We start from the raw sequence: 144,179 nt of genomic DNA on the forward strand, positions 1-144,179 counted from the left end.
CAAAAAAGGGGGGTTGTGGGTGCAAACCTAAGGCTAAATTTTAATAAATTTATAAAATATTTATGATTTTTTTCATAAACAAACATACGAGTTTTTTTAAACTGAGTTTAATCGAAGTACTAAAAAAAACAAAAAAAAACAAACCCTTTTCATGTTTACTTGTATCGACACACAAGTGGAAGCTTCCTTCCTTGAGGCCTCACATCTTTGCTGTTGCATAAACAAGACTCATCTGAGGTAAGCAGTAGGCACATACTGAAAATATTTATGATTAGGTTGATGATATGTAATGTGCTATGCCCTCTGAGTTCAATCAGATGTAAAGAAATGGTCGAGAAAGATACAATGCTCACGTCCCATTTAAAGGGGTTGTTCACCTTTAGACTAACTAAGTATGATGTAGAGAAAGATATTCTGAGACAATTTGCAGTTGGTTGGTTATTTTGCCTTTTTGCTCAAAAGCTATAAAATAGAAAAAAAACAAGGCCAATTGAAAATGTGCTAAGAATGATCCATTCTATAACATAGTAAAAGTTAACTTAAAGGTGAACCAACCCTTTGAGGTCTTCATGACTGGTCAAGTCTAGGATTTTGTAAAATGTAACGAAGACCTCAAGAACACTTTAATTAAATGTACAATGCCTGCTTGATATGACACAGCTCAGACTCAGACCACAGAAATAAAAATGCTATTTTATTTTGCTGCAGCAACTGCATTTAATAAGAAACTGTGATCAAGTGAGAGCCTCATGGAAGGCTTAAATAAAATAAAGGTTATTGCTTAGAAAAAAGAGGCATATTTTATGCACTTGAGTATGGAGGACTAAAATGATACAGAAGGATAGTACTACAAAAAAAAGTCCAATTGTTTCCTGAGTATGCTAAAGCTATTTCAGAAATGGGCACAAGAAAAGAGCAGGAGCCTGCTGAAGGGACTATGGACATTTTCTCTCCACACATTGCTTTCCTCCTTCTTCATATTCCTGTTTTGAGATCCACATCTGCTGAAATGTCCCCTGTATAAAAAGAAACAAACATGAACACATAAAAACAAGATACCTGCAGCTGACTGAACTAATAAATGACCCCCCAAAACCACAGGTAAATCAAACATTAGGAATAATAAAAAAAACTGCCTGAAAAAGCTGCAACCATAAAGCAGGGAATACCTTGTACTGTTTCAAACTAATCATTAGTGTCACGGTGAAAGTAATGCCAGTGAGGATTCAAACAAACCGAGGTGTCAAAGTATTGTGGGACACATTTATTGATAGAGGAGGAAGGTGAAGACTAGCTTTGAGAAGTAAGGCTATTGCCAGATGATGTGGATATTGGCCTGTGCCTGAGCTGGGGCAATGTATCTGGGTGCAGGCACACAAAGCAGTAGAGGAGCATTGGATAATTGCCCGGTGTTTCTCTGCGGGCCGGGATCCAAATCGTCTGGCACTTGCCCAACGCTTATCAATAAACAGATGCGGTCTGCAATCCGACGGGATTTTTAGCCCTGCCCGATCGACATCTGATCGACCGCCCGCCCTGCTGCATTATGATCGGATTGTTGTGCCCTAGAGCTCACGATCGGATCAGTCTGATATCACCCACCTCAATGTGGTCATATCGGGGAGAGATCTGCTCGTTTGGCAACATCGCCAAACTAGCAGATCTCTCTGTGTATGACCACCTGTAGTTGTATAAATATGATCCCTTCCCCCACCCCAATCTCTAAAATTACTTGAGGCAGCCCCAGAATAACATACCTTTCTCCCTGCATTCTCCCTCATGTCGATTTTGTATCACAAGCAGCTAAACTGCAGCTCTCTAAGCTAAGAGGTGTCTACTCTCCATACCTGATTGATTTCTATTGGAGTAAAGGCAGCAAGCATGCGCAGAAACACCTCTGAGGGTGTCATAGATGGAGAGAAAAAGGCAGCCCAGAAAGGAAAAGGGGCAGAGATTCACTCTAGACAAGAAAGTAGCGGCGAGCACTGCATTTGAGCTGCTTGTGATAAAAAGTCTACATGAGAGAAAGGGCTGTTTAGAGTAATTTATGGGATTTTAAAATAAAGCCTAACTTTAACGACTAACACAGGAAAATATTACAGAACAAACTTTCTGGTGGGCCTATTTATCATTTATCACTATTAAAAAGAGAGAAACATTACTGGTGATATTGCCCATAGCTACCAACCAGCAATTAGTCTGCAACAGTTGGACAACAAAAGCCAATGTCTAATTGGTTGCTATGAGCAACAACAAACATTACTGGTGGGTAATGTGTCACTCTACTTTTTACACCATACCATAAACAAACCCAACTGTGTTCCGATACAACTTTTGTTTTTGTAAAATGTGTCTGTGGTGCCGTGAAAGTGCTTTTCTGAAAAAGAAACTGGTACATGAGGATGGAAGATTATGGGGGGCATCACTTAAATACAGCCTTAAAACTTGGTCAACATTTTTGTCTTCCAAAATGGCAATAATTGAAAGCATACCTCCAAAGTTTTAACAAAATAGCTTAAAAGGAGAACTAAACCCTAAAAATGGATATGGCTAAAAATACCATATTTTATATACTAAACTTCTTGCACCAGCCTAAAGTTTCAGCTTGTCAATAGCAGCAGTAATCCAAGACTTAAACTTGTCACAGGGGGTCACCATCTTGGAAAGTGTCTGCGACACTCACATGCTCAGTGGGCTCTAAGCAGCTGTTGAGAAGCTAAGCTTAGGGGTCGTCTCAAATTATCCATCAGAAAATGAGGTTTGTCTGTAATATAAGCTGATGCTACAGGGCTGATTATTAAATTCTGATGCTAATTGCACTGGTTTCTGTGCTGCCATGTACCGTAGTAATTATCTGTATTAATCTGTATTATAAATCAGCCTTATGTGACATTTATATTCTATGTGTACTGTATATTGTGAGTGGGTCCCTAAGCTCAGTAAGTGACAGCAGCACAGAGCATGTGCAGTGAATCAGCAGAAAAGAAGATGGGGAGCTACTAGGACACAGATCTTTACTGCTAAAGGGCTGTGGTTGCCTTGGGCTGGTACAGAAGCCCAAAACATAATATACAACATTTCTAGCCTAATTCTTTAGCCAAGCTTTAGTCGTCCTTTAAAGGTTATGCCAAGCATTTGATCCAAGTTAATAAAAAGGCAATGCCACTAAATACTAGAAATGGTAAATAGAGATAATAGAAACCAGAAATGGTAAATGAAAGCGAAAGTAATTTGAAATAACCTCACATACTGTAGATTATTTGACTTAACACATGGCAGTGAAGCCGTAAAAAATGCAATATGAATATCTTAGCAGTATGTAAATTTTAGGACTTAACTGCAGCATGCAGATCGGGTGAGCAGAACATGTGGTTCTGGATCAGCAAAGCATGTTTATTATGCATTCTGCAACACTGTTTGAATAACATTAGTACCTGTAGACTGAAGTGCTTTTAAGAAACGATTGAACTCGCTTTTACTCACCAAAGAAGCAAGAATTGAGCCACCAATCCAGGAACTAAACCGCCTTTCCACAGTTGTGTTATTTGCAATCAGTTTTAATCTCATGCTCTAGAAAAAAAAATGATGTTAAGTAACTTTACTAGGCCTTGAAAATAAATTAAATTAGGCTAGTTTGATTATCTAGTGTGAGCATTTGCTCTAGCAAAACTATACGCCCACCAAACCACTGTATAAAAACACACAAGTTCCCAGTAGCTCACATCTAGGACAGGACAGTTACAGAATAAGCACTGAGTTTCAGACAGTTAATGCTAAAGAGATAATATGAGAAAAAGAGAGAGAGAAAAAGAGAAAGAGAGATAAAAAGAGAGAGAGAAAGAGAGAGAGAAAGAGAGGGAGAAAGAGAGACACACTTACTGGTGGAGTTTTCTGGGAGAGTTCTCTTGTTAGCCTGTCTGTAAAACCCTGTACTAATGTATTTCCACCTGCCACAATAACACTGCCATACAAACCCTAAAAGAAAATGCAGGACTTGTTACAAATACATTTTAAACAGTATTTCTCTAAACAAAGGATGTAATTTAAGGCACCTTCCATGCAAATTATGTTTTTTTAAGATATATAAAACTGTAAGTGGTTTATCATTCAATTTTTTTCCATCAAAAGTTAAGAGGTCATCAATGTAACGGATTATAACAATGTTGCCTAGAATACGTGGTACTTACCGGTCTAATATCAATGTCACACATTCCAACACTTGTTGTCACAACATGGCTTACACCAAGCATGGTATTACCAGACAGCCCCTGGAAAGTAAAGCATTCACTTACATTACATTGTTAAAGGAAAACACAGCAAAACAAACCACATTATACATAAATAAAGAGCAGATTTGCAGCCATTGTACCATTCCCTATTTAATATTGTAGAACTTGAGCAATTTTGCCAAGAATGGGCAAGAACATTGCACTATCCAAAAGTGCAAAGCTGGTAGAAACTTATAACATCCCATAAATCAGATGTGGTTCTACCAAGCATTAACTTAGAAGAAAGAATACTTATGTGACCAACAAACGTTTGCTTTTGTTTGTGTCAATATAGAATATAATCAGTTAATAGTGCTGGTCCAGCAGAATTTTGCACTGAAATCCATTTCTCAAAAGATTTTTATATCTAATTTTGAAATCTGACATGGTGCTAGACATATTGTCAGTTTCCCAGCTGCCCCAGTCATGTGACTTGTGCTCTGATAAACTTCAGTCGCTCTTTACTGCTGTACTGCAAGTTGGAGTGATATAACCGCCTCCCTTTCCCCCCCAGCAGCCTAACAACAGAACAATGGGAAGGTAACCAGATAACAGCTCCCTAACACAACAGCTGCCTGATCAAAGAACAGCACTCAATAGTAAAATCCAGGTCCCACTGCAACACATTGTTACATTGAGTAGGAGAAACAACAGCCTGCCAGAAAGCAGTTCTACCCTAAAGTGCTGGCTTTTTCTGAAAGCACATGACCAGGAAAAATGACCTGAGATGGCACCTACACACCAATATTACAACTTAAAAAAAAAATACACTTGCTGGTTCAGGAATGAAATTTTATATTGTAGAGTAAATAATTTACAGTGTAATAAAAACTACAAAATAAAAATCATGACAAAATCCCTGTGCTTGTGCAAGGCACTGTGATTGTCAAATATCTGGTATCCTACAATTATAAAATAATTAATATTAAAACCTACGCTTGAAGTGACTGGATTTTAAACTTACCTTGACGTTGGAAGGATCAAATAAGCCCTCTGGAATTTTTAATCTCTCTGCTCCAAAATCACAGTTGTAACCGTTGGGAAATTCATAATGAACAGTTGGCATCTGAGCAGCCACCCTGCAGAAATTAAATTGAACTGCAATGTTTTAACAATGTCAAACATATTCATTTAGCAATTACTCCTAAATTAAAACTATACTGGCCCCTCTCCCCCAAAACAGTTTTTGCAACAATGAAAGAAAAAGTGATTTCAAGCAATTTTCCAATAAATTATATTATAAGAAATCTCCGTTGTATTACCATTATTTGTAAGTTACTGTTATAATTAGTATGTCCCGTACTGTTTACATTCTCCACCCTATTAGCCAACTTCTTAAACAATGCAGCAGAAGCAGCTGATTAAAACTGAAGAAAGGACTTTTGCTACATTGTTCCAAGAGTCAGAACCACAACAGAAAGGGATAAAAAAAATACTGCTTTTAATAGCAATAACATTTACAAATAACTATAAAGTTCAACGAAAGCCTAATTTACTGGGGAGGTACCAAAATGTCAAACACCCCTAGTGAATTAGATCACCAAGTTACCTTATATTATTACTTAGCATAACATTTTCTTTCATTATGCAGAAGAGAGAAATTTAAGAAACACGGTCTTGAATGTTTCACTCTTTGCTAAATTAAACTAAAGCTAAGTGCACCTTTGCTTTAGGAGATCTGACATTTTAGTAACCTCAAACAAGCAGGTTTTTTTTAGTATAATTATTTGCTGAAAATGATGCAGTGCAAGACAGCTTACGATTACTCGGTAACTGCATTACTGGGAGTTCTTACTGTTCGTCATAGGTAGAGTCTGAAACCTGAAGAACAGATGCCTGGAAATCCTGGATAACACACTAAAAAGAAAAAGGGACAGACTTTAAATTTTGCTTGAAATTAAAGGGATACTGTCATGAGAGGTTTTTTTTCTCAAATCAGTAAATAGTGCTGTTCCGGCAGACTTCTGAAATCTGTTTTTCAAAAGCGCAAACTGATTTTTTTTACATTTAATCTTAGATGGGGCTAGACATATTGTTAGTTCCCAGGAGCCCACAGTCATGTGACTTGTGCTCCGATAAACTTCAGTCACTCTTTACTGCTGTACTGCAAGTTGGAGTGATATCACCCCTCCCCCCCAGCAGCCCATCAGCAGAACAATGGGAAGGTAACCAGATTAACAGCTTCCTGATAGAAATAAGAACAGCACTCAATAGTATAAACCCATGTCCCACTGCGACTTCTTCAGTTACATTGAGTAGGAGAAACAATAGTCTGTCAGAAAGCAGTTCCATAGTGCAGCACTGGCTCTTTCTGAAAGCACGACAAGGTAAAATGACCTGAGATGGCTGCCTACTCACCAATATTACAACTAAAACAAAAAAAAATACATTTGTTGGTTCAGGAATTAAATTCTATGATAAGAGTGAACTATTTGCAGTGTTAAGTGTAAATTAGAAATAAAAACTACACCATAAAAATCATGCCAGAATCCCTTTAAAGAAACAAATACCACATCCATATTGGTTAAACACATTTAACCTGTTTGGCTTGGTAAAAAGGTATTTTTAATACACTACTTTTGCTTGTTATTAGTCTGTGCACTGATTTATTACACCATGATGAAATGAACTTACGTTGCACATATAATTATGCCATGAACGAGTGACCTGAGGTAGTTTTTCTTTTCTCTTCCAGTTGGGTGGAGCACCTTCACGAACTGCCTCCTATGAAAAAACACAATATATATCTAGGTGAATTATTCCTTAAGAACACAAAAACACACTAATCAATGTGAATTACAAAGACATCTCACCTTTGAAGCAATCATATATGGGGGAATCAGATCCACATTCATCTCTTGAAATAACTCTCTACACTGCATGGTAATAAAGTCCCCGGCAAGGGGTGATTTTACAATGCCTTTAAATACAGAAAAAAAAGAAAAAAAAATTTAAGCAAGAGGAATGACGAGGGAACAGTATAACAGCTATTTCCCTAGAGCTGAAAAATGTAATAAATAAAATGCATAAGAAATTGTGAAAAGGGAAGCAGGTGAAGGCATAACCTATAATAAGTTATTTCTTAAGATACATGGTTGAATATGGCAAACTTTCAGGACGAAAAACAACCAACAACAAAAGCACAACTAAATTGAGGGAAAGGACTAACAATAAGGAATATAGACAAAAAGGCTGGAAAAAAGGAAAAAAAACAAAAACCTTTTTACAGCCCAACTTATAATACGTATACATCAAAGACTCCTACAGAGCAAATATAGTTAAGGGCTGTCTATAAAAATTGGCTACATCAATCACAGGCAACCAGTAGTAGCCCATCTACAGTTGGAAGACAATCCAGAACTTGCAATCTAACACTGGGAAGGCCACAGGTTGTGCATCATGTGCTCCCTCTTGTGTAACAAAGCTCTGCAAGTGTGTCCATACATGCTTTAAAGGGATTCAGTCATAATGTTTATGGTTTACTTTTTATTTCTAAATAACACAGTTTACTCGACCATTTAAAATTCTATTCTTCAGCTAGCAAATGTTTTAGCTGTAATATTGGTGTGGTCCTGATTCTGAGCTTTGTGAAGAAGTCAGCTCTTGAAGGGATTTTGTTATGATTTTTGGGATTTAGTTTTTACACTTTACACTTCAAATAATTTATTCTACAATATAAAATTTCATTCCTGAACCTGCAAGTTTTTTTTTTTTAGTTGTAATATTGGTGTGAAGGCAGCCATATCAGGTCATTTTGCCTGGTCATGTGCTTTCAGAAAGAGCCATCACTTTAGGATAGAACAGCTTTCTGTCAGGTTGTTGTTTCTCTTACTCAATGTGACTGAATGTGTCACAGTGTGACCTGGATATTACTACTGAGTGCTGTTGCAGTACAGCAGTAAAGAGTGACTGAAGTTTATTAGAGCACAAGTCACATGCCCTGAGGGCACCTGGGAAACTGTCACAATATATAGCCCCATGCCAAATTTTAAAATTAAATAGTATTCAGGAAAGAATTCTGCTGGAGCAGTAGATGATGCATATTGAAAAAAAAAAAAATGCTTTCCCATGACCGTATCTCTAAGTGCCGATACTTTCTCTTACCTTGCTGAAGTACATATCCATCATGTACAGGAATGGCAGTAGTATGTGTGGAGCCACTATCCAAGATGAGCCCTGTAGATCGTCCATTTGCAAATCTAGTCCGTACTGTCAAGGGCATTTTTTTTTTGTATACAGGAAATACAATTATGTACATACAGTTCAATAAAAAATGTTTCTGATCCCAACTAACTTTGCGCCATTTCCATGGTTAGCATTTTAAGGCCTCATTCTGACATGGTTCATTCAGCCAGTGAGGTTTTTGATTTTACAATGTGACTGCGTTGGGTCATTAAATTTTTTTCCCCCAACAAGTATTCATGCATCTCATACATATTGTAATACATCTTCTGTAGTTCTCAAGGCTTAAGCCAGAACAAAACTTACAGGTAGACATAGTCAAAAGATTTTTTTGCATCGAATATTAATATTTGAATCCTTGAACAAATTAAGAATGAGGAGGAGAGAGGTAAAAGTTATTCAAACAACAATTCAAACATATGGAGGTATATTTATCAGAGAGTGAAGTTCGAGATCACCATTTCTATGGGATTTTTAAAGGTGTATTTATCAAAGGGTGAACTTTCACTGTCACCCATTGATAAATATTCTTTTAAAAATCCCATAGAAATGAAGAGAGTGGCGGAATTTCATTCTAGTGCACTGTTGTGATCTCGAACTTCACTTTCATAAATTTTCACTAGTAACAGCCAATACCAAATATATGTTTTATATGCATTGCAGAAACACCATCATTTGTTTTAGACCATAAACTGTACAGAGACATAAAACATTGTAGTAGGTATTCCACTGTATGAAGCACATTTCAATTTGGAAATGTCCATTTAGTGGTTTTAAATACATGATATCAAAATGATTAACTTGAGCAGATCTGTTTATCAAGAATATGAAACAATAAAGACAATATTCATACTTTTTTCTTTGATACTAGCAAGTGAAAGGATACGCTGAAAGAACAGCCGTTTTGCAAAGGAAGAACGCTGGGATGTTGTAGTGCTCAAACATCAGCTCTGTTAATTTCTCTCGCTTTACTCTAGTATTCCACTAAACAAATGAAAACATTTAACAAATATTAAGTGAAACTAAGCAGAAAAACACAAATACAAAAAGCTTTATTTTTACAAAGAATGCAGGACTGCGTGTTTTTGAGAGAGACTCACATCTCACTACAGTACATGGCACGATGGTGAATATACTTTAATTTGCTTACTACATGTATAGACCTTGCAGCAAGACATACAGATAAAGCATCTGTAGCAAATTACTATCACATGGTGGTGCACTCATATCTTACTTACAGCAGTCACTCTGCAAAGACTACTACCTAGTGCACTCTAGTATAAATGGATTCCCTTGTTGGATGGATTGGAACTGTACCAGCAAAGAAAAGCTTCATCTCTGGGCAGCCTCAGTTTTGTGTACATTAACTTGGGTTAATATGCTTTAGACCCCGGAGACAATACCTTTCTCAGAAATGAAATCCCGTAAATTTGATTAAATTATAATGGAGTCCTATGTATTATTCATTCTGTGGTAGACGGCTATTCCGTGATTCGGAGCTTTCTGGATAATGGATCCTATACCTGTATTGCTTTAGAGTATTAAAAACTCACACTGCATACCTTTCAAACACAACTGTCTTCAAGATACTATGAGCTATTTCAAATATCCAACAATGACTTCCCGCATAAAAGTTAAACTATATGTATCCAGTGAACCATAGCAATTTTAAAGCCTCTGACTGGTTCAATAAATAATTTTCTATCATTATTAACATGTATTTTTTACAGCACCAACATATTCCACAGTGCTGTATAACAAATGGATTTATAGACAGAACATATAGAATTACATACATAACGACCAGTAACAGATATAAAAGTTGAAGAGGGCCCTGCCATAAGTAAAAAGAATAATTACCGCTGCCTCAGACATCAGAACTGGATGTAAATTGGTTTCAGACTTAATGTGCGTCTTGTATGTGTGGTCTATAATGGCTTGAAAACTGTCCCAGTCTTCGACTGTAAGGCAAAACAATTAAACAAAGACTATACATAAACCAATGCTTAATATTCTATTAAAAGGGATGTGCTTTTACATAACAGTACTATAGAGAAGGGAGCCTATAATACCAACTGAACCCACTTGGTGGTACATAAAATCACTAATACCCAAGCACAATATGCAGCTAAATCCAAGCTTCATGGAGCTTGGAACAGAATCTGATCCAGTAGTTTTGGAATGTTGTATACAGAAAACAAGTAGTTAGTCACTCCCTCAGTTATTTCTGCTTTATCACAATCCCCTGCTTGTTATTTTGTAAAGCAAAATAGATTTTTCTGCCCCAGTTAACAGTAACTATTACCCTGAACATCTTCTGTAATTGTGCATGTGTTCTGTATGCATTTATCCTATATTCAAAAGGCTAAGTGATCTGGATATCTTTAGAACTGCTTTCATTGAAGCAAAATATCTCAAAAGCTGCCTCTTCAGTGCAGTAAGAGCTCTGGGATTGTATACACCGAGTAATGAAGAGCACACAACAAGAGTAAATGTGGATACAGGCAGGGGGAAAATTATCCCATGCTATATGGACCTTTATAAGTAGGGTCCAAGTAAGACTGATATGGGGACAGGGAGGGACAGAAAATGCAAGTTAAAATAATATAAAGGAGAGTGTGATTAAACTGCATCCATCCCTTGCCCGATTTTGATTATGTGTCCCTTAATGCTTGCTTGTTGGCTAACCTTAAAGATTAAAGTTCTACTTGAAATGAGGTTCTGTAACAGGCAGCAATAGCAAATGTTTTGACACTATCTTTCCTATGATACAAAACATTTTGGAGCAAAACCATTTCTTGTATTATTTACACCATTAAAAACACTAAACTGTGTTTTATGGTCAAGATTTATCATAAAACATCACATTCTGCCAATCTAAATCTATTATTCCTTAAACCAGAATTTAAATTACGTTGGCCAGAAACAGTAACTTACTCATTCCATTTTTAAGTGGGGAAAATGCCTCCATATTCTCCCTTGGAACCCTGAGTGAGTTGGTATCGATGTAGTACGTTGGGCTTCTTGATTTATTTTGATCTCCATCTGTCTCCATTGGTGTGCTGCCATCTTCCCTATCAATAACCACACCGATTGTTGTGGGAAAATCTACCTGTAAGTTTAAAAATGCATTACTATCACAATTATATTACACATAACAGTTGCACCAAAAAAGGAAAATGAAAAACCTTTCCCAAATTTGTACTAATACTTATAACTATGTATTGAATTCATTCATGGGTTACAAAAAAGGGGGAAGATGCAAGTATACAAAAACATTAATGGACACTCAAAGATCAACACATGTCACCAGAAGAATGAAGTTAAAAAGAAAAAAAATATTTAAGACGGCATCTCCATGGCCTTACGTGTCTTTAAGATGATATCCCAATGGCCTTAAAAGAGCATTTATTTATAGTCACCAGATTCTGGAGACTGGTATGAAAGTTGCTCATCACCTTTATGTATGCTTATAAATTCCCAGTCCCCTGGCTGAAGGACTGGGGCTAGTGTAACTGGACTAAATTTGGCCTTTGGTGATTTTCATCACTGAAGATGTATTTCTGTTGTTGACACATTTTTATACGGCGCATGATTTATCGAGAGCCTATTAACATGTGGCTGTGCTATAAATGTATAAAATACAATACACCCACATAGCCACCTAGATGATTTATCCCATCTATTGTAGGAATTCATAAAAACAATTTTCCAATTTAGTATTCTATTCTAGTAAACAGCTTATCAAAGACACATGATCCCACCTTACATTACAAGGCAACTATAATGAAACAAGTAGCAAACTCATGAAACAGAATAAGCAACTAAAAAAAAATAAAATAAAGGATATTATAAGTTACTGAGGAGTTCCAGGACCATATAAAAACAAGAGGCCGAAGGCCGAGTGTTTTTATACAGGTCATGGAACTCCGAGGTAACTTCTAATATCCTCATATTTTACAACTGGGGGTACTTTATTTATTATAATATACTAATTTCAGTGAGTCATGTGACAGAAATGACATCAGAACTCACCATTTATAAGGATATAATTTACAAGATATTCATAGCTTTTGTGTATTATATACACACACATTTATTTAATGTTTACCTTTGGACAGTCCTCTCCTGCATATCCAGCACGCACAGAGTATGAGCCAATGTCAAATACCAAAGCTCCAACCTCATCTGGTAGAGAAAAAAAATGGTAAGAGGTGGTGGTACAGCATATGTATTTAATAAAAAACATTTTAAATACAGGATAGTGTTATGAGCATATTGAGTTTAAATTCCTTCACAAAATGCAAAAATAATAATTGGTAAAAAATTAAGTTATTCTTTTAGTCTTATCTTAAAGGGACAAACTATAATTCTGTTTGTTGTTTAATTAATTATATAATTTAATCCCATCATTGGGATTATGGCCCTGTATGGTCCAGAACTTCAGAGAGTTTTTAAGTTCTCCCCATATCTGTGTAGGTTTCCATCCACACTTCAAAAATATATAGACAGGTTAGTCGGCTATTGATGAAATGGACTATGTTGAATGTGACTATAGGAATGTTATAGGGAACTTAGACTGTTAGAAACTGTAAAACATGTCAGCCCTATGTTAATAATAAAATAAATAAGATCCAAAATACCTGCAGGTTTGGAAGGATCATTAGGATATGAAGACAAAGCAAAGAAGTGCATCTAATGGAAATTTGGCTCAAATAGGAATCACTATCCTATGTCTCTGAAAGGAGTCTGGTCTGTTTGAACCCTTATTAAAAGGAAAACTATACCCCCAATCAAGGTAGGTCTCTATAAAAAGATATTGCATAAAACAGCTCATGTGTAAATCCCGGCTTCATGTAAATAAACCATTTTCATAATAATATACTTTCGTAGTGTCATTGGGTAATCCTAAATAGAAAATTCAAAAATAAGGGCCACCCCTGGGATCATAGGATTCACGGTGCACACAAACAAAACAAACCATACATATTTGGTCACATGAGCCAATTAAGGGTCAGGCCACACAAGCAGATTCAGGTAGATTAATCGCCCCAGTGACAAATCTCCTCTTCTTGGGGGCGACAATCTCCCCAAACTGCCTTCCCCCTGCCCTCCGCCGGCTAAAATGAAAATCAACTGGGGGAAGGCACACGCGGTGCTTCATTTTCCGAAGTCGCCCGAAGTTTCCTCGTAAGGGAACTTCAGGCGATTTCAGAAAACAAAGCACCGCGTGTGCCTTTCCCCAGGTGATTTTCATTTTAGCCGGCGGAAAGCAGGGGGAAGGCAGTTTGGAGAGATTTAAAGGAACAGTAACACCAAAAAATTAAAGTGTTTTGGAAGTAATGAAAATATCATGTAGTGTTGCCCTGCACTGGTAAAACTGATGTTTGCTTCAGAAACACTACTATAGTTCATATAAACAAGCTGCTGAGTAGCAATGGTGTAAATTGAAAAAAAGGCTATATGTCACAGGATAAATAGTGGATAACACAACACCATTATGTTCTACAGAGCTTATCTGCTGTGTAACCTGAGACTGTTCTCCTTTGAATGGCTGCCCCCATGGCTACACAGCAGCTTATTTATATAAACAATAGTAGTGTTTCTGAAGCAAACACAGCAGTTTTACCAGTGCAGGGCAACACTGCACTATATATTTATTACTTTAAAACAATTAAATTTGTTGATGTTACTGGTCCTTTAAAATACATATGTACATATATTGTGATATAGTGAGATTGCTAGTGTTGCTGCTGTTTGTGGAAATAAACACTGGCCTTCCTGCATGTTTATCTCTCTCCCTTATTAATAACAAAGCACCAAAGTCTTTGCCCTCAAGAGCTTACAATCTAAATGTAGCCATTACACATCCCCAGACACACTATGGCCAGTTTCATCAAGGGCCAATAACCTGCCTGCATGTTTTTTGAGTGTGGGGGGAAAACCATGCACAAAGAGAGAGAAGATACAAACTCTTTTCATACATATATAAATGAATGGGCCAAAACAAAGATGGCCGAAACAAATCAAACTCGATCTGTTATGAACCTCCAATATTTCCAGCTCACCTCCGCCATAAACGCCTCCGCTCATATCCAGCTTGTTACCTCAGGCTGTACAGTACCAGGCCACTATTTGGATACAGCCTGATCTTTACACAACCCGCCAACAATGGGAACCACGCTCTTCTTGATTGCACCGCAGCAAAACGCGTCACCTGTCCCAACTACCAATCAAAACGCACAATTCATAGAGGCTTCAAGCCTTCCCCCATTGACAAAGGCGTTTCCCCCTACCACTGGAGGAAAGATGCTTCCGTAATAACTTAGAAGTGCGCATGCGTAGTTACTAATCAATAGCTGAGAGAATATTGCGCAAACAATGATAGCTACTGATTAATGACGGTTTTGCTGGTCAGATATGTAAAAATGAGCAAAAGGTCCACACCCATTTCTATGTCAGTGGTTTAAATCGGGGTATAAGCAATTTTACGCGGATGTGATTTTGGGTGTACCATTATGGCTGATTTGTAACATCCGCTAATGAGGAGTGGGAACATGGCGACGACTGGGAAGTAGTTGGACAGAGCAGAGACGAGATTGGGTCGGAAAACATTGTTCTGTTGCAACTGGGCTGCCTACAAATCAATTGCGGCTTTATCTACAATACTTTATTGTTTTTTTAACTTAGGTAAATCATAAATGGGGTGGCTATTTTACTTATTATTATTATTATTTTTAGGATGATTTTACTTTTTTTTTTTAATTATTTACATGTTTTTGTTTTGCAGCCAGGGCCCAAGTAGGGTTGCCACCTGGTCAGTATTTTAAAAATGATCCCAATGTTATTAATAGGGCATAAAGTTAAATATATAGGAAGGCCGGTATTTTTTCCAAGAAAAGGTGGCAACCCTAGGCTTAGAATATAAAATATCTGGCTTGGTAGTGATAATCCCCTTAGTAAGCGGGAAGCCGCTTTGAAATTGAAATGCAAGAAAATTTGTAGAGGGCCTGAAAAGAAAAATAAGCAATAACATAATTAGGGTTGGCACCTGGCCGGTAAAAATGATGGTTGATCCCAATGTTATTAATAGGGAAAAAGATAAATATATAGGAAGGCCGGTATTTTTTTCCAGAAAAGTTGGCAACCCTAAACATAATAAAACTGAAGACTCACAGTTGTGTACTAGATGAAGACTGGAAAGGATAAGCATTTTTGAGCTTAAATCAATTACCGTATACACTGTAAATGAAAGAGCATTTTAACTGTGCAGTGCCTATGAGGATAAGGGGCAGGCAGAAAAGCAACATTTTTGTCCGGTTTTCAGAAGTGAGACACCTGGACAGATGGTTTCTAACTGGACTGTTCCCAGTAAAACCTGACTGTCTGGTTCAAAACCAGACAGGTGGCAACCCTAAACCCCATTTACAGCCTAAAGCCTGGTTCAAAAACACCCACTATCTGTAACTCAGGTGTAACTCAAGGTGGTTGGTTTCCAGAATATGTCAGGAAGATTTCAATGATATCAGAAGCTAGATGACTCATATTAAAGAGATACTGACACCAGAAAATAACCTTTTTTTTATATCTATTATAACATTATCTTTGAATGCTATTTATAATTTTGCCATAAAAGTATTTGCCTGATACTTTTACATTGCCTTTCTTACCCCGGTGTTCCTCTATGAGAAACAGTAACTGACAGGCTGAGATGGGACAGTCAGGTTGGCAAAACAGGCAGGTTTAGGAACTTCAAGTAATAATAACTTACAAAAGCAGAACTATCAGCAAAAAACGATCAACGTGACATATTTGTATTTTTAGATGTAGATTAATATTTCACTTTTTTTTTTTTAGTGTTGTTATCACTTTAACTCAAACTGTAGCTCAGGACAGTAGTGTCTATGTGTCTTTATAGGCCATATTTATCAAAGGCCTCACCACTTACTCATCTAGAACTTAGTTCACAGTTCTTTATTGGTATGTATAGAATTTGTAGGGTCATATTTATCAAAAAGTGATAATAGAAGGAACTGTTTATTTCACCTACTGATGTAAATGCTCAAAAATACTATAAAAGTAAATAAAGAGATGGAGAGTTCCCATCTGGTGAACTCTGGTAAACTCAATTTTCGCTTATAATACATAAGCCCCATGTTGGCTACAGTTATTTATAAAACTATTCAGTACAGTGAAATTCGGCCTCTATGGCCATAACAAGACAACCCCAAACGTATCAGGTACTGGGGGGGGGGCAGGAGTATAGAAAGAATGGTTAGAAAGGTAAGATGGCAAGCCTCTTACATACATGGAACCATGAGCTAGTGCAAGAAGGGCCCTGCCCACAAAAAGTTTATAATCTGAGGCCATTGTAGTGACAGCCGATGACCAAGAGACCAGAGAGGTTCACCAGCATCTGAGAAAATATCATAGTAAACTACACTAGTTTGGGCTCTTGGGTGACTTAAGGTAGTCTTATCAAGGGTAAGGAAAAGCAGTAATGTTATATCTTATGTGTATTATATTTATTTATGAAGTGCTACAAGGATACACAGCACTGTACAATTTTACAGTAAAGAAAAAGACAAACTGGAGCTCACCACAGTCCACTGGAATGGAAATGTCCCAAGCTCTTTAAACAGACCAGTCGTATAGCAATATTTTGATGTTCCAATAACAAAATAGGAATTCTTAACATGTCTCAATCAGTAAGTAAGCAAGCTATAGATTAGCAGATTCAGACTTCTTGGGATATAATATTAAGAGCCAACATACTCTGCAGCAATGGATCAGATTTAAGACCCTTTTTCTGATCCAACAGTCGGCCATCACCACACACATAAAGCTATTGGAACATCAGATGGTTTCTATGCTAGTGGAAAAGCATGTTATTGACAGTGCTATTAGCCTTACAGTGTTACAAATATGTAAAAAAAACATTGACAAAATATCACACTTCTGTAGCTACAATAATTGTATAGACAGTAAACATCTACCCCAAATTTTACTGTTACTGGCCTTCAGGGGGCTCCAAATCCCATTCAATTCTTTGGGTGCTACTGGGCAGTGGCCAAGCTATATAGGCACTGTATTTTTAAAATGATAATGCAGCCAGTGCAAATCTTCTGTAGTTACCTGTGACCCCTAGAAATGTATTGAGAACTATTGCTATAAATAACTAAACATGTTTAAATATACAGTATACCTTTTTTATAGGTTAGGTTTCCAAAATCTAGCTTTGCTAAAATTATTGGTTAAACATGTTACTGCAGGAATGTTACTCAGCAGGGACAGCCATGATAACTGTGATATGCATAAAGTACTCTCCAGTTGCCCACATATCAAGACAAAATGAACAATATTGTTTAGACAATGCCTAGGAATGCCTTTGTACTGAGGAAAATCTGTAGGTACTGTGTGCCATCCCCACTGTGACCATTGTTAGACTGTTACATAATGCTTTTTTCTTGTATTTATATTCAGAATAATGTGCTGGAGGCAAAGAATATTTGGGACCCCTTTTATGTCTCAATCTGCCCTAATGGCCCGCAACCCCTAAAATATATATTAACAGAAACACGGGTTAAAACCAAAGCCTTATGGGTCTTAACCTTTTCACTTATGTCTATACAAATCCATAAAGCAGAATGAGATCAATTAACATTTATATTGCCCTGCTGCACAGCAAGTGCAATTAAAAATGGGCACATCTAAATACATTTTAATTTAGCAGAATGTGAAATGTGCCAAATTTTATATTTTAGTTAGATATGTTGTGGTTTACTAATGTAATCTATCCTAAATGAACACTAAAACACTAAACCCACAACTTTCTACAAGGATGTACATTTTACTTCTATATAAGAATAAATATACAAACACCTGTACATCATGTACTGCCACTTTATATTATTCTCATCTAGTTGTCTGTGAGATCCATTTATACATTATTCAAAAAACAGGGAGAACTGCAAAAAATAATGAAATGATGTGCTTTTCTTTTTTTTAGTTACTGGACCACCCCCACCCACCCTCACACACACACACAACAAGAAAAGCTTATAAGTAGATTGCTTATATGGGGCACTTCTCATATCTATATAGGGCCTATTTATTAAACCTCAAATTTTTGTGGTTGAGTTTTTAAGGGGAGAATTTTGAATTTTAGAGGTAAAAAAACCTGACATTTTTCTAGATGTATTATGCTCCAGAACTGCAAAAAATCCAAAAATACTCCAACTAAAACCTGTCAATAGCAGATGTCCCTTTTACAAATGGAAGATTTTTTTTTTTTGCCTTCAAGATTTTCGAGGGTTTTGTGCTGTTTGATGCTGGTTTTCTTTAGAAAATCCCCAAAATTTGTGGTTTTCAAGCAATAATTTGAAATAGTCTCACAATTCATATTATTGCATAATTTAGTTGAGACTTTTCCCCTTTGTTCAATTATTGTTCTGTTCTGTTTTAGTAAATTAAGCCAAATAGTGGTCGGCAGTTAGCTTTTTTTTATTTTTAATAATGAGAAAAATGAGTTTTAATAAATACACCCCTTTGTGTTTTATTTTTACTACGTCAGACATATCATGAAATAGATGGAAAAACATAAACTAGTGGGGTGGAGCCTGTTTTTTAAGAACACATGGGCAGACTGTCTTTGATATAGGTCATTCAAGTTCAGAGCTATGGAAGGAGGCAGGTTGCACAGCAGTTCAAATCATCTACTTTTGGTGCCTCCAAAAATGCAGTGATAGCAGATTTACAATAAGGTGGGACTATAAATTACATCCCTTTGAGATTTTCTGACCACAAGGGAAAAAAATCTCATACAGTATAACATAGCAATTTTTTTTTCCTTTTCAACCTTTTTTAGTTCCTGTATAACACAACATTTAAATATTTCTTTATTCGCACTGCAGTGAATACATTCATCAGATGATAATTATTTGAACTACATCTTCCAGCATCCTATACTGGAAGGGTGGGCTGGAACCTGCGAGCATTCATTCCACAGTCTTTCTTCATCAGCTTCCCTTACAGCAGACAGAGACAGGACAAAAGGATCTCAGCTGGAAAAAATACAATTACATGCAATCCACGGTTCACCATTTAGCTCGTAGGTAAGTGCTTTCAATTTATTCTTCTCTTTCGTCGGTGTCTCCTGATTTGGTGCTTGTTTTTTTTCTTAATTTCCAAATATAATTAACAGGACTGTATATATTCAAATCGACTGTCAGACGTTATACAGTGTGTGAGTATTCTAGATATCTGTGCACATATATGTGTATATAATATATTCCTGTATATAGAGATAGATATATATGTTGTAGATTTTCTTGTGTTTGCATTTGCCGATTTGTGATAGGATGAATGTATGCGTATTAAACCCGTTGGTTGCATTTAGACATAAGGAAATTGTCCCCAGCCCCAGGGAGGGACTGCAATGTTGGATTTGATTTATGTAGCACGGGAGGATATCCTTGCAGGGGCAAGGGGAAGGAATCTTTCCTGCAGCTTATCATTTTGACACAGGGGGGGACATGTAAAGATGATCTATATTTGTGCTGCTACATCTGTTCCTGTGGGTGTGCCTTGTGTAGATGGTGCCACTTTAGGAGGCTGGAACAAATCACTTGAAAGCTTATTTTTTTTCACTGACAGCGTCTGATATAAAATGTCTTATGTAAGAAAGCCAGTTTTAATGGAGAAGCATGATTACAGTTATGTTAAGCTCAAACTGACTAAATAATTGTAATGTTGCTATACAATATAGGGAAGAACGGCATTGCCATTTTCTTGAAATAAAAAAAAAATAAGACGTGAAAATGCCTTATATTTTATATATTATATTTTTATAGCTAGTTACCTAACCTTACAATATAATGAAGACCTTCTTTGCCATGTTCTTGTAATAAATAAATAACAAGAAGTGAAAATGCATTATTTTATTAAGGAGAGGAATGGTTGAACTACAAATTAGTTTAGTATTACTGTGCATACCAGTTGCAATTAACAGGCGCCCACATTTACTTGTAGCACTTCTGAAAAGGTAGATAATAATTGCAGAATATGTATCACAGGAATAGAGGGATTTTAATGGTGCGTGATAAAGCCAGTTCAGCAGTGCTAGATGCTAAACCAGCTAAAAACAGCAAATTGGAATTCTATATTGATTCGGTAGCAGAGATCTATCTGTCACAGGACTACAACTCCCAGCATCCCACCTTCCCCCTATCATGGGATTCATAGTTCTCCAAAAGCTGAATTTGGAGGATAGTGTGCACAGTTTTCCCCTGTGGTCACTCAGAGTCACTTGGGTCCAGTAACACATGGAAGGGCTTATTTGAGAATGAAAGCACAATGCTCTAAAATGCCAGCAAGATTTAAACATTTGCATTTATACACATTCCTTTATACTTGTGCCATGCACCTAAATGCCAGCTGCTTCTGCTTTTCTAAATAAGATGCAAGGTGCAAAGTACAGGGCAGCATTGAGGAGGTATTACCTCCAGGCTCCATTCAAAGCTGACTTGCATTTATGAATTGCAAGTCAGCAACATAACTTAAGGCCTATGAGCAAGGATGCAAAGCTTTTACTGGCACAACCATCCCTCATACCATATCCTTTTCCTTTACTCTTAAATAAGAACTAAACCCCCCTTTAGGCAAAAGTCCCCACTGGCCCTGCTCCGCTGGCCCCCTCCCCTGAACAGTGTTACCCCTGAATTGTGACCCCTCTTGAAATATTGACTCTGCACATGCAGAGTCAGCGCAGCGGAGCTCACGGGCGCCATCTTCCAGCACTTCGGTATTCTTCGTGGCTTCTTCCTTCCCTTCTGCAATTTCCGTAACTTTCAGCGCATGCACAGTTGTAAAGAACCGGAAAACTGCTCCAACTGCGCATATGCCGATACGCCACTCACTTCACGAAGAATACCGAAGTGGCTAGGATGTGCGGTCAGTATTTCATGAGGGGTCACAATTCAGGGGTAACACTGTGAAGGGGGGGCAGGGAGGGGGGCCAGTGGGGACTTTTGCCTAAAGGGGGGTTTAGTTCAGCTTTTTGTTATGAGCACTGCAGCATTATCTGAGTTTCTTGGCAGGCCCCATGGGGTGCACAGGCCAATTTGGCTAAACAAGCAGGTGGATGATTTTAGGGCATTAGAAAGACCACTGTAATGATTCCTTACCCTGGTGGTCTAGTAGCAAGTGGGGACGCCCGCCACGTGCTTCCTTCTTCCCTGGTGCCAGTCTCTCCTATGGCATGTGCGGTGCGCATTTCCGGGTTTTACACGTCAGTATATTGACATTCATCACGCATTGGCGTGAAATTCAAAGTATTTAAAGGGGCTTTGAATGTAAACTCATTGCCCATTGTTAAGTTTTACTTGTTAGTATCCTGGGTGTTTATTCTTGTGAATCCTGCTTTGATCTTCCTGTTATTGACCCTTGCCTGCTTACTGACTATTCTGAACTCTCCAATCTGACCCTTGCCTGCTGACTATTCTACGTTCTCCAATCCTGATCCTAGCCTGTTTGACCATTCCTTGAACTCTGCCTGCACTGACCTGGTCTGTCTGACTATTCTTCAATTCTGCTTGTGCTGACCATGCTTTACTGTCTGGCATGTCTTCTGAGCTGTGTTGCCTTCCATCCTATCTCCTTGGTAAAACGATCGTGCCCCTTTGCTCGTCCAGAACCCTTTGCTTGGCTCCTCTCTTATTAAGACCTGGCGGCATCCAATTAGCGGAGGGCTCCTCCCAAAGTGAAAGGCGGCTGTTAAAGGAGAAGGAAAGCTATGGAGGCATTTTATTGCCAATAGTGCAAGCTAGAATGCTATATTTATTCTGTAGAATGTTTTACCATACCTGAGTAAAAAGCTCTAGAAACTCTCTGTTTGTTTAGGATAGCAGCTGCAGTATTAATGTGGTGTGACATCACTTCCTGCCTGAGTCTCTCCCTGCTCTGGGCTCAGATTACAGTAGAGAAGGGAGGGGTGGGGGGAGAGGAGCAAACTGAGCATGTTCTTGCCCAGGGCAATGAGGTTTAAGCTGAAGGCAGGAAGTCTGATACAGAAGCCCATGTGTACACAATAGAAGGAAAGAAATGCAGTGTTTCTTTTGACAGGGGACTCAGAGCAGCATTACTTTGGGGGTTTACTGGTATATTTAGATGGACCTTTCTGATAAGGCTTACTTAGTTTTAACCTTTCCTTCTCCTTTAAAGGCAGAAGCAAGAGCCGAGACCAGGGAGCCTAGTACTGGTTCTGGATTTAGGGTGCCGAAAGTGACAACCATAGGGAGACAACCATATCCACAGCCCAAGGAGTTCAGCACATAAACAGTTTATGGTCAATCACCAACCAGATATCGATTAGGGATGTTTTTGTTTTGGCCATGTACACATGCTACTAAGCTGCCCACTAAGAGCGGCAGAGCGGCAGGAGGAAATAACGGTTGGGTTATGGCATACTTAAAGGAACAGTAACACCAAAAAATAAAAGCATTTTAAAGTGATTAAAATATAATGTACTCTTAGATAACTTTTGAGGTCATCTTCAAAGATACCCACCTCATGGAACACTTTTAATAAAGTAGTGTAACTACATGACTACATGATCCTCCTACCCGAAACATGTGCATAATTGCAAATCTTCAGGGTCATGCATGTTGTGTCCATGTGACTTGGCTGCAGTCACAGACTTTGCTAAACTAACTTTTTTGAAGGATAGCTATGAGTGACCTACAGCGCCATTGGTATATGTAGCATTTTGTAATATAGGTCATTTAAAAAAATTATTTTGAAAATTAGCTTTTATGCCATAAATTGCTAACACAGTATATGCAGTCTACATCCAACTACATCCATTGTAAAGGTGTTACATGTACTGGTAATACAGACATTTGTCATGGTGTAAAAATAGTTAGATATATACTAACACTATTTAGCACTAAAAATCTCTTCACTGTCAGCAGAGCTGGCCCAAAGCTAATGTACCTTAGGTACTAGCACCCACCACCATAGCACCTTAGGCAAATACCTCTGCCAAAAGCTAATGTCCATGCGGTGCTAGCATTCCCCACCACTACACCCTAGGAACATACCTCTGCCAAAAGCTAATGTGCCTAAGGTCTTAGCACCTCCCCCTTTGTGCCCTAGGCACGTACCTCTGCTGCCTACCCCTAGTTCTGGCTCTGGTAAGGAGCTGCTAAGGTGTTTTTAGTGTAGATTTAAAATCCGTGAATTTTGGCAAAACAAATGAGCTTTTATTGACAATTTCTTCATACCTTTTTAAAAAATAATGGTTGTGCTGAAAGATGGTGGGTCTTGCATTAACCCTTAGTCCAACTGATACTCTAGGTTATTACATTTACAGGATCACCAATTAACATCTAGTGCATGAGACTAGATCCTGCTTATGGGAAAGTGTTGTGAGTGCTAAATTCAGCATATGTGCCTTGAAATGTGGCTCAGGTTAAAACTGATCATGTTTACGGTTAACTTGGGTTAAATGTTGAATGTATTTATGAAATATTTTATGTTTTTGGTTTGTACATAGGGTTGCCACTGTCCAGATTTGACCTGGACAGCCCGGTTTTCGGGAGGGCTGTCCGGGTCAAAACTGCCTGCCCGGTTTTCCTAATTTGGAAAAAGCACCTCTGGGGAGGGGGGGTCGCCGACCCTGTAAACTGTTATAAATTGATACATTTAGTTGATACATTTGTTATGTTTGTCCCTGCTGTGCAGAATCTCTGAGTTTCATTACAGGCAGCTGTTAGAATTGATACAATAGTTGCTAATACTCCAGAGATGCTGCTGTGAAATATATCAACTAAATGTTGCAAAATTGTAACCCTTCAGAATCTGCACCTGAATCACTGAGCTGCCAGACTCTAAGACAAGAGACAGGAACATTCAACTTTAAACGTAGATTTTGGAAAAACCGCAAAGAATAAATAATGGAAAGTAATTGAAAAAAGTCTTTATTTCTGGGAAATAATCTAAAAAAACAACTGAACTGAAAAAAGTGTATGGAAGGTGAACAGCCCCTTTCATGAACTCTGAAGTGAGAGGTCACCACTCCATAGTGCAGCAAGCTTGTGTAGAAATATGCAAATAAAAAATGCATAAACTACATAAATTTCTTTCACAATTTTACTAATTTGTACCCAAGTTTACAGCAGTTATGGGACTGTTTATGCACATTTTTTGCCTGTAACAGCACCACCCCTGCATGTTGAAGGCGCCTGAAAAAATTTGTGTGACTTAGAACCATTCTTATTAAAAATACCAAAAAATTATTTGTGCTTAGAATGTGTGTACAAAATAATGTTTGCATAGATAATGAATTACTGGTGAAGCAAGGGACCAGGGAATGTGCATTGATCAATCCCCTTTCTTTTGTATGGTTGTAGCTAAGCTGCCCAGATCAGTTGCACTTCCATTGTACGTTGTATTTATGTATTTTACCCAAAACCCCTCTTTTTATATGTGTATATATATATATATATATATATATATATATATTTATACATGACAAAACTGGGTTATTTGAAATACCCATATAAATGTGTTATAAAAGATGGTTTTGCTGGTCTTGCAAAAGGAATATTCTTTGCATACTGTAAGCTCCTGCTATACATTCATTAGAATAAAATAAGGAAGATACTATTTATAAACAGATATTTTTCCCTTAAGGACCTGTATTTTTAGAATATCTGAGTTTTAAATGTCTAACAACCTTGTTTGCCATCCAATAAAACAGAATATGTGGCATTTAGATAAAGCCACATAAGCAGAATCTACAGAAAAAGCTTTCCATCTCGCACAAACACAAAAAACAGGTAATTTAAATTCAGACTGGGTTGCTTCTCTGGGCCAAAGAGCTATTTTGAGTCAGCTGTTGCTTAATTTAGATACTGAACATTTGGAGTTCTATTTTTTCCTCATTTTATTGTACTTGTGCAAATGAAAAAAAATGTGATTGGTCTCCACACTTGTTTAATATCTTTACTATACAGAAGAAGGTATTTCATAACCCCACTGCATGTTGGTGATTAGTCAAATGGAAATTTAAATTAAAGTAAACATTTTAACTTATTAAAAAGATTTCTATAAACAAAAATAATTAATGATACCCTACACTTGTTCTGTTGATTATTCGCATGAGTCTACCTATATCATTCTGCGTGTTGCATTTAGCTCAGGCAAGGATATAACACAAAGGGGAGATAGGCCCTATACGTGCCAGATGGGGGCACCTGGGGCTCTGAAAAAGATTACTGGACGTTGGGGGGGGCGGGCACAAAAGAGGGCGTAGCCATGCACCATGATGCAAAAGGGGGCTGAGCAAAATTACGCGATGTCCAGAAGACTGAAAAACGGTAAGTTCTGAGTGAATTGGGGGTGTGCCAGGGGCTTTTTTTTAAAGGGTATTACAAATTACCAGCAACTACATTGCTGGTAAATTTGTAATACCGGCCTTGGCAGGTGTTTTACCGGCCAGGCCGGTAAAACACCGGCCGGGTGGCAACCTAGGCTCGTCTAATGATCTCATACCAAGGGCCCCCTGAATACTTCCACATTTCAGAGTTGTGAAAGAGCTAGAATCGAAAATTATAGATGTGTCAGAAATTATATTACAATTATAACATAATGTGCCTGGAAACATTATTGTTATACCTGTATAAATGTAGCACAACCATCAAAAATGTGGGGGATTTCACTGTATAACTGGCCAGCGTTGAACTGGGGGAGTCTAGGGCCCACCAGGGATGTAGCCTCAGGGGCCCACACACCTCCCTATGCCCCTTGCCCCAGCTGCAACTCCACCTCTCCATACCCCTGTTTTTTTCCGGTTTCTCACTGGCCTAGGGTCACCCTGTAACCTGCAGAACTTGCACATGACGTCAAGGCTGGATCTGGGCTGGCAGAAATTAGAAGTCAGAATTAAAGATAAATGAGTTCTAAAAAGATAAGCATTAGAAAACAAATATAATCCAACACAAGCAAAATAAATAGTGTTTCATTCAAAATATTTTCTTCCTTTTGTTTTAATTAATTGTTATTATTATTTATTTATTCTTTTTTATTTTATATTAATTATTTTAATAGTTACAAAATTTTTTTATTACAAAACATGACTGTTTCTTTTTCTTTTTTTCTTTTTCAAATGGGCAGCATTAAATAGAGATACTAAACACTCTCTACCCTTATTTGCTGTGTTTAGCTGTAGCTAAGAAGGTTTTTATTATACAAGAGATTTAACTGTGACTGACAAGATGCATGTATTCTCTATTGTGGTCAGCTGCTTGTTACTTGAGGCTTGGGTCTCACCTCACCTAATGGCTAAGTTGCTTTTGTTGGAGCACACCTAGGGGTCCAGGAACATAATGGCGGAAGAAACATTCCACGAGTAAACCACTTTTCCCAAGATATACTGTAGGCACAGTTTGCCAGGAGAAACTAATTGAACTATAACCCACTTTAAAGCAGGCAATCAAAATTGATATAACAAATAATGGCATCCATTTTAAATTGTTAATGATGTTTTTGTCTTTTCACAGATCAGAACAGTATGCAGTAGCAGTGTCAGTAATAATACCATTCAGAAGCAGTTTATGACTGCTATAATGCAGACTCATATTCTTTAAATCCCTCCCCCAAAAATGATATGTTCTCGTTATATTTTAATAACCAAGCTTCCCCTTATAACTGCCTTTGTATCTCTTGTTTAGTTGCCAAATCTCCATAAATGTAGGGTGCTGTGGAGTCACACCTCCTATGGCGTTAATTAGGAGGTACTAATAATAGCACTACATATACACAGAATACAAAATGTAATGTGCTTTTATTCACTGAGAGAAAGACCACAGATTTGCTGACTTAAATAACATATCCATATGTGTATAAGGTTATTTATAAAGCACAGCTGGTTCACAGAGCTTTACATAGTTAAGCAGTACAGTACAAGAAATACATGTATACAGTACAGCGAACAAACAATTAATATAGTAGCTGAGATTAAAAAGAAATGAAAGTCTGCCCAGTTCAGACAAATCCAAAAAGGGCATTAAAACATAGAATATTTTAGCTACAGGGTATCCAATTTCTGTTTAATTTATTAACCTTGGGTGCTTTTAATTCCAAAATGTTCATTAACATATTCTTTAATTATTCAGAACCTAAAGGCAAGGCATATTATTGTATCACTTGCCTTGTGCTCAGAAACTGCACAAATGACAAACATCTCATAAAGCACCATCCTGATAGCTGAGTGAAAACATTAACCAATAAGCCAAACCTGGATAATGATTTATATATATATATCTATCTATCTATCTATATATATATATATATATATATATATATATATATATATATATATATATATATATATATATATATATATATCTAGTTCTGACTGAGGAATTCCATGATAATATAATATTTTAACAAGGTCATGGTACTCCAAGGTGATTACTAATATCCTCATATTGTTGGTTTCTGTTTGCTCATTCATTTCTGAGACTTCTTTGCTGCTTAAAGGAGAATTAATCTTTTTAATAAATGACCTGTTCACTTCTGACATCATAGGCATATAATTCATCAGACCCAGTCAGGCTTTTTAGAAATTCAAAATGCATGAACCTGTGTGAGTATAAGAAAAAAATTTGATGTCCAACAAGAGGGACAAATTGAGTTGCCGTGTGTAGCTTGCAGAATTTTTGGCCACACCCCCTTATCACATGTTCATTTTACAAAATTTGGCTGTTTATGTAAGTTTGAACACATTTCTGTTTTTTTTCCAGTTATTACAGTTTTGCTAATGAAGATGAATTGCCCTTCAAGCAATGTCCTAATTCTCCCAAGAGACCTGTTTATCTTAATTGTTACAATTACTTATTTGCTTATCTCAAAATTGTTACAAAAGTGTTCTGGGCTTTCTGCCAAAAGCCAAATAGGTTAGAAACTTTGTATATTTTTTCTGGCTGCAGGAAAAGTCGGGGCATATCAGTACAAATACGTGACTGTAAGTTCAAAAGCTGGACTGTCCTGCTCAAAATGGGACAGTTGGGAGGTATGACAGTGGGTGCCAAAAATTGTGGGTGTGGCCACTGGATCTACTTCATTACATCACTGATTGCTCCCTACGCATGCACAAAGGCCCCTCTGTGTCCAGTGTCGGACTGGGATACCAGGGGCCCACCAAAAAAACATAGACCAGGGGCCCACCAAAAGTTTTTAGACCAGGGGCCCACCCTCAGTACTATTTTCTTTCTCTCCTCACTCAACCTCTATTCTTCTAGTCTCTTTTCCTTACATACTTTAATATATTATTTCACCTATTTACCACTTTGTTTTCATAGAAATAGGGAATGGCCATGAAATAGGCAAAAAGTTTAGCAGCATGAGGGTCCACTGACACCTGGGCCCACCGGGAGTTTTCCTGGTATCCTGATGGGCCAGTCCGACACTGTCTGTGTCTATGAATGCTTACTGAACATGTGCACTTCGAACTGAGACAGGGACGTTCTAAATTAGTGACAGGAGACTGGGGGGAGATGGACTAAATCTAATAACAAAGCATGCACCCCAGGCCCCTACCCTGGTACACTGAACCAGCCTCACACTCAATTTACACTGAAACTAACCCCCACACACACAAACTTTCGAGCATTTGAATATTCCACCCAGTGCAAATGTAGCAGGGCAGTATGCTGCCCAAAATGGTGCCCAAACATGTGAGAGTCCACTCATTTGGATGATATTAGGCTGATCCAAATGTTAGGCTCTCAAGCCAACAATTTGATCATTATTTCCACCAATGCAGGCTGCTGGGGAGAGGACTGCATCAACGCACCAATGTGGTCCTTGCTCCTTGTTCCATTATTTCGAGCAACTTGCATTTCAGCTCTGGTTTGATGAAGTCTGTCTTATAAGCCCACTCTACTGAAAATCAGACCTGCTCTATGGATATCTGGCCTATTTTTAGACAGATATTGGTTTGGCTCATCTGTTGACTGGCCCCATACACAAGCCAATAAGCTGGTGACTTGGTCCAGAAGGACAGAGTCCACGGCTTTTATTGGTATTGTGTATGGCTACTATAAATGCATGCTCTCTTAGGCCCAAGTAAATTAATGCATCACATAGATGATGCTAAACCGTATGAAGAAAAATAAATTAAATCTGCCATGTAAGAATTTTGTTGCAAACGAGACTGGCTTTACAATTTGTGACATATTGTTACAGAAAAGAGGCAAACAAGAAACTGTTTTTTTTTTACAACCCCAAGAGGGTTTCATTAGGTTGTGTTTAAGTGTGCTGTTTATCGTCTTCTTCTAAGTGTCTTGTCTTTGTGTTGGCTTCCAGCTACAACATTTGCTCTCTATCAAATCAACTTTCCTTAAAAGAGAAGCAGGCTAGATGTTTTAAATTATGTTTTGAGCTTCTGTACCAGCCTAAGGCAACCACTGCCCTTTAGCAGTAAAGATCTGTGCCCCCAAAGAAGCCCCAATAGCTCCCCATCTTCTTTTCTGCTGATTCATTGCACATGCTCTGTGCTTACTGAGCTTAGGGACCCACTTACAATATACAGTACACATAATATAAATGTCACAATATAAGGCTGATTAGTAATTAATACAGATACTTACTACATGGCAGCACAGAAACCAGTAGAACTATCATCAGAATTTAATAATCAGCCCTGTAGCATCAGCTTACATTACATTGTCTGCTTGATAATTTGTGACGACCCTTAAGATTAGCATCTCAACAGCTGCTCAGAGCCCACTGAGCATGTGAGTGTTGCAGACACTTTCCAAAATGGTGACCCCCTGTGACAGGTTTGAAGTCCTGGATCATTGCTGCTATTGAGAAGCTGAAACTTTAGGCTGGTGCAACAAGTTCAGTAAATAAAATATGGTATTTTTAGCCCTATTAATTTTTAGGATTTAGTTCTCCTTTAATTAATATTTTTTAAGGCTAGGGCTAAACAAACAGATCTTGGCATTTGGAGAAACGCAGGTTGAGAATCCGCTGCCCCACTGCTCCTCTTTAGCTGCGCTGCCTGCACCCAGAATCATTACCTCTGTTTGGGTGCAGGCAGATGCGGCGGATTTCTTTGCCAAAACATGACATTTTGTATTTCACACTGAAATCTGCTGTGTCTGAAGAATAGATAGGGTAGGGTGGGCAGCAGATTCTCCGCCTGCGGAAAACCATGTTGTGTGGCCCTAGCCTAAGGAGCCAATTTATAAAAGGAGTTAACCTTTTACACACTTTTTTTCAATGTGGTTCTTTTTAGATATACCAGAAATAAAGACTTTTTCAATTACAGGTATGGGATCTATTATCCGGAAACCCATTATCGAGAAAGCTCCTAATTTCAGAAAGGTTGTCTCCCATAGATTCCATTTTATCCAAAAAATCCAAAGCTTTAAAAATGATTTCCTTTTTTCTCTGTAATAATAAAACAGTACCTTGTACTTTATCCCAACTAAAATATAACTAATCCTAATTGGAAGCAAAATCAGCCTTTTAGGTTTATTTAATGTTTACATAATTTTCTACTAAGGTATGACGATCCAAATTACAGAAAGATCTGTTATACAGAATACCCCAGGTCCTGAGCATTCTGGATAATAGGTTGCATACCTTTACTATTCATTTTTTATTTTTGACAGTTTTTCCAAAAATGAAGTTCAAAGATTAATGTCCCTGTCTCTGGTGTTTCAGTCCGGCAGTTCAGTAATCCAGGTACAGATTCTGAACTGTTACAATTTGCTTCATTACTTAACAGCATCTGTGGAATTCTGCTTTGCAGGATCAAAGATAAGAAATGTACCAACTAATGTATCATGTAAAACAGTTACAGAGTCTGCAGCTGAGCCATGCAGCAGTAATTCTAGGTTTTTTTTCCTGAAAGCTGTGTCAATAGACAAGGCAGACATAGTAACATAGTAAGTAAGGTTGAAAAAATACACACGTCCATCATGTTCAACCATTTTTTTTTAAAATCTGCCTATCTGCTAGTTAATCAAGAGGAAGGCAGAAAAACCCATCTGAAGCCTCTCCAATTTGCCTCAGAGGGGGGAAAAATTCCTTCCTGACTCCAAAATGGCAACCGGACTAGTCCCATAACCCTGTATTCCCTCACTTGCTAAAAAGCCATCCAACCCCTTCTTAAAACTATCTAATGTATCAGCCTGTACAACTGATTCAGGGAGCGAATTCCACATCTTCACAGCTCTCACTGTAAAAAACCCCATCCGAATAATTAGGCGGAACCTCTTTTCTTCTAATCAGATTCAACCTCGTGTCAGCTGGAAAGACCTACTGGTAAAAAAGCATTAGAGAGATTATTATATGATCCCCTTATATGTTTATACATAGTTATCATATCACCCCTTAAGCGCCTCTTCTCCAGCGTGAACATCCACAATTTGGCCAGCCTTTCCTCATAGCCAAGATTTTCCATACCTTTTACCAGCTTAGTTGCCCTTCTCTGTACCCTCTCTAATACAATAATATCCTGTTTGAGTGATGGAGACCAAAACTGTACGGCATATTCTAGATGGGGCCTTACAAGTGCTCTATACAGTGGAGAATGACCCCCTCCTCCGGTGACTCTATGCCCCTTTTAATACAGCTCAAGACCTTATTTGCCCTTGATGCTGCTGACTGGCATTGCTTGCTACAGCCAAGTTTATCATCTACAAGGACTCCAAGGTCCTTTTTCATTATGGATTTTCCTAGTGCAGTCCCATTAAGGGTATAAGTGGCTTGGATATTTTTACATCCCAGGTGCATGACTTTACATTTATCAACATTTGCCACTTAGCTGCCCAGATTGCCAGTTTGTCAAGATCGTGTTGCAAGGATTCCACATCCTGGATGGAATTAATTGGGCTGGATAGTTTTGTGTCATCGGCAAACACTGATACATTACTTACAATACCCTCCCCTAAGTCATTAATGAACAAGTTAAATAAAAGTGGACCCATTACCGAGCCCTGAGGTACCCCACTAAGAACCTTACTCCAAGTAGAGAATGTACCATTAACAACCACCCTCTGTACCCGATCCTGCATCCAGTTTCCTATCCATGTGCAAACAACTTCATTAAGCCCAACAGACCTTAGTTTGGAAAGCAGTTGTTTGTGGGGCACGGTATCAAATGCTTTAGCAAAATCCAAATAGATCACTGCCCCCCACTGTCCAGCATCTTACTTACCTCATCATAAAAAGCAATCAAATTTGTCTGACATGACCTATCCTTCATAAAGCCATGCTGATTGCTGCTCATAATGCCATTCACTGGGACAAAATTTTGAATGTGATCCCTTAACAAGCCTTCAAATAATTTGCCCACCACAGATGTCAAACTAACTGGCCTATAATTGCCAGGCTGAGATTGCAATCCCTTTTTAAATATTGGAATAACATCAGCTTTTCTCCAATCCATAGGCACCATACCAGATGAAAGCGAATCTGAGAAAATCAGAAATAGGGGCTGGTCTAAAACTGAACTAAGCTCTCTTATAACCCGGGGGTGTATGCCATCAGGCCCTGGAGCCTTGTTTACATTAATTTTTATTAAAGCTTTATGAATCATATCCTGAATCAGCCACTGACTAGATTGAGCTGAGCCATTAGGGCAGCTATCAAGTGAGCCTGGGAACTCCTCTATAGTATACACTGGAAAAAAATAACTGATTTAGCACATTAGCCTTTTCTGTATCTGTTACAACCATACTGGTACCATTATTTAATGGAGCAACACTCTCAACCTGCATCTTTCTGCTATTAATATATTTAAAAAACTTTTTAGGGTTAGTTTTCACCTCCACCGCAATTAACTCTTAATTTCCTTTCTTTGCATTCTGGATTGCTGATTTACAACATTTATTACACTGTTTATATCCATTAAATGCAGTTTCTATCCCAACAGATTTGTAGTTTTTAAATGCCTTTCTCTTCTTTCCTATTAACTTCTTTCCTTCTGCATTAAGCCACATAGGGTGATTCTTAGAGCTTCTACATTTACGCCTTAAGGAAACAGTAATGATTTAATATCATTTTAAATGACAACCATTTCTGTTCTGTGTTTTTAGCTGAAAACTTATTGCCCCAATCAATACTCTGTAGGGCAGCCCTCAAGGCACTAAAATTAGCTTTTCCATGGTTCATGGTTTTTGTTGCCCCAGTAAATATTTGTTATTTGCACCAGACATTAAATGATATAACATTATGGTCACTATTACCCAGGGGTTCAACGACTTGCACATTTGCTATAAATTCTGGGTCATTTGAGATCACTAGATCCAGTATAGCATTTTTTCTGGTTGGCTCCTCAACAACCTGTGCCATAAAATTGTCATGCAACACGTTTATAAACTTGTTCCCATTAACTGATCTGGCAGTACTGTTGCTCCAGTCAATATCTGGGTAATTAAAATCCCCCATTATCATTACTTTACCCAAACAAGCAGCCTTTTCTATTTGCATGAGGAGCTTAGCCTCCTCCTCCTCCTCACTTACATTAGGGGGTCTATAGCATACGCCTACAATTAATTTGCTGTGGAACATTGTTTCTGCTTCTCTCAGCCTTAATTTTTTATTTTTTTTTGCAGGCTAAGAGAAGTAGATCTGCTCCCTCCGCCAGCTCCATTTATCTGCACTGAAAAGTACAGTTTCTAAGTGCAGGTACATGGAGCGGAGTGGAGATTTGCAGCCTGACAATGTCCTTCTTTGGCTTTTTTGGGCCAATCGTATAGGCAGAGGGTGATTTTTGAAATTGGGAAGACTAATTAAAGGGCACCTATCACCAAAATATTTTCCCCCTACCAATTGAAAAATTGCTTAGAATTGGCCATTCTGTAACATATTAAAACTAAAAGTTAACTTAAAGGTGAACCACCTCTTTAAGAAAATAAAGTTATGTGCATACGCAAAGAGACAGAGACATAGGGGGCGGTTTACTAAAGCGTAGTAAAAATATGCGCACAAAATATAGACAAATTTATCGCTGAATATGTTTTTGCCAATTTACTAACCTGTGGTAATTATAAATTTGCAAATTTTCTTGCACAAGAATATGTGTTCGCCACTTATCGCATTCGCTGAAAAAACCGCTACGTACACATTAACGGCCAGTTTACTAAACAGCGAAATGTGCGAAAGACAAAATTAACACCAGAATATTTGCAAAATTGTACCGCCATCTATATAGTGGCAGTAAATTATTTTTTCGTCAGAAAAGTCGCAAGGGAAAAGGAAATATCCCATAATACTTTTTTTACCCATCATTCTTTGCTGTAGCCATTGCGGTCTATCTATGGTGTCTATTGGCTGTATATATTTGATTTCTGTAACTTAATGATCCTATTGGCAGGGGGTTCGGTTTCATTGCGATTGGCTACATTAAACTGTGCATTTATATGATGCAAAGACATTGACTGGTATGATTTCTTGTTCATAAGATTCTATTGGCAGAAGGGTTTGTGACTGGATGGATGAAGTATCAGTTTATATAGTGAATAAAGTACCCCCTCTTGTAAAATATAAGGATATTATAAGTTACCGAGGAGTTTCATGACCATATAAAAACACGAGGCCGAAGGCCGAGTGTTTTTATACAGGTCATGGAACTCCGAGGTAACTTATAATATCCTCATATTTTACAACTGGGGGTACTTTATTAATTATAATACACAAATTTTAGTGAGTCATGTGACAGAAATTACATCACTACTCACCGTTTATAACTGATGACATCACTACTCACCGTTTATAAGGATATAATTTACAGGATATTCATGGCTTTTGTGTATTATATGATACATACATGTTTGATTGGTGTTGCTCTGATAATGTTGTTGGGTGGTATAATCATCAGTAGTCAATAAAGTTTATGCATTTTGAAGATGCTTTTCTGGCCACAAATGTCACAGTAAAAATTGCCATAAAACAAGAATATTTTATAGCATAAATATTTGCAAAATCAATTTGTCCCAGAAAATTCACAACGGACCCCATAGGCTGGATTCTATTAAAAATACACACACCAGTGTTTCCTTAGCTCTGCTTCCTTCACCTTCCTCCCCCCTCTACTGTGTACTCTGTGTTTTGCCATCAGGATTCCATTGTGACAACCCGATATCTTGGCACTTCAGTCAAGGCAGGAAGGAGTAAAACTGCAGCAAGCTGGCTTAGATGAATAAATGCTAACCATGGGACAGAGGGAGCTGCAAATCCATGTCACACAAATAGCTAATCATTTTTTATGTGACACTCACTGTTCCCTTCTCATTGCCTAGGATTCTGAATGGAACTAAGAGAAATCGTTCAGTGACATTATATATATATATATATATATATATATATATATATATATATATATATATATATATATATATATATATATATATATATACATATAAATATACATATATATATATATATATATATATATATATATACATATATATATATATATATAAGATACTGTCATTCTGGAACGTGGGAATAAATATATAACTATGTGTGGTCTATTTCACTCACTGTAGTCCTGTAGGCAGCTGCACATGGTGGCTAAGCATGATGATGAGCTTGCAGTGCTTCTTCCCGAGAGATCTGCTCTGAGCTCTGCAGGCCCCACCCCCCTCCTCCATTCCAGAGTCAGCTGATCTCACAGCCTGTGTCAGACTCAAGATAGACTCAAATTAAGCTACGTAAGTCACTGATTTCTATTAAATAATTTAAATGCTTGAATCTGCCTGTTGTTCCCCTGGTTTTAAGGAAATGTACCCTGCTGTTTTGGGGAGGCTTAGCCTTCATTATAATCCTCCCATGGGCCCGATCTCCGCTCTGCTCCATGTGCCTGCATGCAAACGGAAGCTGTACTTTTCAGTGCAGATCAACAGAGCTGGGAAAGGGAGCGGAGCCACTTCTCTCAATCTGCAGACTAAGAGCCAGTGTTCCGTGTGCCCTGGCCCTTGAGAATCACACACATTTTTATTTTGACACCAAGCACTGCAAATGATGCAAAGACTTTTTAATGCAATTGTGTCCAGTCTGAGAAAAGGCACACTTATAGGGTTGCCACCTTTTCTGGAAAAAAATACCGGCCTTCCTATATATTTATCTTTTTTCCCTATTAATAACATTGGGATCAACCATCGCTTTTACCGGCCAGGTGGCAAACCTACACACTTACAAATGTGTACATTTTGATACTTTGGCCACAATTTTGTCAGATGCAACTCCCCATTGTGTCCGCATTTATACATGGAAATGGCATCCAAAATTGCACTTGTATAAGTGTATGCCTTTCTTTTACTTATTCTATTTAGAGTTGTTTATACATTTTTATATTTTAATCCAACCCCTATGCTCATGTCTACATATCTGTCTTTTCTTGCATGTATCTTAGGTTTATATAACTATATTGTATTAAGTACTGTCTACTTCTAATTGTTGTGAGAATGAGACCTCTGGGGCATGGGGAAGGCCATCTGCCCCCTTCCAAAAACCTTTGACCAGGGGCCCACCAAGTAATCTTAGACCAGGGGCCCACTCTCCTTACTATTATTCTTCCTCTCCTCACTCAACCTTTATTCTTCTAGTCTCTTTTATTAACATACTATAATCTGTTATTCCATCTATTAAGCCATTTAGTTCTCATTGAAGCAGGGAATTGATATGAAATAGGCCAAATGTCTAGCAGCATGAGGGCCCACTGACACCTGGGCCCACCGGGACTATTCCTGGTATCCCTGTCGGCCAGTCCGATACTGTTCTGAAGCCAAGACTTGGCAGGGGAACAGGGTCCGGACCAGGGGTTAGGCAAAGAAAAGATACTGCTTGGTGCCTCCCAGCGGCGTAACTACAGCTAACCGGGCCCCCCTGCAAAAAAAACTTCAGGAGCCCCGGTTTAGCTGCACACGCACGTACACCTGCATGCGCATACACGCGCTGTCCCTTCGCATACACGAGGCTGTCCCTTCGGAAAGCTTCAGATCCGCTCCGCCGCTAAATTACTTGTGGCAAGCGGCAATCTTGGTCGCCGCACACAGTGTGCAAGGAATTTCAGTTCAGCAGACCCCTTGGTCCGGGCCCCTCTGTCCCCCGGTCCCCCCGCAACCGCGGGGTCTGCTGTATTATAGTTACGCCACTGGTGCCTCCACTTTGTGTTACAAATCTGATGTGGTGGAGTGGAGTGCTGAGGGCCCCTGCAAGTTATTGCATGCGATTTTTAAAAAAAATAAGTGCTGAACTCAACGGCACAACTTTTTCTGATCCAACGCTCTGAGAGGAGGCGGCAAGTCGAATGCGCCGAATATAATGTAAGTAATACAACACGACTGTCGGATGCGAACACCACATTCTGCTTCTTCATGCGATAGTCGTGTAGTGCCGGATGCCTGTAGTTTGTAGGTGCAAAATTCCTATTACTTACATTACATTATATTCGGCGCCTCCGACTTGCCGTCTGCGATTCCTCTCAGCGCGTCGGATCAGAAGAAGTTGCGCCGTAGAGTTCAGCCATAAATCTCAGTTGTGCAGGAGGACTTAACTTTATTCCATATTCAATCTATTGTCATTTCTTTGAGGCAGATTTATCAAAGATTTTTCCTTTGTTAATTTTTTTCCTAAGGACCAGATTTATTATAGGAATAAAATTATTTTCTTTTCACATTTAGCTACTTGTAAAACTGTTTGAATTGTCTAGACGTTTTACCATATTTATAATTTTTCTATTTTTTCAAAGTGAAGATAGCAAATACTGTACATTGTTCTAAGTTGCAGGACTTTCCCATAGATTTGCATTATGATCAATTTTCTGCCATGTGACACACTTTTCACTTTTGTTCACCGATTTGACATTTTAACATTTTTGGTCGATGGTATAAAATGTTTTTCATCTGCTCAAAGTAGACACTGTCTGGGGTAAATCTTGACTTAAAAAACCACATTGCTAAAACTAACATTTTGAAATCTAACATTTAAAATGTGAACATTTGCCCTCTAGGATAGCTTACACCTTTTCACACAGGAAATTGAATGGAATGATGAATATGGTTGAGTTTTCAAATTCAAACTTTTCTACTGGGCATAAAATGTAATTTAAAAATCCACTGTGTCCCAAAATGTCCCATAAGACAACGTAAAGATACATATGGGCTATATAAATAAAGGATAGTAATAATATGGTCCAAAAGTATAGTCATTGTGATGTTTCTACATTCCAGTGTTTTTTAAAGAGCCTAAACCCAAGTTTCTCTTAATTTCCCACTTGTTCTTTGATCTTCAATTTCACAAATGTCCATCATGTTGTGCCAGCACCTTTGCTGCATGTGTATATTCCATTTTAGTTATTCTCCAGTCAGGCTACAAATTGTAATTTAGAGTTTATGGAATTTTAAAATATTTATACAGTAAATCTGTGCATGTTGTATGTTATTTGAATTCGTTTCAATTTAGGCTCCAATTAGAGTATATGGAATTAAGTATTAAGTTGAGAAGTCCACTTAGAAGTTTTAGTTAGTTTTAGTCTGGGGTCTCAAATACTAAATGGGGTCATTTATCAACACCGGGCAAATTTGTCCTTGTCCTTAAAAATCCAATCACTGCTTGGCTGCTATGGGTTACTGCCCAGTTGCAAATTTGCCCAGTGCTGATAAATTAGCCCAGTATTTTCTGATTGATATAGCTTAATTAACATTGCAACCTGGTGGTTTGATAAATAAAATTAATAGGAGGCCTGAAAAGACAGATAATCAATTAAGAGTAAAAATAATGCTAGAATGTATCCCTTTGATCTTTTTTTGGGGGGGGGGTTGCCACAGCCAGAAAACCCCAAAACCAGATAGAATTTGCAGTTACATGCTGGAAATAGACAACATTCTAATGCTAATATTAAAAAAACCATGAGGACCAATTTAAAAGCTGCTTAGTATAGGTTCATTTTAACAAACATTTGATTAGAAGAAAAACTTCCCCTTTATTAAGTAACAAAAATAGCTTTCAGAAAGAGGCACTGCAAAGATGTCAGCTTTTTGTTGTTTTTTGTTTGTTACAAATAAAATTTTATTTCTAAGTCCGGAATTGCCCCAGGGATTTACATTAATGGTACTGAATTTGTTACTCTTGGTGGCCAGGCAAAATAAATTGCTGAGTACAGAACAATTGCATGAAAAAGTTACATTATATATGTCCTTTCATGTATGTTCTAAGCTTTACGCTTCCATTAACTAAGTGGTGAAGTAAAAGCATGCTGTAGGTCAGTAAAAACAGGCATTTCTGTAAGTGCATGCTGTTTCTGCTCTTCAGATTAAAACAGATTTTAAAAAAAAATATTGTTGTACATTAATGAAATCTTAGAAAGCCAGTCAAAATCATAACTAATTTTGCCCACTGTAAACTACATGGTACACAGGATACCAGTGAAAATTACTAACTGACAACAACTGAGTTAATTCCAGTAAATAAATAAATACTGTTCAGCACCCTTTAGTGATGAAAGTTGTAGTGTATACCTTTTCTTTAATAAACAAACGGTGCTTCTTTTGCTGCAAAGAATCTGTTCAAACATAAAAGGTGGCACAGCCGTGCTCTTTAGCCAATTAACACAGGTCAGTTCTTTTTTTTTGAGGTACACTGGAATACGGTTCCCATTAGTCACTATTTTCCAAGGAAAGGGCCTGTTTCAAGACTTTTTGAACCCCAGCAAATGTCTACTCCCCACTGACTTTGACATAAAAAATCCCAATGTGGTGTGTTCTGCAGGAAGTAGGGGATATGTACAATTTTAACGTAGATTTTTCAACATTTTCTGGCAAGGTATAATATGAGGATGATCAATCAACTTTCTCTGAGGAAATATGCAAAAGCAAATTTTATTTTTATATGAGAAAAAATATGGGGCTATGAAATCAAGAGTAGTTTTAATTGGGAGTGGTGGGAAAAGTTCACGTGGCCTACACAAAACTTTTTGCACTATGTGTTACATGCCCACTTCTCCCCATGTAAAAAGTTAGCTACTGTTACTAAAAAGGAATACTATAGGAATTAGAATAATATAATTGGCTATATAGATACTGATGTAGGAACAAAGGCATGGAACCAAAATATTCAAAACCTGTTGCAGAAACCATCAATATGCACACAGTAATATCTGTCCAGATCACTTCTTCAGCACCCACAAACAGATTAACATACAAAATCTTGTATCTGACAACAATATCTGCAGAGCCGTCATTCTGAAGAATCATGAGTTTTGCCACTACCTGGAAGTGATGTCACGTTAATGCGCTAATGCTCACCAGAATCCGTTGAACACTGCCTGCACATGCACAAATGTTCCACTATCAATATGACCATCACTGAATGCTACTGTACATGTGCACCACCAGATTTAATTAGCCATTGACTAAAGAATGGGACTCCCAAAAAATAGAGGGGGTTGATAGCTCTGTATCTGTGTGCCTGGCCAGCAAAAAACCCATCTGTAATGTAATAGAGTGCTGTTCGGTAATGCCACATGTGGGCTGATCCTGGCCTGTGCAAAAGTGCAGTCCGAGAACCAGCTCCAATGCTAATATTAGCTTTCTTTGTTGCCTGCACTGCCATTGCATTGGCTTGGTTACAGGCACCCATGGTGGATTTTGGTGCTGAAACGAGTGAGTTTGCATTTACGTGTGAGTAGTGCTAATAAGTCAGACAGTTTATTGGAGGCAGTGAAAGTTACCTTTTTAATTCGCTGGTGGTAAGCGGACTTTGCTCCGCTGCTCTTTTCTAGCTTCTCTGCATTGTCTTTCGCTTGATGTACATTTCCAACTTTCCAGGCAGTTATGTAAATTGCATAAGTTTTAATGTAACTTTATATGTAACTTACTTATTTGAGTAACTATCATGACGCAGCTGGACCCCCATTCGGACAAAGATTTCACTGGGCCTGAGACAACAGTCCCCCTGGGCCTTATAAAGTCTGCACCCCAGTTAGGGGGAGACAATACAATTTTGCCCAAAAATACTTGTAGCCACCCTCACCAAGAGACAGCTCCCAGTGTGGGAGCCAGCTGACTTATTTGTGTGTGTGGTGTTGTAGGTATTAAGGCTAGACCACGTAGCTCAGACTCTGAGAAACGCAGGCTGAGAATCCACTGCCCTGCTGCTCCTCTTGTGCTGTGCTGCCTACACCTGGTATTATTACCTACAATCTAGTGTAGGCAGACACATCAGATTTTGTTGCTCAAGAGCCACTAGTTGGGGATCACTGTCCTAAAGAAAGTTTCTTATGCGGAATACACCAGTCATTATATTTTCATTACTTTAAGACACTATTAAGTAGGGAGGGGTGTGTGTATGGATGCTGGGTTTTTATTTGGAGGGGGTTGGACTTGATGGACTTTGTCTTTTTTCAACCCGATGTAACTATGTAACTTTTTAAACAGTTTAAATATTGGTTGTATGTGCTACACAATCTTGACCTCTGTATATTAGACCTATAGGTCCTAAACTGGCAGTAATACATGGTTTACATATAATTCTTAAGAGTAGTTGATGATGTATTGCTGTGTCTATGCCAGGTTTTAGTCTTTATTTTATGTTCTATGTCTTTTTTTATGCAACAACAACTATTTTTTCTTCTTTATGTCTATTTTATGTAGTTACATTTATTTTATGGAACATTTGCATTAAAAGTGCACAGAACAGAGTATTTAGTCAATATGCTAGTCAATTTTTTTTAACAAACCACCTTTTTGATTGTAAAAAAATCGAGTGCTGATGGAGTCGATTCCCATCCTGTTTGTATATGAAAGGGTAATTACTCCTTGATTTTTCCTTTCTGCCCTGGCCCAGCTTACTTGCTCATTTCTTGCTATACATGCACATAAATTATATGTGAATACAAGTTTGCAGGCCATGGAAATGTTTCGTAATAATCCCAGTCCCTAACAGATGTAGAGCATTGCGGCTGAGTCATAACATAAAATTATTTCAGGAACCCATATATATTTAGACAGTGATTTATTTTTTATGATTATAAAAAAAAATTCCGCAGTGCTCTGGGGCCCATAGGAACTGATGCATTCCAGTTCATTCTGAGGAAGTGAACTGGTTAAGTTTCCTTTTTTTCTGATGCTCGCCTAGGAATCCCATGGCAACTGTCTGTCATGTGGGCTCAGTCTGTGTGCAAGGGAAGAAGCTTCCTGCTGCTGGGAGTTGCTAGGCTTTGGTCTTATTAAGTAGCATGGAAAGCAGAGGAGAATCTTGGGATACATGGAAATCTCTCGCAGCTGCTCAGATGGCTTTGCTGCTTTTTGTCTGTGTTTAAGAGCTACAGGCCTAACTTGCACTCACTGAAATGTGCCTCTTGTTTTATGCACGCATTTATAATTTAATTATTAAATATTAAAAGAACCCACTGTCAGGTCCAGACTACAGGGGAGAAATTCCTGATCCCACGCACCTCCTTGGGGGGGGGGGCTCCTCTGCCTGCAGCCAGGCCCTGACGATCATAGTTGTTAGATTAGTATTTAAAATAGGCCCTGGCATTTCAAGTACAAACAGGCCCCAATAGCTGCCCACAGTCAAAATAGATAGTGACTGTTTATGACATTATATGGCAGCCCCTCTGGCATTTACCAGCATCTTCAGTTTACTGGTTGTAAATTGTAAGGAAAGTAAAGGTCACCAAGGTGTTTCACAACCCTATAAAGGTCTTTATTGGTTATGGATATGCCAGATTTGTGGGAAGGATTCACAGGCCTAAGGTAGCACTTTTGCCTAATGAAAAAGCAAAGGGCTCACTCTGTTTTCTGGTTAGACAGAGTTTTAGTACCGCCTGAGACCCTATGGCAACCTGTTTTGGGGGTGGCAGTTCTTAATACCACATCACATTGGCATCAGAGAACCAAAAACAGCACATTTGTCCCACCTAATATGCTTTTATTGTACCTCATAGGGTATAAAATTATTTTTAATTGCCAGGTTTAGTCATGTGACACAAATGACATCCCCAAGCAGCCTTAGAACTAATGGCATCACAATATCCCGTTTATAAGCAAGTACTTTTGTATTACTATGGCATAGAATCGGTCTTATTATGAGGATGGTCACATTATATGTTGCTGGGGGCAGCTAACCTGTGACTGCCCAATCCTTTACGAAGAAAAGTAAAGTACTTTCTGCTGTGGAAAATTGTAGTTCTGCCACAATCAGATAACCACAACACTGCTATTTATAGGCTAGTCAACACATTGCTGTTTTAGAACTACAGTTCCCAGTATCCCAGGAAAGCAAAACCCTGCACTTTGTTGCAGAGGAACTGCTGAACCAAATAATGATTCCTTTCCAATATTTAACCCATATAGCTGACCGCTATATTATTAGCACCCATCCCTTTATGTTTTATTTTAGCAACCTGTCTACATCCACAATTTTAACGTATTGACACATGATGAAAATCTACAGAATAGTGTAGCTACACAGCTTCCACAATTCAGCATTTAGGAACTGGTAATGGGAAGCCGCACATTCAAGGCCTGTAGCCGGGAAACGCCAGAGGCCTGAGACAACATCATTATCCTGTGTGAGGACTGGGCCAACTCGCCCCTCCTGCTCCTCCTTAGCGTTTCCATCTCTCCTGCCTCCTTCCCCATCTCTCAGCAGCAGCCTTAAAGCTTATTTTCTGTCCTGGGCTTCCCCTCGGACCCCACCCCCTTTCCATTTATTTCCCTACCCTTCGTTCCCTCGTTTCTGCTCACTAATTACCTTTTATCATTCTTCACCATTGTGGGTTGCTGCACCTTCTTGTAACTGAAAATCCATCATATTTGTTACCGTCACTGCTGGCCCCCGCAAATTCTATTCTCTACTACTACAACTCTCATATTGTCATCCTTCACTGATGCATTCCCATATTGGTATCCCAGTCACCCATCCTGCTCTTTCTTGGCATACTGCCTATCCTCACTGATGTCCCCCCAGTTATGTTGCCACCCCCTCACTGATAGCCCCCAGTCATGTTGCCACCCCCCTGCACTGATGTGTAAAAGAAACGGATCCGCGCACACACACCAATTAGTGCAGTCGGGGATTATCCCCTTTTATTCAGCCACCAAACATCAACGTTTCGGGGGGAACACCCACCCTTCATCAGGAAGGTGAAGGGTGGGTGTTCCCCCCCGAAACGTTGATGTTTGGTGGCTGAATAAAAGGGGATAATCCCCGACTGCACTAATCGGTGTGTGTGCGGATCCGTTTCTTTTACACATTGGTTGCTAAGGGACCCGGCCGGGTCAACGGAAGGAACGCACCACCAGCTTGCAGGATTGGTGAACTACAGGTGTGCAGTAGGATAATTACATTGTAATCAAGTTGTGACCCCCCTGCACTGGCCCTCCAGTCATGTTGTCATCACTTTCTGCTGGCCTCCAGTCATGGTACGAAAAGAAGAGCTCTCGCACACCCGTACTTCGTAAATAATTCTAACGTTTGCTTGGTGCCCAGTGATAGAGGTAACGGCCACCTTTTTATTATTATTATTTTAAAGTTATTTGCATATAAATTTGATGAGTTTCTGTTTTTCCTTTGGTATTGCCAGACAGAAATCATTTATCAGAAATGTACTCATTCGGACTAGACTCCCACAATGCCTTGCATACTTCAGTTAATATTATTTCCAGTTCTGTAGCACATGCAATACATTATGGGCAGGGTTAGACTGGGGGCCCGGGGCCCACCGGGACTGCTTTCCAGGCCCCTGCTCCCCTACTGTGACGCAAAGACGCGCAAGCCGGGACTGTGCACGTGCGCAGACACCACAGCTCTGCGCCGGAAAAGAAATAATAATTCCAAAGGTTGCTTGGTGCCCAGTGATAGAGGTAACGGCCACCTCAGCAAGTAGACACACTGGCACACAAGCCTGCTGTTGCAGGTAAAACCTTGCAAAAATTTTTATTTTTTTTGTCAAGCATAGTGGATCACGGTGCAAAAGTGTTTTTAAAGGTGAAACAATCAGGGTCGGACTGGGGGCCTTTGGGCCCATTGGGGCTACTGCTCCCCTACTGTGACGTGAGGACGCACAAGCCGGGACTGCGCAGACGCCACTGCTCTGCAAAAACTGAATGTTTGGCGAGGGGGGGGGGGGTCCATGAGGGTCGGGGCCCACCGGGTTTTTTCCCAGGTGTCCCGCCGGGCCAGTCCGACACTGATTATGGGAATTGAAGTCTTTTCTGTAGGAGAGCAGAGTTCTAATACAATGTTGGAATGGTATGAGAACCGGAGAGGACAGAATAGTATGAGCTGTCTCAGTAGCTTTATATTTACAAATTAGAACCACTGAAACAATGTGTATATTGGAAAGTTGCTTAGAATTACATTTTCTTTTATTATGCAAAAAAAAAGGAGTGGACATCACTTTTAAAATTACTAGATAAGAATCACTAATATATGCAAAGCTTATTTTGTGTCTGGCTTAACAGACATTTTCTTGTATTTGCAGTTGTTTTGAATTGTTTTAACAAAATGCAGCAGAAGTCAGCTTTGCATGCATTTTTACAGGACTGTTAATCACCTGGCTGTTTCTACAGTTTCTTCCACTAGGTAACTTTGTTTTTTGGGGGTTTATATCCCATTTAAGAATTCTTAATGAGCGGGGTTTTCATTACCTAGATATATTGACTGAAGTACAGTATCTTAACTACCAACAGTGAAAATTTGCTGATTGACTATTTCATGGAACTGGATAATGCCATCCATAAAATCTGAGAACAATAAGAACATTGCAGATGTGCAAATAATGGAATACCTCGTAATACTGACCATAATATAGTATGGCTTGAGTTATGTTTGCAAAAACACAGACCTCAACATAGAGCAGGAAATCAAAGGTTGAAAGGAATGCTGTGGTCGCTCAATATTGACATCATGCCTGACGCGCTTCACTGTTGTCCGCTTCTTCAGGGACATGAGTCACAGTTACCTTTAACCGCATTTTTTTTTCCTATGTGAATTTATCATCTCCAATCCGCTTTAAAATTCAGTACACAATAGCTTTCCCAGCAGCATAACTCAAAAGACCCTCATGGCAGTGGGCCATAATAATTCAGTGAATTAATATTTGGATTGTTGCTGTAACAAGAGCTTATGGATTTTAGGACATTTTGTATTCCACGGGGCAAATTTACTAAAGGGCGAAATGGCCGTCGCTAGCGAAAATTTGCCTGAAATCCAATCTGCCGGGACATTGCCAATTTACTAACAGGCGTAGAGGACAATTAGCTAGCCAAAGTGTACATCGCTAACGAAGTTTCGCACCCTTTCGAAAGCCGATTTTTCGCTCAGGCGAATGACCGTTACTCTGCTAATTCACTAAAGTGCGAATTTTACATTATGTTACCCCTTTCACTAGAGTCTGCTTCGCCAGGTTATATCTTTTTTTTTTATAACTTTATAAAGTTTTTAAGTTTTTTTTTAACATTTTAAAGTGGGGTTATGTGTAAATGCTGTAACTGTTAAATATATACATATTTGTTTTTTTAACCATTTGAAGTTTATATTTGTGTTAGGATGGGCTTATGTCTAGGCCATTAGAGGATCTCTTTTGTCTTTATTTTGCTTCCTTGAACATTTTAAATAATATATGGCCACTTCCAGCAATTTCCCCAACATATACACTATGTGACCTAGATGTACCCACCCTATTAAAATTGACCTAAACGTAAGTATGTTAACGAAGTTTCACTAGGCAGAAATGAACGGTAGTGAAAGTTTGCTATGAAATGCTTGTGCTGATGAAGTTTCACTAGCGAAACTTCACCAGTATTCGTCTGCCGAGACGTAAATTTTCATTTTGATGAATTAGCGTATGCGATGTGAATTAATGTCTGACTAAGTCGCACGACATGTGACGGAGCCTTCCGTGGCGAAAATTCACCCTTTAGTGAATTTTCCCACCCATGTGCTGTTTATGTAAAAAAAAAAAAAAAAGCTACTCTTCAAAATATCAATGTACATTTAAAGCTAACTGTAGCTTATGTTGATAATTTTTCACCGATAGGTCTGCTTTTGAACGTAATTGTTACTTAAAATTCCTTAAAGGGGTGGTTCACCTTTAAAGGAACAGTTCAGTGTGAAAATTAAAACTGGGTGAATAGATAGGCTGTGAAAAATGTTTCTAATATAGTTAGTTAGGCAAAAATGTAATGTATGTTTTTAATTTTTATAGTTTTATAGTCAGGGGTGCTTCGCCAATGAGGCAAAAATGCTGCTCCTGGTACTTTAAGAGCGAATTTCCGGGGGAGGGGGGGCAACAGCAACTGCTGCTGCCTCACGCGGCGGAGGGGCCAGGATCGCCCCTGTTTATAGTTATTTGTCTTTTTCTTCTGATGCTTTACAGCTTTCAAATGGGCGTCGCTGTCCCCTTCTAAAAAAACAAATGCTCTGTAAGGCTACACCTTGTAGCCCGTTATTGTTACTTTTTATTGCAGATCCTTCTATTCAGACTCTCTCCTATTCATATTCCAGTCTCTTATTCAAATCAGTGCATGTTTGCTAGGGTAATTTGGGCCCTAGTTACCAGATTGCTTAAAATGTAAATTGAAGAGCTGCTGAATAAAAAGGTAAATAACTCAAAACCCACAAATAATAAAAAATGAAAACCAATTGCAAATTATCTCAGAATATAACTCTCTACGTCATACTAAAAGTTATCTCATAGGTGAACAACCCCTTTAAACCTGGCCGTTCCTTCTCAACCTGTTACAGTTTCTAATACAGACTACTGCTGCACAATATGGCAGCCCCTCACAGATGGACATCCCCTATGTTACTCGATGAGGGGGCTGCCATACTTGTGTAACTTTTGAATACTTTCAAAAATTATAAATAGCATGCAAAGACTATGTTACGGGTTTTATTTTTGGTTTCAGTGTCTAGATCTATAAAAGGCAGATATTTATACCAAACAAGTTTAATATTGATCCATTTTATGTTTTTAAGGGAATTGTTTTTAATTTACTGGAGCATAAGGAAAAGTTAAGTGAGAAATAATGCACATTTCATAGTGTATAGAAAGGAACAAGTTGCTATGGCAGCGTGAACCAGTCCCTTTAAAGGAGAAGGAAACCCCCTGGGCGCAAAACTGAATGTCACAAAGTTTTCCTTCGTGACATTCGGCGCATGCGCAATAGATCCGTACCGGTAACTGTTCCTACTGCGCATGCGCCAGAAGACGCTGGTCAAAGCAGGAAGAAGATGCGCGTGGGAGAAGATGGCGACTGTGAACTCTGTGGACAAGACCTGCGCAGAGGGGTGAGTAACAAGTTAGGGGCATTTGTCCAGGGGGACAGGTAGGCCAGGGGGGAGGAGGGCAACACAGGGGAGGGTGGAAGGGGTTTTGCGCCCAGTGGGTTTCCTTCTCCTTTAAGAATGGCTATGGATGCTGTAAAAGCAGATGAACAGGCAGCTATAACTCATGCATCTGAGGAAACTAATAACTGTAAGGGCAATGACACACAGCGCTGTTTGTCTCCCGCAAATTTGTTGCAGCTACAAAACGCCATAAAATACCCTGCCATAGACAATACCAAGAATTGTCTCTCCTAACACACGAGATTGTCCCCCCATAGCTGATTCAATATATAAGTATATTTCTGTTTTTGAAAGACTATTGGGAGAATGCAATATGTTTCATTAGCGCAAAGAAGTTTGCAAACACCTTTGCAAAATTAGCTACCATGTTTGTGCCATTTGTGACTGATTGAAGTCCTCAAAGACTTCCTCACAAAGTTTGCGACCAAATCCCTTTTGCGAACGTTCGCAGTGTATGTAATATCATTTTGCAATCGCAAACCATTTTTTGCAACAAAATATTTAGCGAAACTCCAGAGCAGGTGTTAAAGGTTCGCAATGCGCAATTAAGATTCACAATGTAATAAAAGCCTAATGAACATTATTACATTACTTCAAATGTTAAACTCTTGGAAGGGGTTGTTCACCTTCCAAACACTTTTTTTCAGTTCAGTTGGTTTCAGATTGTTCACCATAAACAAAGATTTTTTTTCAATTACTTTCCATCTTTTATTTTTTTCCGTTTTCCCAAAATTGAAGTTTTTAATGTTCTTGTTTCTAGTGTCTCAGTCTGGCAACTCAGTGATCCAGGAGCATCTGAACTGTTACAATTTGCTACATTTAGTCGATACAATTTGTTGATATATTTTTCAGCAGTATCTATAAAAAATTAGCAACTATTGTATCAATTCTAACAGCTGCCGTCAGGCCCGGACTGACAATCTGTTAATTCGGGCATTTGCCCGACGGGCCGCTCTGTTCTTTTGTTTAACTGGGCCGCTCTTGCACAGATCAGCTGTGCGTTTCCCCATGCAGCCACCTCCCTCCCTCCTCTGCCTTGACTGAAGATAAGATATCGATCTGAAAAAAACCGGCACAAGAGTAGGCAGCCTGTGCCTGGGACTACTGCACGGAGCTTGGGGGCGGAGTCCAAGAATTGAGCAGGAGCTTTCTAAAGAAATATTAGGGCATGATGTAGCTGGGCAGGCGGCAGGAGAGGCACAAAACATAGTAAGTCCACTCCCATACAACTTATTCTGCCCATATGTTGTCTCCGAGAGCATCTGGGGAGCCAGTGTGGAGAAATCTGTACAGAGCTGTGGGCAGGCTGCTTTGTGAGATGTCTGTGTGTATTGACTAGTGCTTCCCCCAGACCTTTCCTTTATCAGCTTATCCCTTGCACAGATTTGCCAAGTAGTGTTTCTCCCAAACTGAATCCATTAACTCTTTCCTCTGAGTATCACTCATGTATTATAAGGGATAATGTACCCCCTACTGTAAATGATAAGGATATTAGAAGTCACTGAGGGGTTGTTTTGTGACCATATAAAGGCACAAGGCTGCAGGCTGAGTTTTACAGGGAACTCTGAGTATCACTCATGTATTATAAGGGATAATGTACCCCCTACTGTAAATGATAAGGATATTAGAAGTCACTGAGGGGTTGTTCTGTGACCAGATAAAGGCACAAGGCTGCAGGCTGAGTTATACAGGGAACTATGAGTATCACTCATGTATTATAAGGGATAATGTACCCCCTACTGTAAATGATAAGGATATTAGAAGTCACTGACAGGGGCGCTCCACCAATGAGGCGAGTTGAGACACTCGCCTCAGGCGGCAGCGCCCCCCTGGTTGCCAGGGGCGGCAAAAATGCCGCTCCTGGTAACTAAGAGCTGAATTTCCGGTTTTCAAACCGGAAATTCGGCTCTTCTAGTGCAGAGAGCGCTATTGCGCTCTCTGCACTAAGCGTCGTGGACCGCCCCTGCCCTCTCCGGCGCTATAAAGGTTAGTGCCGTGGGGAGGGGTGGGGGCGGCGAAAGAAGGCCGCCTCAGGCGGCATTATAGCCAGAATCGCCCCTGGTCACTGAGGGGTTGTTCTGTGACCATATAAAGGCACAAGGCTTGCAGGCTGAGTTATACAGGGAACTATTTCCAAGAATGAGGAGAGCACTCAAAAAATAGCAATTATGCTGTGATTATATTTATTCAACGCTACTACACGACATGTTTCGGATCCATGTTGATCCTTTATCAAGTGTGATGCATTCTACTATATAGCTGAGGCAGTGCGGGGAAAGTTCCTATTAATTCAAGTTATACAGGGAACTCTGAGTATCACTCAAATGGATGAGTTCAAAATCATTGTGTGTTTACATGTGGGCTGCTTTGATTTTTTTTTTTGCCCGGGCTGCTTTTTACTCCCAGTCCGGCCCTGGCTGCCGTTAAAGGAAAACTATACCCCCAAAATGAATACTTAAGCAACAGATAGTTTATATCAAATTGAATGACATATTAAAGAATCTTACCAAACTGGAATATATATTTACATAAATATTGCCCTTTTACATCTCTTGCCTTGAACCACCATTTCGTGACTCTATCTGTGCTGCCTCAGAGATCACCTGACCAGAAATACTTCAACTCTAACTGTAACAGGAAGAAGTGAGGAAGCAAAAGGCAGAACTCTGTCTGTTAATTGGCTCATGTGACCTTACATGTGGTTTGTATGTGTGCAAAGTGAATCGTACGATCTCAGGGGGCGGCCCTTATTTTTTAAAATGGCAATTTTCTATTTATGATTACCCAATGGCACATACTACTAGAAAAGTATATTATTATGATAATGGTTCATTTACATGAAGCAGGGTTTTACACATGAGCTGTTTTACTCAGTGTCTTTTAATAGAGACCTACATTGTTTGGGGGGTATAGTTTTCCTTTAATGAAACTCAGGATTCTTCTCAGCAGGGACAAAGATAAGAAATGCATCAACTAAATGTATCAATTAAGAACAGTTAGAGGCAGATTTATCAAGGGTCGAATTCCGAAGTTGAAAATACTTTGAAATTCGACCACCGAATTGAATACTACAAAATTCCAAGTTGAATTCGTAGGATTTTTTGCATCGTACAATCGTATTCCGATCGTAGTATGATCGTACTTCGAATCGTACGATTCGACCGATTTTATCGTACGATTGTACAATTTTCCTTTCAATACAAAAAATTTAGAACTAAGAAGAAATATGCTCTGGAAGGTCCCCATAGGCTAACATAGCACTTCGGCAGGTTTAAGTTGGCGAAGTATTGAAGTCAAAGTTTTTTAAAGAGACAGTACTTCGATTATTGAATAGTCTAATGATTTTACTTCGAATTGAAGGTCGAAGTCGTAGTAGCCTATTCGATGGTCGAAGTATCCAAAAACTACTTTGAATTTTTGAATTTTTTAACTTCGAAAATTCCCAAGATTTCACTTCGACCCTTGATAAATCTGCCCCTAAAAGAGTCGGCAACATAGCACTTCGGCAGGTTTAAGTTGGCGAAGTATTGAAGTCAAAGTTTTTTTAAAGAGACAGTACTTCGATTATCGAATGGTTGAATAGTCGAACGATTTTACCTAGAATCGAAGGTCGAAGTCGTAGTATTTTGCAAAGTTGCTTGAAATTATGTTTACTTTTCAAAAAGCTCAAGTTATGTTTTTGTGGAGTTCCCCTATAAGATATTGTGATGCTATCCTTCCCATGGAGCCTCTCCAGGGCATCAGCTGTGTAATGCCCAAGTCGCCCCAAATGCAGCACATCTGCTACATAATGTATTTGTCTCTTCACTGAAAAAATCTATTAAATATGGCTTTAAAAGCCAAATTAACCATTGTGTAGTCCCAGTCTCGTCTGGCAACTTTTTATTATTATAACCCAGACTTTCGTGTTATCTGTTATAATTATGAAGAGTTTACATAAAACATACTGCTATGCAGGTCTGAGACCTGTTATCCAGAATGTTTGGGACCTGAGACTTTTCAGATAAGGTATGGATATCCAAATTACGACAAGACCCCTTAACGAATAACTAAACCCCCCTTTAGGCAAAGTCCCCATGGCCCCTCTCCCTGCCTCCCCCATGCCAAAATTGCGTCCCCTCTAGAAATACTGACCGCACATGCAGAGTCAGCGCAGCCGAGTTCATAGACGCAAACTTCCGGCGCTTCGGTATTCTTCGGGGTTTTCTTCCTTCCCCTCGGCAATTTCCATCACTTGTCACGAACCAGAAGATTGCTGCAACTGCGCATGTGCAATACAGTGCTCACTTTATTAACAATACCGAAGCGCTGAAGATGGCGCCCGTGAGCTCCGCTGCGATATCTTTTTAAAAGACATGGGGCATTTACAGGTGTTATCACCTGTGTGGGGGGGGAGGGGGGACTATGTAGGGTAGGGGAAGTGGTTTATATGATGGGGGGGTTGATTACTTCTTTAAGTCTATTAAAAAATAATTAAAGATTAATTAAACCCAATAGAATTATTTTGCCCCAATAAGTATAATAAATTAGCTCTAGTTTGGTTCAAGTGCAAGGCACTGTATTCTTATAACAGGGAAAAAGCAGATTATTTAAAAAAAAAAGAATTTGATTTAAATGGAGTCTGGGAGATGACCTTCAAGTAATTCTTGCTTTCTGGATAATAGCTTTCTGAATAACGGATCCCATACCTGCGTGGGTTTTATTTAAACCCAATAGAATTATTTTGCAACACTCAGTGGGCTCTGAGCAGCTGTTGAGAAGCTAAGCTTAGGGGTTGTCAAATTATAAAGCAGAAAATGAGGTTGGCCTGTAATATACCAAAAGATATATGTCCCAAGTCTTAAATTAAGTAAAAACAAATTGTTTATTAATATTCCCATTTTAAAAAATTGGTACATACTGACCCCACATGGTCCACCTTACGTGTTTCGTACCCTCCAGCACTTAGCCTGATATTGTGACATTTATATTCTATGTGTACTGTATATTGTGAGTAGGTCCCTAAGCTCAGTAAGTGACAGCAGCACAGAGCATGTGCAGTGAATCAGCAGAAAAGAAGATGGGGAGCTACTGGGGCATCTTTGGAGACACAGATCTTTACTGCTAAAGGGCTGTGGTTGCCTTAGGCTGGTACAGAAGCCCAAAACATAATGTACAACATTTCTGCCCTATTTCTTCAGTTAAGCAGTGAATCAGCTTTTCTCTACTGGCACATACGCCAGAGAAAGGGCTTGGCCCGAAACATGCAGTGTACTCACACTGCTAATAAAATAACTGCAGAACGTCTGCATATAACAACAGTGCATATTCTCCAGGCTCTTTGCAGTGGATCGCATAGTAATCTTTCATTTTCCAGGGGAATAATATCACAGGCACCTCCTAGCAAGTAAGAAATATAGCACTTCCTCTTAAAGCTAATTACTGACCTTGTAAACCATTTTTATCAGATCCATGGGGGAAGGGGAACTCAAATGGAGCAGTCCGACAATCATGTAGCTAAATAAGTATTTTTAATTCATATGAAAATGTTACTGGCTTTCTGCTCTTTAGTGTCGGGGAGGGGGGATTTCCTCTATTATTGGCTACTTGTGTCCCTGCAAATTTGGTACAGGTATGGGACCTGTTATCCAGAATGCTTGGAACTAGGGGTTTTCCAGATAATGGATCTTTCTGTAACTTGGATCTTGATACCTTTAGTCTACTATAAAATCATGTAAATTGTAAACCAAATTGGCTGGTTTTGCTTCCGATAAGGAATAATTATATCTTCGTTTGGATTAAGTACAAGGAACTGTTTTTATTATTACAGAGAAAAAGGAAATCATTTTCAAAAAATTTGATTGCTTGATTATAATGGAGTCTATGGGAGACATTGTTTCTGTAATTTTGAGCTTTCTGGATAATGGGTTTTTAGATAACTGATCCCATACCGCTAGTAAATAGTACTATACACTTTGCAGCTTTGGCTTAATTTCAATTATTATTCACGGTAGTATAGTATATAGTAGTATACACTTTGCAGCTTATAACAATTGCTCACAGTAGTATATAGTACAGGTATGGGACATAAAACTGATCTTTCCATACTCTCTTTAATAATAGAAAAAAATCGGGATTATTTGGATAAAACTGAGTCTGGATTCTTTCTGGATAATGGGTGTCTGAAAAATGGATCCCATAGCTGTACTATATATTTTTCAGCTTTGGCTGACTTGCAATCAATACTCACAGTCAGGGCCACCATCAGGGGGGCACAGGGGGTACTGTTGTAACGGGCACCCAAACCGCCGATGTCCCGAAGAGCTGAAGTCCCGAAGCTGCAAAAAGACCCGAATCCATGAAAAGAGCTGAACTTGAAGTCCTGAAGCCGCAAAAGGAACCAAAGTTGAAGCCCTGAAGCCACAAGTTCAGTTCTACTGAACACCAATGTGTTTTTTTTTATTTTATTAAACCCCTGGGCACCGATGTATTATTTTAATACTCTACAGGCCCCTGCCACTAATGTTTTTTTCAAAAAAATATTCTCTGGGGCCCCAATGTTTCTTTTTAACTTGAAAGGGGAGGGCCCTGGCGCCAATGTTTTATTACAAAAACTTTTATGGGGGGCCCTTGCACCAACTTTTTTTAACTTACGGGGGGCTCTCACCATCAATGAACTTGTGTGGGGGGGTTACTGTTTTTATCACTGATGCCTGTGTGGTCTTTTTAACTTTCTAATGGCAGCCCTGCTCACAGTAGTATAGTATATAGTACTATACACTTTGCAACCCTGGCTTACTTGCAACCATTACTCACAGTATTATAGTATATAGTAGTACAGTATACAATTTGCAGCTTTGGTTCATTGTTTTGGTTCATTGTTACAGGAGACAGAGAAGGTGGAACATTCTGGGCAGAATATACCAAGTTGTTTTATCATGCCGCTCACCCGTGTCTGTATTTCTCTATTCAGAAACAAAAATGTTTTAATAATTGAACCTTAATGTTATACAATAACTTCTCAATAACTGTTTACTGTTACAATATTATGTCATTATTATAGCTGACTATTTTGTAAGATATAGTTCTAGGCATTAATGACTTACTCACTGAAAACAGGGAGTCTTGCAGAATGTCTCTTACCTTTTTCCAATTTAGATACTTCCTTTCAGTAATGCAGACTACCAGAAGGTCCACTCGACACCTCCAGACTGGCAAACACGGACTGGTACTTTACAATTCCTCTTGTGCACACATAACAACAGTTCACAAGTCAAAGGTGTCTCTTAAAGGGACCCTTCAAATTTATCACGTGAATTGTGCTTAGTTCTTGCAACCTTGTTTCATGGCAGTGCTGTCCAACTTCGGTGGTACCAAGGGCAAAAATTTCATTTCAAATTTTATCACAAGAACATTTAAATTTAGGGGCCCCTAACAACTATTTCCAAATGCTAACAACCCCCAGAATAAACCCTACCAGGCTCAAGTCCCACAGGTTACAGAGTAGGGCAAGCAGAGTAAGGCACACACAGGGAGCATAGCAGTGATGTGGGGGTCTAACCCACCCAACTACTCCCGCGCTTGCCTGCGTCCGACTTACAGGTTGCTATTATAGACCCGCGCCGACCTGCTCCACCAATGATGTCACAAAAGGGGCGGGGCGAGCAGGTGCAGCCTCTATAAAAGACGAACCCAGAAGCCACCATTTGATGGTGGTGGCAGGGAGAGCAAGAGAAGAGCTCAACCCGCACCGCCCGCCACCCGCAAAGAAAAGTGCGGGATCGTCCCGAACCCGCCTGACCCGTGGGTATAAGGCCAGCCCACACATAACTAGAGCATAGGGCAGGCACAGTATGGCACACACAAGGAATATAGGACAAGCAGAGTATGACACACACACAGGGAGCATAGGGCAGGCAGAGCATTGCACACACGGGGAGCAGAGGGCATGCAGAGTATGGCACACACATGGAGCAATCAGCCTAAAAAGAAGAATTATAAGGTTCATTCTTACTGTGCTATATATAGTGACACAGTGCTGGTGCCCCTGCAGCAGTTTATCTGGGGTGTGAACAGATTAACAATGTGGGCAGTTTCAGTCTGGGTCTGGGTGTGAACAGTAGAGGTGTTATAGATGTGAACAATGCAGGGGACAGTTAATCTCAGTTCTGATATACCCTTTAAAGTTTACACAAGGCAAAGGAATCACAGTAGGCAGATTTCATGTGAGGGGCCGTACAAGGGGTGTCACAGGCTGCCAGTTGGACAGCACTGTTTTAAAGTATCCTTCTGTCTGAGCAATGAGCAAAGTTTTTCTGTTTTGCCTTTTAATTCTTCTTTTATTTATTTTTATTTACTTTATTTTTAGGCTAATTGCAATGACAATAATATGCTACAGTTACTGCTGTGGTAGAGGCTACACTATTCTGCCTGCTGTTTTAGACGTGCATTAGCAACCATTGTTTTCTTTAAAAAAAGTACCTTCATATAATTTAGGAAATCCAATTCTTAATATTTCCATTAGGCAAATAAAAAAAATATGAAGGTGTATTGGATTTTAATAATGGTAATTGGCATCCTAGTAGTGATTACAAGAAAATTCACTGGCACACGAGGTATATTGCATCAAGAAAACCCCTTGCGTGATTTATTAGCCGATTAGTGCCAATATAATAAATTGCACAAGGGGTTTCCTTGCCACAATATACCTCTTGTGCGGTCAATTTCTAGTATTCTGGATTTGAGGTGCTGGTCCCATCTTTGTGCACCGGGTATCGCTTTTAACCTGGAAGATAATGGTTTTTATTTTAGTAGTGGTTACAGCCACTCTTACAGCTGTTTGCCAAAAAATAATTTTGGAGAAATATAGAACGCAACATTTAACCATTAATAATTTTTTCTTATATAGAAATGACTGTAAATAGAGCAGACCATGGAGAATGTGACAGCCTGTTGATGCATAAGCCAATTGTTAAAGAAAAAAGTGTATATGATGCAGACTGCTGTGGTCGCTGGAGTAGTAGAAAACCATTGAATTGTTGCATAAGTTGTCCTTTTACATTGGCTTCATTAAGCAAATACATATACTGTAGAAGGCAGTGGTGGTGCCATGTGCCAAATCTTCACTTACAATGGGGATTCAGTTTCCTTTGTCTGTCCCTGATTAATGATAGAAACACACTCAGTCATTTCCGTGCATCAGGTTGGTCCTAAGTAGCAGCCTAAAAGCAGACCATTGCTGATGTTGTGATTAGCCTGGGGCAGCATATTCATTATGTGACACTTGCAGCTGCTGCTCTTTAGTTCCCTCTATGAATATACTGCCTGGCCCCTTCTTTACTGTGATGCTGTGTACAGATTACTGGGGCTATGCCATGCATGGGGGTTTCTCCACTGGGGAGAAGAAAACACAAATACCGCTCTGGACCATGTCTATAAGCAGGTACATGAATGATATCTACCTATTATCAAGCCATATACTCTGATGGGAGATAATGTCATGTGGCATTGTCATGCTCATTAGGCCCCTTCACCCCAGGAATGCACATAGTGATTTTGATAAATATGATGGGGCAGGGCCCCACTTTAGCTCTTCATGGAATTAGTGTGGTTATTGTGGGTTACTGCACCGAGGTAGACTTTTTGCTTTTCATAACATATGGATTTAACAAAGGGGAAAAATATACATGGCATATTATGACAGGGTTTAATTTGGTCTTCAGCAAAACCACCGATTAGCAGGCAGCAGCAAAATAGATATTGGCTGAGAAATTGAATTCTGTTGTTTAGGACTAGCTACATCTTTACACAGTATCCAGCAAACCGATGTAGAGAAAAATGATGTATATTCCTATAATACACAAAAGCCATGAATATCTTGTAAATTATATCCTTATAAACGGTGAGTTCTGATGTCATCAGTTATAAATGGTGAGTTCTGATGTCATTTCTGTCACATGACTCACTGAAATTTGTGTATTATAATAAATAAAGTACCCCCAGTTGTAAAATATGAGGATATTAGAAGTTACCTCGGAGTTCCATGACCTCTATAAAAACACTCGGCCTTCGGCCTCGTGTTTTTATATGGTCATGAAACTCCTCGGTAACATATAATATCCTTATATTTTACAAGAGGGGGTACTTTATTCACTATATATTTCTAAGCTTGCAAGTAAAGATTGCACTGTGACTTGGGTTGGTAGTGGCTGCTCAGAGCTGCACTTCTGCTCTATGTAAATAATGATTCAGTGACTTCCTCTACTACTGGGATTATATACTGACAACAGTTAATGACCTGTCAGAGAGATTTTCTAAACAAGTGTGTGTGTTATTTTAAGCATACAGTTTCCAGCGTAGGTTCTGTAGCTGCCCAGTGAGCCCAAGAATCCTCCCAGTAATGCATGTTCTAGAGATAACCAAGTCATGCCTTAAATATGCATTAGTCACACGCTACTGGCTACATATGATCAATATGTATTTTGCCTTTTCGGCTGCTGACCAGGTGGCACCTAAATGGTCCTTAAAGGGATTCTGTCATGATTTTTATGATGTAGTTTTAATTTCTAAATTACACTGTTTACACTGCAAATAATTCACTCCACTACCATATAAAATTGAATTCCTGAACCAGCAAGTGTATATTTTTTAGTTGTAATATTGGTGGGTAGGCAGCCATCTCGAGTCATTTGCCTGGTCATGTGCTTTCAGAAAGAGCCATCACTTTAGAATGGAACTGCTTTATGGCAGGCTGTTGTTTCTCCTACTCAATGTAACAATGTGTTGCAGTGGGACCTGGATTTAACTATTGAGTGCTGTTCTTAGATCTACCAGGCAGCTGTTATCTTGTGTTAGGGAGCTGCTATCTGGTTACCTTCCCATTGTACTGCTGATTGGCTGCTGGGGGGAAAAGGGAGGGGGTGATATCACTCACTACTTGCAGCATGACTGGGGCAGCTGGGAAACGGACAATATGTCTAGCCCCATGTCAGATTTCAAAATGAAATATAAAAAAATCTGTTTGGTGTTTTGAGAAATGGATTTCAGTGGCGAATTCTGCCGGTGCAGCACTATTAGCTGATGCGTTTTGAAAAAAAATGTTTCCCCATGACAGTATCCCTTTAACTCACTGACAGAAAAGCCCAAAAAACACCCTGGGAAGTGTAATATTGTCGCTCCCCTGTGGCAGTGGAGGTGTTACCAAATATCTTCCTGAGCAGAGGCGCACAGACTGTTTCCTGTTTTTGTATGAGATGTCTGATGGAGGTACCTCCGTTCCAAACACTTCCAGAGTTGTGAAGGGGTGAAACAATAGCGAAATGACCTCAGATCAAGGTTGCACCCAAGTTCCCTTCCTGTTTTGCCTTCAATTTCTGATGGTCTTAAGTATGTACTGGTTGTTCATAAGGAAAAGTAGCAACTACAGATGCCTTGCCATTATACATGATTAAAGATGTATCAGTTTGGCACAGTTCTTCTTGGAAAGTGCAGATTAGTAGCTGATCGCTGTACCTGCCTAGCAACAGAGTTACCTTTTCCTGTGGGGACAGGGAGGCGATTATTTATTTCCAGTGGGGGAGCGGAAAAAAACTTTGAGGAGCAAACTCTTTCTCAGGATTCACTGACATTCCTGGATGGACCCAGATGCACTAGCGTGATTAAAAATGACTTCTTCTGCTTAGCTCCCATAATTCTCTGTTGTGTTATAATCATGTCAAGGGAAATTCATGGGTATTGTTAATCTTTCAAGCAAATTTTCAAGCAAAGAAAAATGCCCACATTTTTATACATTCTGTTTGCTCTTCCTTTACAGAATTAACAATAAATTCTAGACACCAGATTTAGTCGTCTTGAAGAATAAATGTGCCCTTGCAAATGAATCTTGATGAAACAGTTCAGTATGAAAATAAAAACTGGATAAATAGATAGGCTGTGCAAAATAAAAAATGTTTCTAATATAGTTAGTTAGCCGAAGTGACTGGATGTCTAACATAATAGCCAGAACATTACTTCCTGCTTTGCAGCTCTCTAAGTCCGAATTAGTCATCAACTTTAAGGGGGGCCACATGGGACATAACTGTTCAGTGAGATTGCTTAGCATGCAGCTCAGATCCAAAATAAACAGTTATGACCCATGTGTCCCTCCCTCAAGTCACTGATTGGTTACTGCCTGGTAACCAATCAGTGGAAACCAAGAAAGCTGCAAAGCAGAAGTAGTGTTCTGTTCTGTTATGTTAGACATCCAGTCACTTCAGCCTTTATACATTACATTTTTGGCTAACTAACTATATTGAAATTTTTTTTATTTTGCACAGTCTATCTATTTAACCAGTTTTTATTTTTATACTGAACAATTCCTTTAAGCAAGTCATCAGTCTTGAAACATTTTATTCCTTATCAGTCAATATCTTAAGGTGGCCTTACACAGGTTGATTAGTGCACAGTCTGTGTGGGACAATCACATAGAGAGCACACTCGCTATGGCTGACTTTCTTGTTGTTTCATTCATTTGTGCAACAAGCTGAATGATCAGAACAGCAGGAACTGAAGAGGAACTGGCCAATTCCTATACCCACCGAAATCCAGATTACATGATTATGGTTAGGATCTACTGGCCGTTATATTTGTACCAAAAATCATACAAAGTGTTGTTTTATAGGGTATTATTGGTGTGTGGATGGACTTGTGATAAAGGGCCTTGTCTTGATTTTGAATCAGGCTGATGTTGCAATCTACAGCTCCTCCGCTCTGCACAATGCCCTTTTGTGATCTGATTGTTGCTCTGGAATCATGTAATCACATCAACCTAATTAGGCCCACCCAAAAAAGCGGATTGTATGGCCACATTTTGTAGTGATCTGTCTCACAAATAGGGATGCACCAGGATCCAGTATTCGGTTCGGGATTCGGCTGAATCCTTTCAGCAGGATTTGGATTCGGCCAAATCCTTCTGCCCGGCCTAACCGATTCAGAATCCTTATTTGCATATGCAAATTAGGGGCAGGGAGGTAAATCATGTGACTAAAAATCCCTCTAATTTTTTTGTTGCCAACAAATACATTGTATAAATCATTAGTTGGGAACAGCATATGTGATTTCCATGCTGTAGAGAACTCATTTTGCATGCAGAAGATAAAAAGGTGGCCATACATGAGCTGCTGATGTTGGTCCTTTAGACTGATTCAGCAGCCTATCTGTCAGTGTATGGGGATTTCCAATGGGTCTCCTCGATCAATATCTGGCCAAGATATCGATTTGGGAGGTTTGATTTTACTGGCGATCGAGGACTACATCGGCTTGTTGATGCGGTCCTCGTTCCATCGGAGCCCATTTTCTTCTTTGTAATCTGATAGTTCGGATTAACCTGATATTACTTGGCGACCTCACCAAACAAACGGATCTTATCATGAATGGCCAACTTTAGGCTCAGGTAACATAGATTAACCCCACATTTGATATCTGGAAAAAGTATAATAAAATAGCCTGTTTGTGAAATACATTAATTAACAACGATGTACAGTTTGGGTGCATGTTATACTGTAGTTCTGATACTTTCTATTGAAAATAATTCTTAAATCCTGTATTGCCAAGCACGGGCAGGATCTGATAGTAACATCTCAAGCCATGTGCATTTTAGATAGGAGCAAAGATTGCAACTATAATATTTTCTTTGCTCGATTTCAGGTGACCTCCAGGCTGATGCAGCCCTCTTATAACCAAATATTCCATATGATCTATCTGGGTTCATTGAAAAACATGGGCCTTACCTTCATTATATTGCTGGTGGCCAGGCTCACTGACCGGAGAGTATTTTAGATTCCAGGTCACAAAGAAACAAAAGAAGGGCATATAAAATTAAAGAGCCAATTGCAGTGTCACCTTTAGTTAATTTGTGGTATGATGTAGACGGTGATATTTTGAGACAATTTGCAGTTGGTCTTCAGTATTTCAATTATTTAGCTGTCAGCAGCTTTCTTGTTGACCAGCCTAGAAAATCTACTGGGTTATTCAAATTTGATGTTATGGACATTTGTTAGTATCTGTATATCGTAACGTATACTGGAATTCTGGATATTCAAGTTATTTAATAAACATGATATTGTATTTACTCCTGCCTTCATAGCTTTTATTTTAAACCACTTTTTGCTTCTTACACTGAATACCCCAGTGCTGGTTACTTGTACAGCCTTGGAGACCTCCAGCCATTAGAAATGATTAGCTTAGCCAATCATGAAATACAATTTGATGCAGATGATATGTTACATATTAAATAATGTTTTTCTATTGCTCTATAGATTGTTCTCCTTTGTTTTGTGGCCACGGTGCAAGTTCGCTCCAGGTTTCCAGGATGAGTGAACTGGAACAGTTACGGCAAGAAGCAGAGCAACTGCGGAATCAAATTCGAGTAAGATCTGATTCTGTTTTCTTATTATTAAATATGACTTCTATAGGCTCTTTAAATCTGATTAGCAACTATATGTCCACTGGCAAAAACACAATGCAACCAGCCATACATTTCACTAGCAAAACAAAGGAATTAAAGGAACAGTTCAAAATAAAAAAATTCTAATATAGTTAGTCAAAAATGTAATGTATAAAGGCTGGAGTGACTGGAGGTCTAACATAATAGCCAGAATCCAACTTACTGCTTTTCAGCTCTCTAATTCTGAGTTAGTCAGTGACTTTAAGGGGGGCCACATGGGACATAACTGTTCAGTGAATTTGCAATTGATCCTCAGCATTCAGCTCAGATTCAGAAGCAACAGATATGACCCATGTGGCCCCCCCCTCAAGTCACTGATTGGTTACTACCTGGTAACCAATAATTGGAAACCAAAAGAGCTGCAAAGCAGGAAGTAGTGTTCTATTCTGTTAGACAGCCAGTCACTCCAGACTTTATACATTACATTTTTGGGTATACAACTATATTAGAAAAAAGATTTAATTTGCACATCTATTTACCTAGTTTTTATTTTTATACTGTTCATTTAAGGTTTTACTAACATTTCTAATTTAACAGCATATTTGTTTCCTTTCATTTTCACTCTAAGCGCATTCTTGCACTTCTTCCTGCACCGTCCTTTTCTGTGCTCTCTATAGTGTCAGGGAGCATGGTTTTGTTGTACAATGCTTGACCTGAAAAGGGGATGTCCTGCCCGCCGAAATTCTGAAGAACACAGACTAATTGCTGCAAAAATGTAATTAGATAAAAGGAGCTGTTTGCAACACTTGTGTTGACTGCATTGATGGTATTGTGCTTAACATTACAGAAAGATCCTTTATCTCTTAAACTCAGGTCCCAAGCATGATATTTCCTATAACAGGGATGCAATGTGCATTTTTGTGAAAACTGTTTGCTTGTCTATGGTGGAGAGAAAAAAAAGTCTTTGTTTTTTATTTTGTTTAGGATGCCCGGAAAGCTTGCAGTGACGCAACTCTCGTTCAGGTAATAAAATTGTCTGGCGCACACTGTGCTATCCTACCTTCCACCCCTGCATAACTGCCTCTAAACTGAGTCATATTTATCTTTGTCAGATCACAGCAAGTTTGGACTCTGTAGGTCGAATTCAAATGCGAACACGTCGCACACTTAGGGGCCACTTAGCTAAAATCTATGCCATGCACTGGGGAACAGACTCAAGGTAAGACCACAGTAGCAAAGTATATGTTCAGAAATACTGTTCTTTTTTATATTATTTGAATAATATACCTGTGAACAATGTACCATTTACCAGGTTAGTGCTCCTTTAAAGGAGAAGGAAAGGCTGTATATACTTGGGGGTACCAAAAGTTAGGTACCCCCAAGTGATTGTATATGGTTACCTGAAACCACAGGCCGGTGTTCCTATCAGCAGAAAACTGCACCGGCCCGGGGTTATACCAGTGAGCACCACGGAGCAATCGGTTTACGGCTTCTTCTTTCTTTGTGCTGGTGCGAAAAGACAGTAGCGCAAAAAGCCGAACTTTAACGAAGAAGTCGGCTATTTTGTTTTACTGCGCATGCGTCTGTCACCGGGAAATATGAAGAAAGAAGAAGCAAGAAGATGATCGCTCTGTGGTGCTCGCTGGAAGAATGCCCTGACCTGTGCAGTTTTCTCCTGATAGGAACACCAGCCTGGGGTGTGAGGTAAGTATATACAATCACTTAGGGGTGCCTAACTTTTGGGACCCCCGAGTAATTAGGCCTTTCCTTCTCCTTTAAATCAAAACAACACACAATTACAATAAAAGTAAATTTCTGAATATATTTTCAGGGTAAACATTTAACAGTACTAATAAGACATTATTATGAACAGTGTCGGACTGGCCCACAGGGATACCAGGAAAACTCCCAGTGGGCCCAGGTGTCAGTGGTCCTCTTGCTTCAATCCATTTGGGCTATTTCATGGTCATTCCCTATTTCTTTATGGGAAATAATGCTTAATAATGGAAGAATAGAGTATAATATGTAGAGAAGAGAGACTAGGAGAATAAAGAGGTCGGGTGAGGAGAGGAGGTATAAAAGTTTGGAAAGTGGGCCCTCAACCTAAGGTTTTCTGGTGGGCCCTTTGGCATCCCAGTCAGACACTGATTATGAAATGACTATACAACTCGATTACGTGACAGCTTTCCTCTTATCAGAAAAAAAAAACAATTGCACAATCCCAGCTTTTACCATATGATTTTCCTGCACATAGAACTTAATGGCATAAAAAACTTTTTATATCTATATAGGGCCACATACTCAGAGTTCCCCTTATAAATTGTATACTCTGTTTGTATACTGGATTTCATGTCTGATTAGTTTAGCAAGGCTTGATACCTGTGAACAAGACTCCTTTTTTTAGTATCACAGTTTTGTAGGGCTTGCCCATTCTGGAAAATTATATCATCAAATGGCTCCCCCCCCTTCATTAACTAGAAATAAGTATATTCAGATCATGATAGAATTGGAAATATTCAGTTTATACACTAAATATCATGGTTTTTTTATTTAAGGCTATTAGTCAGTGCATCGCAAGATGGAAAATTAATTATTTGGGACAGTTACACAACAAACAAGGTAAAGTCACACCTGCTTTTCACTAATCATTTTGTCTTTCTTAAACCTACTTGTGTCAAATAATCATCTTTGTGCAGCATACTTCTGTCACTCTGTTACTTGAGCAAATCGTACATATTTACCTTTTATTAAAATCTATTTTGATTGGAAGCTCTCTGTATCTTGTGCTCATTGTTTTTTTGCACCAAGTACAGCCTTGGGGTTGACTGAAAATATCAACTAGCCTGCAAATAGGGTTGCCACCTGGCCGGTAGTTTACTGGCCTGGCCGGTAAAAATCATGGTTGATCCCAATGTTATTAATAGGAAAAAAGATAAATATTCAGGAAGGCCGGTATTTTTTTCCAGAAAAGGTGGCAACCCTACCTGCAAACCAAAGGCAAACAAACATGGCAACACTAGAGAGTCTGTACTAAGTGCAAATAAGCAGTGATTTTGAGATTAATGTTCTGTTAAAAAAATATATGTAAATGTTATACTACTCACCTATGTATTTAGGAAACATTGTATATTTTTTCTTGGGAAACTAGTATCTAATGAGATGTTTATCTGCAACAAGAAGAATCTACCATTTTTCATTTTTAATTTGCCCACTAGAGGACACCATTTCATTCTTTGGAGTAGGTTTCCTTGTTTAGAGTGATTGTAGTGGCCCTATTGTTAGGAATTACAACTGTGCTTGTAGATATCTCATGCAGAATTCCATTCGTTTGACTGTACACCCTGTTTAGAATATTCCCTATTAAGAGGCAGATCACCATTATAAAACATACAGTTTTCAAATAATATTCAACAAAAAAAAATACACTTTTTATGTAGTTTCTGAGATAGCTGCTGTTTTGACTTCTAATACCATGCTCTTGGCTCAACTGAGAATCGCCATCCCAAGAGTTAATTAAATCCAGGAAGTACATAGTGCCTAAATGCTGAAACTCTTGCTCTCATATATAATAAAAGGCACTAAGTTTGCCCAGGTGCAGCAGCCATTAGCAATTAATAAGTTATTTGTTTTTATAACAGGCAACCAGTAGTTGCTGCCTGTTGATTGGTTGCTATGGATTACTGCTCCTGGCAAGCTTAGCAGGCTAATTGAAAAGTTGCTTAGAATTAGCCATTCTATAAAATACTAAAAGTTAACTTAAATTTGAACCACCTCTCTAATATCTCAGAAAATGAATATGAATTGCATTAAGTGTTCACGGCATTTTTTTTTTTTTTTTTTAAGTTTGTAAATTCTTTAAGTATTGAGAAATTTTGGGAGGATAAAGAAAAGTGAAGGTGGAACTTCCAAGAAATGCATACAATAGGGTAACGGTGCATTGTATTTAAATGTATACCTTTATCTCCTCTGATTACAGGATGGTTAGGCAAAAGGTTAAAACTTAACCTTGATCAGTTTTGCTTTATTTAAGAAAAGTTTTTCAACAAAACAAATAGAATAGCCCCTTTAACCTGTCAGGGCAATAAGTCTTGTGGAACTTTGAACCATAAAACGAGTGTTTAGTGGGTGCAGAACTGCTATTGCTAATGTCTCTGACCTTGAGTTTAATCTTTGAAGATGCACGCTATTCCTCTGAGATCCTCCTGGGTGATGACTTGTGCATACGCTCCATCTGGAAATTATGTTGCTTGTGGGGGATTAGACAACATCTGCTCCATCTACAACTTAAAAACGAGAGAAGGCAACGTGCGAGTGAGCAGGGAGTTACCAGGCCACACAGGTAAGAGATTCTAGATGGGAAACCAACTATTTATAGTGCAAAGCACTCACCAATGTCCTGTGAACACTAAGGGCAGCGTGACTTTTAATTAAAGTGGACCCGTCACCCAGACATAAAAATCTGTATAATAAAAGTCCTTCTTAAATTAAATATGAAATCCAATTTCTTTTTTTTTTATTAAAGCATTCATAGCTGTTGTAAACTCATTTAAAAATATCAGCTGTCAATCAAGTATTACCTACCCCGCCTCTATGCCTAGGCATAGAGGTGGGGCAAGCAATTACTTTCACTTTCCATTCAGCACTTCCTAGATGTCACCACTCTCCCTACATTCCCCCAGCTCTCTTAATGATTTAATTGTGTAACCAGGGCATGGGGATGGACATTGGGTCCCTCTCCCCTGGTGCACAAACAAAATTCTGAGATTCAAGGCTTGCCTTAATAACAGTGTCCACAAAATGGCTCCTTCCTGGTTGCTATAATTATGAGTTCCCAGACTGATGGAAACAAGATTCAAATAATTTATACCGTGTAATTAAAGTTCATTTTGCTTGACTAACATGATAAAATAGGATTTGGATAATTTTGTTTGGGTGACGGGTCCCCTTTAAGATATATATTTATTTAAAATAAAAAATGATTAGATCAACATTGTACCTTGACTATTAGTCAGCCCTGTATATTCTCTGCCTATACAGTATATTATCCAACTGTAAAGAGCATAGATGGGAGAACAGAACTTTTCAAATTCAAAATCTTATTTCCCACAGACATTTTTTTGCATTATAGATATAAAAAAATCTATAATGCCTTCTGTGGTATGGAAGTTCCAATAATCTTTACAAATATGTTTGTCATGCATTGAATTGAGAAGGAATTAATGTGTGACAGCCTAATACATTATTCAGTTTTGTTGTGGGGTGGGGTTTCCATGTTTTTAAAAGCACCTATTCTCCTATGTATCCAATCCCAGCTTTACATGCATTCTATCACTACTTCGATCATTCTTACTCTCGGTTACATTAATGAGCTTTTTCAGTTAAAGGATCCAGTACTACCTGGTGTATGTTAGTCATACCAGTGTGCTTTATCAATTACCCTTTCATCTGGCCTGTAGCTGCTACATGCAATGCAAGGCAGAAACCATTAGTTTATATCATCACAACTAATTTTAGTAAACAACCTGGTTAATTTGCCTCTGAAATAATGTAAAGTGGGACTGGGGCTGAGTCTGACATTATTCTCTATTGAGGACCAGGTTGTGTGGCTCATGGTTGGGAAGGAGTTGGATGTGGTTCCTAAATGTTCCTGGTACTGGTGTTGCCAGTTTGCAAGGCACACTTGAGCAGCAAACGTTAGATTGATATCAAGAAGAGGTTGCCATATCTTATTTACTATCAACAGTCATGCTTTCTACCAGAGGGGTTTAAAGCCCACCTTTCAACATGTGACTTGTTCTGTGGTATCCAATCCTCAGCTATTTTACAGTCAGACTTTATATGCACTTTTCTCTCTGCTTCATGCTTTTTAGTGCTTTGCCATTTACACTGGCCTAAATACATTCTATTGCAATATGCAGACAAAATAAGAGGATGCTGGTAGGGCCACCGTTTGACTTAATTTTTTAATTTCATAGGTTACTTGTCATGCTGCCGCTTCATTGATGATAATGAAATTGTCACAAGCTCAGGAGACACGACCTGGTAAGTAAAATTCAATTTATGTGAGAGAGATGAAGGGTTCATTTAATATAAGGAGCTCCTGACTCTGTGCTTAGAGGGTGCAGGCTGGGTAAGAACAGTAAAGGTCATTATTAAAGGAGAACTGAACCGTAAAAATGAATATGGCTAGAAATGCCATATTTTATATGCTGAACTTATTGCACCAGCCTAAAGTTTCAGCTTATCAATAGCAGCAATGATCCAGGACTCCAAACTTGTCACAGGGAGTCACCATCTTGGAAAGTGTCTTCGATGAGCAGCTGTTGAGAAGCTAAGCTTAGGAGTTGTAAATTATCAAGCAGAAAATTAGGTTTGTCTGTAATATAAGCTGATGCTGCAGGGCTGATTATTAAATTCTGATGCTAGTTGCACTGGTCTCTGTGCTGCCATGTAGTAATTATCTGTATTAATTACATTGTGACATATTCTATACGTAGTGTATATTTTGGGTCGGTCCCTAAGCTCAGTAAGTGACAGCCGCACAGATCATGTGCAGTGAATCAACAGAAAACAAGATGGGGAGTAACTGGGGCATCTTTGGAGACACAGATCTTTACTGCTGTGGTTGCCTTGGGCTGATACAGAATCCCAAAACATAAAGTACAAATTTCTGCCTTAATTCTTTAGTTAAGCTTTAGTTCTCCTTTAAAGGAGAAGGAAAGGTTAAAACTAAGTAAGCCTTATCAGAAAGGTCCATCTAAATATACCAGTAAACCCCCAAAGTAATGTTGCTCTGAGTCCCCGTGAAAAGAAACACAGCATTTCTTTCCTTCTATTGTGTACACATGGGCTTCTGTATCAGACTTCCTGCCTTCAGCTTAAACCTCATTGCCCTGGGCAAGAGCATGCTCAGTTTGCTCCTCTCCCCCCACCCCTCCCTTCTCTACTGTAATCTGAGCCCAGAGCAGGGAGAGACTCAGGCAGGAAGTGATGTCACACCATGTTAATACTGCAGCTCCTATCCTAAACAGAGAGTTTCTAGAGATTTTTACTCAGGTATGGTAAAACATTCTACAGAATAAATATAGCATTCTAGCTTGCACTATTGCAGCTAATCTATTGGCAATAAAATGCCTCCGTAGCTTTCCTTCTCCTTTAAAGCTCTGCTGCTGTATCAATACAACTAATCTTTCTCATTCTGATATGGCAAGCTCTTTTGGTTTCATAGATTTAAATAATACCAAAGAGAGTGTCTTTTCAGGGAAGGGAGGTTGTCCATATCTTTTCTAACCTTGCCATGTGCTGATTTCCTTTTCCACCCTTGCACTAGTGCTCTCTGGGACATAGAGACTGGCCAACAGACAACAACTTTCACAGGCCACACCGGAGACGTCATGAGTCTGTCTGTGAGCCCCGACATGAGAACTTTTGTTTCTGGTGCTTGTGATGCTTCATCAAAGCTGTGGGACATCCGAGATGGGATGTGCAGGCAGTCATTCACTGGACACGTGTCTGATATTAATGCAGTATGCGTAAGTATTCTAGCAGGGGATGCTGAGTTATTTGCATATTGTTGTCGATGTGAAGCATTGGTCCCCTCCTTGCTGCAAAATGAGGAATCCCCAAGCTGCAGCCTTCCCTCTATAACTGTTTTGCAATATGGATTATTCTAGGTTTCAATGAATGTGCCATCTAGTGGCAGATTATGCAACATACACACCGATATACATTTTTCATACATACATAAACATCTAGAAATAATATCTATTGGTTTCCTTTTCAGTGGTTTTCTTATAACAGGCACACTGAATCCAAAACCCAATTTGCATATTAAAGGGCCCTTTCTCACACTAGCCTAAATCAACTTGCTGTGTGACTGCAAAAGGCATGTCTCATATGAAGTGCTGGCCATGTTCTATGGCATGTGGAAAGAGATCACACGTTGGGTGGCAGTAGCTGTTAGTAGAGTCCTGCAGCGGGTCGGGTACCCGCGGGTTGCCCGCAAAAACCTGCAGTAGAAGTTCCGGGTGTGGGTATAAACTCGGGTTGGCGGTTCTGGGGGCCTCGGGTCTTCTCAATAGTGATTTTTACTCCTTTTTTCCTGATCACACCTACTTCCGATGATGTCACTTCCGGTTTACAATGACAGCACTTCCGGTTTTGCTCCTTTTTTTCTGATCACGCCTACTTCACATTTACAATGACCGCATTTCCTGATTCTTGATGCTTAGCGGGTCGTGGGTACGGGTTGCGGATAAGGTACTTGCGGGTCGGGTCGTGTATCGAGTCCAAGCGGGTACAATGCGGGTTGCGGGTCCAGGTTGTGGATTGCAGGTTGCAGGTACGGGTCGGGTAAGGGTTGAAAAAAAATGGACCCGCGCAGGATTCTAGCTGTTAGCACGAGAAAAGAGATGTTTGTTCTGCTAGCAGGTTTTCAGCATTTAGCCACAAGTCACATTTCACTTCTTGTGTTTTTTCAGTTCTTTCCCAATGGACACGCGTTTGCAACTGGCTCTGATGATGCGACCTGTAGACTGTTCGACCTGCGCGCGGACCAGGAAATGATGATGTATTCTCACGACAATATCATTTGCGGTATCACTTCAGTAGCATTCTCCAAAAGTGGCCGCCTGTTACTTGCTGGATACGATGACTTCAACTGTAATGTGTGGGACACCTTGAAGGGTGAAAGAGCAGGTGAGTTGGCTGAACATCTTAATAAAATGTGTCTAAAAAGGATTTTAGTCTTAAAGGGGGTCGTTCACCTTATGATAGTTTTTAGTATGATGTAGAGATTGGTATTTTGAGACAATTTGGTTTTCAGTTTTTTATTATTTGCTGTTTTTGAGTTATTTAGCTTTTTATTCAGCAGCTTTTTTGCATTTTAAACAATCTGGTAGCTAGGGTCCAAATTACCCTAGCAACCACGCACTGATTTTAATAAAAGACTAGAATATGAATAGGAAATGACTCTGATGAAGTGTCAGGTTTACTGACACGAAACGCGTTAGATGTAATCCCCCTCCACAACAATTTTAATGCGCTTAATAAAGCCAATAATATGATATCTAAACGCCAGACTCCGTTATTGCTTTGAACGGCGCTCTGCAGCGGTACCATTGAAGTATAAGTGAAGCCGGCTAGAAGGAGCCGATATATCGCGAGAGCTGCGGCTTAGCAGGAGCCGGCGTGTCACGGGTGAGCTCCGCCATTAGCCGCATCGTCTTTTCGTTTGTTGTATGAATAGGAAAGGCCTGAATATAAAGATGAGCAAAAAAAAGTTGCAATAACAATACATTTCTAAACGTACAGAGCATTTGTTTTTTAGAAGGAGTAAGTGACACCCGTTTGAAAGCTGCAAAGAGTCAGAAGAAAAAGGCTATAAAACATTAAAAAAAATTAATAATGAAAACCCAATTGAAAAGTTGCTTAGAATTGTTCACTTTATAACATACTAAAATATACTTAAAGGTGATCCACTCATTTAAATTTAGTTTCCCCTTGTAGTGATGATAAAATACCTGTCCTTATGTTTTCATGCATTTGTGTGAGCGTTCGTTGCCATATTGCTTGTCACAGAGGGGGCATTCACCATACCCACAGCATTCCCCTACAAACCTAGAGGCCCATTTATCAAAGTCTGAATATATCTCATTATTTTGTACAAACTACAACCAAATCAACAAATCTCTTTATTTATCAAAACATTTTCCCGAAAATTTCCTGTGCAGGAAAAAACGGAAAATTTCGGATGGTACGAATTTTCATTTTGCGCATGAAAACTCAGATTTTTCAAATTAGAAGAAATGTTCTATGAATAAAATGTTTTAACAAGGAACATTTAAGTATATTTGTAGCTTTTAAATGGATTGCTTTGCCTTTTTCATGGATACATCAGCTGATTAGATTTGGCTGCTAGAGGTCAAGTAGGAGAGGACAAGAAGTAATAATGTATTGAATCAGTGTGCCTATTGGTGGGCAGGGCTGCTAAGCCTAGATACTAGGTTGCATTTGAAATTCAAGCTAGGAGACAATGATCTGAAGGCAGAACATTAATTAAAAGTTAATTTTTTAAAGGAATGTTATCTTTTTTATGTTGAAAACACATACATATCACATCACTGGTGGGCTCATACCTAGGATTATGGCCATGTGGCTTTCCATTTGAGTTCTTAAAGGAGATGAAAAGGTTAAAACTAAGTAAGCCTTATCAGAAAGGTCTATATAAATACAACAGTAAACTCTCAAAGTAATGCTGCTCTGAGTCCTATGTCAAAAGAAACACCACATTTCTTTCCTTCTATTGAGTACACATGGGCTTCTGTATCAGACTTCCTGTTTTCAGTTTAAACCTCCTTGCCCCGGGTGTGAGCATGCTCAGTTTGCTCCTCTTTCACCCTCCCTTCTCCCCTCCCATCTGTAATCTGAGCCCAGAGCTATAAGTGAGCAGGGAGAGACTCAGGCAGGAAGTGATGTCACACTAAGCTAATACTGCAGCTGCTATCCTAAACAAACGGAGAGCTTCTGGAGCTTTTTACTCAGGTATGGTAAAACATTCTACAGAATAAATATAGCATTCTAGCTTGCACTATTGCAGCTAATCTATTGGCAATAAAATGCCTCCCTCCGTAGCTTTCCTCCTCCTTTAAAGGAGAAGGAAAGGCAAAAATTAAGTAAGCTTTATCAGAAAGGTCTCTATAAATACAGCAGTAATGCTGCTCTGAGTCCTCTGTCAAAATTAACACAGCATTTCTTTCCTTCTATTGTGTACTCATGGGCTTCTGTATCAGATTTCCTGTTTTCAGCATAAACCTCCAGGGCAGGGCTTGAGCATGCTCAGTTTGCTCCTCTTACCTCCCTCCTCCCCTCCCTGCTGTAATCTGAGCCTGTAATAAGGCAGGAAGTGAGGTCACAACAAATTAATATGGCAGCTGCTATCCTAAACAAACAGAGAGTTTCTAGTGCTGTTTAACTCAGGTATGGTAAAGCATTCTGCAGAATAAATAGAGTGTTATAGCTTGCACTATTGTGGCTAATCTATTGGCAATAAACTGCTTCGTTAGCTTTCCTTCTCCTTTAAGCGGAATGAGAGTGTTGGAGAGGAGTAACACTTGTCATTTGTCCCCACAGGAGTCCTCGCTGGCCATGATAACCGCGTGAGCTGTTTAGGTGTAGCTGATGATGGCATGGCTGTAGCTACAGGGTCTTGGGACAGTTTCCTCAGAATCTGGAATTAAACGGGAAGAAGATGAACGGTCTTGTACATTCTCCACCAAGATCTGGAGAGATCAATGCTGCAGCCTATAGCTGTGAAATAACATTTCTACCTTGTATTTGCAGGTGAAGTTTTTTCTATTCACTGATTATTATTACACAAAAAAAAAAGGCTTTCTTTTCAACTAGTAAAAATCAAGTGAAGTCATAACGGTTTAAAGGGGAAAAGAGCATTGATGACTATTTAAAAGGGGCTTGCACACAGGATCATGGTGACCAAGCATCTAGGAGCCAGTCTTTGTTTGTGGTTTGGTTAAGTTGTTTAACCCTTTCGCTGCTGGAAACGGTCAGCCTACCGTTGGGGACCTTGCCGGCAGCTATATGGTTAAAGGATTTCTGCTTTGTGCTCAAAGTCTGCTGAGTCTGTACTTTTTTTATTATTATTTTTTGTACATAACTGAATGTACACACTATAGCAGCCGATCATGTACGGTTTGTATGTAAAAAAAACAAAACAAAAAAAAGAAAAAAAACTCCTTTTTTTTATTTAAAGAAAAGGAACCGTAGCTTTGAACGCCACAATAGTTTAGTGATAAATAGACTCGATCGTTTTATTATTTTTCATTTTTTTTCCTTTTTTTAATTTTTGTGAACTTGCTGTGGATGAAATGGTCATTTGCAATGTGTGTGTATCAGTATAACTGTAGTATCGCTTCACTTTAGACACAGGCCATTAACTTTAAGGTTATTTCTTCCTTCATTCCTTTCCCAATTGATGGCCTGTTCTCCTTCTCTTCCGTCTTTGCCTACACACAATGTGTGACTGCTTGCTGTACTGTGATACTGAGCTCCCCTCCCTCACATTGTCAGTTGCTAACTACACCCATCTGCCTGCACTGACTTGTAAATACAGCATCCCCCCCCCAAAGTTTTTTTTTTTAGGGTAAGGGCACATGGGCAGATTCGGGGAGATAAGTCGCCCCGGCGACAAATCGTCTCTTTTTCAGGGCGACAATCTCCCCAAACTGCCTTCCTACCTTCCCGTCGGCTATAATGAAAAATCTCCAGCGGGATGCCACTGGCGGCACTTCGTTTTCCGAAGTCGATCGAAGATGCCTCACAAGGAAACTCTGGAAAACGCTGCCGATTTTTCATTATAGCCAACGGGAAGGTAGGAAGGCAGTTGGGGGAGATTGTCCCCCCGAAGAAGAGGCGATTTATCACCAGGGCGACTTATCTCCCCAAATCTGCCTGTGTGCCCTTACCCACAAAGCATTTGTTGCCTTCCATCAGAACAGCCCTTAATTTAGATTTACACTCTTAAACATGGAACTGTACGATCATCTTCCCAGTCTTAGACTTTTCTAGCACCCATTGGAATGTTATCTTGACTTTATTTTTGCCTCAGTGTGTGTTGTTTTCTACTAGCCTTGTGGGTCTGCTTCAAAAATCCTTCAACCAGAAACTCATTTAAAGGGATACTGTCAAGGGAAAAAATTTTTTTTTTTTCTTTTTCAAAGTGCATCAATTAATAGTGCTGCTCCAGCAGAGTTCTGCACTGAAATCCATTTCTCAAAAGACCAAACAGATGTTTTTATATTTAATTTTGAAATCTGACATGGGGCTAGACATATTGTCCATTTCCCAGGGGCCCCCAGTCATGTGACTTGTGCTCTGATAAACTTCAATCACTCTTTATTGCTGTACTGCAAGTAGGAGTGATATCACCCCCTTCCCTTTCCCACTCAGCAGCCAAACAAAAGAACAATGGGAAGGTAACCAGATAACAGCTCCCTAACACAAGATAACAGCTGCCTGGTAGATCTAAGAACAACACTCAATAGTAAAATCCCACTGCGACACATTTAGTTACATTGAGTAAGAGAAACAACAGCCTGCCAGAAAGCAGTTCCATCCTAAAGTGCTGGCTCTTTCTGTAAGCACATGACCAGGCAAAATTACCTGAGATGGCGCCTACACACCAATGTTACAACTAAAAATATACACTTGCTGGTTCAGGAATTAAATTATGCACGGTAGAGTGAATTATTTTCAGTGTAAACAGTGTAATTTAGAAACAAAAACGACATCATAAAAATCAGCATTGGCAGAATCCCATTAAACACACAGACACACACACACAACATGATGTGAGTTATTTTAAGTTGTGCCTATTGCAGTATATTGGAGATGCCTCTCTCTATGGCCAAACTTGTTTAGTGCCAAATCTTTCTTTCTATCACTTCAGCAGCTGATGTCCCAGTGCACCTTGACACCCCAATTCTGTTTCTAAATGTCGTGCCTCTTGTCATGTATGTGCCAATAAACAGCACCCGCACCAAAGCAATGAGTATGTGTCATATAAAGACTGAGATGGGGACAGATTTTCTAACCAGTTCATGGTTTTGTCACTGAAGGCAAGTCAGATACTGTAGATAAAGAAGGTTGGGATCTTAATAGATTTCAGAGCCTGATCTGGCCTCCCTCTTTATGTAGAAGAATATGTAAGAACATGGGTCCAAGTTGCAGCTGCTTCTCTTGTCCCATTATTATTTGATATTCCAGTCGTGCAGCTGAAGAATAGAACTGTGAGTGAAGTTGGTTAGCGGGAGGTCCAGAAATGCCAGTCCTGCTGATATCAGGTTTGTCTGTGACTAGAGAACAGGACAGGGCACTATGTATTATTTAGGTCATTGTTTCTCTGCTTGTGTTGGGAGTTTTACATTTACATTTTGCAACTGCTGCATGAAGACAGAATGAAGAGAAACATGCAGAGAGAGGGATAATGATGATAAACTTGATTATTTTAGAAACAATGCAGAATATTTAATGGAGTGTATTTAGAAAGTTACTTATTTCAGTATGAGGAAGCTTAGATTACATTTTCACTATAGTTCCCCTTTCATGTGAAACCCTGCATGTAGTCATGTGACTCCTCCTGACAGTGTGTTCCAGTGTTATTTCTCAGTTGCTGAATACACCGTAGACTGTAGCAGCCGCGCACTCTATGGGGCAAATTCACTAACCTCCGGAACTTCGCCAGCGACGGCTTCGCTCACAGCGCAACACTTCGGCAGGCGAAAATTCGCCAGGACAGAGCTAATGCACTAAAATGCGAAGTTGCGTCCAGGGCACAGAACGCTAGCAAAGTTTCGCTAGCGTTAATTTGGCAAGCAAAGCGAAGTTGCGCTAGCATTGGCTAATTTGCATACGGCGGAAAGTTAAAGTTGAATGGTATATTTTGCAGCAAATACATTACATTACACAAGCCCAGGGAAACCTTAATAAAATAAAATAAAGTTGTTATATTGCCCTACACATGAGCCCAGTGTATAGTTTATGTGCCATATGTAAGGGGGAAAAAAATTCCGCTCTTTTGCAGCCTATCACCCTGAAAAACTGAAAAGTTGACAGCGTTTTTTGGGACATAGAAAAATGTTTGAGGAACTCCTATCTACTCTATTGCACTTCCCCTGGTCTGAGGTGGTGAAGGCAAGTCTGGCGCAAGAGGTAACGTTCAGTAAAATCCGCATCTTAGTGAATTTGCGCAGTTACGTCCATTCCCCAGAGCAAAAATTTGCCTGACGTTCGAGTGCGAAGTAGTGCTAGAGTCTATCTCCTTCACAAGCTAATTTACACCGTTAGTAAATCAGCAAAGTCCCGAAATGACGTCACGCTGGCGAATTTTCAAAGTGTTAATCACTTCGCCCTTTATTAAATTTGCCCCTATGTTGCTTATTGTGTGTAACCAGCGGGACACCTGTGCACTATATGCGGAGGCTGAGCAGTTATTGTGTCACCCCCAAATGCACTATTTATACACATTCACATTGTTTTCCATTTAATTATGTGCCAATGTGTTGGGAATTAAGAGTGTGTTCCACCGACGAGAGAAGCCAAATCTTCTTTCCTATTCTCTCTGTTCACCTCTAATGCACGTGCGCAAAGGCTGCTGGGAGTTGCTTTGTATTTTCTGGGGAGCCTTTGGTTAATTATCCCAGATCCTTACATAGACAGGGCACCCTACACTCTTATATAATGTGCCATCTGAATCTGTTGGGTATCTTGTATGACACCAGTATTTGTTTTCCCCTGCCCTCAATATCTTTCAGCTTTGTGTGGGGCTCCTGTTCCCTGGATACACCAGCCAGGCATCACCCTGCAACTAAAAGACAGGGACAACTCTCAGACACTAAGGGGTTATTTATCAAAGTCCGAATTTATCTCAATATTTTCTGCTACAAACTCCAATCAAATCTGCTTGGGTTTTATACGCTTATTTATGATTACATTTTCCCAAAAATTTGCTTTGCGGGGGGGGGGGGAAATCAAGGGGTTTTTTTTGGATTTTTCCATCCGATCTTTAATTTTTTCAGGGTATTATACGAAACCCAGCGCACATCAAAAAATCATTAGGGCTTCTCCGATTGACTTATATGCAACCTCGACAGGTCTGAGATGCCGGATTTTCAGATTCAGACTTTTCCATCCTCAGGGTTTAATAAATTCCGAAAAATTTGTGATTTTTTAAAAGTCTGATTTTATTAAAAAAAAAATCAAAGTCAATGGGAGAGGTCCATATCCTATGTGGAAGTTTCAGTGGTCTGCCCTGGAATTAGCCCGAAATGATGACTTTTTCGGGCAAAAATCAGATTCGGGGAAAAAACTGTGCGATTCGCATTTTCGCACTATTTTTTCATGTATGTCCCTGATCCGATGAAATCATGAATTTTTTTAATAATAAATAAGGTGAAATCATGGATTCTAGTTTGGTCAAACTTTTTTTGAAAAAAATAATCAAATAAATTTGGACTTTGATAAAGAAGGCCCCAAATATTGGCCTTGCACATTGCCGCCTGTGAACTTTTGGCTTATTTTAGAGTCTAATGGGGTTATGTAATAAAAAGGCACTGAGTTTGCCCAGGGGCAGTTACCCATAGCAACCAATCAGAAGGTAGCATTTACTAGTCACCTGTTTAAATGCAAGAATCTTATTGGTTGTCATGGGTTACTGCTCCGGGGCAGTATATATATATATATAAGAAAGATGGCAGGATTTGGTTAGTAGTGGATTTTGGGCTGTCAGAGCAGCTGAGGTTTTCCGCTGGAGCAGCTAAGTAAGGAATATATATATATATATATATATATATATATATAACCATACAGAAAGCTGACGCACACTGGGATTTATCAAAAATGAAAACTTATTTTATTTTTGTGACTTTTTTATATATATATATATAAGGTGATGTATCTTCCTGACATGGGGAGGGATTATAGTCTCTCACTGGTTGTATAAAACCCATGGGGAATGCAGTCGTGTATAGTGATATGTAGAAACAGTACCAGGCCATATAATGCTCCGTCTGGAATAATGGAGACTTCTACATCTTTCCAGCCTTTTATCGCTTTCTTTACATAGTGGTACGTAATCCTGCGTTTCTCCATTGCTGGGGGAAGCAACAACAAAAAAAGTAGGGATGCACAAAATCCAGGATTTGGTTCGGGATTCGGCCAGAATTCGGCCTTTTTCAGCAGGATTCGGAATCCTTCTGCCCGGCTCAACCGAATTTGCTTATGCAAATGAAGGGCTGGGACGGAAATCGCTTTTTGTGACTTTTTGTCACAAAAAATGTTTTCCCTTTGCCACCCCCTAATTTGCATATGCAAATTCCGTATTCGGCTGAATCTTTAGTGAAGGATTCTGGGTTCGGCCAAATCCAAAATAGTGGATTCGGTGCATCCCTACAAAAAAGTAAAAAATAAATAAATAAAAGTAAAAAAAAAAAAAAAAAAAAGAATCATAATCTTATACCATGTGAGTTATTACACTTTATATCCATAGAAGTGGGAGCTGTAGTTGCTTTTACAAGGAGCGTTGTTTCGTAGCTGTACAGTAACACTTCTCGCACATTCAGCTTCTACTCGTGTGTTTGCCGACTTCTGCCAAAAGGCTCTATAAATAGAAAACCCAAATTCCGCACCTCCTTTTGGCTCGTGTCTGTATGAAGAACGGTCTCTTACTGGTTTTAAGCCAATGAATAAAACCAGGGACATGCCATGCTTTTTTTCCCCCCTTTCCTTTATATTGTTAATTTCTTTTAACCGTTGCTGTTGTATAAAGAGATTTCCCTGTGAAATAATCACTCGCTAGAAACCTTCTGTTTATATTTTTTCCACAATTGATTTTTTTTTCTTTGTATTTGTACAGTGGCTCAGTGAAACAAATATGTTGCCATGAATTGATATTGTAACCAATAAATAAGTGCTTTTAACCAGAGACTTGCTGTGCCTGTGTTTATTCACTTCTGCTGCTCTCTCTGTGCCCGGAATAACTGTCAGCCTTTGTGCTTCCATGAACGGACTCTGGAAAGGGTTACCCATGTTTGCTCAGCTGCCTGGTTTAATAGTATGACCTTGTCCATTATGTTATCTAGAGAGACATAGAGTGGAAAGTATACACCTAAATACAATTTCATACTTACTGATCACTTACTGAGACCATGAGCTCTGTATAAACAACCCCTTTTATACCATTGTGTATTGGCTTACAGAAGACAAGTGCTATAAACTTTACAGTGAACCCTGTGTGACAGAGAACTTCATCAACACTAGGGGGGTTATTTATCAAGGTCCAAATTTATGTCAGTTTTTCTAATATTAAACTTCAAGCAACTCTGAATTCCCGAATGGACCTTATTTATAAAGAAAAAAGCCAGAAAAAATAGGGTTGGGCAAACTTAGGAGCTTTCCCCGAAAACTCAGAACTGTTTGGATTTTTCCACGAAAACGACGATTTTTTTTTGCACCGAAACCCCGAAATCATCGGATATCGGTACGGACATCATCGCAGACACTGGGACCTTCCCCATTGACTTATACAGGACCTCGAGAGCTTTTAGATGCCGGGTTTCGGATTCTGAGTTTTTAGACCATCGGACTTTAAAAAGTCTCGAAAAATGTGTACAAATTATTTGCGGTTCGGATATTCGGAACCCACTAGGACTACAAAAAGTGTGACTTTTTAAAGGGGTATTCTCAATTTGCAATTGCTCTTTTGTGTGTGTGTGTGTTTTTTTTTAAATTATTTATCTTATTTTTAGCTAGTGAAGAAGAGACTGAAATATGATTAGGGGAAGGCAGAACAGAATAAGTCATAGAATGTACTGTAGGAGAGCAATCGTGTTTTGGCTTTCTGGGCCCATCTAAAAGCTTGAAAGAGTCAGAAGAAGGCAAATCATTCAAAAACTCTCAAAAAAAATGTAGAGTATTTGAAAAGTCTTTAAATGGACATGTGTTTCTCTTTACTTTGGTACAGACATTCCTGAGCTTCTAAATTAACAGCCAATTAAGTTAAATATATAATAAATAATGTACCCCTATTCTAAAATATAAGGATATAGTAAGTCACTGAGGAGTTCCATGACCCAAGACACAAGAGGTTTTTTGTTTTTTTTTACAGGCTTTGGAATGCCGAGGTGACTTCTTAAATCCTCATTTTTTACAACAGGGGGTACATCATTTATTATAATACACACGTTCCAGTGAGTCATGTGACAGAAATTACACCATGTAACACTCATTTTAGGAATATAATTTACAGTATATTCACAGCTCGTGTATTACACTTGTGTTCAGAATAACAGCAGTCTGACATCACAAACCTGATCAATCACTGTTTTTGGTAGAAATTGTATTTCTTCATGCAAATAATTTACTAGTAGGTGTAGTAGAGTAATAGAAAACCATCAGTCATGACATACATGCTGCTGATTCTGTGTAATTGAATCATTGAGGCTTGTTCCAAATAATAATAGTTTGTTCCAAATAATAGCAGTGTGGAGTTCAATTAGTGAGATCATTCATTCTGTGAAAAGAAAAAAACGTGTTCATTATGGCCCTTATTTAAGGAAGGAAGGCAGTAAATGCTGTGCATGCTGGTTATAGAGCATTTCTCTCTGAAAATCTGATTAAAATGGGTCGTTCCAGACATTGATCAGAAGAACAGCGTACTTAGATTAAAAAGATGATTAGAGAGGGGAAAACATATAAGGGTAAGGCCACACGAGGAGATTCGGGGAGATTTTGTCGCCTGTCAACTAATCGCCTAGTCTTTTGAGCGACTATCTCCCCGAACTGCCTCAGCGTTTTTCCCCATAGGCTAGAATGAAAAGTCGCCTGCGCTAATGCACACGCGGCGATGCGTTTTCTATAGTCGCCCGAAGTTGCCTTGAGTCGGACTGCTTGAGGCTGCTTTGGGTGACTATTGAAAACGCATCGCCGCGTGTGCATTAGTGCAGGCAACTTTTCAATCTAGTCTATGGGGGAAAAAACGCTGAGGCAGTTCGGGGAGATGGTCGCTCAAAAGACGAGGCGATTAGTCGCCAGGCGACAATCTCCCCGAATCTCGTGTGGACTAGCCCTAAAGTAGTGCAGAAAATGATAGGCTGCTCAGCTAAAATTATCTCAAATGCTTTCAAATGACAACTAAATCCTTAAAGATGTGGAAGAAAATAGAAAACTACCATTTGAATTTATAGAAGAATTGCCAAAATGGTAAAGACTCAGCCAATGATCAGCTCCAGGAAGATCAGAGAAGGTGTAAAGTTACCTGTGATACCGTTACAATTAGAATACGCCTATGTGAAGCCAAGCTATCGGCAAGAAGCCCCTGCAAAGTCCCATTGATGATAAAAAGACGTGCTGAAGAGCTTACAATTTGCCTAAGACACATTGAATTGCCTAAAGAGAAATGGCGCAACATTTTGTGGACTGATAAACGCAAGATTGTTCTTTTTGGGTCTAGGGGCCACAAACAGTTTGTCAGACGACCCCCAAACACTGAATTCAAGTCACAGTACAGTGTGAAGACAGTGAAACATGGTGGCACAAGCATCATGATATGGGGATGTTTCTCGTACTATGGTGTTGGGCCTATTTATTACATACCAGGGTTCATGGATCAGTTTCAATACATCAAAATACTTGAAGAGGTCCTGTTGTCGTTTGTGGAAGAGGAAATGTCCTTGAAATGGGAGCTACAACAAGACAATGACCCCCAAACACACCAGTAAATGAGCAACATCTTGGTTCCAGACCAACAACATTGACTTTATGGAGTAGCCAGCCCAATCCCGGATCTTAATCCAATAGAAAACATATGGGGTGACATCAAAAATGCTGTTTCTGAGGCAAAACCAAGAAATGCAGAAGAATTGTGGAATGTAACAGGTGCCAGAAGTTGGTGGACTCCATGTAACACAGATGTGCAGCAGTTCTCAGAAACACTGATTATACAACTAAATATTATTTCAGTGATTCAAAGGAAAGCAACATCTTGAATTTTTCAGTTTATACAGTGAATGTTTGAGTTTGTAAAGAAGAATGAAGACACTGCTATTTTAGGAACAGCCTAATATTATACCAATGGTGGATTATGCTTAATAATGTTATGAGAACTGTACATTTAAAGGCAACATGTGATCCCACCTGCACCCAGAAGCAAAAAGACTAATAGTATTTAAAATGAATTATTATTGAGTATGTATGGGGTATAAATACACAATTGGTTCCTAAGTGTATGGAGCAGCCCTGCAGATCCACCAACAATTTCTCTATCTATTGCTGAATAAGTGTAAATAAATGTAATGGTGTCCAGAGCAGTGTTCTGGGTCTTCCTAAATGATCAGCAGCCATACACCAACTCATGCCACAACTGTAGATATGGGAAATTCTAGGGGGGAGGGGGTGGTAATTGGCAAACTGCAGGTAAAGTGGAGCTCATAGGAGGCAGTTAGTTTTTACGGGCTACTTTAGTTGGAATAATAAAAGTACCATGTCATTAACTGTAATAGGATTCTAGGTTAAGGCAAAAGTTGCCCATCCTTGAGCATTAGCCTCTTTGTTGTTTGTATAAACACTTTGCTTTATCCCTATCCCTTTCAGATGTAAACCCAAAATAAGTAACATTCCAGTACGCATTTATTACAAATAGTCAGTGGTCTGATTGTTACAGTATAAATGGAACTCAAAGCTGTCATTATCTATGCCTTTCTGCACTCCTGGTTCTGGCTCTTGAAAGAATATAGCCAAGACTTATCTGTTAATCAGCTGGCTTCAGCTATACTGTTTCAGAAGTAAGAACCACTAGTGCAGAAAACAGCAAGTCACAAGAGAAATTCGGCTTTTCATCAAAATCACAAAGAATTAAATCTGTAAGAAATGTATCTAGTTAATGCTTGAAATGACAATGATACCCAAGAAAACACTATTTCGGGGTTTACATCCCTTTAAGGCCACTTCTGCAAGACACACCATTTTTGTATTATAGTTTTGCTACTCATTTCCCAATGAATGGACTTACATTTCCTATGATGAGTTCTGTGCAGTCTCTTGCTCAGGGAAGAGGAGTTTGTAGAAACACTGACTGCATCAAACTCATTAATATCACACTACACTTCTCAGCAATCTGCAAACTATAGAAATACCCTACTGATCCTTCATTGCTATTGGACAGCCACCACTAGTGGGTTTGCCAGTTCTCCAGCCCATACAGCAATGGCCCCCAACCTTTTTTACCCATGAAAAAGTCCCTGATGGTGCCAAATAAGGGATGTGATTGGCTATTTGGAAGCCTCTATGTGAACTGCCAGCCTATAGGAGGCTCGGTTTGGCAGTACATCTTGTTTTTATGCAACTAAAACTCACCTTTAAGCAATAATTCAGAAAAAATTATCTTGTGTCAAAAAAGGGGAGGTATATATACTCTTTAAATCACCTGGATCAGCACCGATCAGGTGATAACAGCTTGGAGAACATGTATCAATGCTTTGACCAAGGTTAGACCATAGTCTGTGATTCTGAAAGGGGAGGGTTACAATGGTCTAGCTGGGCCACCAATAGTTGCACTACACCTCCCACAAACTTCAGGGATGCCCAATGAACCTGCCTGTTTTTTTCCCACTGACTGATTATTCCAAGACGACTGCGGGTAAATAAACACAGTTAATAAAATAGTCGTGGAGCTTGTCCCATAGACAGCTGCAGGGAAGCCATAGCATATGTTACCATTCAAAAATAAATAGGTCAGGGCCTTTCCCAAAGAATAGAGTAGCCATTTATACATACATTATCTATTCCCCTTACTAGAGGGGTAGGTGATATCTGCAACATTAATATGCAAGGGAAACAAAAAAAGTAATGTAGTGTAATGTCTCACAGTAGAAGTAATAAAAAAGCAAGTCACAACTCTAGAAACACAAATGGCTACAAATCCAAGGTGCAGAGTGGGGCCCCTATTGTAGGACTGGTTAACAACCTGTAGCTCTCTCTTACTGAACTAGAACAAGGAAGAAATCTATAGATGAACATTAGGGTGTAGCCCATTCTGTCACCAAAATATCAGAACATGGCACACAATTCATAAGCTGAAAGCTTCCCAGGCAGTGGCACAGAAAATAATAAAATGCCAATAATTTACTTCTATCAAGATTTAACTTTTGCCTTCATTTGTGCTAAAACCGTGCTGTTTCTCTGTTGCCTATACACAAAAATACATTTTATTTGCCAAAATATAAATATATATTCCTCTTTTCCATGAACACTTAATGAGAGCTGAGTGTGCAAGTCTGTACAATATCCAGTGCTTGGGGAAGGCAGTTTATGTTCACTGGTTGCCATCTTCAGTACAAGGATCTGCAGGCGTTACTTATTGTGAGGTAGAAAGCTCTTTGAGAAATGTCTCAATTCTCCTTCAATTTGCGATGCTCGGTTTCTGTAAGTCACACAATAAACAGAACAAAAGCAACTTACTTATATACCATATCTCTGAAGTCATTTTAGACCATTGCCTATAACATGGGGGGAAAATGGTTCATCTGAGGAGCTACAAACTACACACACATTACACAAGAGAGGACATACATCAGAAGTCTCTTTAGATGCCACATAAAAGAGCTTGGCCACCAGAAACAGCTGTTTGCAACATAAACAAAAGGTTTTGGTATTGACAGTTATTACTAAATGATCTCTTCATTCCAGGGAGAGTAAGAGTGCCTATGATTGAGTGTCCATGTTTTGAAAAGGGCAACTGGCTTGATTAAAGACTGGGCAGCCAGAGGGCATTATGGTCCACATGATCCTTTTTAATTGGCCTCATAACAAGACAAACATGTCAGTTCCTGTAACTGTACAGTCAAAGACCTAGAACTTCAGAATGAAAATAGAGAAGTGTTCTGATGTCAGGCTACTCAGGAAAGAGATCAGAAGCCTTGGAGGCCCTTTCCCGGCTCCTTCCTGACCAGAGCAACATCAGAACACTTCTCCGTTTTTCCTTCTGAAGGAGTATGTCTCTGTACAGTTATAGGAACTGACCAGCAGGTGGCGATGGTTGTTTTTTTAAATTAGTGCATTTCATTAAACAAAAGAAGAAAGAAAAAAAAACAGCTTAAAGAAATTGTTCAGTGTAAAAATAAAAACTGGGTAAATAGATAGGCTGTGCAAAATAAAAAATGTTTCCAATATAGTTAGTTAGCCAAAAATGTAATGTATAAAGGCTGGAGTGACTGGATGTCTAATATAATAGAACATAACACTACTTCCTGCTTTGCAGCTCTCTTGGTTTCCACTGATTGGTTACCAGGCAGTAATCAATCAATGACTTGAAGAGAGGCTACATGGGTCATATCTGTTGCTTTTGAATCTGAGCTGAATGCTGAGGATCAATTGCAAACTCACTGAACAGTTATGTCCCATGTGGCCCGGCTTAAAGTCACTGACTAACTCAGAGTTAGAGAGCTGCAAAGCAGGAAGTGGTGTTCTGTTCTATTATATTAGACACCCAGTCACTCCAACCTTTATACATTACATTTGTGGCTAACTAACTATATTGAAAACATGTTTTATTTTGCACAGCCTGTCTATTTACCCAATTTTTAATTTTACACTGAACTGTTCCTTTACCTCGTATTAATTGCTTCATTTGTAAATCTATTTATTTATATTGTTTCACACTATTTGTACAGAACTGCAGATTATGTTGGTGCTTTAAAAATGTGATATTGATATATACATTGCCGGTAGGCAATATGGAGAGTCTCTCCATTTAATAAAACTATAGAAGCATCGGTTTCCTTAGCCAAAAGGTCATTATGGATTACATTTTCTAATGTCTCACACTCTCCAGTACCTGAGTACTTTGGAGTTACTCTGAATTTGCTCCAGTTCATCGATTTCTCCAGAAAGTTTGTCTATGGCCTCTGTTAGGTCTCTCTCCGTCACATCTACTTGTTGACTTAATCGTTTAAAAGTGTTGTCCAGCTCCCTAGTGAAAAATAAAAGACACAAGGAAAATGTATTTAAAAAGTATATTTTATACTGCTCTATTCCAAGATATAGAAAAAAAAACAAGAGTTATTGAAAAATAAAATGACTGCAAATCTAAGTGCTCTAAGGAACAGTTTTATTACAGAGAAAATTATCTGATTAAAATGGACTCTATGTAAGATAGAGTATCTGTATTTGAAGCTTTCTTATATGGGGGTTTCTGGGTAAAAGATCCCATACATTTACAAAAGAAACTTTAAAAGCCTTGTACATTGGAAAGTTGTTTTTCTTCCCATAACTCACTTCTGAACCTGTTGACTGCAGTTGGCACTGGTGAAACTAACAATCATCTTCAGTTTCTGAGCAGCATAATTCACAAACTGCCTTTTGAAAGCTTTCTCTTTGGCTCTTGTTGTCCATGTCAGACGTTCATAAAGGTATAAACTGCCGTAGGCCAATAACATTCCAGTGATCAACCTCCACCCTACAGTCCTCCAGACCTGAAACAAAACAAACACATGATAAAGAAGCATGGTGTTACTTACTATAGCGTCACTGACTGTATATGATACATTTATAAATACACAAATACAGTTTAAACTCGTTTACATTCACCTGCACAGTCACACAATTACTAGAAGGTCATAGCCCTGACCTCCAAGTTTTCTTGCCTGATAAACTGTGTTGATTCAGCCTATTACAACGCCTACAAAGGTAAAAGGGATTTAGAAGTAGCCTCATTTCTTCTGAATTGCGGAGGTCGTCGATATAATCCCATTTAGTGTACAATTAGAATTCATGTTACTGTATAACTTTGCATTTATCAACAGTGACCCTCATTTGCATATTTGCTGCCCCTAATGTATTTAAAGCGATACCGTCATGTTCCTATAATAATCATAGGAACGTGTCAATATCGAGGAGGTGCTGCACTCCAGCCCCACGAACCTTCGTTAACTCGACCATCCGACACTGCTAAATGATCTTCTGTGTTGTGTGATGCTGGGCTGGGGGAGGTGTGATCCTTCCATAGGCCGATTACAAATGAAAACAGGACTTTTCCACCCCCAGCCCAGCGTCACTGAAACAACACAGAATATCTGTTCGCTGCGTCAGAGGGTCGGCTTAACGAAGGTTCCCAGGGTGGCTTTGGGGGGGCTTATAGTCAAAATTTTCGGCATGCAGCATCTCCTAGATATGGACACGTTCCTATGAATTTTATGGGAACGTGTCGGTATTGCTTTAAATCACACTGCAGAGTAGATATGTGCTCTCTGTATATATATTGTATGTGTAAGGATATAATGGATTTGTGTGTGTGTGTGTGTGTGTGTGTGTGTGTGTGTGTGTGTGTGTGTGTGTGTGTGTGTGTGTGTGTGTGTGTGTGTGTGTGTGTGTTGTGTGTGTGTGTGTGTGTGTGTGTGTGTGTGTGTGTGTGTGTGTGTGTGTGTGTGTGTGTGTGTGTGTGTGTATAAGATACTCACAACTCCACCAACTACGATGACACCCATTGAACCCCTTGATGTTAGAGATGCCAATCCTGACATGACAGAAAGCATGAGTTCCTCTTGAGAAGCAGGCTGAGGGGGTAACACTTGGTTACCTGTTGCTGAAGGTGTAGTTACAGGCCGGGGAATCTGAAAAAAACATTTATAAAGGAACCACTTACCAGAATAAAGACAATTCAAGTCACATTATAAAATAAATGAATGGCAATACATACTATGACAATATAAAAGCAAATATCTGATTGGTTGCTATGTGCAACATCATTAGTTTTTCTGCAATGTTTTACACAGCATGATAAATAGGCCCCTAAATGTTACCGTACCCTTTAGCAAATTAACCCAAATAATATATATATATATATATATATATATATATATATAGTGAATGATGCATAAGGATACCTGAAAGATTGGTTCTGCAAAGCCCAATAAAAGGTGGCTGTTTTTACAGCCAAGGAACCGATTCGCAAGTGATGTCAAACCAAAGGAAAAACGAAACTCAACGTCTTCTTGGAAGTCACAGCACAACTTTTCACAGTTGATGTTGTAGCTGAGGTCAAACTTTTTACACGGCAGAGACGTAGGGGTCTGATCTTGCACAGAGGGCGGCAGTAAAGGCATCAGCTTTTCTGTTAGAGTTCGGATAAAGAAGACAACAACATAAACGTGAAACCTTTGCGTAAAAAGGAAATTCCTGGAAAATTTTAGTACCAATACAGCCTGATCATATCCCACAGCACAAAGGTTAGAGTTACACTAGTAGGACCGTGCTAGGAAAGCCTCAAGACTGTTTCATTTAAGAGCATGGAAGAAAATGGGATTTTACCAATGATATCTTCTTGTGCTTTCTGGATGGATGTGTTCGCTGCATTGGAACAGCGATCGGCCAGTTTTCTCCCCATGCCATTTTCTATGTGAATGTTCAGTTCCTGGTATTAAATAACATTCAGTTGATTTTGCAAAGTAGTTCTGCTTCCTGTATACACCATAAAAGCAATTCTGATGCCTAGCCTGGGCTTTTCTGGATAAGGGATCGTTAGACCACCACTTAGGCTGCTAAAATATTTGAACATCAAATAAACCCAATAGAATTGTTTTGCCAGCAATATGGAATGATACAGCTTAGTTACCATCAAGTGCAAGATAAATCATTTTTGAAAATTAGAATCATTTGCTTAACTAAGACTTCATGGAAAATGATATTCAAATAGTTCAGATTTATTGCCCGTACGTATTCAGCCTTCTTATATATAGATTTCAAAATTCTGATCTACTATATATATACGGTAGTAAGGAGAATGACTGTGTTATAAGAACTTTCTATTTAGCTTTACTGGTTGTTGTTGCAGTTTCTAAAAGCTGTTTGAACTTCTTTATAAATACTTGCCCTTGGCTTTGTCACATAAATGCATGTTGTGAATGTTGTAACTTGAAATGAAGAAATACAGTAGAGCTTACATTCTTGTATAGCTTCAAAACTGGTAAAGATGGGTGGAACTCAGCATCAAACTTGTCAACCAGAAGGGAAAGTTGGTGTATCTCATCCATCATTGCATCAGAGACCTGCACACATACACACAAATGACAATGTACAATCACAGCCCTTTAGCAGGGAAGATCTGAGTCTCCAAAGATGCCCCAGTAGCTCCCCATCTTTTTTTCTGCTGATTCACTGCACATGCTCTGTGCTGCTGTCACTTACTGAGCTTAGGGACCCACCCACAATATACAGTACACATCATAGAATATAAATGTCACAATATAAGGCTGATTAGTAATTAATACAGATAATTACTACATGGCAGCACCAGTGCAATTAGCATCAGAATTTAATAATCAGTCCTGTAGCATCATCTTATATTACAGACCAACCTCATTTTCTGACACTTTCCAAGATAGTGACCCCCTGTGACAAGTTTGAAGTCCTGGATCATTGCTGCTATTGACAAGCTGAAACTTTAGGCTGGTGCAATAAGTTCAGTATATAAAATATGGAATTTTTAGCCATATTCATATTTAGGGTTTAGTTCTCCTTTAATATCCTGAATACATGCTGTTCTGCCTATGTGCGAACTAGACATAATAGCAAGGTTACCAAATGCAGGAGGCATTTTGTGTTGCTTCCCCACTGAGTTCTAGCTTTTCTGTCACACTGAGCTTTAGAACAGAACAGAAGAGTATCAGGAGATGCTTCCTGGATCAATGAATTAAGGTCATTTTCTCTGGTCCCCTGCTCAGACAAAACAGCAGAGGGTGCTCCTGTTACACATTCAGTACTTTAGAAGTGTAAATAGGTCAACAACATGAAGTGTAAAAAAAAAAATCTGCTTTAGAGTTCTAGTCAGGAGACAAATTGGTTAAGGGCAACAGTATATGCACCACTGATTAAAGGAGAAGGAAAGCTACGGAGGCATTTTATTGCCAATAGATTAGCTGCAATAGTGCAGGCTAGAATGCTATATTTATTCTGTAGAATGCTTTACCATACCTGAGTAAAAAGCTCTAGAAGCCCTCTGTTTATTTAAGATAGCAGCTGCAGTATTAGCTTGGTGTGACATCACTTCCTGCCTGAGTTTCTCCCTGCTCACTTATAGTTCTGAGCTCAGATTACAGCAGAGAAGGGAGGGAGGAGGAAGAGGAGCAAACTGAGCATGCTCACGCCCAGGGCAATGAGGTTTAAGCTGAAGGCAGGAAGTCTAATACAGAAGCCCATGTGTACACAATAGAAGGAAAGAAATGCAGTGTTTCTTTTGAAAGGGGACTCAGAGCAGCATTACTTTGAGGGTTTACTGGTATATTTAAGTGGACTTTTCTGATAAGGCTTACTTAGTTTTAACCTTTCCTTCTCCTTTAAAATACCAAGACCTAAGTTGGATCACTTCCCATTCATTTATACTAGTTGCTGGTTATAACTGCCATGATGTGGAACCTGGCCAATTCACATTCATGGAAAATAAGAAGGAGCAGGAACAGGTATTGGACCTGTTATCCAGAATATTCAGGAGCAGGGGTTTTCCGGATAACGGCTCTTTCCATAATTTGGATCTCGATACTTTAAGTCTACTAAAAAAGCATGTACACATTAAATAAACCCAGTAGGATTGTTTTGCCTCCAATAAGAATTAATTATATCTTAGTTGGGATCAAGTACACAGGGCTATTTTTATTATGATAGAGAAAAAGGAAATCATTTTATGTGCATTATTTCATTATATTGGAGTCTATGGGTGATGACCTTTCCATAATTCAGAACTTTTTGGATAACAGGTTTCCGGATAATGGATCATATACCTGTAGCTGGCATGTTGCCCAGCACAATAGTACCAGTAATCAATGCTGCATGTACAATAGCCTTGAAAGTTCAATAATTATGTATTTCATTTTCATGGGAGATTTAACAGTTGTTAGATTGTAACAGCAAAGACAACAAACACAATTCCCCCGTAGCACATTTCAGCCAGTGAGCTGACCTGTTCATTGACTTCCTTTGTGATATGTAGAATCCTTCTCTCAATTTCCTCGGTTAGGATCAGCATTTGTGTCTTCACATACTCAAGCCTGTCATTCTGATTCTCTCTCTCTACCATGCACCGTACCCTGAAATGACCCACATCCAGCAGTCAAGAGAAAGAAGTCCTTGGATTGTTGCCACGTATCACGTTAATCAGGTGCAGACAAATGGATGTTCCACTCTTTACTACTATTGTTATTATTATTATTATTATTATTTTTAAATAATGAGCCCGTACTACTTATTAGCATTGTGGCACATACAATGTCTGAATCTTATTTGTATAAAGTCACATGAAAGATACAGAAATGTTACTTCTGCTGAATTATTGTAGATCCATGGCATCATCAATGCTGCAGCTGAAGGAAAGAGGTCTGGTGTACATTAAACTAAACCTTCAAACGAAGTGAATGCAAAATTGATGAGGGTGCCATTCTGCATTGTATATTCAATATTTGGTTTTCATTCCAAGGAATTAAAGGGAAACATGTACAGTTAATATGAATGCATTTTATTACAACAGCGCCACCTGCTGGTCAGTTTTTGACCACAAAGTAGTCAAGGAAGTTCTTCTGCTTAGGAAAGATTTGAGAGAAGAACATCAGAGCAGTCTTTTTTTTTTTCTCCTGACATTTTCCTTGACTACTTGGTGGTCAGAAACTGGTGTCGCTGCTATAACACAATTAATTCATATTAACAGTACATGTATCCCTTAATAATATGGAATAAAAAAGATAGGAATGAAAAGTGCAGTATTGGATGTAAACATAGTGGTGAAAGGGAACCTGGACCCCCCCCCCTTCCTATTTGCAAAAATTTTGAGCGAGTGTTTTGGCAGTAAAGACCATTTGTCACTGCTCCGTGTGCATCAGATAAGGCACTTTACATTTAATTGTATTAAAAGCAGCAAAAGGCTGACATGCCTCACACAAATACATGTAAACTATGAGGGACATTTTTTTAATTACATTTACTTTTAGGTCTATAAATTAGATATGAGCTTTCTACATTTACCACTGCACAAACATTAATGTAACTAAAGTGAAGCAATCATCAGCTGTACGGTCCTACCTTTTGTCTGCTGCCTTGATGTTTATAGTATCCATAATAGCTTTCACGGTATCAGTAATTTGTTTAGCTGTGATAGTGTGCTGCTCAAACTTTGTTTTCACTGCTGACTGCGAGATACATTCCTGTGGGGCCCAAGTCACAACACATTACTGTGATTCCATACAAAGCCAGTCAGGAATTACACGAGGCAGGTGGCACCAAATAGTGCCCAAAAGAAACACTTCCTGCTGCCAAAAATATAATAACTATAAGCAGAAAACATAATAATAATACAAAACAAAAAGATATGAAACAAGGAAGCAGCAGGGATGTGTCTCTTCTACCCCATTTTTTCCACCGCAGTAATGTGATACTCCCATCAAGCGAAATCAAACTGGTTTAAAAAAAAATAAATTAAAAAAAAAAAGTATATATATATATGTGATCTAGGTTCCCATACCTGTATCTATTTTAAAAGTCATATTTAAATAAAGTACTCAAATATGTTAAAAGCAAAATACAGAAAGTTATGAGCCCAGTTCACCGACTTCTGGAACGAGAATGTCCTCATGTTGGCTCCATCTATCTTTGATTAACAACGTCACAACTACAAGAATGCCCACCTTCCAACCCAGCACAGCTACAGTTAAACTCAGATCTACAGGGTCAGAGCTAGTGCTACTGGTGCAGGAACTGAAGATTCAAACACGGAATTACAAAACAATACAGCTGAATAGAAAATTATATAAGATGATTACAGTTTATGACATTATACATTACTTCGATAATGCAGTTGCGAGACTGGATCCTTTTTTATTGTTTTTTTTCTCCTATTGTAGACTTAATCTGGGGGTCTCCAATCTTTTGGAGCAACATTCAGATAAATATAGAGTTGGGCAGGACTGCAAGCATGAAAAATTTTCCTGGGTGGTGCAAAATCAGGGCTGTGATTGGTTATTTCAGTGATACCCAACCAGTGGCTTGTGAGCAACATGTTGCTCCCCAGCCCCTTGGATGTTGCTCCCAGTGGCCTCAAGCAGGTGCTTATTTTTGAATTCCTGGCTTAAAGGCAAGTTTTGGTTGCATAAAAACTGCCAACTGCCAACTGGAGCCTCCATTGGACTGCCAGTCAATTCAGGGGCTACTAAGCAGTCAATCACAGCCCTTAATTGGCACCTCTAGGAACTTCTTTCATGCTTGTGTTGCTCTTCAACTCTTTTTACATTTGAATGTGGCTCACAGGTTAAAAATGTTGGGGGCCCCTGGGTTATTTGGTATCCCTATGCAGAATAGCAGCTTACAGGAGACTCTGTTTGGCAATAAACATGGTTTTTATGCAACCAAAACTTGCCTCCAAGCCTGAAATTAAAAAATAAGCACCTGTCATGAGGCTCCCTAGAGCAACATCCAATAATTTGGCAAGCAACATGTTGCTCATGAGCTACTGGTTGGGGATCACTCGCATGACATGGCTTAGTAATTCTAGAAGTGGCACCACTTTGTAACAAAGGTGCTGCTTGATAATAAAAGTGTCCATAATAATAAAATAGGGCCAGAAATCTCATTAAACACTTAATAAAACATAAGAAAGAGAAAAAAATGATTTGGGTCAGGTCCTTATTTGTAGTCAGGATTTATCTTGAGTAAATATTTCATGCTATGGTTCTCGGAGGTAACCATACTATCGCACATAACAACAACAACACATTGCAAAATCAGGTTGTGTACTAGACTACAAAAAAATTGTTACTTCAGCATACTGATTGATGTTGAGGGTTTTAAATAAAAACAAAGAAGGAAAGCAAAACATTATGTTAGAAACAGAAAGAAAACAAATACTGAAAGTTTTGTTCCCCAAAGAAATAAATCTAGAGGTCAGCAATGATCAACAAGAGGTTGCACAGAAAACACACACTGTTACAGCTTGGCTAGGCTGCAAGAGGAAAGAACTGAAACAAGCGAGAGAGGTTAGTGTGAGCAATAGCAAACATTCCCACGTCATTCATAGTACATGCATTTCAATGATACAGCAAGGGTGAGAAATGGTCATATTTAATCACTTACTACTAAGGAAAAATGGCAAGTGTGCTCTCATCTTGTAAATCATTCTGACAAGTGAGTAAATTACCAGAAGTATGTTAAACAATGATAATGGCTGGCAAACTGACCAGGAAGAAATAAGCACCATCAAACAAGCTAAAGAAATGATGGACCCTCACTTTTTTGTACTCCCAAAACCCTTGCCCACCCTTTTCAGCAACATCACAGGGACCACTAGTAGCTGTGCTAGAGTGCATAAACAGTGAAATGAAAGCCCCAATAATAGTAAATTGCTGTCAAGGAATAATAAGATTTTATTCATTACCAGCGGTAGTCACTCTGTGATATTGCCAAACTGACTAATGAAGGATATTGTGCTTAGTAATTCACTTCCAAGACTAGGTCACACAGAACATCACAGTACAATTAGCGCCCACATTAAAGGGGCAAAAAAATAAAAATAAAATCCCATTTTTACTTTCTTTAATGAAAAATAAAACTATCTCCTATATACTTTAATTAAAAAACGTGTATTGTTTTTATAATAAACCTGACTGTATGCAGTTAAATTCCCCCTTCGTTTTACTTGCTTTGACAGCTGCAGATAGGACAGTCCCAAACTGCTCTGATGGGAAACTGAGCATCTTTGTTTGTTTCCCTATAAAGCAGCCGGCGACTGTGTAGAGATTTGTATCCAAAGACCCAGTGTAGTCTGTATATTCTGATTATTAATCAGTCTTGCTATATCGGCTTCTATGGCAGATATTACTTGACTTGTGCGGTTTGGATAATTGATGACAATCCCTAAGCTTAACCTCCCAACTGAAGCCCAGACAACACTGAGCATGTGCGTGGTCTTGGTCTTACAAAGATATTTAACAAAGTTACAAGATGACAGCCCCCTGCGGCTGTTTGTTTAATTGGGCTTCTGGTGCAGTAAGTTCCTGTTTTTGTTTATATAAACAAGCTGCTGTGTAGCCATGGGGGCAGCCATTGAAGCACAGGATATACAGTAGATAAGTTCTGAAGAATTCCATTGTATACTACAGAGCTTATCTGTTATCTGCTGTGTGTCCTGTGCCTAATCTCCTTTTTCACCTTTGAATGGCTGCCCCCATGGCTACACAGCAGCTTGTTTACATAAACTATAGTAGTGTTTCTGAAGCAAGCACATTTGTTTACCAGTACAGTGCAGCACTACATGATATTGTCATTCCTTTAAAACACATTTTTTGGCGTTACTTTTCCTTTAAGCAGAATGCACTATGTGCCTAGCTTCCCCGCCATCAATTTACACAAAGGGAACTTACTAAATTTTTCAAAAAAAATTCGGCAATCTTGGTCCCACGGGCTGGGACTGGAGTAATCCCTCCTTTTTCACACTAACTGGGTGGTCTTTTGTTCATCCAATATAGTATTTATATTGAGAAATGCTCTTTGTAATATCAGGTGTTTCATACCCATATTGTGGTAACTATTTCCCAATATTAAATTATATTTAATAATGTATATAATATAGAATAAATATAATATATATATATATATATATTTCATACTGCCAATGGATCGCAACATAATGCAGTCTCCTGATTTCATAGCTGAAGCTTAAAAATATGGTATCTGACTCACCAGTGGGGCCTGTATCGGGTCAGTCCTTAAAAATTGGCTTGCAGTGTAAAGAAAATGGTGCATTACCTCGAACAGCTTTTCAAACTTCTGGAATTCCAAGAATCTGGTGTGAAATCCTTCAGCAAGTGCAGCACCTGCACAAGTTACAAGATCCTTTACTGGCCTGATAAATATGATCATCAAGACACTTCAGATCACAAGGATTAGCAAATTGGTTTTGCATCATGTGCATCTCCAATTCTCCAACTAACTCACACTGGCTTCAATAATTCACAAGGCCCTTCTACTGCTACTATGGAGCATGTTTTTGCCTCAGCAAGGTCATATTAGCTTTGGAAATCTAGGCAACTGCTTGTGTTTTTCCTCTCACCATAGTTGAAGTTAATGTTATGGCAAAATAATTTTCTCTGTCTACCACTGGATAATAAATAAATACAAACATAGAGCAAGAACAAACAGAAATCATACCCACCGGCCTCTGGCATCCCTTGTGCCTTGTGCATTCTGGCATTCAGAACTTCCTTGGCTGAAACAAAAAAGATGCGCTTTTGTGCCTCTGAGGAATCCACCACTTTCAATTCATCCACAAGAAAAGACTGACAACGTTCCATGTGTTGTTTACGTACCTATATGCACAAATAAACTACATCAGTTTTAATCTATCATTGCACAGGAGCAATGGGTGGAACGTTTTATCACTTATTGCAATTTCCTCAGAAGCAAAACTGGTGTACTCCTGAAGCAGTCACAATGACTAAAAGCATCAAGTTTAATACTTAAAGGAAAACTAAACCCTCAAAATGAATACTTAAGCAACAGATAGTTTATATCAAACTAAATTGTCGTATTAAAGAATCTTACCAAACCGGTATATATTTTTACGTAATTATTACCCTTTTACATCTCTTCCTCTAAGCCCCCATTTTATGATATTCTTCTCTGTGCTGCCTCGGAAATTACCTGACCAGAAATACTACAACTCTTACAGGAAGAAGTGTGGAAGCATTAGACAGAACTTTGTCTGTTAATTAACTCATGTGACCTAACATGTAAGTTTTGTTTGTGTGCACCGTGAATCCTAGGGGCAGCTCTTCTTTTTAAAAATGGCAATTTTCATTTTATGATTACCCAATGATACATACTACTAAAAAAGTATATTAAATGGTTTATTTACATGAAGCAGGGTTTTACATATGAGCTGTTTTATGCAATATATTTTGTTCGGAGGATATTGTTTTCCTTTAATTCCCCTTTAGAGAAGTGGAAACCCATGCAACGGAGAGAAAGCTGAGTGGCCCAATATATTATGATAGCATAGTGGAATACCCTTTTGAAAAGTGTACATTCAATACTTCTGTAATAAACAGATTTAGTTTGCTCTCCAATTATATTTTAAATTGGCAGCTAACTTGATGGGTATTTGCCTACCTCTGGATCAACTTGTAGAGAGTTTTAGAAGACTCAGCATGACTGACTGTTTAACAACTAAGTCACCTTGAATTATTCATTGTACATACTCACATCTTCCATATACTCTGGTTCAGATGCAGAGGCATCCCAGCGATTGTTAAGGATAAATATATTAGGCTTGGAAAGTTTCTCATTGACCTTATAGAAAAAATGTTTCTCCTAAAAACAGAGACGGAGAAAGGATTTTCAGAATTATTTTGTTATAAGATTTAGTGTTTCACTAATGTACCGTATAGCACCATTAAAATATTCCCAGTTATAGTTGGATTTTTTATCCCTTTTTTGTTTTGGATGAGCTCTGCAAGATTTCTCTAGGGGAAAAATGTAACAACTAGCAATTCCTTTTAATACCTTTTATATTAACATCCATGTCTCTGTAAGGAAATTAGATAAAAAATATTCAGCATATAAAAAAAGCGTAGAAGAAACCATGTACTAAATATATAAGTTCTTTGTCTGCAACAGAAGTAATGTGAGAGCTCTTCCTCTAGTTGCCCCAAAGACTTCAGCAACTGAGACAGTAAACGGACAATGTCCAGTGACTGCAGCCTGAAGTGGTGTTGTCGTGGCGGACAAAAGAGGAGCCTGTCAAATGACATATATTGTGTAATATATACATATGAAAAAATTTGGGAACCCCTCTTAATTCTTTGGAGTTTTGTTTATCATTGGCTGAGCTTTCAAAGTAGCAACTTCATTTTTATATATAACATGCTTTATGGAATTTTAGCATTGACATAAAGTTTATTGGATTAACAGAAAATATGCAATATGCATCATAACAAAATTAGACAGGTGCATACATTTGGGCACCCCAACAGAGCTACTATATCAATACTTAGTTGAGCCTCCTTTTGCAAATGTAACAGCCTCTATATGCCTCCTATAGCCTTTGATGAGTGTCTGGATTCTGGATGGTGGTATTTTTAACCAATCGTCCATACAAAATCTCTCCATTTCAGTTAAAGGGGTTGTTCGCCATTAAAGTTTCTTATGATGTAGAGAGTGATATTCCGAGACAATTTGCAATTGGTTTTCGTTTTTTGTTATTTGTGGTTCTTGAGTTATTCAGCTCTTTATTTAGCTGCTCTACAGTTTGCAATTTCAGCAATCTGGTTGCTAGGGTCCAAATTACCCTAGCAACCATGCACTGATTTGAATAAGAGACAGGAATATGAATAGGAGAGGGCAAGAATAGAAAGAGGAGTAACAAAAAGTAGCAATAACAATACATTTGTAGCCTTTATAGAGCATTTGTTTTTAGATGGAGTCAGTGACCCTTATTTGAAAGCTCTAAAGGGTCAGGAGGAAAAGGCAAAAAACTAAAAAAAAAAAAAAAAAAAAGTAAAACATATACAGTAAATAATGAAGACCTATTGCAAAATTTCTAAGGACTGGACATTCTATAACATACTAAAATTTACCTCAAAGGTAAACTACCCCTTCAAATTTGATGGCTGCTGAGCATGGACAGTCTGCTTCAAATCATCCCATTGATTTTCAGTGATTTTCAAGTCGGGGGACTGTGACGGCCATTCCAGAATATTGTACTTCTCCCTCTGCATAAATGCCTTTGTAGATTTCCAAGTGTGTTAGGGTCAGTCTTGTTGGAATATCCAACCCCTGCGTAACTTTGTGACTGATGATTGAACATTATGCTGAAGAATTAGTTGATATTGGGTTGAATTCATCTGACCCTGGACTTTAACAAGGGCCCAGTCCCTGAACTAGTCACACAGCCACACAGCATGATGGAACCTCCACCAAATTTGACAGTAGGTAGCAGGTGTTTATCTTGGAATGAGAAGAAAAGTGCTTTCTGTTATAACCAAATAACACAATTTTTGTCTCATCAGTCCAAAGCACTTTGTTCCAAAATGGCTTGTCTAAATGAGCGACTCTGTTTGTAGGTGCAGAAAGGGCTTCTTTCTCATCACCCTGCCATACAGATGTTCTTTGTGCAAATTGCGCTGAATTGTAGAACAATGTACAGATACACCATCTGCAGCAAGATGTTCTTGCAGATCTTTGGAGGTGATCTTTGGGTTGTCTGTAACCATTCTCACAATCATCCACATATGCCTCTCCTGTATTTTTCTTGGCCTGCCAGAACTGGGTTTTACAGCAACTGTGCCTGTGGCCTTCCATTTCCTGAATACATTCCTTACAGTTGAAACTGACAGTTTAAACCTCTGAAATAGCTTTTTGTAGCCTTCCCCTAAACCATGATACTGAACAATCTTTGTTTTCAGATCATTATGAGAGTTGCTTTGAGGATCCCATGCTGTCACTCTTTAGAGGAGAGTGAAACAGAAGCACAACTTGCAATTGCCACCTTAAGTGATACTGACACTAGAAAAGTTCCTAAACCTGGCTGTTTTGCCAACCTGACTATCCCATCTCAGTCCATCAGTTAAGAGTTTCTAATGCTAACGGACTCCTGCTGAACAAATATGGCAGGCCCTTATACTGGAACATTGGGCATCAGACAGGTAACGTAAAAGCATTGTGCAAATACTTTATGGCAAAGTTATAAAAAAAAAAAAGAGTTTAATTTCTGGTGTCAGGATCTCTTTAAATACCTTTTCTCATGATTGGACACACCTGCCTATGAAGTTCAAGGCTTAACAAGCTAATCCAACCAATTTGGTGTTGCCAGTAATGAGTATTGAGCAGTTACATGCATTCAAATTAGCAAAATTACAAGGGTACACAAAATATTTGCAAAGCCAGTTTTTCACATTTGATTTCATACAACTAAATACTGCTTCACTAAAAATCTTTGTTCAGAAAACCAATACTCAGATGTTCCTGGGAAATGAAAGACATACCACTGTTGTCTTATCTGTTGAAAGTGGAGTAAATTATTATGCAGGCTGAGAGAGGTTCCCAAATGTTTTTATATCACTGTACACATTTTCACACACAAACAAATATTTATTTTCTTACTCAAAATGACCCGACATAATCCAAATGCAGCCCAGTGATAAGCATTGACATATCTTTATCAGACAGTTATCACAATGACAAAAAAAAAAAAATTAAGATAAACTGAGAGAGATCAAAAAACATCACACTAAGGTAAGAGCAGCACCAGATTAGCAGTCAGGCCAATTATCTTGCAAGCACCATTACTCCACCAGGGTTCAACTGACCCCCAAATTCCTAACGCTTGTCCTAAACACATGGCTTTGCAACATAAATAACTACAACATAGTGTGGCAGACATTATGGCATAAACACACACTTCAAAAAATATTTCATATCATCATATAATCTCACCGTGTTCATGAGAGTAGATTCTGAATTTGCCACCAGAACAAAGACATCTGCATCCAAGCAAAATTTATCAATCCAGCTATCCAGCTCTGTTGTCACATCTGTTCCTGGACTGCACAAATAATATATTGTTCATGGCATGTGCTGTTGCCCTTTTTTTGCTTATTATTATTACTAAATTGTAGATGGAAAGCATAAAACCACATAGGATGTTAGCATGAAGCAGTAGCAGTATAGTAACCCTAGGAGGTGAAATCTTACTATCAACTTGGCAGGGTGAATTTTTTTTTACCTGTCTACAAGGACTAAGTCATCTCGGAGGAGAGTACATTTTGCTTTTGGCCAGAACACATGAACAAGACAGCCAGCTCCTAAGTCTTTGTCCATATGCAGTGCGTGTGCAAGCTGATTAACAGTCTGCAAAGGTGAAAACAAAGAAAAAGTTGTAGTTCATTAACAGTTGCAAGCCCTAAGAAAGCACATTGCTGTATTACAAAGGCATTTGATGAATAGTAGATGCAAAGATGTATTATTTAATACATAGAACATAGTGGATATCTTTTAAAGGGTGGTTCACTTTTAGGGTAACTTTTAGTATGTTATAGAATGGCTAAGTCTAAGCAACTTTTCCATTGGCCTTCATTACTTATTTTTTGTAGTTTTTTTTAATTATTTGTCTGCTTCTGACACTTTCCATCTTTAAAATGGGGGGTCACCGACCCCATCTAAAACAAATGCTCTGTAAGGCTATTGTTGCTACTTTTCATAGCTCATCTGTCTGTCTCATCCTATTCACATTCCAGTCTCTTATTCAAATCAAGGCATGGTTGCTAGGGTAATTTGGAACCTAGAAACCAGATGGCTAAAATTATAAACTGAAGAGCTGCTGAATAAAAATCTAAACACAAAAACCACAAACAATAATGAAACCCAATTGCACATTCTCTCAGAATATCACTCTCTGCATCAAACTAAAAGTTAATTTAAAGGTGAACAGCCCATTTAATGTATATTTGCAGTTATACCTTTACACTTTTCTTCTCCTCTGAACCCTCTGTCATCAGATAAGCTTTGTCTCCCTCTGTACCTTCCACGCTAAGGAAGCAGTTGGTAGTGTGTCCAATGCCACTGGGCAGAACTTTATCCCACAACATAGAGTTTATCACTGTGCTCTTGCCACTACTTGTTCTGTGGGGGAAGATAAAAGTAACACAGATCAAGCAAATGATGTTTAGCATAAGAGGACTCCAAAGGCCCATTCTATAAAGGTTTAAGGCTTAAGAATAACTATGTATAAAACAGAAATAATTATGGATTCTTTCTATAATGGTATCCACAGAAAATCAGATTTTATCACTGGGTTCAACGTCATCTTGTCACCTGATCAATAGCTGAATGCTTTACAGTTAGTCTTTATTACTCACATCTGAATCCTCCACTTTTAAAGTGATTACCGGTATATTGCAGAAACTCAGTGTAGTAATTCAGATACCAGGTATGGGATCCATTATTCGGAAACCCATTATCCAGATTTACATAAAAGCTGTTTCCCATAGACTCCATTATAATAAAATAATCCAAATTTTTAAAAATTATTTCCTTTTTCGCTGTAATAATAAAACAGTACCTTGCATTTAATCCCAGCTAAGATATCATTAATCCTAAATGGAATCAAAACCAGCTTCTTGGGTTTATTTAATGTTTACATGATTTTCTAGTAAAGTTAAAGTATGAAGAGCTAAATTACTGAAAGGGCCGTTATCCCAAAAACCCCAAGTCCGGAGCATTCTGGATACAGGTCCCATACCTGTATAATATGTATGCTTTATTATATATTTTACATAGCATTCTTCTTAAATCTCAAATTAAAAGAGCTGTCATATCCAAATCATATATCTGCAAAATGTGATGAAGGCTCTTACCTGCCAAAAAATGCCACCTTCATGTTCCTACGTGCCAGAACCTCCCCAATGCCAGCTAGTTTGGTCTTAGATGTCTGAATCTTCTTTACATCATCCTCTGTACTTACATTTTGAAGTTCTGGATTCTGAAAAGTTTCTATAGAGAAATAAAGGAAGATACTGTTAAAAGCTCAAACAAATGCTGCCTTTCCGAACCTAATAAAGTCAAATATAGTTGAAATTCGATTGGGAGATTATGCAATAAAAAATGGAATATGTTAAAATCGAATGAATATTACCGACCCAAAAACCCAAATAGAATTTGATTCTATAGAACTCACTATAAGTTAACCCAGGCTGTTGGGTTAGGGTAGGGCAGTACCTAATAATAAATATGTAAGAAGATAAAAGGAGAATATAGATTGTTTGCTTAAATAAATTAAAGGGGAACTCCACACAAACATAACTTTACCTTTTAAAAAGTAAAAATAATGTCAAGCAACTTTGCAATATCAATTAAAAAATATGTAGACTTATCATTATTATTAATGGTTTGGAACAGTTCCCGAAGCCTAGCCCCCTGCTCATCTGTCTGACTACTTTGCTGAGCTGGCTGATTACTGTTACTTTGTATCAACAGCCATCTGTCCTCAGCCTGCATCCTCCAAACCCCACAATTCCCTGCACGTGTGATTTAAATAAGGAACGGAACATCACAGTGCAATGCATAGTGGGTTATGTAGTTCCTGCATGTTGTCTATAAGCTGTGGAGAAGTTGTTACAAATTGTCAGTGTTTAGTCCCTCCTTCCCTGCCAGGATTTCAAATGATGTAGAAAGAGAAGAACTGTTAAACAGTTGGATTGCAGCATAGAAAATTGCATTTATTCATACTTTTTGAAGAAACCTGTGATAGTTATATTAGGGGTTTGTGTGTTATGTGGGCTTCTTTATCAAATTTTGGTTTGGAAGCCGGAGTTCCCCTTTAATATTCAGAATATATTATGGGTGTGTTAATGATAATGGGTTTTCGGTCAAATCTCAATCTGTTATGAACACAGAAAGAATTTCTTTTTTTTACGCTTTAGTCACAGGCATTTTGACTACTGTTGCCCTCCAGTGTTTTTTTAGCAAACGTCTGTCCCTCACCAATGAATCACCTTCTCACATGATGCTGATCAGTCTGTAGTTGTAACAACGTGGTGGTCAGATGGTGTATTGACTGCTGTTGTTGTCTACAAGGGCAGTAGTGATCAAAACTCTTGGCCCGTGTGTGGGGCCCTCCGACGGGCTTCCCCGATCGATATCTGGCCGAAATTCAACCACATTTATCAAGGGTAGAATTTCAAATTCATGTGCGTTTTTTTTATATTTTTAAAACTCCCATAAACTCCGCTAAATTCGACCAATCAAAATTTATTTATAAAATCTAATTTTCTCAGCTCGGACAAATTGATTCAACCCGAAAACTCAAATCTAATTCAATTTGAGTTAGAAAAATTGATCCCTGACCTCTCCCATTGACTTATACAGGCCAGAGTATGATAAATCTTGAAATTCGAATTAAAACTCCAATCGAGTTTGGATAATTCAAAATTCGAATTTGAGAGTTCTAACCAGAAAAAAATGTAACAATTAGAATTCTCACTTCGACCCTTAATAAATCTGCCCCTTAGTGGTGAATGTAGTAAAAGATGCAGAACCTGTCCTGTGTCTAATGCTTCATTTCACTACTTTAATAACAGGAGACTAAAAGGAACAGTAACACCAAAAAATGAAAGTGTTTTAAAGTAAAGTCTCTGTGGGTTACTAGACCTGGAAAAAAAAATGCACCGGTTACTATATGCCACTGTTAATGTTGGAATGTGCAATGCTATGTTACTGAAAATAAATGAATACCTTCTACAAAGGTTACTCCTTCATTGACATATTCCACCAACTGGTCAAAGATAGAAGTAATGGCCTTCTTGGCTAACACAAAGTGCTTCAGGGGAGAGACACTTGCTTCTTCCATGATTTTCCTGGTTGAAAATAAAATGGTGGTGTTTACTACCAAGAAAATTGCCTGTCCAGATAGTAGAAAAGCAGCAATTAACAAGCAAAACCTTGCACCAATATCTTTGCCCTTAGAGCAGAGACACACCCGAATATTGGGGGAGATTAGTCACCCGGCGACAAATCACCTCTTCGGGCATCTAATCTCCCCGAACTGCCTTCCCGCAGGCTAAAATCTAAATTGTTGGTGGGATGGCACTTGGAGCACTTCGTTTTCCGAAGTCGCTGAAGTTGGGGTTGAAATAATCAACTATTGTTTGATATCATAGCTTGACCACTTTTTTGAAGCAAGACAAGGCCACCGTCAAGGATGAACAGGTTACTGCAGTCAGGAAGCTCATAGCAGATGGGGCACCAAGAGATATAATGCAAATTATATTGAATTTTTATTGAATGTTTTCATTGTATCTCCATATACTTCTCTCAGGATTAAGGTCTATATAAACTATAAAGCTAACAAAAAAAACAAAGAAAATGTAAATAAATATTGAACAGCAATAGATCTCCCAGGGGCAGGGTGATTTTTTTTTTTAATTGGGGCACCATTCTACCTATCGGAAGGACCTCCTCCCAGGGGCCCAAGTGTTGCTGGGTGAATGATGCCCATAGACTTGTATGGCAGTGTGCGTCAAAAAGAATTTGCCGTGCAGCAAAAAATTTTTGACACCCATAGACTTTAATGGGCGTTGGTGACATTTTGCCTGCGGCAAACTTTTGGCGAAACAGGTCAAATTCATTTGCCCAAGCCTACTTAAGAAATGTTTATTGTTCTAAACACAGGATTCAAACTTGTTTTATAATGCGTATGAATCTGACGACATGGATCATTAGTGTGGAACACAGTCACTGACAGAGTTTCTTTTAGAAGACTCTTATTTGCTTAGATCGATCATGCACCAAATCAATCCACAAGTCCATAACTGAGGAGTAAACAATTACATGTCTAATCCAAATGTGCATGTCACTCAAAACTAATAAAGCCAAAGGACACGAGTTTTACTGTACTGATACTACCACCTGAATCTGGAACTACAGCCAGTCTAAACACAACTGGATCAAACAGGATAGGAAGGGCGTTACCTTAATACTGTATGTTTCTGCTATCTCCATTTCAAGTGTACTAAAACAGTTATTTTTGTTGCCATTAGCCAGGGGCATTGATACAACAATATGTGCCGATGTAATCACCAGGATTGAGCCTTCTACAGAAATTGTGAAATCCCTGTTGATAGCAAAACACGAGGATAGCAAAAGTGATATTAATAACATAATAATTAGCATAATAAAACGTCACCAAAGCTGCACATGTAATTAACTTGTTTTATAATTACTGTAAGAAATCAGTGTCCTAGAATGAAGGGCATCAGAGGTACCAGTGTATTGTGTATATGACTGCAGTACAAGGAGTTCATTTACAAATAGAATATGTGTGTGTATGTGTGTGTGTGTATATATATATCTCACACACACACATGCTGTCAGTGAGTCTAAAACATACACATACCTATTTCCACTGCAGTTTTCACAGTATTCAATCTGATACAAAAAAGGTAGGAATAGTGGAAGGTGATCATGAGAAATGCTAAAATACCCTTGTGCCATTGCTCTTGGGGTAATCAGTGGTGTTACATAAAGCAGGTACCTTGCAGAAAGCTGCATCAAGCACAAAAACTTGTATTCATTTTTGCTGTATGTTTTGCTCTATTCTACTCTGCTTTCAGAGTTAAAAAATAGTCTAAGCCTTAAAGGGGACCTGTCACCCAGACATAAAAAGCTGTATAATTAAAGTCCTTTTCAAATTAAACATAAAACCCAAATTATTTTCTTAATTAAAGATATCCATACCTGTTGTATATATATATTTAAAATGTTGTCAATCATAAATTGCCTGCCCCGCCTCTACGCAGCAATTGCTTTCACTTTCCATTCTGCACTTCCTAGTTGTTGCTGCACTCTTCACATTCCCCCTCCCTCCTCACCCTCAAATTATGCAGCCAGTTCATGGGCATGTGCATCAGATCCACAATTCCGGCGAATGAATACGATTTGCTTTCCTTAATAACACTGTTTATAAAATGGCTGCTGCCTGCTTGCTGTGATTGTGTAAATCCAAGATTGAAGGGGACAAATTTAGAGAATTGATATATAGTGTAAGTAAAGTTTATTTTGTTTGTCTAACCATATAGAAAAGAATTTGGATTATTTCTTAGGGTGACAGGTCTACTTTAAGAAAACTGAATAGACTGGAGGTTGGATTCTGAATCTCTCTCCAGTCTGATTCCTCCACAGATAAGATGTGTGTTAATTTAGCAATTTGCACTCATGTTCAACATGAGTGCAAATAATAGGTCCTAAAACAAGAAATACTTCTTGCCTATTGTTTAAAAGGAAATGGTTGGTAAAAAGCTATGGTTTCTGCTATTTCTTGAGCTAGAGGACCATGTTTTGTCCTTGGGAGGATGATCAACAGTGTAACCTCTGCCTTCCCCCTTTGTGGTGACTGCTTTGTAAACAGACATTCATTACACAGGGGGGGGGTTATATATTCACTGGTAATCTAATCCGAGTGAAAGGGATAGAGTTATGGAAGGGAAAGAGGCAAGTGAGGGAATGGAAACATGAGAAAGCAGACAATATAGACTAGAGTAGCCTGCAAGGCTAATGCTACACAAGGCTGACTTGACCAATATGTGGGCACTGCACCATCTTATGTCTGTACCAAAATCACTGCTTTGGCCTGGGTACAGATTTCATAGCTGGAATGCATGAGTATACATTTTTGCACTGGAATTCACTTTGTCTCTGCACCAAGGCCATTGCAGTGTGTGCCGATACCCCAATGCCTGCTAAATAAAAGAGAATACTACATTGTAGGTAATGGCAAGAGTATGGTGTGTATGTTGGGCAGGTCAGGACATGGATTCAAAAATAGGCCTCAACATTTTAAGCACACAGAGGTCCAAACAACACTCCACCAGCCAAATAGTGACTCTCTATGGCAGTGATCCCCAACATGTTGCACACCAGCCCGTTGGCTGTTGCACTCAGTGGCCTCAAAGCAGGTGCTTTTTTAAAGAAGAAGGAAAGGTACTGAGGCATTTTATTGCCAATAGATTTGCCGCATTAGCGCAAGCTAGAATGCTATATTTATTCTGTAGAATGTTTTACCATACCTGAGTAAAAAGCTCTAGACGCTCTCTGTTTGTTTAGGATAGCAGCTGCAGTATTAGCTTGGTGTGAAATCACACCTGAGTCTTTCCCTGCTCACTTATAGCTCTGGGCTCAGATTACAGCAGAGAAAGGGGGTGAAGAGGAGCAAACTGAGCATGCTCACGCCGGGGCAAGGTTTCAGATGAAGGCAAGAAGTCTGATACAGAAGCCCATGTGTACACAATAGAAGGAAAGAAATGCTGTGTTTCTTTTGAAAGGGGACTCAGAGCAGCATTACTTTGAGGGTTACTGTTATATTTAGGCGGACATTTCTAATAAGGCTTATTTAGTTTTAACCTTTCCTTCTCCTTTAAATTATAGGCAAGTTTTGGTAGCATAAAAAACACATGTACCACCAAACAGAGCTTACTGTAGACTGTCAGTCCACTTTTTGGCTAACAAATAGCCAATCGCAGCCTGAGGATAGCATCCCCAGGGACTTATTTCTGCTTGTGATGCTCTTTTTATATTTGAATGTGGCTCATGGGTAGAAAAGGTTGGGGAGCCCTGCTCTATGGCATCCTAAAGCAGCCCCTCGGGCATTTACCAGAAGCCACAGAAAGCCAGTCCAGGCCTGATGTTAGGGCATCCTCCAGCAATTATCTTATTATCTTATTAGCTACATCCGGCTTTCAAAGTGTCAGGTTTCGGTTATTGAAAGTGTACCTGAACTTTATGCACACCTTCATTCGCTGTCAGCACTCCTATGTGCCAGGGCCGGAACTAGGGGTAGGCAGAGTAGGCACGTGCCTAGGGCGCAAAGCTGTGAGGGCGCCAGGCACGTACCTCCTCTGTCGCCTACCCCAAATCCGGTTCCCTTCTCTGGCCGACTGTTCGCGCTTTATGCGCTTCTGCGCATGCGCAACTTCGTGCATGCGCGGATACTAAAAAGCGCTGCGACTGCCGGGCCTGCCCAGCATGGCCCGGCTCTGCTATGTGCATTATCAGTCCTCCTAACCCAAAACGCTCTCAACAAGTCTAACCCTAAAGGCAGAGACACACACTCAGATTGGGGGAGATTAGTCGCTCTTCTTCGGGGCGACTAATCTCCCAGAATTGCCTCCCCCTGCCAACAGGATGGCACTCTTATTGCTTCGTTTTCCGAAGTCGCACGCTGTTTCCTGGTAAAGTGTAACCTTTAGGAAAGTGGTGCAATAAGCATTCGGGTGTGTGAGGAAGGATTGCTGGATCAGGTGCATGAGGGCTGACATGGAGTTGGGATAGAACAGAAGGGATGACAACGTGTGTCACACTGACGAACTGCTCCTTACAGAGTGCAAGCTCAGGAGCCAAATGTAAATGAAACCCATCAGCGCATGAATATCCAGAGGGAGCAACACTAGACGAGAAACCAAATAGCATAACATTGCTAAGGCCACCCGAGTCGTGCAGGTAGGGGGATAGCACACAAGTATGTTATTGAGCAGAGCGGACACGTGCAGCCACTGGAGTTGGACAGCGATAAAATAAGGCATAATACATATACACATAAAACATACAGCGTCAGCGAGATGCGCGATTCCCAGCAGTCCCTGTACGTCAACTAAACCAACATGTTATCAATCGCCGGTAACCTGACTCTGTTGTAGCCAATGGTTTGAAGAGGCGGGGGGCTGACGTCACGTCCCTTGACTGCCCTTGGAGTGTTGTTCTTCCGGGAAGAAGTCACATGATCGATTTCGCGGAACACTTTCCTTGGCGCCTGGTTTCGTTTCTACCCTTATCGCAAGCTATAGCAGTATTATGTCCTCGCGTATGTGAAGAAATGAAGTGTTCAGAGCCGCTGCCGTAAAAATAGCCAGCGCAAACGGAAGTGACGTGCTACAATAACAACAACCATATTCTCTAGTTTGGAATCGGTAGCGGCTAGTTGCTATCCTCGCAAAGGACCTGACGTGATGGTCATGTGATCCTACCATCATGTGACTGCTCCACTGCGGATTAGTGAGCGGCAAATCCAAACGTGGGAAAGTGATAGTGGGTTCTAATGGCGGGCTGCGGATTTTTGACTGGACCTGCAACTTAATCCCTGGGGTTGCCAATTTGTAGTGTACGTTTGGTACAGGTTGCAACCTCTAACTCAGGTTTAGGGGGAGTTCATTGTGTTTGTAGGGATTGAAGGAATCACTGTGCCTATGAATTTCTGTGGGGTAAGGGGGAATCACTGTGAATTAATGTCAGCAAGACTGGATTCAATATTTACACACCCAAAAGATTGTTGTTGGAGCTAGGTTTTATTTTTTTTAACCATCATTCTTGCTTAATTACAATGCAACAATGACAAGATAAAAATGAAAGAAAAGCCATACTGACAGAGCTATAATAATGTCGTATTCATTAACCATAAACAGGTTTGATTTTCTGCCGTGCGCTGAATGGAGAATAATGTAATGGACAATAAATTGTATGGAAACTGTTGCCTTGGCGTTTGATGAGCTGACGGAAAATGTGAGCTTTCAGTCAAGTAATACATGAGGTAACGATCGTGAGAGGGACTTCTATTTAAGGAGACGATCATTGCCCCTAAATCTTTTTAAAGGACCAGTAACACCAAATTAGCTTAACACGTACTTCCCCCCCAAACTGCTATATAAATCAGGCTTACTCTCCCCCTTTGTTTTTTTTGTTTATTTTTTTAAATCTCGAGCTTCAATCTGATTTCCTATGTGCTCCATAACAGAATGTGAAAAGGTGCCGGCCACTTGAATTCCTCTGTGTGCTGAACCAGAAGTCAGCTTTACAACGATGACCTAAAGCACCTAAGATTTTTTTTTTTTAAGCATCTGCAGTTCAAATGTCTGTTTCTTTTCCTTCAGACAGCTTTTGGGGTAATATTGTGAGCATATATATTAAAGCAACAGTTCAGTGTAAAATTAAAACACTGGGTAAATAGGCTGTGCAAAATAAAAAATGTTTTCAATATAGTTAGTTAGTCGAAAATGTAATGTATAAAGGCTGGAGTGATTGGATATCGAATATAACAGAACACTACTTCCTGCTTTTCAGCTCTCCAACTCTGAGTTAAGGTGGCCAAACACGGCCAGACTAAAGATGCTGAAATGGGTCCTATAGACCGATTCGGCAGCTTATCTACCTGTGTGTGGGGGCTCCCAACGGGTCCCTCCAATCGATATCAGGCCAAAAATTGGGCAGATATCGATTGGGCAAGTTTGATTTTTTTTTTTGATCCAGGACTGCATCAGCTAGTTGATGCGGTCCTGTGACGCCCATTCGCAGCATTTTAATCTGATTGTTCAGCCCCAGGGCCGAATGTTCGGATTAACCCGATATCACCCAGCCGTTAGTGGGCATAACGGGACATCCAATGGACAAGAGTAACTAAGTGCTTCAGTCAGTGCTGCAGAACAGACCCCTGCAGTTTTCACTGTGAGCAGAAAAATCTCTGTACCTTTGTGTCTCTCAAAAGCTCACTGACAGCTGCTAACACTGGAGGGGGGTATTGCAGGGGTGGGGCCCTGAGACAGTAATCCTGGTGGGCCCCGGACCCCTAGCCCGACCCTCCAAGCTCTGAAATATCTGGAATGCAGAAACAGAGTTTCAGTAAAAATATTCAATACATATTATTATATTTTAAGACTACAAAGTAATTTCTGATCCTCTCCCCACTGAAGACATAAGCCTTCATGCACATGATTGACACGTTTCCCAGAAAGCACCAGCGGCCCAGTACAAGTGGAGAATGTGGAGCTTGGGTGGCACCAAGGAAAGGCCTGGTCAATATAAGATATATGGAGCTTGACAAGGAATCATGGGTCTTTACTGCCTTAGGGCTGCTGTGTATCTGAACTGGTAACATCATCCCTAGCACGAGAAACATTATTTCTATTCCAACACTTTTTCATCCATGATACATCATTTAAAACCTGCTTATCAGGTGCAAGATTTAAAAGGTATCAGTACTGAGATTAACTGGCCACTGCACAGATTACACCTCAAATTCAGATTGTAAAATCCTGCATAGGATAAAACAGTATTAATAAAACAGTAGCTTGTACTTGATCCAAACTAAGATACAATTAATCCTTATTGGAAGCAAAACCAGCCTATTGGGTTTATTTAATGTTTACATAATTTTCTACTAGACCTAAGGTATGAAGATCAATTATAAGCAAAACCCTAGGTCCCAGGCATTCTGGATAATAGGTCCCATACCTGAAGATCCAAATTAAGAAAAGATCCGTTACCCGGAAAACCTCAAGTCTCGACCATTCTGGATAACAGACCCCATACCTGTACCTTGTACTTGATCCAAACTAAGATATAATTAATCCTTGTGGGAAGCAAAACCAGCCTATTGGGTTTATTTAAAGTTTACGTGATTTTCTAGTAGACTTAAGGTACGAAGACCGAAATTAGGGAAAGATCCCTTATCCGGAATACCACAGGTTCCGACCATTCTGGATAACAGGTCCCATACCTGTACCTTGCACTTGATTCAAACTAAGATAATTAATCCTTATTGAAAGCAAAAACCAGCCTACTCGGTTTATTTAATGTTTACGTGATTTTCTAGCAGACTTAAGGTACAAAGACCCAAATTAGGGAAAGATCCCTTATCCGGAAAACCCGAGGTCCCGAGCATTCTGGATAACAGGTCCCATACCTATACTTTCCCTTTGTTAACAGATGGTTTATAATACAGTGGCCAATGTTCAAGCCAAGCTGATCGTTTATACGAGCACACATCTTAGAATACCAACACAATGAACTGTATAACACAAAATATTGTATGTAGGGGGAACCACTTGCTCTGCTGGTATAGTTTTTTTTAAAAAAAAAATGCATAGGCCCGCAGGAATACAGAGGGTCATACATGGTATTCTACTCAGGAGGCCATATTCATGGTTACAAGGGACAGCTGCTAGCACAAATCTGATAAGAAACTCATCAGAAAACTCATATGAAACAGAATATCTATGTTTTACCTTTAGCACAAAGCAGCACTCAGATGCGGGATTTGTGGTCATCTCTCAGGCATGGAACTGGCCCATAAAACGTGTATTTTTGGCTAAATCTATAAGCTGGTCAGAGAATAGTTTTTATATGACCCATGCAGGATAAGTCGAGCTGCAGGGCCCTGGCCTGGTTAGAAAAAGCACTCAGCAGTGATTATGAAATGAATAAAGGGGGAATAAAATATAATATAAAATATGTGGAGCAGAGCACATTCCATCTCATTTGGGGCTTATTGAAAAAATAAGTGTTAGCAAATACACAAACCAAGGGCAACAGCACATACATAACAATGCCAAGTGCAGATTGGTCACTAAGAGGTTAAATTTTTAAAAAAAAATATATATATATATATATATAATTGCCACTCAAGGTAACCCTTCCCCAATCAGCTCTTACTAAACTACAACTCAAAACTGAAGGGGGTTGCAGCAAGGCTGACAGGCACCAACTTTGAGTCTCTGCAGAGCATGAGGACAGCAACAACAGAATAAGAGGTTGCCAGATCAATTACAAGCAGGCCTTACTAGCATCCAGTATGCCCTGCCGTGGTTATAAATGGTGCACAGAATTGATCAGGCAGCATTTAAAGGTGTTGTTCATATTTAAATGAACTTTTAGTATGATGAAGAGAGATATTCTGAGACAATTTGCAATTGGTTTTCATTTTTTATGATTTATGGGTTTTTTTTTTTTAGTTATTTTGGGGAGGCAGCAGAGGAGCAGGTGGGTAACCCCAGGCCAGAATTTGTGGCGAGGCCGGAGCTGCAGTCTAGGGGCGCACACGCCCACTAAATCCAGCGTTGGGTAACCCCTGGGCAACAGGCCGGCCCTGTGCTGTTGTCTGGCTATGGTCCTGGCCAACTTCAACAAGTCCATGGGCACCACAGCCAGTGGGCAGCACTTCTCCAGGAACTCCTGAAAGCCCTGCACCCCCATGATGCTGCCAGGGCGGAACAGGGCTCAGGCAGTGGAGAGAAACACTGAGACAACTGGGGGGGCCAAGAAGGAAACCCCTCCTCAAAGTGTCCCGGGCTGTCAGATGCAGATAATAATAAGAGGTGAGGTCCTGCTATGGACTCGGGGATCCTGCCTCACAGTAGTCTGACAGTGGGTGAGGGTCCCTGCACGGCATAGGCCACCATGTTAATCGCCTTCTCTGGACCCTGTCAGGGCTCTCAAGTTCTACCTACATAGGGGCAAATTTACTTACCTGCGAAAATTCGCCAGCGCTGGCTTCGCACACATTGCAACACTTCGCCAGGCGTAAATTCGCCTGGACAACGCTAATTCACGAAGATCCGAAGTTGCGCACAGGGTACCAAACGCTTGTGAAGTTAAAGAGGACCTGTCACCTTGAGACATGAGTAATATATAGCTTTCCCTCCTTAGTTAAACCCTTTAGTCAGCTGTTTAAATATCCTACATGTAAATAGTGTTTCATAGGCGCTGCCATCTTGAAACAGGACCCCTTTGTTTTCTGTGTGTGGACTGAGCCAAACTGCCAAATCTCATGAATGCTTAGTGATAGAGTATACTCGGTGACAGACATGCTCTGCACAACTCATGTCACACCAGGACTTGATATTCTATTAGGATTGTTTGAAACACCTTCTGTATTAGCACATTGTGTGAGCTACTACTAAAAATCTCATAAACTATGAAATTACCAAAAGGCTAAAACCTACTAAGAATGTGCAGTCCTTGGGGCTCATTTATAAACACTGGGCAAATCTGCACCTGGGCAATAACCAATTAAATGTTTGATTTCATCATTCAACCTGTAGCTGCCTGTAAAAAGCCATTCACTAATTGGTTGCTATGGGTTACTGCCCAGGTGCAGAAAGAAAGGATTACCCTCGCAGACTCTGGCCGTCCTGTCCTAAAAGAATCCCAGGTGCTCAGTGAAGGAGGTGCTGGCAGCCTCGAGTTCAATGTGAAAGGGAGAAGAATCACCGGCACAACGTGGGTATTTCTAGCAGGGAGAACCCTTGCTAGTTTATTGCGGATGCAACGTTTCGGGGCGTAACCCCTTTGCCCAGGTGCAAATAGGCTCAGTGTTTATAAATGAGCCCCCTTTACCTTAAAGTCAACCCCAAAATAAAAATGTGCCTAGTAAAAGAAATCATTCTAAGCAACTTTCTCATATATATTTATTAAAGATGTTCATGCTTTACTCCTGGTTGGTACGTTTTAAACAATTTTGCAAAAGTCTTAGTTCCCCAGCAGCAAAGGCAGTTCTCTTAATCAGCTGCCTTGTCTTAGTTGTATCCACAGTCAGGGCAGAGAATAGAGACAAACATCCAGTACACATACAAATAATTTGAAAACCATAGAAAATTGTATATTTCAAAGTTAGAACATTTTATTTTATAAGGCAAACATTTTTTTTTTGTGTTGACATCCCTTTTAAAGGGGTGTTCGCCTTTTTCCTCTTTACTTGCTACCATCACCCATCTGATCCTCAATGACATCCTGATAGGCCACCAGCAACTCCAGGCAGTGGGATTTCAAGATAACAGAATCCATGCAGGCTCTCTGAGTGCCAGGGGATGGAGAGATAAGGCAGAGGACTGAGGGAGGGTAGGAGAGGGATGGGGAGAGGAGCGGGCACTGACACATTGCTGCTGGGGAAGTCCTGCAACTAACACTGAACTGCCAGGTCCTTAAGCTGCTGCTGTTTCAGATGGGAAACAGCAGCAGTGCTTCATCCTCTTCAAGTCCCCCCAAGGTGACCATCTTTACTAAGCAACCGTACGTTCCACTGTGGAATGCATGGCCCTTCCGCAGCAGCAGGAGCCATGGCAGGTGTTCCCTGTCCCCTCCTCTCTGGTAGGAATCCATGCTGGCTGCAGGCTCGCTCAGACAGTGGACTGAGGGAGGGAAGGTGAGGGGTGGGGAGGTGGGAGCACTGATACACTGGGTAAGTGGCAGGGCTGCAACTAACGCAGATCCACTGGGTCCTAAAGCTGCGGGAGTGGTGGTGGATGTTCCATATTCCCTCCTCTCTGGTTTAGGCAGCTTGCGGTCTACTAGGAACATTCCCTGGATCTACTGGTAGACCGCGATCGACGTCTTGGGCACCCCTGCTCTAGAGTTTAACAGCTGCTCAGAGATTGACACAATAGCAATTGTTTGTATCGAGTCTGTAGCAATATGTTACTTGTTTGTTATAATAATAATTGATTTTTAGTGCCTTGCTTTTAAAAACATTTTTGTGTAATTTTGTTAACGATTTGTTAAATGAGTGTAATTTTTATTGGGTATATGATCTACAGTGATAAATTATGACTATGCGAACCCGTCACAAGTGCTGCTGTTTTCCCGCCAAAATACAGATATAAGGCTTATTCACTGTTATTTTAGTACTTTGAGAAAGGCCTAGGGTTGGGCCGAAACATCAGGTTGACGTTCTGAAAATAAAGATTATTTTTATTTCAAGCTCTGTGAGTGCGGATGCTTTTGGACATGTATGGAGAATGTTGATGTTTCTGCACCCAGGCAGAAGGACTTTGTCGAGAGTGCCGGTATTATTACAGTATAATAATGTTCCTTGTAGACCATCCATGAAAACAATAAAGAAGTGGCATGTGCAGTAAACGTTTCAAATAAAACATCTGAATTGCACAAAAACAAACATAGAATTAAAAGCTGATCAAATGCTTGATTTTTGAGCTCTTTAGGGACACAGATATTTGTAAAATTTAGAATTTGGAGTTGTGAGAAAACCTATTATGACCTTACTGAGTGGGATCAATACTGATTTGGGACTTTCTTTTTTGTGTATTAAAAATATTATATTCACCCCTCTAACAAGGCAGTAGCGTAACTATTCACCGGCAGACCCTGGTACAGGATGGGCACCCGGGCCCCCTTGTTGGGCCCTCCCCCCTATGAATCTTCCAACGCAGTGCTTCTGGCGTGCGTTCTGTAAAATCCGCTGGGCCTCTAAGGGGTGTGGGCCCAGGTGTGTTTGCACCCCCCCCCCACACCCCTGGTAGTTATGCCACTGTAACAAGGGTTTACAGTTCTTTTGAGCTAGCAGACAAATAATCAACACCAATAAGTGTATATTAAAATGATTATATTGTATAATTATACAATTGATTGTTTCACCAAAACCATTACACTGAAACAATATTTATATTAACAAATGTTTGATATAGTCTACATTGTTGTTAGGCCCTTAATGCATTTATTTTGTCCAACTGGTGGCTCCTGTTCCCAGGCTGCTTCTGTCTTCATTTTCTCTTCCCAGACTCCCCTCTGGCTAACCCCAGGAGCTAAATCCTAAGTAACTACGCCACAGCTCACCTGCCAACTGATGAGATGGAGTAGGTAAAATTCCCCAACTTGCCCACGTTCTGTCAAGCAGATTTTCTCACATACAGTACAGTAATTAGATTTAAGGCACCAGTTGTAAGCATACAAACCCGCTGCCATTCCCAGGAAACCATTTGATATGTAGAAATTAGATAAGGGTGTGACTTGGTATGCAAGCTACAAAACTGACTTTGTAATCAATCCCCCATACACAGTGGATTATATGAATATGGCCCCAAACACACACAAAAGTAAATAACATTCCAAAAATGGTTATTTCGAACACCTGTATTTTTGCCATTCATGGGAATACACCAGGGATGCACCGAATCCAGGATTCAGTTCGGGATTTGGCCTTTTTCAGCAGGATTCGGCCAAATCCTTCTGCCGGGCCAAACCCTAATTTGCATATGCAAATTAGGGGCGGGGAGGTAAATTCCATGACTTTTTGTCACAAAACAAGTAAGTAAAACATGTTTTCCCCTTCCCACCCCTAATTTACATTTGCAAATTTGGAATAGGTTCGGTATTCGGCCGAATCTTTTGCCAAGGATTCGGGGTGGATCCCTAGAATACACTGTTAGGAGAGTGCAGTAGTGATCTCCCCACTGATCCTATGAAGTGCCTGTTTGCTAAATTGAAACCACGCTCATGGTGAAAAATCTGCAACTCTGGTCAGGAGGGGGAATTCCGTATATTTTACTTAACTTGTCCTATAACATCTTCTCCCTTTCACTTATTTGTGACATTTCTTAAAGTGATCTTGTCATATCAGTAAAACATGTATAATGCAAACTGTTCTGTTGTATCACTCTTTCTTATAAACCCTAAATTATATTTGTTTCCAAGTATGAGTAATGTTCCAAAACCTGTTCCAGAAAACTCTTTAATGCACCTTCAATAGCAAACCTGCTAAACTATAGATAGAGCATGAAGCTCTTAGAATAAAGAATAGAAACAGGTACTGCTATTTCCCTATGAAGTTTAGGATGTATGAGTCCTATCATATTTCATTTATTTGTTCCTACTTCCCTTGAAAGATAATTGAATGGGGAAAGAATCTAAGGTAAAGACAGGGAACCACCAGGGTGCCTAGTCCTCAATGGGACAAATTTATTTTAAGCTATCGAGAATTTTATAGAAAATCCCCTACTTGTTATTACCTCTTAGTAATCACATAGTTTTGGAGAGTGGGGTAATTTAAGGACAAGGTCAGCTATTGCAATCATTATGTCTCTAGAATCTGAAAGTAGCAATAAGGTAAAGCTATTAAATGGAAGTCATCACTCTATCCAGAGACACATATAAAGTGACCTTTAAAGATCTTTTACAGATAAATAATGTGCAAATGTTAGTAGAATTATGGAAAACATGGAAAGTAACACGTTGCTCTTTTCGGAATTGCATCCATCACTAAACATGCTCTGTGCATGGTCAAGGATGTTCATTCAGTGAGTGGCACTATGGAATGAAGACCCTGGAAAAATGAAATAGATCTTTGAATCCCTTTGCATTAACCCAAAGGTCAAGGGAGTAAGAGAGCTAGAAGTTCTCCCTGTGGAAGGCTGCATAAAAGGTGCAAATCCATGTTTTCCCTCTTTCGATCAAAAGGAAAATGCTAAAGAAGAAGAGCTTTCATTTTATGCCCTGGAGAAAGACACCCAGTTGGATTCCTCTTGTGGTACTTAACATGGGGGTGCAGTGTTCAGTGCGGTTGCTAAAGGCCTAGATAATCAGATATCACTCAACAGAAATACAGAGTAAAGAAAAAAACACTTTGGATTAAAAATGTACAGAATTTTATTTCATCGGTTAATGCATATCTGTTAATAATCTATGTTAAAATGTTAAACAAGTAAAAAACAGACATTATTAAAATTAAAATCAGATTGGATATGACAATTTACATTAGATAATCCTGGATAATCAGATATCACAACAGAAATACAGCGGAAAGAAAAAAACACTTTGGATTAAAAATGTACAGAATTTTATTTCAACGGTTAATGCATATCTGTTAATAATCTATGTTAAAATGTTAAACAAGTAAAAAACAGACATTATTAAAATTACAATCACATTGGATATGACAATTTACATTATATTACAGAATAACTGCATTTTTCTTACACTTAAATTAAAAAAAAAATATTAAAACCAATTTCAATGGCCATTTGGAAATAGTCTTAGCATTGGCATGAGAATTATACATAAGAAAAAAAAATTCAATCTGCATTGTTACAAATAAAATATCATAATGACAATAGTAATGACTTCCGTTTATGAAACAAAATATACTTGGGAACAAATAAATTACTAATAGCCGAAAGGAAAAGCCTACCCATTCCCTGTTGTTGGGGGTCACATGCTTAACTAAAAAGGTCCATCATACCCAGGTCCATCATACCCATAACCTTATCTATAACTGTTTAACTATATACATATCTGAACACCTTATCAGCACTATAAACTTATAGAAAAGAAATGTCAGTTCAAATACCAAATAAAAAAACATTTTTCATTTAAAAAAATATACAGATATATAACATATACACCTATATACATATATCTAAGAATAATTAAAAGGACCCTTAGGAAAACCCTACCCATTCCCTGTTGTTGGGGGTCTCATGCTTAACTAAAAAGGTCCATCATACCCGTCCTCTACTGATCCTGCCATGAAGGACCTATATAAGCATGTCACCTCAACCCCTGTGGGGACCCAGCAATTAAATTGTCTATCTATGCCTATATAAATCTATGGCCTAATCAACAATGGAAAACTAAACATTGTCTATAACAGCATAACTACTGTATATACATATCTGAACACCTTAAATACACTACAAACGTAAAGAAAAGAACTTTCAACTCAAATACCAAATAAATAAAACATTTTTATTACAAATATACAAATATATAAAAAAATACTTGATTAAATAAAATATCATTAGAAACATAACAATATACATGTTTTTAAGAACAATTCAATTGCTGAACCCTATCCTTAACCTTTGCTTGAGGTCATATGCTCAACCAAAGAGGCCCATCAAACTCAACCTCTAACATACCTGCTATAAAAGACCACTTTCATTAAACTAGTCATCCACGCAAAAAGACCCACCCCCTTGGGGTGTTAATCTAGGCCTAAATAAATCAATTACCCAATACAAAAATCACATTCACTTAAAAATCTAACACCAACAATACTTAAAAATTACATAACCAAATGGAGAATAAAATACACATATAAAACAAACCACTAACTATAACACTATCAGTGTTAGACTGGCCCACCGGGATACCAGGAACACTCCTGGTGGGCCCAAATTTTAATGGGCCCTCCTGATAATAACCATTTGGTTTTATGGTCATTACCTACTTCTGTATGAGAGTCTAAATAGATAGCATAAATAATAGAATTGAAAGAAAAGGAGACTTGAAACATAGAGGTTGAGTGAGGTGAGGAAGAAGAGAAAAAGATTGGAGAGTATGCCCATGGACTATGGTTTTATGGTGGACCCCTGGCATCCCAGTCTGACACTGAACACTTTACAGATGTATATTGAAAAACATTATGCAGAATCTATACCTAACCATCACAATATAACTATAGATTAAAAAACCTTATAATTAAACACTCCATTAACTAAAATATCATTAGAAAATTAACAATATACATGTTTAAAAGAACAATTCATTGCTGGGACCCCAAAGGAACCCTATACTTTCCCTTTGCTTGGAGTCATATACTCAACCAAATAGGCCCATCAAACTCTACCAAAACTGCCATGAAGGACCAATGTGAGTTAAACTAGTCCTCTTGGAGACTCAGCAATTCAATAGTCTATGTAGGCCTAAATTAATCAATTACCCAATACATGAATCAGATTCACTAAAAAATCAAACACCAAAAATTCTTAAAAACAACATTAACCATACGGAGAATACAATATACATGTAAAACAAACTGCTAACTATAACACTATACAGATGTATATAGAAAAACCTTATGCAGAGCCTATCCCTAACAATCACAATACAACTCTAGATTGAAAAACCTTATATATTTAAAAATGTATTTAATAAAATATCATTAGAAAAATTATAATATACATGTCAATAAGAACAATTCAATTGCTGAGGAACCCAATGGAGCCCTATTCTTTACCCTTGTTGGGGTCATATGCTCAACCAAAGAGGCCCATCAAACCCATCCTCTACCAAACCTGCCATGAAGGACCAATTTGGTTAAACTAGTCATCCACCATTAAGAGAAAAAAAACCCTGGGGACCACTAACTATAACACTATACAGATGTATATTAAAAAACTTTAAGTAGAATCTATCCCTAACCATCACAATATAACTCTAGCTTGTAAAATTTTATATAATTAAACACTTCACTAACTAAAAAATCAGTAGAGAAATAATAATATACATATTTATATGAACAAATCAATTGCTGAGAACCCCAAGGGACCCCCTTTCCTTTCCCTTTGCTTGGGGTGAAACCAAAGAGGCCCATCAAACCCACCGTCTATCAAACCTGCTATGAAGGACCACTTTCGTTAAACTAGTCATCCCCACAAAGGGACCCACCACCTTGGGGACGCCACAATTAAATTGTCTATCCAGGCCTAAATAAATCGATTACCCAATACATGAATCACATTTACTTAAAAATCTAATACCAAGGGGGCGTAGCCTAATGTGAGCCGGGAAGGATGCATCTCTTTTAGCTCCGGTGTATCACCCTGTTTATTCCCCTTAACCAAGGCTGTAAGACACTGCTATCTGGTATAATATAGTAGTGGAAGAACCTTCTTACTGTCAGGATGCAATCTACATGCCAAATGGGGAAAACTATAGGCCACCAGCGCGAACAAAGCTACCCGAACCCGACTCCAACCACAAGGCTCCCCAAGATGGCTGCGGCACTTCCACTGACACAGCGCGTAAGGCTTCAGAGGTGTCTAAGGAATCACCTATTCGTCATCGGGTAAGCCTCACTGCAGCTCATTCACTATGCAGGAGCCGACTTACATGGAGCCCCAAAGCCAGATAGAGGGCATGATCCCTGACACATCCCCCGCAGTACCCGCTGAACCTACGCTAGGGGAAATTGCACAGCTACTGGGGGCAAATCATACTTCTGTCCTACATAAGTTAGATGAGCTTAAAGTTGATTTTAATATCATCATATCAAGATGTTCAGAACTTAAGGGACAGGACACTTGATAATGAAAGGCATATTTCTGACCTGGAGGACGTGTCACGTGCAGGCCAAAATGGAGGATACTATACGAAAACTGTCCACTTTACAGAACCGGGCAGATGACATGGAAAACCATATAACAAATTAGATTTTTAGAAGGCACACACCCAATTTCAATTTAATAGTGAGGTGCTTGTCCCATGAAGACCGCCCATATAGAGTCTCCAAAAAATCAAACAAAAGATAAATATAGGGAGTGCACACTCAGAATTTAAAAAGGCAAAAGTTTATTACATTTACAAAAATTACACTCACATGTTCAGGGCCATGTGAGTGAACTGGGCCATAGCTGAACATGTGAGTGTAATTTTTGTAAATGTAATAAACTTTTGCCTTTTTAAATTCTGAGTGTGCAGTCCCTATATTTATCTTTTGACATGGAAAACTGTCTCAGATGGAACAATATTCGCCTAGTGGGTATACCCGAAAAGGCAGAAGGGCAACATGTTGAAAAATTTGTGGAGGACTGGCTCATAAAACAATTTGGCACCACTCAATTTTTGACATGCTTTGTAGTCGAGCGGGTTCACAGAATCCCCGGGAAACTCCCTCCACCAGGGGCCCAGGCGCGCTCACTTATTGCCAGACTACTAAATAACAAAGATAGAGATGCAGCCTGGATCGATTTACCCTGATTACTCGATGGAGATTCGTAACCAAAGACAGAAATTTAACACCACGAAAGCAAAACTGGTGATAAAGCACACTTCTTTTCCACCCCTGAAGAAACCCTTCACTGGATAGAAACCAACTTTATCCACCCACCTATTCCAAGGTCCCCCAGCCGTCCATGACTCGAGGGTCAACTCCAAGGCACCAGTTATGGAACAAGGTAAAAATGACTTTGTATTCAGCTACAACTTATGCTGCACGCACACCAGAGAACAAGTAACAACCATGTCACTTCATAGTTCACCACCCCGGTTAACCACCTCCCCTATTTTACTACAGAGGAACTATAGGTTATGGTACAGTAGCCCTTAACGAAGGTTAGAGTTAGAACCCTTTGTCATTAACAACAAGGAATCAGCCTCTCCTCAAATTGTGTGGGACTCTATGAAGGCGTATGTTAGGGGTGCTTACATCAAATCAAACAATTTAATAACAACACCAAAAGAGAAATTGAAATGCTAGAACACCAATTGGGTGAGGGTGAAAGGTCATTCTGTGACAACCCCTCTCAAAAAACTAGAGAGACACTGCTTAAAAGCCAGAGTGCATTAAAAACCACTCTAACGAAAAATGTTTTTGCAACAGGAGACAAGAATGGCAAATTATTAGCTTTATTGTCCAGGGAAATTTCACCAATGACTAATATACCAGTCATCAAGGACAGCAATGGCCTCACCTTTACTGATCCAGATGACATTAATCATGTCTTCAAACAATACTATTCGCACCTATACTCCTCTAGAATGACTCTTTCCCAGGAACAAATATCAATCTATCTGATTCTTATTCCCCTCTCAAAACTAGATGGCAATGATAGGGCCCTCCTAGATAGCCCAATTACCGATACAGTGGTGCAGGAGGCGACCACTGCCTTAACCTCTGGAAAAACCCCAGGGGTAGACGGGCTCCAAATAGATTTCTACGCGAAACATGGAAAACAATTGGTTCCGCTCCTCACCTCCATTTTAATAATGTACTGAATGGGGAAAATTTGCCAAAATCAATGAGTGAAACACTTATAACACTCATACTTAAACCTGGGAAAGATTCATTAAGCTGCACCTCATATAGGCCGATTTCATTGATTAATACAGATGCGAAAGTACTAGCAAAAGTCCTTCCCATAGACTAAACCAGGTTATAATAAAACTAGTCTCTCCTGACCAACAGGCTTCATACCAAGGCGATCCACGGATATTAACATTTGCAGGTTATATATTAATATGTCAATCCAACATGATAACTCAGGGTCCCGAGTCTACCATCTATCTCACTCACTAGAGGGACTAGGCAAGGTTGCCCACTTTCACCTAAATTGTTTGCCCTAGCTATGGAACCCCTAGCAGCTCTGCTGAAGGCCACCCCAGAGGTTAAAGGACTCAGACTAGGAGATGTTAGAGAAACAGTTGCAATGTACACTGATGACACTATATTGTTTTTGGAAAACTCATACGAAGCTCTGAACTCTGCTGTAGCAGTAATTAACAGACATACAAGGTATTCAGGCCTATCTATAAACTGGGCAAAATCCCACATTTTTCCAATCAACACTTTTACTCTAGATAATCAAGCCTATCAGGCCCCCCTACAATGGGCATCCACATTTAAATATTTGGGAGTTCATATTCATAGAGACCCAAGTCAATTCCTGGAATTGAACCTAAAACCCTTTACTCTCACTGCTCGAAACTAAATCCAAAGCCTGGGGCTCCCTCCCACTGTTGGGGAGGATAAACCTCTTTAAAATGATTCTATTACAGAAATTTACTTATTTGCTTAGACAAGCACCTATCCCTATACCTAGCAAATATTTTGGTAAACTGAAATCTTTGCTTTCTACAATGTACTGGGCCTCCTCAACACCCCGGACATTGCTTAACACAATCCAGCATAACACAAAATACCTTGGGGACATAACAGAAAATGAAATTTGCTAACCTTTGATGCTTTAAAAACTAAATAAGCATGAAAAATAAAATGTTTTTTTGGTATATCCAACTCAAACATGCTATGCAAGCTCAATTTGGCAATGCTAACATTGATACTACTCCCCGTAAACTAGAAGAAATTATATTCAACCCAGAGCTCAAAAAAACCTGTATCTCAATTTTATTCACTCTTAAACAAGCCAGGGAACCCAATCCTACCTAATCTATTTGAAAAATGGACACATGATATACCACATCTTACCCCCGAAACATGGAGAGAGATACTAGAAACTCATAGTTCAATGTTAATTAGCGCTAAGGACAAAATGATTCAATATCGATATTTACACAGGTCCTATCTTACCCCACACAGACTTTATCTTATGAAACCGGATATATCTGATATTTGTCCTAAATGTCACCACCCTCCTGCAAATTACATTCACATGGTTTGGGAATGTCGGGTTATTCATAAATTTTGGGGAACAGTGGCCAATGATATTAGCAGTGTCCTGGCACTAATAATCCTGCTTGACCCAGCAACACTTATATTAAACCAGGTGGAAGAAACAGCCCCTAACCAAACAGAAAGGGTACTCTTATGCAATCTCTTCATTCAAGCCAAAAGGTTAATTGCAATAAATTGGAAATCCAATCAACCACCCAAAAAAAAGCAGTGGGTGGCAATGGTTAATGCCTCAATTCCCTCATATCAGCTAACCTTTTGGAGCAGAGGCTGCCCCAAAAAAATTTTAAAAAGTGTGGTCCCCATGGCTTTCTGAGCATCTACCTACTCTACTACCCTTAAATGATCTGCCTACAGGGAATGATCCCCCCTCTCACCTTAATCTCCCCCCCTTTTTTTTTAAAAAAACATTTTTTTTTAGTCTTGAGGAATGACAGCAATACTTATTCATTTGGGAATAATGATTTTTATTGATATATGTTTAAAAACATGACATGCACATGCTGAGCTATTTACCTAGTACTTGCAGGACATGCACCCTGAGGACGAGAAATATGTCAAACAGTGTTATAATATTTGGACAAAAAGTTGAAAAACTACACATATAAGGCATATAGAATTGACTGTTATAATGTTCTGGATACTTGTGATGCTCTGTAATGTATATATGCCATGTATAAGTTTTTTTTCTTTTTTCTGGGTTGTAAATTTAAATTTCAATAAAAAAGAAGTTAAAAAAAAAATCTAATACCAAAAATTATTAAAAATAACATAACCATATGGAGAATAGAATGCACATGTAAAACAAACCACTCACTATAACACTATACAGATGAATATAGAAAACCCTTATGTAGAAGATGTCCCCAACCATGACAATATACCTGTAGATTGAAAAGCCTTATATAATTGAACAATTCATTAACTAAAACATTGTTAGTAAAATAACAATACACATGTTTATAAGAACATATCATTTGCAGAGGATCCCAAGTGAACCGTATCCTTTCCCTTTGCTTGGGGTCATACGCTCAACCAAAAAGGCCCATCAAACCCGCCCTCTACTAAACCTGCCATGAAGGACCACTTTGGTTAAAAAAAATCATTCCATCCCCCTTGTGGACTCATCAATACAATTGTCTATCTAGGCGTAAATAAATCGATTACCCAATACATGAATCACATTTTCTTAAAAATCTAATACCAAAAATTCTTAAAAATAACATAACCATATGGAGAATAGAATACACATGTAAAATAAACCACTAACTATAACACTATACAGATGTATATTGAAAAACATTATATAAAATCTATCCATAATCATCACAATATAACTCTAGATTGCAAAATTTTATATAATTAAACACTTCATTAACTAAAATACCATTAGAAAAATAACAATATAAATGTTTATGAGAACAATTGAATTACTGAGGACCCCAAGGGAACCGCTACCCTTTCCCTTTGTTTGGGGTCATATGCTCAACCAAAGAGGCCCTTCAAACCAGCCCACTACCAAACCCGCCATGAAGGACCAATTTGGTTAAGCTAGTCATCCCCCGCAAAGGGACCCACCCCCTTGGGGACTCAGCAATACAATTGTCTATCTAGGCCTAAAATAATTAAGAACAATTGAATTACTGAGAACCCAAAGGGAACCGCTACCCTTTCCCTTTGTTTGGGGTCATATGCTCAACCAAAGAGGTCCTTCAAACCAGCCCAATACCAAACCCGACATGAAGGACCAATTCGGTTAAGCTAGTCATCCCCCGCAAAGGGACCCAGCTTCTTGGGAACTCAGCAATACAATTGTCTATCTAGGCCTAAAATAATTGATTACCCAATACATGAATCACATTTACATAAAAATCTAACGCTAAAAATTCATAAAAATAACATAACCATATGGAGAATAGCATACACATGTAAAACAAACCACTAACCATAACATTATACAGATGAATATAGAAGAACCTTATAAAAAAGCTGTCTCTAAACATCACAATATAACTGTAGATTTAAAAGCCTTATATAATTAAACAATTCGACAAAACAATACATGAATCACGTTTACATAAAAACCTATACCAATAATTCTTAAGAATAAAATAACCATATAGAGAATAAAATGCACATGTAAAACAAACCACTCACTATAACACTATACAGATGAATATAGAAAACCCTTATGTAGAAGATGTCCCTAACCATGACAATATACCTGTAGATTGAAAAGCCTTATATTATTGAACAATTCATTAACTAAAACATCGTTAGTAAAATAACAATACACATGTTTATAAGAACATATCATTTGCAGAGGATCCCAAGTGAACCGTATCCTTTCCCTTTGCTTGGGGTCATACTCTCAACCAAAAAGGCCCATCAAACCTGCCCTCTACCAAACCTGCCATGAAGGACCACTTTGGTTAAAAAAATCATTCCATCCCCCTTGTGGACTCATCAATACAATTGTCTATCTAGGCGTAAATAAATCGATTACCCAATACATGAATCACATTTTCTTAAAAATCTAATACCAAAAATTCTTAAAAATAACATACCGTATATACTCGAGTATAAGCTGTCCCGAGTATAAGCCGAGGTACCTAATTTTACCTCCAAAAACTGGGAAAGCTTATTGACTCGAGTATAAGCCGAGGGTGAGAAATGCAGCAGCTTCTGGTAAGTTTCAATAAAAAAATTGAGGGTTTCTGCTCCCATGGGAGGTGCCGGCATCTCGTTTTTGTATGCCGGCGACCATTCTTGGATGCCGGCGAATATTCTCTGAGATTATTCTTGGACACCGGCGACTATTCTTGGATGCCGGCGCCTATTCTTGGATTCCAGCGACTATTCTTAGATGCCGGTGACCGTTTTTGCGCTTGACCCGAGTATAAGCCGAAGTAGAGTTTTTCAGCATATTTTGAGGGCTGAAAAACTCTGCTTATACTCGAGTATATACGGTAACTATATGGAGAATAGAATACACATGTAAAACAAACCACTAACTATAACACTATAGAGATTTAAATTGAAAAACATTATAAAAAACCTATCCCTAATCATCACAATATAACTCTAGATTGCAAAATTTTATATAATTAAACACTTCATTAACTAAAATACCATTAGAAAAATAACAATATAAATGTTTATGAGAACAATTGAATTACTGAGGACACCAAGGGAACCGGTACCCTTTCTCTTTGTTTGGGGTCATATGCTCAACCAAAGAGGCCCTTCAAACCAGCCCACAACCAAACCAGCCATGAACGACCAATTTGGTTAAGCTAGTCATCCCCCGCAAAGGGACCCACCCCCTTGGGGACTCAGCAATACAATTGGCTATCTAGGCCTAAAATAATTGAGAACAATCGAATTACTGAGGACCCCAAGGAACCGCTACCCTTTCCCTTTGTTTGGGGTCATATGCTCAACCAAAGAGGCCCTTCAAACCAGCCCACTACCAAACCCGCCATGAAGGACCAATTTGGTTAAGTCAGTCATCCCCCACAAAGGGACCCACCCCCTTGGGGACTCGGCAATATAATTGTCTATCTAGGCCTAAAATAATTGAGAACAATTGGGGGTCATATGCTCAACCAAGAGAGCCCTTCAAACCAGCCCACTACCAAACCCCATGAAGGACAATTTGGTTAAGCTAGTCATCCCCTCAAAGGGACCCACCCCTTGGGACTCAGCAATACAATTGTCTATCTAGGCCTAAAATAATTGAGAACAATTGAATTACTGAGGACCCCAAGGGAACCGCTACCCTTTCCCTTTGTTTGGGTCATATGCTCAACCAAAGAGGCCCTTCAAACCAGCCCACTACCAAACTCGCCATGAAGGACCAATTTGGTTAAGCTAGTCATCCCCCGCAAAGGGACCCACCCCCTTGGGGACTCAGCAATACAATTGTCTATCTAGGCCTAAAATAATTGAGAACAATTGAATTACTGAGGACCCCAAGGAACCGCTACCCTTTCCCTTTGTTTGGGGTCATATGCTCAACCAAAGAGGCCCTTCAAACCAGCCCACTACCAAACCCGCCATGAAGGACCAATTTGGTTAAGCTAGTCATCCCCCGCAAAGGGACCCACCCCTTGGGACTCAGCAATACAATTGTCTATCTAGGCCTAAAATAATTGAGAACAATTGAATTACTAGGACCCCAAGGAACCGCTACCCTTTCCCTTTGTTTGGGGTCATATGCTCAACCAAAGAGGCCCTTCAAACCAGCCCACTACCAAACCCGCCATGAAGGACCAATTTGGTTAAGCTAGTCATCCCCCGCAAAGGACCCACCCCTTGGGGACTCAGCAATACAATTGTCTATCTAGGCCTAAATAATTGAGAACAATTGAATTACTGAAGGACCCCAAGGGAACCGCTACCCTTTCCTTTGTTTGGGTCATATGCTCAACCAAAGAGGCCCTTCAAACCAGCCCACTACCAAACCCCCCATGAAGGACCAATTTGGTTAAGCTAGTCATCCCCCGCAAAGGGACCCACCCCTTGGGGACTCAGCAATACAATTGTCTATCTAGGCCTAAAATAATTGAGAACAATTGAATTACTGAGGACCCAAGGGAACCGCTACCCTTTCCCTTTGTTTGGGGTCATATGCTCAACCAAAGAGGCCCTTCAAACCAGCCCACTACCAAACCCGCCATGAAGGACCAATTCGGTTAAGCTAGTCATCCCCCGCAAAGGGACCCACCCCCTTGGGGACTCAGCAATACAATTGTCTATCTAGGCCTAAAATAATTGAGAACAATTGAATTACTGAGGACCCCAAGGAACCGCTACCCTTTCCCTTTGTTTGGGGTCATATGCTCAACCAAAGAGGCCCTTCAAACCAGCCCACTACCAAACCCGCCATGAAGGACCAATTTGGTTAAGCTAGTCATCCCCCACAAAGGGACCCACCCCCTTGGGGACTCAGCAATATAATTGTCTATCTAGGCCTAAAATAATTGAGAACAATTGAATTACTGAGGACCCCAAGGAAACCGCTACCCTTTCCCTTTGTTTGGGGTCATATGCTTCAACCAAAGAGGCCCTTCAAACCAGCCCACTACCAAACCCGCCATGAAGGACCAATTTGGTTAAGCTAGTCATCCCCCGCAAAGGGACCCACCCCCTTGGGGACTCAGCAATACAATTGTCTATCTAGGCCTAAAATAATTGATTACCCAATACATGAATCACATTTACATAAAAAGCTAACGCTAAAAATTCACAAAAATAACATAACCATATGGATAATAGCATACACATGTAAAACAAACCACTAACCATAACACTATACAGATGAATATAGAAAAACCTTATAAAAAAGTTGTCTCTAACCATCACAATTGAACTCTAGATTGAAAAGCCTTATATAATTAGAACAGTTCGACCAAACAATACATGAATCACGTTTACATAAAAACCAATACCAATAATTCTTAAGAATAAAATAATCATATAGAGAATAGAATGCACATGTAAAACAAACCACTCACTATAACAGTATACAGATGAATATAGAAAACCCTTATGTAAAAGATGTCCCTTACCATGACAATATACCTGTAGATTGAAAAGTCTTATATAATTGAACAATTCATTAACTAAAATATCGTATAGAAATAAATACACATGTATAAAACATATATTACAGAGAATCCATAGAAACCGTATCTTTCCCTTACCTTGAGTATACTGCTTAATGCAAACAAAATTGCATCAAACCTGCCATCTACCAAACCTGCCATGAAGGACCACTTTGGTTAAAAAACATCATTCCATCCCCTTGTGGACTCATCAATACAATTGTCTATCTAGGCGTAAATAAATCGATTACCCAATACATGAATCACATTTTCTTAAATATCTAATACCAAAAATTCTTAAAAATAACATAACCACATGGAGAATAGTATACACATGTAAAACAAACCACTAACTATAACACTATACAGATGTATATTGAAAAACATTATATAAAATCGATCCCTAATCATCACAATATAACTCTAGATTGCAAAATTTTATACAATTAAACACTTCATTAACTAAAATACCATTAGAAAAATAACAATATAAATGTTTATGAGAACAAATGAATTACTGAGGACCCCAGGGAACCGCTACCCTTTCCCTTTGTTTGGGGTCATATGCTCAACCAAAGAGGCCCTTCAAACCAGCCCACTACCAAACCCGACATGAAGGACCAATTTGGTTAAGCTAGTCATCCCCCGCAAAGGGACCCACCCCCTTGGGGACTCAGCAATACAATTGTCTATCTAGGCCTAAAATAATGAGAACAATCGAATTACTGAGGACCCCAAGGGAACCGCTACCCTTTCCCTTTGTTTGGGTCATATGCTCAACCAAAGAGGCCTTCAAGCCAGCCCACTACCAAACCCGCCATGAAGGACCAATTTGGTTAAGCTAGACATCCCCCGCAAAGGGACCCACCCCCTTGGGGACTCAGCAATACAATTGTCTATCTAGGCCTAAAATAATTGAGAACAATTGAATTACTAAGGACCCCAAGGGAACCGCTACCCTTTCCCTTTGTTTGGGGTCATATGCTCAACCAAAGAGGCCCTTCAAACCAGCCCACTACCAAATCCGCCATGATGGACCAATTTGGTTAAGCTAGTCATCCCCCCGCAAAGGGACCCACCCCCTTGGGGACTCAGCAATACAATTGTCTATCTAGGCCTAAAATAATTGAGAACAATCGAATTACAGAGGACCCCAAGGAACCGCTACCCTTTCCCTTTGTTTGGGGTCATATGCTCAACCAAAGATGCCCTTCAAACCAGTCCACTACCAAACCCGCCATGAAGGACCAATTTGGTTAAGCTAGTGATCCCCCACAAAGGGACCCACCCCCTTGGGGACTCAGCAATATAATTGTCTATCTAGGCCTAAAATAATTGAGAACAATTGAATTACTGAGGACCCCAAGGAAACCGCTACCCTTTCCCTTTGTTTGGGGTCATATGCTCAACCAAAGAGGCCCTTCAAACCAGCCCACTACCAAACCAGCCATGAAGGACCAATTTGGTTAAGCCAGTTATCCCCCGCAAAGGGACCCACCCCCTCGGGGACTCAGCAATACAATTGTCTATCTAGGCCTAAAATAATTGATTACCCGATACATGAATTACATTTACATAAAAAGCTAACGCTAAAAATTCACAAAAATAACATAACCATATGGAGAATAGCATACACATGTAAAACAAACCACTAACCATAACACTATACAGATGAATATAGAAGAACCTTATAAAAAAAGCTGTCTCTAACCATCACAATATAACTGTAGATTGAAAAGCCTTATATAATTAAACAATTCGACCAAACAATACATGAATCACGTTTACATAAAAACCTATACCAATAATTCTTAAGAATAAAATAACCATATAAAACAAACCACTCACTATAACACTATACAGATGAATTTAGAAAACCCTTATGTAGAAGATGTCCCTAACCATGACAATATACCTGTGGATTGAAAAGCCTTATATAATTGAACAATTCATTAACTAAAATATCGTTAGTAAAATAACAATACACATGTTAATAAGAACATATCATTTGCAGAGGATCCCAAGTGAACCGTATCCTTTCCCTTTGCTTGGGGTCATACGCTCAACCAAAAAGGCCCATCAAACCTGCCCTCTACCAAACCTGCCATGAAGGACCACTTTGGTTAAAAAAATCATTCCATCCCCCTTGTGGACTCATCAATACAATTGTCTATCTAGGCGTAAATAAATCGATTACCCAATACATGAATCACATTTTCTTAAAAATCTAATACCAAAAATTCTTAAAAATAACATAACCATATGGAGAATAGAATACACATGTAAAACAAACCACTTACTATAACACTATATAGATGTATATTGAAAAACATTATATAAAATCTATCCCTAATCATCACAATATAACTCTAGATTGCCAAATTTTATATAATTAAACACTTCATTAACTAAAATACCATTAGAAAAATAACAATATAAATGTTTATGAGAACAAATGAATTACTGAGGACCCCAAGGGAACCGCTACCCTTTCCCTTTGTTTGGGGTCATATGCTCAACCAAAGAGGCCCTTCAAACCAGCCCACTACCAAACCCACCATGAAGGACCAATTTGGTTAAGCTAGTCATCCCCCGCAAAGGGACCCACCCCCGTGGGGACTCAGCAATACAATTGTCTATCTAGGCCTAAATAAATCGATTACCCAACACTATACAAATGTATATTGAAAAACATTATATAAAATCTATTCCTAACCATAACAATCTAACTCTAGATTGCAAAATCGTATATAATTAAACACTTCATTAACTAAAATACCAATAGAAAAATAACAATAAAATGCCTAAATAAATCGATACATGAATACGTTTACTTAAAAACTAATACCAAAATTTCCTAAAAATAACATAACCATATGGAGAATAGAATACACATGTAAAAGAAACCACTAACTATAACACTATACAGATGAATATAGAAAAACCTATGTAGAAGCTGTCCCTAACCATCACAATATAACTGTAGATTGAAAAGCCTTATATAATTACATTTCATTTGCAGAGGACCCCTAGTGAATTGTATCCTTTTCCTTTGCTTGGGGTCATATGTTCAACCAAAGAGGCCCAGCCCACTACCAAACCTGCCATGGAGGACCAATTTGATTAAGCTATTCATCCCCCCGCAAAGGGAACCACCCCCTTGGGGACTCAGCAATACAATTGTCTATCTAGGCCTTAAAAAATTACCCAATACATGAATTATATTTATATAAAAATCCAATACCAAAAATTCTTAAAAATCATATGGAGAATAAAATATCACTATGTCCCCATGTTCTTCTGATAAGCCCGATACAGTCACTCCACATGCCCTTAGGTTCAGCCAAACATCATTGTTCCCCTTGCTGGTTTAGGGTTCTTTTCATTATCATTCTTATGCTCTTCTGGCGAGTGTAATATTAAAGTATTTTGTAGGCCCAGTATTACTGGTTACCAGGCTCTTTCTCAGTAAGGTGGTTTCCACTTCTGTGCCTCTATGCAGCAAAGCCAGTAGCAGTGACATAACTCCCACTTGTAGAATAAAAGATTTCAAGTTTGGCCATGTCTGGTAACATACTGTAATAACCAATCAAATTGTTTCTTTTCAAACTGCTGACCAGTAAATGTTAACGGCTTATTGCTTGCTATGGGTTACTAAGCAAGTAGCAATCTTTAGACCGTTTGTTACATAACACCCCCATATAGTCACAATTGTACCCTAGACACATTAACTTACTTAAGAGTACTGTGTATTCTGCCAGGTAGCCAAATATAACATTCCTTTTATAGCACAGTTTGTGAATATGCAATGGAAAGCTCCTTAAGGCAGCCAGACAATAAATTGAAAATCAATAAAGAAAAACTTACAAAAAGGTAACCAGACAATTCAAGTACCTAATTCAGATTATATACCCTTTAGCAAACCACGTATAACATATATTTTTAGATAAAGCTTCTTATCCCCAGTTTGGTAGGTTTAGCATTAGTAAATACTAACAACGCCTCAACTACTCTTCCTAAGACATATAACAACAAGTACAGTATACTTACCAATCAATTTCAAAATTTTGAAATTGAGCAGCTGACAGCAGCAATGCTTACTCTACAGAATCCAAACTCCAACTGATCAGGAAGTAGCTGGAAGATAAACAGCTTTTGTTTAGTCATTGTTTTAGCTTTCCATGTCATTGTGATGTCAAAATTGTGACATTGCATTGTGACATATTCAGTCAGTCACATGACATTCTTTGACTACTGAGCTTCACAACTCCCGACTGCACTCCCTGACAGCCAGCCTGTTGCACCTGTACTTAGTTTTACCTTTATATATTTGTTATAGGTTTATGGTAATGAAAAACATTACAAGGTGTTAAACAATTTCCTCGCAGTTCTAGTCATACCCCCCCCCCCATTACCCGATGGTACCGTTCATCTGAATGAAAAGCTGATAAAAATCATTCTCAGACATTTCTCAGTAACAGCGGCGTGAGCTGCACACACTGACAGCACATCAATACAGGTCCTTGGCCTCAGATAAGGACTCACATAAGTCAAGTACCAGAGACGGGAGAAAGGTGGGGGGAGAGAAAGGGAGAGAGAAGGAACTGCGAGGGGAAGCTCCCGCTCCAAGCATCTGATTGGACAGAGATAACGGGACTAGCCGCCAAATTATCATTGGCTACCCGCAGCCAATCAGGGAGTCTGCCTGCTTCAGCAGAGACAACAGTATAAGTTCAGGCAACTCAGTGAATTCACTGTCGCTGAAGGACTGTGTGCGGGACGTGCAAGTGAGTTTCGTGTTGCCCTGTTCCGATATACTCTAAGGAGCCGCTGTGATTCAAATAATCTCCGCCCAGGGACACGCTCATTGGTGGGGCTATGGCGTGCTAATGTTTTGCTGGAATGTTGTCTCTAGACTAGAGGAATGAAAGGACGATTAGAGAAACTGCCTCTATCTGTACCGGGATGGAGAGTGATAGTTCAGGCATGAATTAGTTAATCCACGTATCCAATCAGTGTGGCAGCACACAGACTTCTGTTGCCGAGCTCTCCCATCCGCTTGTATAATCAACAATGCATTCATTCTGCTACACAATATTCAGTGTAACCTCAATCGGGTCCCTGAACGCCGGGCCACGAGCTTTGCTCAACCAGACCGCTTCTACAAAGCTCCCCAGCGCATGACGCGCGCGTGATGTACAAATGATGCAGGCACAACTCCTCATAGGCGCGGCACGTGATACACCCCTCCCCCCATCTTTGGATACAGGCTCTTTCTCAGTAAGGTGGTTTCTACTTCTGTGCCTCTATGCAGCAAAGCCAGTACCAGTGACATAACTCACACTTGTACAATAAAAGATTTCAAGTTTGGCCATGTCGGGTAACATACTGTAATAACCAATCAAATTGCTTCTTTTCAAACTGCTGACCAGTAAATGTTAACGGCTTATTGCTTGCTATGGGTTACTAAGCAATTAGCAATCTTTAGACCGTTCGTTACATAACATCCCCATATAGTCACAATTGTACCCTAGACACATTCATTTACTAAAGAGTACTGTAAATTCTGCCAGGTAGCCAAATATAACATTCCTTTTATAGCACAGTTTGCGAATATGCAATGGAAAGCTCCTTAAGGCAGCCAGACAATAAATTGAAAATCAATAAAGTAAAACTTACAAAAAGGTAACCAGAAAATTCAAGTTCCTAATTCAGATTATATACCCTTTAGCAATCCATTTATAACATATATTTTTAGATGAAGCTTCTTATCCCCAGTTTGCTAGGTTTAGCATTATTAAATACTAACAACGCCTCAACTACTCTTCCTAAGACATATAACGACAAGTACAGTATACTTACCAATCAGAATAGTTACTTGAATACAAATATGGAATTTGTAAAATCCCTAAAAATTTTGAAATTGAGCCGCTGAGAGTAGCAATGCTTACTGTACACAATCCAAACTCCAACTGATCAGGAAGTAGCTGGACAATAAACAGCTTTTGTTTATTCATTGTGATGTCATTGTGATGTCATAATGGTGACATTGTATTGTGCCATTTCATGCCATGTCACATATACAAGATGCAGACTAAATTCCCTAACCTGTATTATGATCACAATATCAACAAAAATCATAATTAAAAAGCACCTTATTTATTTTAATATCTTTACTTATGATTTTGAATTTTTTTTATTTCAAAACAGAAATAAAAAGGAAAAAAGAGGAAAAAGAAAAATGAGTAATACATGGACATTAGGGGGTATATTTATCAAAGAGTGAAGTTAGAGATCACCACAGTCCACTAGAGTGCAATACCGCCTCTCTCCATTCTTTTCTATGGGATTTTTAAAGGCATATTTATCAAAGGGTGAAAGTTCACCCTTTGATAAATACGCCTTTAAAAATCCCATGGAAATGAATGGAGAGAGGCGGTATTTAACTCTAGTGGACTGTGATGATCTCTAACTTCACTTTTTGATAAATATACCCCTACATATTCAAAAAGTTTTGATCGCTGATGCATATGTGTGGAGGTACAGACACAATGCATGTTTTATATTAAAGTGCTTGTTCACCTTTGAGATAACTTTTAGGGGCCGATTCATCAATAGTCGAATATCGAGGGTTAATTAACCCTCGATATTCGACTGGGAACTAAAATCGTTCGACTTCGAATATCGAAGTCGAACGATTTTGCGCAAATCCTGCGATCGATCGATCGAAGGATTTTTCGATTAAATCCTTCGAATCGAACGATTCGAAGGATTTTAATCCAACGATCGAAGGAAAATCCTTCGATCAAAAAATCACAGGCAAGCCTATGGGGACCTTCCCCATAGGCTAACATTGACTTCGGTAGGTTTTATCTACCGAAGTAGGTGGTCGAAGTATTTTTTAAAGAGACAGTACTTCGATTATCGAATGGTCGAATAGTCGAACGATTTTTACTTCGAATCGTTCGAATTCGAACGAATTTAACCAATTCGATGGTCGAAGTACCCAAAAAATACTTCGAAATTCGAAGTTTTTTACATTCGAATTCTTCACTCAAATTTAGTGAATCGGCCCCTTAGTGTGATATTCTGAGACAATTTGCATTTGTTTTCATTTTTTATTATTGATGCTTTTTGAGCTATTTAGATTTTTATTCAGCAGCTCGTCAATTTGCATGTTAAGCAATTTAGTAACTAGGGTCCAAATTACCCTAGCAACCATGCATTGATTTGAATAAGAGTCTGGAATATGAATAGGAGATAGTCTGAATAGAAGGATCAGTAATAAAAAGTAGCAATAACAATATATTTGTAGTCTTTACAGAGCATTTGTTTTTATAGAAGGGAGTCGGCGATGCCCATTTGAAAAAAATAATGAAAACCAATTGAAAAGTTGCTTAGAATTGAATGTTCTATAACGTAATAAAAGTTAGCTTAAAGGTGAACCACCCCTTTAACAAAAAGCAGTTTAAAGAAAATAATTTCATTTGGCATAACTTTAGTCCACAGGTGTGACTGTAGTGGTTTTAGTAAGTGTAAAACGAAATTATTTTTAAAATAATATATCAATAGTAGGTAAATGTTCTGGTGTTTTTGAAGTGTTGTGTCCACAGGGAGAATATGTCCTAGATTAGTGCTGCCCCCAGCACATAATTAAACACCTCATAGGCACCCCCCAACAATTATTTCCAAACTTCCACCAAGTTCACATCCCACAGGCAGCGTAGGACAGGAAGAGTTTGGCACACATAGACAACATAGGGCAGGCAGAATATGGCACACATAGGAAAAGTAGATCAGGCAGAGCATGGCACACAGACAATATAGAGCAGACATAGGCACCAACATAAATACGACACCTCCTTTTTATTTGCATTGGTGAAATAAACGCAATGCGCTGAAAGTTCTGATGTTCCCATGAAGGGAAGGGGATCTAAAGGAGAATTAAAATTTAAAGGGGTGGTTAACGAACCTTTCAGGTAACTTTTAGTACATGTAGTAGAATGGCCAAATCTAAACAATTTTTCAAATGTTCTTCATCATTTATTTTTTCATAGTTTTTTTTTTATTATTCGTCTTCTGTCTCTTTTCAGCTTTCATATGATGGGTCACTAACAAAACAATGCTCTGTAAAGCTACAAATGTATTGTCATTGCTAATTTTTATTGCTCATTTTTATTTATTACTCGTCTTTCTATTCAGGTCCTCTTCTCTTCATAGTCCAGTCTCTTATTCAAATCAGTGCATGGTTGCTTGGGTAATTTGGACCCTAGCAACCAAACAAATAATAAAACATGAAAACCAACTGCAAATTGTCTCAGAATATCACTCTCTACATGAAAACCAACTGCAAATTGTCTCAGAATATCACTCTCTACATACAAGTTAATAAAAAGTTGAACAACCCCTTTAAAAAACCTAGAAATCCTGCACATTATGTTTTGATATTCTGTATATTAGCAGGCAAGATCTGTTTATTCAAATATATACCAGTAACTCCCCATTAGTGATGTGTGGGCCACTCCTGCACAAAATCTTCAGGTCTAGGTTGAGCTCCAGGTCCGGACAGAGAATTAAAATAGGCCCTGGCATTTCAGGTACACAGAGGCCCAAACAGCCCCCACCAGCCCACTGAATACTGAATTTATGGCAACTTATAGTAGCGAACCCACAGATTGCCAGTCCGGCCTGCTGAGCTCTTCTCCTGCTTTCCCCACCTCCAACCTAGCACTGCAGGCTTCCAGCACCTAAATTTATAGACTCGCGCCACCCCTTTTGTGATGTCACTACACCAAATGCAGATTGTTATTACATGGCATCTCAGTGCAATTTGCATCAGATCTTTACAATGAGCCCTGTGTCTATGACATGTGAACCTCCATTTTCTGCTTTGCAATGAGCCCTAAGCTTAGCTTCTCAACAGCTGCCCAGAGCACACTGAGCATGTGCAGTGTCATTAAAATTCCTAACAGAATGCAAGATGGTGACCCCCTGCATACATATTTGAGCCTGAATCATTATTGTTATAGATGATTTTTCCTAGGAAGCTGAAGAAATGCACCTCAAAGCAATCCAGATAAAGGAACAGCGGGGCATTTGGCTTCTATGTACAACTATTACATGAGTCAGTATGAAAATGCAGAAAAGCTTTATCTGCAGTCAATAACCATTGCTGAGTAGCCTTAAAGTGGCCATAGATGTTAGGATATTTAAAGTCGTTGTTCACATTTGAGCTTCTTTTTAGTATGATGTAGAGCAGGGGTGCCCAAACTTTTTGTAACGAGGGCCAGATTTGGTGAGGTGAAAATGTGTGGGGGCCGACCATTCAGCCCGACATTTTTTGAACCATTAACATTAAATTACAGGAATCGCCTAGCCGTAGCAGTAATATTTGGGCACATTAGGGAAATTATCTGCCACTTGGTCTATACTTCTGCCTTTGTGCTGAAGGTGTTGGCAATAGACACGTGCTGGAACGTAGTGATACCATACTTCTTTCGTTTACTGTACTGGCACGTCTGTACATCTATTGGTACCTTCAGCCCTAAAGAAGTATGGGAAAACAACGCGTCTCTACGTGCCAGTACATGTCTATTGCCAACCCCTTCAGCATACAGGTAGCAGTATAGACCAAGTGGCAGATCATTTCACTAATGTGCCCAAATATTATTGCTATGGGATTCCTGTTCGCACTGTGCTGGGGGGCCTCAATATTATTAATTTCATGATGGAGTCTGAAGGCCAGTGTGAATTTCAAAACGGGCCGCAATTGGCCCCCGGCCCACATTTTGGACATGCCTGATGTAGAGAGTGATATTCTGACGATTCGCAGTTGGTTTTTATTTTTTATCATTTATGGGTTTTGAGTTATTTTAGCTTTTTATTCAGCAGTTCTCCAGTTTGCCTTTTCTGCAATCTGGTTAATGTTTGGCTAATAAATCTGTTTTATTTCACCGCCATCTGCTGATCTGTTGAGTGCACGCCGCAGTGGTATTGTGTTGGTTGTGAAAGCCTCCCAAAGCTACGGGTTCGGGGCGTTGGACCAGAGACCAGGAGCGGTGAGTGACCTGTTTAATATGAATGCATATCTGAATATCCTGATTTAAGTGATAGGTTTGGGGAATTTGCACCCAGACCCACTCAGTGAAGGGGTGAGCTTTGCAGGAATTAAGCCTGTACAACATTGTTATTAACATTTTAATAGTGAAATATTGGAAGGTTAAAGGATTTGAGCACTTCTTAAGTGTATTTTGAGTTTCTAATAAAAATTAGTAACAATACATTTGTAGCCTTACATTGCATTTGTTTTTAGATGGAGTCAGTGACCCCCATTTGAAAGTTGAAAAGAGTCAGGGGAAGAAGGCAAATAATTCTATAATCATAAAGAATAAATAGTGAAAACCAATTAAAAAGTTGCTTAGAACTGGCCATTCTATAACATACTGAAAGTTAACCCCCCTCCCCCTTAACCCTGAAGGTGCCCCTAATTTATTACTCACATATAGGTGAAGAGTAAGCACAGCGGAGCTTGTAGGGGGAATCTTCCGGGTCTTCTGTATTGTTTTGGTCCTCTTCCTTTCTTTCGGCAATATTCGGAACTTTTGGTGCATGCAAAGTTGCTACGAACTCGAAGACTGCTCCAACTGTGCATCAGTCAATACAGCACTCACTTATCGAAGAATAAAGAAGAGCTGGAAGATGGTGCCCACAAGTTCTGCTGTGCTTACTCTGCACTTTATACATTTACAAGCAGTAAATTACGTGTAACTGCTTAACTTTCAGTGGGAAAGGGAAAGATTGTTCAGCTTTAAAGGTGTTTGGTTCTTCCCAGTACCAACATTTTATATTTGTAGAAGCATGAAAAAAAACCCTGAAATTTACATTGTTATTTGAAGGCCATTTTATTGTGTGCTGCTACTTGCATGTTTGCTTTGTCATTTAACCAGATAATTAATAGGCACACTACCCAACTGATGATCCTGTCCATATGTAACATCAGCTGAAAGCACTATTTGCTTCTACATGTTCTGCTAACTGCAAAAACAGAGGAAAAGACTGACATACACCACAGTAACCAGTTTCCATCTCTAGATTGGGCAGTGATCCTTTTGTTCAGTAGATGGAGTGAGCCAAAAATCTTGTGCTTGGCATGATTAGAAGGTTCCCACAGTAAAATCATTGTGGGGCCACACCTAAACTTTTGCAATAAGGGATTTTCTCACTGGGCCCCTCAGTCACAGAGTTTATTTCTTGTGTATTTAGGCCCCTGATCTCTTGTGTTTCCAGCTTAGCTCTGCTAGTCCATGTTCCATTTTTGCTATTCTAGATTCTAGTGATTATTTCTGTTTTTCCTCATCATCCAATATGAAAGCTTTCATGTATATCTCAGTATGGCAGGTAATACAGCAGCTGATACTCATGTAGGTAAGGACAAGACTACAGCATATGAATGCTATATGCAGTACACTATACACTAGTTTACTAATAACATAAGTAGGCGATTTACC

At 39.1% G+C, this 144,179-nt stretch overlaps 3 protein-coding genes across 10 annotated transcripts; 1 reads left to right on the forward strand and 2 right to left on the reverse strand.

Moving 5' to 3' along the window:
• Nucleotides 1-681: 681 nt before the first annotated feature.
• Nucleotides 682-14,574, reverse strand: actl6a.S (actin like 6A S homeolog). Its single transcript, NM_001086982.1, is given in 14 exon segments — nucleotides 682-1,016; nucleotides 3,484-3,570; nucleotides 3,880-3,975; nucleotides 4,188-4,268; nucleotides 5,233-5,347; nucleotides 6,064-6,125; nucleotides 6,903-6,992; nucleotides 7,082-7,188; nucleotides 8,373-8,467; nucleotides 9,337-9,434; nucleotides 10,311-10,411; nucleotides 11,388-11,562; nucleotides 12,562-12,638; nucleotides 14,519-14,574. Coding segments are annotated over 14 exon segments (1,290 nt in total). The 5' UTR covers nucleotides 14,544-14,574; the 3' UTR covers nucleotides 682-935.
• A 391-nt stretch (nucleotides 14,575-14,965) lies between these two features.
• On the forward strand, nucleotides 14,966-75,117 carry gnb4.S (guanine nucleotide binding protein (G protein), beta polypeptide 4 S homeolog). 4 transcript variants are annotated; one of them, XM_018264526.2, is made up of 11 exons: nucleotides 14,966-15,140; nucleotides 19,364-19,564; nucleotides 63,107-63,216; nucleotides 64,219-64,257; nucleotides 64,347-64,453; nucleotides 65,790-65,853; nucleotides 67,411-67,573; nucleotides 69,210-69,276; nucleotides 70,565-70,766; nucleotides 71,715-71,931; nucleotides 74,365-75,117. In XM_018264526.2, exons 3-11 carry the CDS (start codon nucleotides 63,160-63,162, stop codon nucleotides 74,469-74,471), a joined length of 1,023 nt encoding a protein of 340 aa, XP_018120015.1. In that variant the 5' UTR covers nucleotides 14,966-15,140; nucleotides 19,364-19,564; nucleotides 63,107-63,159; the 3' UTR covers nucleotides 74,472-75,117.
• Nucleotides 75,118-84,411: 9,294 nt separating this feature from the next.
• Nucleotides 84,412-111,705, reverse strand: mfn1.S (mitofusin 1 S homeolog). Of its 5 annotated transcripts, XM_041564049.1 has the most exons (19): nucleotides 110,922-111,705; nucleotides 107,293-107,434; nucleotides 106,057-106,178; nucleotides 104,181-104,316; nucleotides 103,284-103,446; nucleotides 102,551-102,675; nucleotides 102,262-102,370; nucleotides 99,031-99,138; nucleotides 97,982-98,135; nucleotides 97,510-97,643; nucleotides 93,862-93,983; nucleotides 92,750-92,876; nucleotides 90,738-90,842; nucleotides 90,106-90,208; nucleotides 89,682-89,908; nucleotides 89,256-89,408; nucleotides 88,075-88,271; nucleotides 87,635-87,769; nucleotides 84,412-86,221 (listed from the first exon to the last, which is right to left on the reverse strand). In XM_041564049.1, the coding sequence occupies exons 3-19, from the start codon at nucleotides 106,169-106,171 to the stop codon at nucleotides 86,152-86,154; spliced, it is 2,283 nt and encodes a 760-aa protein (XP_041419983.1). In that variant the 5' UTR covers nucleotides 106,172-106,178; nucleotides 107,293-107,434; nucleotides 110,922-111,705; the 3' UTR covers nucleotides 84,412-86,151. The 5 variants fall into 5 exon arrangements, with proteins under 5 accessions (XP_041419983.1, XP_018120012.1, XP_018120010.1 ...); XM_018264523.2 differs by lacking the exon at nucleotides 107,293-107,434 and having other exon boundaries at nucleotides 110,997-111,704; XM_018264521.2 differs by lacking the exon at nucleotides 107,293-107,434 and having other exon boundaries at nucleotides 110,922-111,703.
• Nucleotides 111,706-144,179: the final 32,474 nt, after the last annotated feature.

The sequence above is a fragment of the Xenopus laevis genome, chromosome 5S (genome assembly GCF_017654675.1).
Source record: "Xenopus laevis strain J_2021 chromosome 5S, Xenopus_laevis_v10.1, whole genome shotgun sequence".
In the NCBI taxonomy this organism is placed as follows: Eukaryota; Metazoa; Chordata; class Amphibia; order Anura; family Pipidae; genus Xenopus; species Xenopus laevis.

What these genes read in the sequence shown, in the direction of transcription:
- gnb4.S (XM_018264526.2), top strand. Translation starts at nt 63,160, where the DNA reads ATGAGTGAACTGGAACAGTTACGGCAAGAAGCAGAGCAACTGCGGAAT. An exon ending in CACTGGGGAACAGACTCAAG is followed by an intron (nt 64,454 to 65,789) that starts GTAAGACCACAG and finishes TTTTTATTTAAG; the next exon opens with GCTATTAGTCAGTGCATCGC. An exon ending in CTTGAAGGGTGAAAGAGCAG is followed by an intron (nt 71,932 to 74,364) that starts GTGAGTTGGCTG and finishes TTGTCCCCACAG; the next exon opens with GAGTCCTCGCTGGCCATGAT.
- mfn1.S (XM_041564049.1), bottom strand. Translation starts at nt 106,171, where the DNA reads ATGGAAGAAGCAAGTGTCTCTCCCCTGAAGCACTTTGTGTTAGCCAAG. An exon ending in CAAAGGAAGTCAATGAACAG is followed by an intron (nt 90,843 to 92,749) that starts GTCAGCTCACTG and finishes GTATGTGTGCAG; the next exon opens with GTCTCTGATGCAATGATGGA. An exon ending in TTTTGAAGCTATACAAGAAT is followed by an intron (nt 90,209 to 90,737) that starts GTAAGCTCTACT and finishes ATTTAATACCAG; the next exon opens with GAACTGAACATTCACATAGA.